The sequence below is a fragment of the Nansenia antarctica genome, assembly GCF_963989245.1.
Source record: "Nansenia antarctica genome assembly, chromosome: 1".
NCBI lineage: Eukaryota > Metazoa > Chordata > Actinopteri > Argentiniformes > Microstomatidae > Nansenia > Nansenia antarctica.
The window spans coordinates 65,694,352-65,838,530 of record NC_137674.1 but is presented as its reverse complement, the minus strand read 5'-3'; the positions used below and the strand labels follow the sequence as shown (position 1 = coordinate 65,838,530).

The 144,179-nt window shown below is 45.2% G+C and overlaps 4 protein-coding genes across 4 annotated transcripts; 2 read left to right on the top strand and 2 right to left on the bottom strand.

Annotated features, from left to right (window-relative positions):
- Positions 1-51,076: 51,076 nt before the first annotated feature.
- Positions 51,077-60,682, top strand: LOC308152165 (DBH-like monooxygenase protein 2 homolog; the record flags this gene model as incomplete). The annotated part of the gene is made up of 12 exons (XM_080525085.1): positions 51,077-51,355; positions 51,792-51,938; positions 52,089-52,241; positions 52,826-52,981; positions 53,471-53,573; positions 53,755-53,927; positions 54,095-54,186; positions 54,763-54,859; positions 55,563-55,693; positions 55,850-55,955; positions 56,415-56,541; positions 60,627-60,682. The coding sequence occupies 12 exons, from the start codon at positions 51,077-51,079 to the stop codon at positions 60,680-60,682; spliced, it is 1,620 nt and encodes a 539-aa protein (XP_080381211.1).
- Positions 60,683-74,931: 14,249 nt separating this feature from the next.
- On the bottom strand, positions 74,932-87,138 carry LOC308152155 (DBH-like monooxygenase protein 2 homolog; the record flags this gene model as incomplete). Its single annotated transcript, XM_080525073.1, has 13 exons — positions 74,932-74,973; positions 75,090-75,245; positions 78,989-79,051; positions 79,574-79,633; positions 80,272-80,368; positions 80,592-80,683; positions 81,428-81,600; positions 82,058-82,160; positions 82,497-82,652; positions 82,836-82,919; positions 83,827-83,976; positions 85,220-85,366; positions 86,851-87,138. 13 exons carry the CDS (start codon positions 87,136-87,138, stop codon positions 74,932-74,934), a joined length of 1,611 nt encoding a protein of 536 aa, XP_080381199.1.
- Positions 87,139-93,266: 6,128 nt separating this feature from the next.
- On the top strand, positions 93,267-118,791 carry snx9b (sorting nexin 9b). The gene is made up of 18 exons (XM_080534851.1): positions 93,267-93,366; positions 96,470-96,556; positions 97,130-97,204; positions 100,435-100,593; positions 105,056-105,221; positions 107,013-107,148; positions 107,413-107,497; positions 107,760-107,885; positions 108,499-108,616; positions 108,802-108,932; positions 109,282-109,385; positions 109,535-109,638; positions 109,822-109,899; positions 110,444-110,520; positions 115,595-115,684; positions 116,030-116,144; positions 116,327-116,418; positions 117,058-118,791. Exons 1-18 carry the CDS (start codon positions 93,355-93,357, stop codon positions 117,103-117,105), a joined length of 1,803 nt encoding a protein of 600 aa, XP_080390977.1. The 5' UTR covers positions 93,267-93,354; the 3' UTR covers positions 117,106-118,791.
- Positions 118,792-121,896: 3,105 nt separating this feature from the next.
- LOC308152146 (techylectin-5B-like) lies at positions 121,897-128,235 on the bottom strand (the record flags this gene model as incomplete). Its single annotated transcript, XM_080525061.1, has 7 exons — positions 121,897-122,427; positions 122,783-122,978; positions 124,414-124,630; positions 125,187-125,324; positions 125,614-125,728; positions 126,209-126,328; positions 127,876-128,235. 7 exons carry the CDS (start codon positions 128,233-128,235, stop codon positions 122,281-122,283), a joined length of 1,293 nt encoding a protein of 430 aa, XP_080381187.1. The 3' UTR covers positions 121,897-122,280.
- Positions 128,236-144,179: the final 15,944 nt, after the last annotated feature.

Sequence of the window (144,179 nt, the reverse complement as noted above, 5' to 3'; positions counted from 1 at the left end):
CATCATGAATAAGATTACGCTCCCCCTCGCATGATCCATTCTCTTTAGAAACGAGTTATTCTTGTTTATTTCAGTGGTGTAGGACGTGACTTTCATTCATACAATTCACCCCGTCTGTGTCACCCCGTCATATTTGGATAGTTGATTTTGGCACCATTGTATAGTAGCCAATTGCAGAGAGTATACATTATTTTGTTTGTTTACTGCACATTATAAATGAAATGAAAATAGCTGTTGTGAAAAGTGAAAATATAGTGTGTTCATGTTGCAGTGAAATGTCTTTACATTGATATATCAGATGTGATATTTCTACTACAAACGAACACAGACAGAGAGACAGATAATTCAAGTAACATTTTTATTTACTTGCAATGTTCATGTCAATTCTTCCAAGTAAAAAGTAGACTTTCTGAGGCAGTGAAATAATACATTATCAATACATGATATACTGGTGGCCTTTCCTGTCTGTCTTCACTAGATCTGGGAAAAAGGTGTCAAGAGCCTGGCAGACGGCCTTGTGTGACATCGCCCTCCAGCGATCCTTGTCCGTCAGTACACTCTTCTCCATGTTAAAATCTGCTGGTGCTGTTTCACACCTGATTGCGGTGGAATGAATGGCGATCCCATGGCTGTTCTAGTGTTAATTCCCAGTATAGTGAAAATACCACCGCTCATCCGTGATCAGATTTAGCTGGGGTGCTGCAGCTGAAGAGTATCAAATAGAGTGCAAGAAAGCAGCATCTGCACACTCAAATCAGTGCAAAAAAACTATGTTTATTGCAAGCTTTCGGTTCCCAGGCTATAGGATCATGTAAACAAAAGCTGTATGACAAGTTTGTATGACGCAGTTTGACAAGGCTGAAAGCGCACAGGGTTGCCAGATGGGATTGACAATTTACAGCCTAAACTTTCTATAACCTCAAAATCAAGTAGCCCATTCTGCGGTAACCCGCCCCATCTGGCAACCCTGGACGCAACCCTTCAACCCTGGACGCGAAATGCATTTTGGGAAATAGGACCCGAGCTGAGAAGGGTCCAGCTGCAGGCATCAAATCCATCACCCGGAAATGTGATGTACCATACGTCATCATACCGCGCCTGCATATTTGCATAGACTACGTCATCGCCTTACTACGGTGGAAACTACGAGTAGGGTCCATCTGCGCGCATCAAATCCATCACCCGGAAATGTGTTATGCAAATATGCAGGCGCGGTATGATGACGTATGGTACATCACATTTCCGGGTGATGGATTTGATGCGCGCAGAAGGATACACTAGGAGTAAACCATGAATCGCCTTACTACGGCCTTACTACGGTGAAAACTACGGAAAAAACTAATATGTAGAGTACAGTCCTATCAATTGTTCGAAAAGGAGTAGGAAGAAGCCTGTCCTACCCCTGTTTATACTTAACAATTATGCTTACATTATATAATCCAATTAATTAATACATATATTTCAGTATCATCCGTTCTAATACTTTTTCATTAAAAATAATTTAAACCTTTTTTTAAATAGAGCAATAGAGCAATATTTCTGCTTTCCTTCATATTTTCTTCATATTTTTGACATTAGGAACAAGTTATTAGTGTGATCACGATATCCGACCTCATGTACAATCCTCATAGCTTTTTTCTGTAGTGTAATCAATGGGTTTAAAGTGCTTTTATATTCATTTCCCCATATCTCCACACAGTAACTCAAATAGGGTAAGACAAGACAACAATAGAGTCCTCTGTTCCAGAATATGTTTTGCCCTGCACAATACTGCAATACTCCTTGATACTTTGGATCTAAGTATCTTATATGAGATTTCCAACAGAATTTACTGGGCTTAAAGTGCAGACTCTCAGCTTTAGGTTAAGGGTATTCACATCCAAATTGAAGGAAGGGTTTATGAATTATAGCTCTTATATATAATAACCAAAAGTAATTAGACAATTGACTCAAAAGCTGTTTCATGGGCCAGTGTGGGCTATTTATTCCTTCATTATTTCTTTATCAATTAAGCAGGTAAAAGGTCTGAGTTGATTCCAAGTGTGGCATTTGCATTTGGAGGCTGTTGCTGTATACGCACAACATGCAGTCAACAGAGCTCTCAATGCAACTGAAACAGGCCATCATCCTTAGGCTGTAAAAACAAAACAAAAATCCATCAGAGAGATAGTGGGAACATTAATACTGGCCAAATTAACTGTTTGGTACATTCTGAGAAAAAAAGAATGCACTGGTGAGTGTGATGACATGGACATGCATGGCTTCCAATGGCACTGGGTCACTAGTGTTTATTGATGATGTGAAGACAGAAGCAGACAGATGAATTCTGAAGTGTTTAGGGATATTCTGTCTGCTCAGATTCAGACAAATTCAGCAAAGTTGATTGGATGGTGCTTCACAATACAGATGGACAATGACCCAAAATATAGTGTGTAAGCAACCCAGGACTTTTTTAAGGCAAAAAAGTGGAATATTCTGCAATGGCCAGAGTCAATCACCTGATCTCAACCCAATCAAGCATGCATTTCACTTGCTGAAGACAAAACTAAAGGCAGAAAGACCCATGAACAAACAACAACTGAAGACTGCTGCAGTAAAGGCCTGACAAAGCATCACAAAGGAGGACCAGCATTTGGTGATGTCCATGTGTTCCAGACTTCAGGCAGTCATTGCCTGCAAAGGATTCTCGACTAAGTATTAAAAATGAACATTTTACTTACTGTATGATTGTTAATTTGTCCAATTACTTTTGAGCTCCTGAAAATAGGAGACTGTGTATAAAAATGGTTGCAATTCCTAAATGTTTCATACAATATTTTTGTTCAACCCCTTGAATTAAAGCTGAAAGTATGCACTTCAATTACATCTTGATTGTTTCATTTCAAATCCTTTGTGGTGGCATACAGAGAAAAAATTATGGAAATTGTGTCACTGTCCAAATACTTCCAGACCTAACTGTATATAAATAAAAGAATGTCAATGACCCCAGGTGTGGGACTTTATTAGGTCAAACAGGTTTGAGGGGTCAGGCAAAGGACTTGGTGGAGTCAGCCAAGGGTCAGGCGATCATCGTTGTAATCCATGGAGCAGGGCAGGAACCGTGGTGCAAGGTGCTGGGCTGGAGGTGTCCATGGTGCTGAGTGCACACTGATGAGCTAAATAAAACATTCTATTTCTGATGAGTCAACAGCACTAGGGCTCCTTCACAAAACCCTTACTGGAATCTTCATACACTCTGTGAATTAGTCTTTACTTTCTGATGAGTCAACAGCAATAACCCCATCCAGTGCGACATGTAGATAGCATATATTTAGAATATGTAAAATGCAAACACCAGAAATGCAAGAAAGTTTGAGGTATACCAAATGGAATTAATAACAAGTGTTACGACCCTTCTGTCTAGAGTAAAATAAGGGCCTAGGGTAGAGTGCACAATGTACAGGTGTGTTGCAACACAAATGCCCAAAAAAGTGTACAAGGGATCAAATCAATTCAAGTTTTATTTGTATAGCGCATTTCTTACAAGATGCGACTCAATGTGCTTCACGTAATGACAGATGTTCAGTGTCCAGTGTAGTGTAGTGTTCAGTGTTGTGTCCAGTGTAGTGTAGTGTTCAGTGTTGTGTCCAGTGTAGTGTAGTGTTCAGTGTTGTGTCCAGTGTCCAGTGTAGTATAGTGTTCAGTGTTGTGTCCAGTGTCCAGTGTAGTGTTCAGTGTTGTGTCCAGTAGTGTTCAGTGTTGTGTCCAGTGTAGTGTAGTGTTCAGTGTTGTGTCCAGTGTAGTGTAGTGTTCAGTGTTGTGTCCAGTGTCCAGTGTAGTGTTCAGTGTTGTGTCCAGTGTAGTGTAGTGTTCAGTACTGTGTCCAGTGTCCAGTGTAGTGTTCAGTGTTGTGTCCAGTGTCCAGTGTAGTGTTCAGTGTTGTGTCCAGTGTCCAGTGTAGTGTAGTGTTCAGTGTTGTGTCCAGTGTAGTGTAGTGTTCAGTGTTGTGTCCAGTGTAGTGTTGTGTTGTGTCCAGTGTAGTGTAGTGTTGAGTGTTGTGTCCAGTGTCCAGTGTAGTGTAGTGTTCAGTGTTGTGTCCAGTGTCCAGTGTAGTGTTCAGTGTTGTGTCCAGTGTCCAGTGTAGTGTAGTGTTCAGTGTTGTGTCCAACCCCCAGTGGTCAGACACGGACAGCTCCGTTGGTGGCCAGTCATCCCTCTGCTCGGGACCACAGCTCGGCGCCTGCAAAAAGTCAGCTCTCAAAAACAAGAAAACAAGCAATAAAAATAGGGGGATAAGTAATCGGTAGACATCTGAGAATGTATCTATTGTGAACTTTTAAATTACATTAAGTGGTTGAAGACAACGCGGCGTTTTTTAGCCCTGCCAGCTGTACATCATTATCTTTGTTTTGTCACTATTTGCACTTCTGGTTATATGCATAACTGCATTTTGTTGTTGGTACTTGTACTCAGCAATGACAATAAAGTTGAATCTAATCTAATATCTCTCTAATATCTCTGATAACGCTAAACCACATAGGATTACCCAATTAGCCAAGCCAGGTGAACAAAACTACGTGCGAAACAGCCGCGTAACACATGCAACAACCTAAATAATAAATACACATCTGAAAACTATAACATGTTCATTAATAATATTTCGAAATTCTCACCTGAGCTGCATTTGCCATTGTATTTGTAATTCTTCTTCTTCTTCTTCTTCTCAATTGCGTGTTCAAATTATTGTTCGTTAAATGTCCTATAAAATGTCAAGTATATCCAGCTGCAGACATCAAATCCATCACCCGGAAACGTGATGGACCATACGTCATCATACCGCGGTTACTTACCGACGCGCTTACGATGACGCGCTCCAACAATAGTACATCACATTTCCGGGTGATGGATTTCATGCCTGCAGCTGGATATACTTGCCCGAGCTAGTGTCCATCGTAACTGACTTCAATTTTCCCGGAAGTAATTGCTCACATACTAAATTTCTCGCATACTCAAATCTCGCATACTGTACAGTGTGAACGTACTACATACTCAAAACTACGTCATATCTAGTATGAGTAGTATGCTAGTACGCTATTCCGAACACAGCCCCAGACAGCAACTTCATAGACTACACTGTTCACTATGCACCGCCCACACGCAGGTGTAGGAAATAGTAATTACCACTACACGCAGGTGTAGGAAATAGTAATTACCACTACACCTGCATATAAAACGCTGTCGTCGTGTGATGTTGCGTTGAATTTGGGATTGGGACTCTCGTTCTCTCGCTGCATCTCCGTGACAACACATGATGTGTCCGAATATATCTCAGGGTGACAGCATGCGCTTTGTCCTCCTCCGCGTCCTCCTCTCTCTACTCCTGGCCTGGTCTCCTTGTACGGGGGCAGATGAAGATTACGTCCTGCCCTTCACGGAGCACCTGGACCGGGATGGGGACGTCACCCTGAGGTGGGGGTTCAGTGAGGTCCAGGCTACCATCACGTTTGAGCTGACCGTCAGGACTACAGCCTGGGTGGGCTTCGGGTTCAGTCCAAACGGGGGCATGCCGGGATCCGATATCGTCATCGGAGGAGTCGGACCCGACGGCTCCTACTTCACGGTAAAAGTCAACATTTTAAGTCATTTTGTTTGGGGGAATTTTCATTGAGTATTTATATTATGGAGGAGTTGTATGTTATTACTACATGTCTACTGTTACCACTTGACACAACAGATTATGGTAGTGTATTGTAGTTTTAGTTATGGTATTAGAAGCACTAACACTTGTGGAAATGTTGTAGCATAAGCGGATGATGATTGATTGCTAATAGTAGTAGAAGTATTAATTTTCAAAATTCCAAATCTGAATTTTGTGTTTTGGTCTTCGAAGTCAGACGTGAATACATGTCTTAAGATCTTTACCCCTAGCGAAGTTATTAATTGGTTAAGTTAATATTCGAAACTTTCGCTTTGTTGATGCGAAGAACGATGTAATTAAAGTGTTTCATTGTAATGGCAGCTATTAGGCCACATCATTATTTATGTCTGCCCTGTAGGATCGCCATGCCACAGCATTCAGCCTTCCCTTGGTAGACCTTAAACAGAGCTACACTCTCCTGTCCTTGACTGAGGTCGACGGTCACACCACCATGACCTTCAAGAGGTCCATCCAAACATGTGACACAGACGACTTCCACATCGCTGTAAGCCAACACTTCACCAGACCTGGGTTAAATACATATCACTAGGATCCTTGGTGTTATTGCCCATGGTTGTAAGGTTCTGTTGTCTGCCGTACAAGTTAAAGGTTCATTGTTGCCAATCAAGTCTGCTCTCCCTTCCCTCGTCTTTAGGATGGTCCCATCAAGCTGATCTACGCCTATGGAATGACTGATAACATCGAGTACCACCAGGACCGCAGAGGAATCAAGGAGGTGAACCTGCTCAAGTACATGCCCAGAGCCATCCTCCCAGACAGCAACTTCATAGACTTCACTTTTCATGATGTAAGTTTGACTTGATGCACTAGGAATGAGATCTGAGGAATTCTGGAATGTTTTTGTCTTGTGGATCCCCACACCAAGAGGTCAACATGGTACCTCTCAAACCATGTGTTGATGTGTAATGTTGCAGGATCATAATACTTTAACCACAATGCCACCTTGAGGATAAGCTTTGAATTACCTCTTGATGTGATCGGTCAGTTGGTCAAACATTTCTGTTCCCTAGTTACAGTATGATACTGTAATGTAATGCTACAAGTAGTATATTAAACCTACATGTCATTGTGGAATGGAATGCTACTGCATGATTGTGGTAACCCACTTGGCTAATCTCTTTCCTTGCAGTTTATTATCCCTACCAATCGCACACACTACGAATGCAAGATCATTGCAGTACCGAAGCTGAATGGGAAACATCACTATTATCGGGTACATTTATCTAATTTAATGGTTTTCTGCCACTTTATGAAGGCTGGTAATTACACTTTTCACTCCCTGAACAAGGGTGTTTTGTTTAACATGGGTTACAATGATATGTCCTTATTCACACTCTCCTCTCTACCTCCCACTTTACTTGTTGAGTTTAGTTTGAGCCAGTCCTTGACAATGTTGACCTGATCCACCACATGGTGCTCTATGCCTGCCCATCATCTGTGACCAAGACTGACGAGTGGACGTGCTATGAGACTGAAAGAATCGAGGAGTGTTGGACAAGGAAATCAGGCTGGGCAGTAGGAGCAGGGGTGAGAGACTGCCCCCTTCTGGGGATGCTGTGTACAAATGCATGTAGAATTGGATGAGTCCCGCGGTGGCGCAGCGGTCTAAGCATTAGCCTCTAGTGCAAGCTGCCCACCGGGGACTGGGATCGAGTCCCGGTCTCGCCAGACCCGGATATGGCCGGGGCTCACAGGGAGCGGCATATTGAGCGGCCGCTCCCAAGGGGGGTATAGGACTATTTCCGGACAAGTATCCGTCGCGCAACACCGCCCCCGTCTGGTGCTGGAGTAACGGTGTCGGGCTCCAGGAGCCAGACAGCTAGTCTGCCTGGCGATCTCCTCTGGGGCTGCCGGCCACGGGGTCGTGCGGCGGATCCTACGCAATAGGCAGGGGATAATTGGATACCAAATTGGGTGAAAAAGGGATAAAATCAGAAAAACTAATTTAAAAAAAAGAAGAATTGGATGAGTAATGTTTTTGGCCAGGGAAAAGTGATAAATGAGTATCTGCATCTTCTCCGTCCCTAGGCGTTTGAGCTTCCGGAAAATACCGGTGGTTCCGTCGGAGGAGAGTATGATGCCACCTTCTACAGGCTGGAAATACACTACAACAATGTCAAACACGAAGCGGGTAACATTTCAGTCAAATTATGATGTATGAACAGATCAGCTACTTTGCAGACCAAGAAGTTGCTGATGCTTCAAGGAAGTTCTGGTTAAAGCTTGGGCCTCTGTGGCAGTTAGAAGTAAAAATTGCATGCAGTGTTTAGCTCTGGCTGTGTCCATCACCCTGGCTACTGTCACCCCTACAGGCCGGAGGGACAACTCAGGGATGAGGATGTACTACTCTGCCCAGCTCAGGCAGCATGACGCGGCTGCCATACATTTAGGCATTGGGGTGCTTCCCACATGGGGCTACGCCATCCCACCCCAAGCCTCAGCCTTCCACAGCTATGCCATGTGTAACACCTCACGCTTTTCAGAGGTACGCATAGATGCCATGAAAAGAGGTGAGACTATTGGCTACAAAAGTCATTGGAGAAACAGAGGTGGGATCCAGCATGGTGTCTTAACAGAAAGGGAAGTTTGACATGGATCCTGTTGAAGATCTGCCCTTATTCCTCTTCCTGTCCTGACTCTCCTCCCTCCCCGTTCCCAGTTCCTGGCTGACCCTATGCCTGACCTCCAGGTGTTTGCTGTGGCCCCACACACTCACTTGGCCGGGAGGAAGTTGCGAGTCGGCCACTTCAGGTGAGGGGGAAGGCTCCTATTGAAGGGCTGCTCCCAGAATTAGTCATGACTAACCTCGTCTCCTGGCTAATGGCAAATGGACTGCACTTGTATGCCTTATTCCAAAGCGCTTTACAATGGCCTCATTCACCCACCCATTCAAACACACATTCACACACCAATAGCGGCAAGGTGCCGGCCTGCTAATTGGGAGCAATTTGGGGTTCAGTGTCTTGCCCAACGATACCTCGACATGAGGGGATCGAACCGCTGACCTTGCGATCATTAGATGCCGACTCTACCTCCTGAGCCGCTCCATTATTGCACATTTGCCAGGAATAAGGACTGGCTTTACTAGGAGTGAAGTCTTTTTGTCATATTCAGATGTCTGCGAATTGCACGACTGCCATGCGTAGCTCTGAATTAGAAACGTGTGCTGCGTAAACGTGAGGTAAAGCCAATGGCTATGTGACCGGCAGTTTCTCCCGGTTGTTCTAAGTGTTGAGCACCATCAAGTGGTTAGAAGTTATACTGTGTTAACTGGAGTAGCTGTGTCTTTATAACGCTTTGAGCTCTTGGTGGTTTTACCATGAACAGGGGCGGAGAGGAACTTGACATACTGGGCTTTGATGACGACTACGACTTTGAGTATCAGCAGATTAACCACCTTGGGAACATTAAGACAATTAAACCAGTAAGTATTCATGTAAATATTGTTGTAATCCACATTACAACAATTGTCATTGTTATTACTTGCATGTACTCTATATGAAGGCCAACTACAGGCAATGAGCTTCAAGTCTAACCCGTAAATCTTTGTGTCTGAATGGCCTCTGATGGTGCATGTTGTACCTATGGACCTGATGAGGGGGACATTCCAATGTGTAGTGTTTGTGGTCTGTTGATGTCAATTCTTGGTTTTGGAGTTACTTCTAAAGCGAAAATAATTCTCTCCCACTGCAGGGTGATGTGCTTATGGTGGAGTGCACCTATAATACTGTTGATCGCACAGGACCAACAAAGGTGAGTGTACTGTATACACTGTTAGTGGGGAAAAAGGGTTACAAAATGGTTCTTGGACTGTCCCTGTGGAAGAACCCTTTCAGCTTCTAGGTAGAACCTTTTTACTTACAAACCTGTTACACTCCTGTGCTGGTATTATGTCGCTGCTCCATAACTTCTCATGTCTCAGTTAAAAAAATATTTTAATTGATTGAATAATGAAAGACATTTCCACCCACAGTAGATTAGATTCAACTTTATTGTCTTTGCAGAGCTCAAGTACCAGACAACGAAATGGAGCTTAGCATCTAACCAGAAGTGCAAATAGTGATAAAACATTTTTTATTAACAAATTAATTCATTGTCAACATCTGTGTAATGTTTTCCTCTGACAGATGGCATTCGCGACCACAGACGAGATGTGCCAGGTCGATATCTTGTACTACCCAGCAATTGCCATCAACGAGTGCTTTAGCCACCCAAACATACCCTACCTGGCAGCATTTTTGGGGAAAGAGGAAAAACAGTAAGAGGAAGTTCACAGTTTCAAAAACACAGGGCAGATTTCCACTGTTCGACTGAAACTACATATACACACACTAAATGGCATATGTACTGTAAATCGGTTGTTTCCACCATGACTGTTGAATCCTGTTATGTACTGTGTCTTTGAACCCTGCAGATTGATCCAGGAGATTATGACCCAATCTTGGGACGAGGAGGCCATTTTACGTCATGAGGCCACAATGAAGGATATCCCTCAAATCGAATTCATCCGAGACATACATGTAAGCATCTCTGAAACATCTCAGGCCATCTCCCTATACTCTTCTCTTCCAAGGCTGTTCTTCATCATGTCTATTTAATGTGATGACAATGTTAGTATAATGAAAACTGATTTATCTGCTAGTGTGTTCCACATGAACTACGAAGGCCCCAGAGGATCAATAGTAACATATCCTTACACTATGCTTTCAGAAGGAAGGACACACGTCAGTCATCTCACCCTTCTCCCACATGCTTTCTAAAGCTTTGCCAGTTCTGGCTACCAGTGTCTTTTAAATCTATTTCTTCTACTTTGCTCCTTCTATACAGAGTAACTTATCACTGCATTTTGAGGGAATGATCCAGAACATGAAAGTGTTCCCATCAGAGCCTTGCAGGAGTGATCTGGTTACATCATCGCCCACAGTAGCCTCCAAAATGACAGCGCCCTCAAAAGGAGCTCCTGGCTTGTGGCCCTCAAAAGGAGCTCCTGGCTTGTGGCCCTCAAGAAAAGGAGCTCCTGGCTTGTGGCCCTCAAAAGGAGCTCCTGGCTTGTGGCCCTCAAAAGGAGCTCCTGGCTTGTGGCCCTCAAAAGGAGCCCCTGGCTTGTGGCCCTCAAGAAAAGGAGTTCCTGGCTTGTGATCTCATCTGGAAATGCACTGCTGCTGGTCTTGAAGGCTGTTCTTCAGTGAATGTTGGCTTGAAAGACATTTTTGGGCAAATTACTATTATATATATAACAAGTAATTATTTTTGTTTGGGGGGAAAAAAAGTGAGATTTTTTTTACATCTGATTTTGATTAAAATCCCTTCAACTTTACTGATGTGTGCTTTCGTCTTTTTCCATTTCAATATATTATTTGTCTTATTTATCTGGTCAGTACCTGCAGGTCATCTCATGCAGCTTTTTACAACAAACGAGCTAGGAAGTTGGGGATTTCCCATGTAGCAAAATTCTGCAACGAAGCCAATGCAGGTTGACTGTGGAAATGCAGCTGGATATACTTGCAAATATATGAAAAAGCGGCAATCCAACATACCTGTCAACGCCATCTTTGTATAGATGCGGGTGTACTGAATAAAAAATGTGTTACTATCTCACATGCATACACAGATCAGAGTGGTACATAATAATTGGGGTCCATCCATGCTGCTCCGCTGTGGGCGGCCTCGGCGGCGGGTCACCTCCCTGTGGTCCGGACACTCCTCAGACAAGGCGCCTCAGTCAACAACACCTCCCTGACCAACTCCACCCCCCTGCGAGCCGCCTGCTTCGACGGCCACCTGGAGATCGTCTGCTACCTGGTGGAGCACATGTCTCTTTACCTTTGACGTGATTCTGTTGTGTTTGATATGTCATATGTCCAGTGTACTAATGCAACCCATGTATGCTAACCATTGTTTTTGTTTTGTAACTTGACAATACCTGTGCTGTCTGATTGTTCTGTTGTGCAAATTTAATAAAATATTATTTATTTATTTTTTGCGGTTAAGCCATTAAAGCCGAGCGGCGATGTTTTATATAGCAGGTGATCAAATACCAAGATATCCTGAGCAGTGGCGGCTGGTGCTAAACATTTTGGGTGGGGCACAGGTTATGGGGGCATGCTCCACGGGGAAGAATATCAACTTTAAAATCTGGATTTACAGTCGATTTTAGCATGAGAATAACAGTGTTTCCCCTAGGTTTGCTGCCTTGGGGGGGTGGCATGGACCGTGGCATGGACCCCCCCCCCCCCCAGGGGGTAAGACCCTGCGACATACCAGCGTCATGTCCAGGGGGTGTACTAACTTGTACATTAAGCCGCCTCACGCTACGGAAACAGGAGATAGGCTCCTTCCCTATGAGCCATTAGGCTCGAGAACCATCAGTTCTCAAGGCTACTTATGTGGTCTTGACTACCTGTCCACTTTCTCACCTGGTTCTTGCTCTCTCTCCTTCTCTCCCTCTCTATCCTCCTCTCTCCCTTTTGCTGTCAACCAAAAGGCAAACATAACAACCTGAGTATTTATAATCTAATAAGAGGTATAAATCGATCCATATCAATTTATAACATAATTATAATTGAATTTTGGATTGCTGTGGGCAATGCAGTCAGATAATGTCATTTTGACTTTACTCTCTCACCTGGAAAAAAAAACATGTCCAACTATACTATACAAAACAGACATTTCAAATGTTTCAATCCACTGTCCATGTACTGTAAATATGCCATTATGGTATTACCAATGAAGCCCAATTCTAGCAGAATAAGAAAGATTGTATATCTAATTTAACTTAAGTAAAATAATAAAGTGCATCCAGTTAGCTCTTTAGCTGGCATGTGTGCAGCAGACTAGCTCATCTCATCACCTCTGAGCTAGCTAGCTAGCTTGATAGTTCTTTGACACTATTTACAATGGAATTATAGTCATTGTCAAGTGTCAGTCAGACACTTTCTAGTCACAATAATAACGACCAATTTTAACCAACTTTCTCTGTCAGAACACTCAGCAATTATATTTGCTAACGTTTAAACTTGCTTACTTTCTATCTGAAGACATCTCACCCGGCAAAAACTCTCTCGCGTCGCGCGCACAATGTTGTATTTCTGGTTTGGAGCCGGAAATTGCAAAACGTCACGTTTGACGTCAGACTTAACAACCGGATATTCAGGGATATTCAGGGCATTTTTTTTTTTTACTACCCCTAGTGGTAGTGGCCCTAGGCTGCAGCCTAGGTAAGTCTATAATCTGTGCATGCGGCCGAGAAATAGGAGACAGCCAACTGGAGCGCTGCTACAGCTCACGTGTAAGCCAAAAGTATTTGGCCTGCCATAGACTTGCATTCGGCCGGCGCCCCGACTCCTCCCCCTATGTATTTTAACAGTGAATTTTACACACACACAGATAAAATGTTGATTGTATTGGAGGATTTTTAATGAATGCTGATAGGCGCCGACAGAATATCAGCCGCATTTTGTGAATAAACAATGTTTTTTGTTTTTTTTTACTTTTACAAATCGCAACTAGGAAGTGAAGGTGGGGGTGGCGCCCCAGCGCCCTCTATCAGCCAGCCGCCACTGCATGGGACGCATGCACACACACACACACACACACACACACACACACACACACACACATGGGTGCTTTTACATGTGAGTGTGTGTGTACTGTGCCCCTATTCTTGCCCAACCAGAGGGGAAGGATTTAAACACACACACACACACTCATGGGTCCTTTTACATGTGTGTGTGTGTGTGTGTGTGTGTACCGTGCTCCTATTCTTGCCCAACCAGGGGGAGGATGCAAACACACACGCACGCACGCACACACACACACACACACACACACACACACACACACACACACACTATTAGGAATAGCTAGGCTCGATGGGTACAGAAGGCCGTTAGACAGTACTTCAACAGTAGGTAGTGGTGGTCTAGTAGTGGATAGTGAGTTGGACTTGTGATCGGAAGGTTGTGAGTTCAAATCCCGCCTGAAACCACACCAACTACTGTCCCTGTAATTCATAATTGTAAGTCGCTTTGGATAAAAGCATCTACTAAATGGCTAAATTAAATGAAATAGTGGAACTTTGTCCGACTCCAAACCAACATCCATTCACTTCTCAGTTTGTTGACGGTAGATTTGCGCTCTCTGCTGGAAACAATATGTACTGTTTCTAAATAAAGATTATTACCTCTTTATTCCAGAGAGAGGCGATCACGGGTTGTCGGAAAAACGGCTGTTATCGCTAGTAGCCTGAGTTACAGAGAAGTTACGGTTTGGCAAGATATGTGCAGACTAGAAAGCAATGGTCGAAAACAATATCGCTGATGGAGTACAACATTGAAATGCTATTTGGTGGAGAAAAAAAAGATGAAAAGATTAGGTCCCGCTATATTGCTCAGGCTGCACTACAGCGTCTATTCACAGGCGCGATCCCACTACTGAGCGGCACGGGGGCTTTGGCCTGCTCCGTTTCCGGCCTGGGCCGGTGCACCCCTCCTTAGACGACCTGGTGGTCCCGGGCTCCCCCAGGAGCACCATATCGATACCGAACTTAGTGCGGACACCCGATCGGCATAGTGCACTGCAGCTCAGAACTCCTGAGCTCAAACGATCCGCCAACCTCAGCCTCCCAGCAGCTTGGATTACAGGCGCACGCCACTGCACCCGGCGAGAGAAGGAGAGACTTTCAGGGCTTTTGAGTTACAAAATCGTGACGTCACCACGTGCATTCCCAGTGGCCTGTGTCCTCCTGTGGACACAGGCGGAATTGCAATTGTTACATTGCTGGTTGTGCCAGTTTAAGGTGTGTCAGTCAACAACAGACTCTAAATAAAAGAAAATAGAACTCGCCACTGCCTGCGACCCAACCATTCAGCGCAAGTCTTGTGCTATAAATAGCCTACACTTGATAAACCAGTGCTGTGATATTATTTATCGTCTTAAAAACATCTTAGCAAGAGGCACTTCAACAATTATCATAACGTTTATTATGCATCATCTCTTTTTATACAACCTAAATGTACATTGATCAGGAGTTGACAATACTACCGAATGAATGAAAATTAATGAATTTCTATTATTTTACGGTACTCAATTATATTTGAACCATTTTCTGGGTCTACCAGTGTATATGTTACGGTACATGTGGGAAAACTAAGGTTAGGGTTAGGTGCTACGGTGCTACGGTTAGGGTTAGACATGCCAGCATGTACCAAGTCGACGTAGCACCTACAGTATATCTCAAAAGTGAGTACACCCTTTAGATTTTTGCAAATATTCTGTCATATCCTTTCAGGGGATAACACTATCTTAATGAAACGTTGATATAACTTAAAGTAGTCAGTGTGCTGCTTGAATAACAGTATAGATTTATTGTCCATTGAAAATTACTCAATACACAGCTGTTAATGTCTAAACAGCTGGCAACAAAAGTGAGTACACCCCATAGTGAACATGTCTAAATTGTGCCCAAAGTGTCAATATTTTCTACCCAGACCTCCTCTACCCAGACCTCAGGTCGCAATCCTGTTTTCAATGTCACCTGGGGCCTCATTCATAAAGAAGTACTTGAACGTCATCTTTGACTTTCACGTAAGCACAGTTTTCTAAACGGACGTAAGCATTATTTATAAAACAGGCTGAGATGGTTTAAAGTTGCGTACGTCCTTCCTATAAATACCAACGCAGGTAAAAATGAACGCAGGTGAATGAGGTTTGTATTAACACCCTGTGATAGAGGCTGAATTATAGCGGCTGAATTAAGACAAGTGCTATAATATAGGGTAGGCGTTCGTCTGGAAGTGGGAGAGGGCAGAGAAGGGTGGCTTCTCTGTAAGTTGCATTTGTAACGTTTGATCATGACAACTAACCAGGCACACAGGCACATGATTATACTCTACTCAAGTTGTAAAAGAAAATCAGGCGAGGTGGTGGATTTGATAAGAGGACAATTTTAGCATCCCCTCGCCAGTGACTTCAGTGTCAGTAACTGTCATTGCATGTGCGTGCCCCCTCGCACCTTGAAATAGCAGTAATACCACGTTCATTGATAAAATGACATTAAGTATGGAAAGAGGGGGGTGATTTTGACTGTTTTTATTTCAGGGGGGATACCATCCCCCCTCAACTCGAGTGCTGCTTATACTGTAATAATATAATGGTCTTATTCTTATCAGGTGGTCTTGTTCTTATATGGCTGCTCACTCCCTGACACGGAGAAAATCCAGTATAATTTAGAGCTTGGCCGGGCAAGGTCCGTTGTGGAACGCACTAGGCATGTTGAAGGGGAGATAGACAGCTCCGGAGGGATATAAAGGAAGACTGAAATACAATCAGAAACATCAGTTCCTTTTAAATCTTGAATTAAACTCATTTTCTCGGCTGATAACAACATCGTTAATTTTATTACGAGCCACTTGCATGAATTACACTAGGCAGTGCGGCTCACATGCCTGTAATAACTCCGCATAACCAGTAGGTAATGTGCGTAAGCAAGTTGAATACTCGACGTCGAGCTACGATCGTTTCCACGATCAAATTGACTCACGTTGAAATTGTATAAATCACTACGTTGACGTGGTTTTCTACGTACGACACGGGTAAGATCAACATTTGATCTAAGCACCCGTTATGAATGAGGCCCCAGGTGTGGGACTTTATTAGGTCAAACAGGTTTGAGGGGTCAGGCAAAGGACTTGGTGGAGTCAGGCAAGGGTCAGGCGATCATCGTTGTAATCCATGGAGTAGGGCAGTGATGTTAATTATTGTTGGTTATGAATCAAAGAACAGTTATTGAGTTTAAGACGATTTAATCAAAGTTCAAAACAGACATACATACATACGTCTGCTCTTCTCTCGCTGGGCTGGTAAAGAGACCGCCCCTTGGGTCTCACCCTGGTACATCACAATATGCAAATACAGTCACAGGCCATAGCCTATCACCTTACCTAGAAAGAGGGCCGTCCCCTGTGATGTCACTATGGCCTTAAGTCAGGGGGCTATTTGCACAACATTGCACAACACTCCCCTAAGCATATATACAGGCCCCTATCATACTATCTATGCATGTCAGTGGCGTAGCGGACGGGCCCGCAAGCGACGCACCGCGGGGGGGCCCCAGCCACTAGGGGGCCCCCTAACATTGGATCCACATTTTTTTTTTTTTTTTTATAATTTAAAAATATATAAAACAAAGAAAATAAGTGGCCCTTCATTGTGTCAACCTTAATTTTAATATATAGGCCTATATTTAAAAATATATACATGGTTAGCCGTATCCAATAGCAACATGACTTTGACGTCACACGTAGGCAGCGAGACACAAGGAAAATGAGCAAGCGAAAATACAATACAAAGTACAATAAGCATTCTTTAGGTGGTGATAGATTCTCTATTCGGACATTATAGCCGCTATATGTGGGACTGTCGGTCCGATATTGTAAAAAAATCCAATAAAAAATGTATGTTTACGGAAGTACATGTCTCAAGTATTATCTCGGCGGTTAGTCGAGTGAAAGAAAAACAACATACAGATGATAATTCACACAATATAATACCACGAAAGCGTACAGCACTAAACAATAACATTTATTTGGGCAGCATCATACTCAAACTCAGGCAGAAAGGCAGGGTCCGGCCAGGTTCACAGTCACAGGCTGTCAGTGCATCATACAGGTACATAATTCAGCATGGTTAGGCTATATATAGCTGTTTCTTTTTCTATTCTACTATTCTATTCTACTTCTGCTGTCTGCGTCTCCCTGGGTATTCCTAGACCAGATGGCAAACAGTAAAGAAATGCCACAATATACCAGGACTTAAGAAACGAGATGTCCAACAAAGGATTTGACTAACCCTGGCCAATTTTACGCAACAAGTAGACTCTGATGCAGCGGAGACAGGGTTGCCAGATTGGCTGGTTTTTGGTGGATTTAGAAGTTTTTAGATTGATTAGGTTGGAAATTCTCAATCCCATCTGGCAACCCTTAGCGGAGAGTCTACAGATATGTTTACAGATATCACACTGCTGTGCACACCACACTTTGTTAAAATAAATAAAGCTTGTACTATTCTACTTATAATACATTCTACTGATGTAGTGTAGTCTACCATTTGGTTTTAGTTATAGGCTATTGCTCTCACTTGTTTGTACCTTTTGCTAAGTCAAGCATTTAGAATGTAGAGTGCATATTGCGAAATTTCGCAACGTCAATAACGCATCGGCCTTTTTTTTTTTTTACTCCGTTGCGAAAGGGCCCCCGCCGCCACCTTGCGGGGGGGCCCCGGGATTTTGCGCTACGCCACTGATGCATGTGTGTGTGTTTAAGTAGAAATACACGACATATTCCCCCCTCGGACCACCCAGAGGGTGTTCCGAAACTAAACGACCACAAAACAAAAACAAAAACACAAAACCCCACAAACTGCAACCAAGACACCAAAGAAAAAAATAAAGAAAAAAATAAAATAAACAACAAGACAGAAAAACTACACCAACACACAACACAAGAAACATAATAACACAGACTAACCCAGCACCAGGACCAGCAACCAAAAATATCATATAAACCAAAAACAAAACAATCAAAAAGAATCCTAAAAATAACAATACAAATTAATCTAAACACAGTACATCATACATATTTCAACACAAAAACTTCCAACGACCAACGTCTTCTTGTTACTCGCATCTTCAGAACAACCGTTACCGCTGTCTTAGATTGATAACCTTTCCTAGTCAGGAGCTTATTCTTCGTTGCGCTAGGAACAGAACTTCTTTCCTATCTTTGTATAACCACCACATCACTTCTCAACTGACCTCAATCACATACGATATAGAAACAAACAAACAATACACAAATAATGACATTCAGTTATCATAACACATAATTCCCCAACAGTAAGCATAGGACAAAGGGAATGCATTAATGCATAGATCTTCACCTCAGGTGAGGACTAGTCTTCTGAAAAGTTCATCAACGTGGACTGAGTGACTGATTTTCCAAAAACAGTCAATGAGGCCCTGTCTCCTAAGAAAGTCAAAAATCATGTCTGCTATAATAGGTGCTCCTATCTTAGCAAAATAAGTTTCCCATGCCCCTAAGACCGTTTCCAGCCATGCTATCATCTGCTGTCCATTCCCGTCGTTCCCTTTGATCTGCTGCTTCACTACCCTATTCATAGTCTTTAATCTTTTCCTAACTGGTCGTCGTCCGTCAGTGTCATTGAGGTTCAGGCAGCCGTCTGGTCCCCTCCCACGCTGATCAAGGTCTGGGGAGTCGCCCTCAGCATCATCTGAAGCATGATGCAGGCACTCGCCAGCATCCCCAGTAGCACAGGTGTCCAGGCTTTGGACACTCCCAGGCTGGACCTCCAGACTGTCAACACTCTCTGCTTCGTTGGTTTCTGGTTCATTGGCATCTGGACAGCTTTCCACTGTCCCCTCGGTTTCAGGCATTGCCGGTAATAACACTGGCATTACCACTGGCTCTGGCAACACCACAGCATCTCGTCGTAGCTCCTCCTTCTCAGGTTCTCTGGGGACCTCGGCACCTGTTGGCACAACATCCTGCCTACTCTGTACATCCACCCCCCTGTCCACCACCCGTGGCCCTATTGGGGTAGGGATATGCCCAGACACCACTGGTGTACCCACTCTGATGTTGTTTCTCCAACAGAACCCACATTGACCTAAAGCATGGTCAATCTATTCCATCAAATATGGACTCCAAAACCCATATTCCTTGTTGATCTTGCGTCTTACCTCCCCCCTTGCCACATGTGCTAATCCATGAGCTTCTCGTATTAACATGCCTAATAAATCTGAGGGTGCTACAACCAACCCCTCATGATTCCTCCATAGACCTGTGTCATCCTGACTTGCCCCCCTTGCTAGCCAAACGTTCTTGTCTAACGTAGTTACTCTACTCTGTAACATCAATAAATCCTCAAGTGTGACCATGCCCTGTAATTGCTTTTCATGTGCGTCCAGAAGACCTTTACCTGCCTTGTCTGCTCCTGTAATGGCTTTGGCTGCATCTTCTGCAGCCCTGTTACCTTGTGTGACATGTGATGAGTCAGACCTGTGTGTGGCACACTTCACTATGGCTAATTCCTTTGGCTTCATCATGGCTTGTAACAGCTTCATGATCTGTGCGTGATGCTGTATAGGCGTACCATCAGTTCTCTTAAAACCCCGCCCCCTCCATACAGCTCCATTAAAATGACAAACATTATGTGCATAAGCAGAGTCGGTGTACACTGTCACTCTCCGTCCGGTTCCCAAGTTGCATGCTTCTGTGAGGGCAATCAACTCAGCCAACTGAGCTGAGCAAGGCTGAGGAACTGCCTCAGCCTGTTCTACAATAAACTTTGAATTCTGTGCTTTAACTAAGGAATACCCAGCGCACAAAGTTTCTCCTACCCGGTAACAAGACCCATCAACCCAATATTCTATATCAGCTCCCTTTAAAGGCAACGCTTGTAGGTCTGTTCTATGCTTAATCACTCTGGCTGTCGATGGAATCTGAGCACCGGATGGCATCGTCACCTGACAGCCGTCAGGTGTGCATTTTACTGTACAGTTCAATTGGCATAGAGCATCTCTCCCTAGCAGCCCTGTTGGCGTGTGTTCTGACACAAGTGTTGGCAGAGTTGCTCTCTGTCCCTTGTACTCTAAGTCTACAAGCTCAGTTGTAGGAATCAGCTATTTAATTCCCTCAAATCCGATTGTCTTCACATATTCTCCAGACATAGGAAGGTGCGTGGCGTCTTCAGGCTTCTTTGTCACCACCAGCTGGCACCTCCCACTCGGATCTTCCGGGCACCCCTATAGGCCAGCTGCTGGGCCTCCGTAAGGGTTCATCACTCCTGGAGCAGGTGTAGCAGGAGGCCAATATCCTCCTCCTTGGCTCCCCCCTGCGCCCCCCTGGGGCCTGTTGTAGCAGGTACAGGCTAGATGTCCATTCTGGTCGCATTGGTAACATGGTTCTAGCATCTTCTTCCCTGCTGCTGTCCATCCCCCTGGTGGTGGTCCTTGGCCAGGCTGTGTGTATGGCTGGTATGGAACCGCTTGCACCCCTGGTGGCCCTTGTGGGTATGGATACCCCCCTTGTGGCCCCTGTGGGTAGGACTGGTAAGTAGCAGGATACCCCCCTTGTGGCCCCTGTGAGTAGGACTGGTAAGTAGCAGTCTGCACTCCAGGTGGCTGTTGCTGTGGGGCTAAATCCTGCACTCCCTCTATGTTCCTCTCGCTTTCAGTCAATTGCACATGAGTCAATATTCTGAGTGACTCTTCGTCTTGTGTCTTCTGTATCTGAATATTCTTTCGATATAACTCAACTTGATGAGCTACGTGGTCTATATAAACAGCTTTGTTCATGTGTCGTAGCCCTACCACTTCTGCTAGCTTATCCTTAACTGGGGTAGGAAGCCCTTCTTGTATTTTTTCCCTGATTATGGATTTTTCTAAGGGGTTATCTTCAGCGTCCTTCCCTGTCACACTTCTCCATTGAGAGTGCACACGGGCAACAAAACCCCTGGGATTCTCATCTCCCCCCAGAGGCTTCACAATGATATTGTCTGGGTGAATGTGAGTAGGGTAAGTCTCTCTGATTGCCTTCCACAGCCTGCCTCTGTTTGCTGCGAAGAGCTCTGGATCATAAACTGATGTATTGATGCATCTATGAAGTCCTGCCTTCATCAATATTTCCTGCATTGTATCCAATCCTGCAATAAAAGCTAAGAGTCTTTTCAGGTCTCCCATCGCGGCCTGCGTTCCTGTCAGTCTCACGTCCACCTCAGTAGTCCATGCGTGTCCACCATCTTGGATAACGGGGAGTTTCTCTATCACTTCAGACAGATCTGTATGATTCCACGGATGATATTCCATCTTGTTACCCCGAATCAGCACTGGACAGTTCTTTAATGTATTTGATGTCATTCGATGACAATCTTCCTCTTTCTCCCTTTCTCGTTGCTCCTTCAGCCATCTGTGGTGTCTTTCTTCCTCTCTTTCCGCTTTCTCCCGGCGTCTTCTCCCACCTTTCCTTTCGGCTGTGGCTATCATCTTCCTGACCTGAGCGTTGTAGCCTCCATCTGCACTGTCGTCATCTCTTGAGTCTTCACTGCCATCTTTGCTGTCATCTTCCTCGTCACTCCTGTCGTCCCCTTTTCCCCTTGGCTCCTTCTTCTTCTTCTTCTTCTGGGAATGGTCCTCCAGCGCCTTAGCATATGGAGGGGGACTGGAGACAGGACACATGTTTGTGGATGGAATGTTCAATTTCTGTTCCAGTGTTCTGGCCAATTCATTTTTCTTTTCCGGTTCCATCTGAGCTAATTTCTCATCCCAAGCTAATGCTATTTTCTGTCCCTCTACCTTAAATAGATCTAAAATAGCTAACTCTAACTTGCGTTTCTCTGATCTAATCTTTCCTCTTTGATGTGCTTTGTGCACATTGATAAGTATTCCCAATGTTGCAATTATTTGTAAATTAAGGCTGCCCTCTTTCGGCCACGGCTGTTCAATGTATGCCCAACGGCTATTCCATTTCGTAGACATTTTGCTAATTTCCCTAACAAGAGGATTCATTTTTTCCACTACAGCCATAGGGGATAAAGTAGCCAATATTCCACTATGTTCACTAATATCTTTTAACACCTTTGTTGAATTTGACCCCATTCTACCGCTCAATATGCTGACAATATTCTATATTAGATAAGGTGTACTCTTCTTACAACCCACCTTCCTATTGCCTTGTTTGCTAAACAAATGCTAGTCCAATTTAACTGTATTAACCGTCCCCACAGAACCCTACAACTCAGAATAACAGATTTGCCTCTTGTGTATGTCAGTGCAGTATTAACTTAAATCTAATATCTGTGTAAGTACTTTATACTTAAATGTGTTTCCTAATTGTTTATGAATATGTGTCACTTAATTACTCATTCAATACTAATTACAGTTCTGGTCAACACAATTATTAAATCACAAAGGCTGGTCAACACCTAAGTATTCACTGATTTTCAAAAACCCTTTTACTGCTTAATTATCAATACAAACTATTCTGCTATTCCTAATCAAAAGCTGTGGACATGACCTAACTAAAATAAAAGATGTAAATTACAAATATTAATTATAACCTGTAAAGAAATCGACTTGTTATTGGGAAGGAATGAATGATTAATTATTAATTACAATCTGAGTAATTAATTAAATTAATTAAAGTAATGTAATATATAACAATCATTTACAACCATCCATCAATGAACCATTCATCAACTTACAGAGCCAATGTTTTAAAAATGTCTTGTCGTGTTTCGGCCAGCAGATGGGGCCAAGCAACCGACTCGCGTATCGATTGCTTAAGAACGCCCTTTCTGATCTAAAGTCACAATCTATTATTTTTCTCCTAACAAACACAATGCTTCGACTTCCGTGATCTCAATATGCTGAAAGAAATGAATGATTAGTTAGAATTATTCATTATATAATCATATACATTGATTTAAAACCTGTGGAATCAATCAATTGTTTTGTGAAAACGGACAATGAATGATCTGAATAATTAATTCGACTAATTAGTATTTAAACAAGTAATGTAATATTCAACAGTCATTTACAAACATCAGTCACGAACGATCTCTATAGATCCCTCTCATTTTATGCAAGCAGGCAGACAGAGAGTCACAGAGCCGTTTTATTGAGGGTCTGCTGTGCTGGAGGCACTGCTGTGACTTTGCTTAGGGAGACAGTCAACAGATATTTCACAGAACGACTGGCCTCTTTTCCTTTGAATCTATCAAAAGCCCACAATCTATCTTTACTTCTAACAAACAATGACAAATATCTTTAAACTACTTTAAATACCCCGATGATCAATTCACTATCTTTCTATCTTTAAATTACTACAATCTATGTAATGCAACAATCACACGCAGCCCCCCTACGTGTCCGTATGTTTGAATCAATGTGTGTACAAGCCCTGACGCTCGTGCATGTGTGAGCCCGGACCAACAGGAGAGGGGGAGGGGCAAGTCTTGTCCTTTCCTCTGGGGGGAAAACCTGTGGGCATATATTTTGCTTTCCACAATAACTTAACACAACTTTGTTTTCACAAACAAATTACATTCTCCACGACACAACAATTTCAAGATTATCTTTCAATGCAAGTTAACTATTAGTTACCAAACTAATATCTCATTCAACTATGTATATGCTTTTCACTGTTCCAATAGAAGGTCTCTGTGTGTGTCCTGCGTGTCTGCGCGCGTGCCCGAGCGTGCTTGTTTTTGCTCCACTGACACAAAGGACAATGGCGTCAGACACACTTCTTTGCCACAGTTCTGAAGATTTGATTTCTTAATCTTTTACTCTTACAAAACAGACTTATTACACTTTATCAAAACACAATTTTACACACACACTCACGATATTCCGTAATACCATCCAAACAATAACTATTAGTTACCAAACTAATATCTTAACACAATTTTACACAAAAAGCGAATTACCAAATTCGGCCCTATCACCAACCCAGGCTTATTAAAGATTATGAAAGGTTTGTTTCTATTCCAACAAGATTAACGTTACACAAGATTCTTTTGACTATAACTTATCTGAGATTCAGTCAACTTTGCACACACCAATCGACTAGGGAGGGGTCTCTGCAGAAAACCTACCTTCCTTTGTTGGATTGAAGAGTTTGCAAAAGACTGTAAATCAAGCTATATTTATCTCTTGGGCTAGTCTCGCCACTTATGATGTTAATTATTGTTGGTTATGAATCAAAGAACAGTTATTGAGTTTAAGACGATTTAATCAAAGTTCAAAACAGACATACATACATATGTCTGCTCTTCTCTCGCTGGGCTGGTAAAGAGACCGCCCCTTGGGTCTCACCCTGGTACATCACAATATGCAAATACAGTCACAGGCCATAGCCTATCACCTTACCTAGAAAGAGGGCCGTCCCCTGTGATGTCACTATGGCCTTAAGTCAGGGGGCTATTTGCACAACATTGCACAACACTCCCCTAAGCATATATACAGGCCCCTATCATACTATCTATGCATGTGTGTGTGTTTAAGTAGAAATACACGACAGCATGAACCGTGGTGCAAGGTGCTGGGCTGGAGGTGTCCATGGTGCTGAGTGCCCACTGATGAGCTAAATAAAACATTCTATTTCTGATGAGTCAACAGCACTAGGGCTCCTTCACAAAACCCTTACTGGAATCTTCATACACTCTGTGAATTAGTCTTTACTTTCTGATGAGTCAACAGCACTAACCCCATCCAGTGTGACATGTAGATAGCATATATTTAGAATATGTAAAATGCAAACACCAGAAATGCAAGAAAGTTTGAGGTATACCAAATGGAATTAATAACAAGTGTTACGACCCTTCTGTCTAGAGTAAAATAAGGGCCTAGGGTAGAGTGCACAATGTACAGGTGTGTTGCAACACAAATGCCCAAAAAAGTGTACAAGGGATCAAATCAATTCAAGTTTTATTTGTATAGCGCATTTCTTACAAGATGCGACTCAATGTGCTTCACGTAATGACAGATGTTCAGTGTCCAGTGTAGTGTAGTGTTCAGTGTTGTGTCCAGTGTAGTGTAGTGTTCAGTGTTGTGTCCAGTGTAGTGTAGTGTTCAGTGTTGTGTCCAGTGTCCAGTGTAGTGTAGTGTTCAGTGTTGTGTCCAGTGTCCAGTGTAGTGTTCAGTGTTGTGTCCAGTGTCCAGTAGTGTTCAGTGTTGTGTCCAGTGTAGTGTAGTGTTCAGTGTTGTGTCCAGTGTCCAGTGTAGTGTTCAGTGTTGTGTCCAGTGTAGTGTAGTGTTCAGTGCTGTGTCCAGTGTCCAGTGTAGTGTTCAGTGTTGTGTCCAGTGTCCAGTTTAGTGTTCAGTGTTGTGTCCAGTGTCCAGTGTAGTGTAGTGTTCAGTGTTGTGTCCAGTGTAGTGTAGTGTTCAGTGTTGTGTCCAGTGTAGTGTAGTGTTGAGTGTTGTGTCCAGTGTAGTGTAGTGTTGAGTGTTGTGTCCAGTGTCCAGTGTAGTGTAGTGTTCAGTGTTGTGTCCAGTGTCCAGTGTAGTGTTCAGTGTTGTGTCCAGTGTCCAGTGTAGTGTAGTGTTCAGTGTTGTGTCCAACCCCCAGTGGTCAGACACGGACAGCTCCGTTGGTGGCCAGTCATCCCTCTGCTCGGGACCACAGCTCGGCGCCTGCAAAAAGTCAGCTCTCAAAAACAAGAAAACAAGCAATAAAAATAGGGGGATAAGTAATCGGTAGACATCTGAGAATGTATCTATTGTGAACTTTTAAATTACATTAAGTGGTTGAAGACAACGCGGCGTTTTTTAGCCCTGCCAGCTGTACATCATTATCTTTGTTTTGTCACTATTTGCACTTCTGGTTATATGCATAACTGCATTTTGTTGTTGGTACTTGTACTCAGCAATGACAATAAAGTTGAATCTAATCTAATATCTCTCTAATATCTCTGATAACGCTAAACCACATAGGATTACCCAATTAGCCAAGCCAGATGAACAAAACTACGTGCGAAACAGCCGCGTAACACATGCAACAACCTAAATAATAAATACACATCTGAAAACTATAACATGTTCATTAATAATATTTCGAAATTCTCACCTGAGCTGCATTTGCCATTGTATTTGTAATTCTTCTTCTTCTTCTTCTCAATTGCGTGTTCAAATTATTGTTCGTTAAATGTCCTATAAAATGTCAAGTATATCCAGCTGCAGACATCAAATCCATCACCCGGAAACGTGATGGACCATACGTCATCATACCGCGGTTACTTACCGACGCGCTTACGATGACGCGCTCCAACCAAATGGTACATCACATTTCCGGGTGATGGATTTGATGCCTGCAGCTGGATATACTTGCCCGAGCTAGTGTCCATCGTAACTGACTTCAATTTTCCCGGAAGTAATTGCTCACATACTACATTTCTCGCATACTGTACAGTGTGAACGTACTACATACTCAAAATCTACGTCATATCTAGTATGAGTAGTATGCTAGTACGCTATTCCGAACACAGCCCCAGACAGCAACTTCATAGACTACACTGTTCACTATGCACCGCCCACACGCAGGTGTAGGAAATAGTAATTACCACTACACCTGCATATAAAACGCTGTCGTCGTGTGATGTTGCGTTGAATTTGGGATTGGGACTCTCGTTCTCTCGCTGCATCTCCGTGACAACACATGATGTGTCCGAATATATCTCAGGGTGACAGCATGCGCTTTGTCCTCCTCCGCGTCCTCCTCTCTCTACTCCTGGCCTGGTCTCTTTGTACGGGGGCAGATGAAGATTACGTCCTGCCCTTCACGGAGCACCTGGACCGGGATGGGGACGTCACCCTGAGGTGGGGGTTCAGTGAGGTCCAGGGTACCATCACGTTTGAGCTGACCGTCAGGACTACAGCCTGGGTGGGCTTCGGGTTCAGTCCAAACGGGGGCATGCCGGGATCCGATATCGTCATCGGAGGAGTCGGACCCGACGGCTCCTACTTCACGGTAAAAGTCAACATTTTAAGTCATTTTGTTTGGGGGAATTTTCATTGAGTATTTATATTATGGAGGAGTTGTATGTTATTACTACATGTCTACTGTTACCACTTGACACAACAGATTATGGTAGTGTATTGTAGTTTTAGTTATGGTATTAGAAGCACTTACACTTGTGGAAATGTTGTAGCATAAGCGGATGATGATTGATTGCTAATAGTAGTAGAAGTATTCATTTTCAAAATTCCAAATCTGAATTTTGTGTTTTGGTCTTCGAAGTCAGACGTGAATATATGTCTTAAGATCTTTACCCCTAGCGAAGTTATTAATTGGTTAAGTTAATATTCAAAACTTTCGCTTTGTTGATGTGAAGAACGATGTAATTAAAGTGTTGCATTGTTATGGCAGCTATTAGGCCACATCATTATTTATGTCTGCCCTGTAGGATCGCCATGCCACAGCATTCAGCCTTCCCTTGGTAGACCTTAAACAGAGCTACACTCTCCTGTCCTTGACTGAGGTCGACGGTCACACCACCATGACCTTCAAGAGGTCCATCCAAACATGTGACACAGACGACTTCCACATCGCTGTAAGCCAACACTTCACCAGACCTGGGTTAAATACATATCACTAGGATCCTTGGTGTTATTGCCCATGGTTGTAAGGTTCTGTTGGCTGCCGTACAAGTTAAAGGTTCATTGTTGCCCATCAAGTCTGCTCTCCCTTCCATCGTCTTTAGGATGGTCCCATCAAGCTGATCTACGCCTATGGAATGACTGATAACATCGAGTACCACCAGGACCGCAGAGGAATCAAGGAGGTGAACCTGCTCAAGTACATGCCCAGAGCCATCCTCCCAGACAGCAACTTCATAGACTTCACTTTTCATGATGTAAGTTTGACTTGATGCACTAGGAATGAGATCTGAGGAATTCTGGAATGTTTTTGTCTTGTGGATCCCCACACCAAGAGGTCAACATGGTACCTCTCAAACCATGTGTTGATGTGTAATGTTGCAGGATCATAATACTTTAACCACAATGCCACCTTGAGGATGAGCTTTGAATTACCTCTTGATGTGATCGGTCAGTTGGTCAAACATTTCTGTTCCCTAGTTACAGTATGATACTGTAATGTAATGCTACAAGTAGTATATTAAACCTACATGTCATTGTGGAATGGAATGCTACTGCATGATTGTGGTAACCCACTTGGCTAATCTCTTTCCTTGCAGTTTATTATCCCTACCAATCGCACACACTACCAATGCAAGATCATTGCAGTACCGAAGCTGAATGGGAAACATCACTATTATCGGGTACATTTATCTAATTTAATGGTTTTCTGCCACTTTATGAAGGCTGGTAATTACACTTTTCACTCCCTGAACAAGGGTGTTTTGTTTAACATGGGTTACAATGATATGTCCTTATTCACACTCTCCTCTCTACCTCCCACTTTACTTGTTGAGTTTAGTTTGAGCCAGTCCTTGACAATGTTGACCTGATCCACCACATGGTGCTCTATGGCTGCCCATCATCTGTGACCAAGACTGACGAGTGGACGTGCTATGAGACTGAAAGAATCGAGGACTGTTGGACAAGGAAATCAGGCTGGGCAGTAGGAGCAGGGGTGAGAGACTGCCCCCTTCTGGGGATGCTGTGTACAAATGCATGTAGAATTGGATGAGTCCCGCGGTGGCGCAGCGGTCTAAGCATTAGCCTCTAGTGCAAGCTGCCCACCGGGGACTGGGATCGAGTCCCGGTCTCGCCAGACCCGGATATGGCCGGGGCTCACAGGGAGCGGCATATTGAGCGGCCGCTCCCAAGGGGGGTATAGGACTATTTCCGGACAAGTATCCGTCGCGCAACACCGCCCCCGTCTGGTGCTGGAGTAACGGTGTCGGGCTCGAGGAGCCAGACAGCTAGTCTGCCTGGCGATCTCCTCTGGGGCTGCCGGCCACGGGGTCGTGCGGCGGATCCTACGCAATAGGCAGGGGGTAATTGGGTGAAAAAGGGATAAAATCAGAAAAACTAATTTAAAAAAAAGAAGAATTGGATGAGTAATGTTTTTGGCCAGGGAAAAGTGATAAATGAGTATCTGCATCTTCTCCGTCCCTAGGCGTTTGAGCTTCCGGAAAATACCGGTGGTTCCGTCGGAGGAGAGTATGATGCCACCTTCTACAGGCTGGAAATACACTACAACAATGTCAAACACGAAGCGGGTAACATTTCAGTCAAATTATGATGTATGAACAGATCAGCTACTTTGCAGACCAAGAAGTTGCTGATGCTTCAAGGAAGTTCTGGTTAAAGCTTGGGCCTCTGTGGCAGTTAGAAGTAAAAATTGCATGCAGTGTTTAGCTCTGGCTGTGTCCATCACCCTGGCTACTGTCACCCCTACAGGCCGGAGGGACAACTCAGGGATGAGGATGTACTACTCTGCCCAGCTCAGGCAGCATGACGCGGCTGCCATACATTTAGGCATTGGGGTGCTTCCCACATGGGGCTACGCCATCCCACCCCAAGCCTCAGCCTTCCACAGCTATGCCATGTGTAACACCTCACGCTTTTCAGAGGTACGCATAGATGCCATGAAAAGAGGTGAGACTATTGGCTACAAAAGTCATTGGAGAAACAGAGGTGGGATCCAGCATGGTGTCTTAACAGAAAGGGAAGTTTGACATGGATCCTGTTGAAGATCTGCCCTTATTCCTCTTCCTGTCCTGACTCTCCTCCCTCCCCGTTCCCAGTTCCTGGCTGACCCTATGCCTGACCTCCAGGTGTTTGCTGTGGCCCCACACACTCACTTGGCCGGGAGGAAGTTGCGAGTCGGCCACTTCAGGTGAGGGGGAAGGCTCCTATTGAAGGGCTGCTCCCAGAATTAGTCATGACTAACCTCGTCTCCTGGCTAATGGCAAATGGACTGCACTTGTATGCCTTATTCCAAAGCGCTTTACAATGGCCTCATTCACCCACCCATTCAAACACACATTCACACACCAATAGCGGCAAGGTGCCGGCCTGCTAATTGGGAGCAATTTGGGGTTCAGTGTCTTGCCCAACGATACCTCGACATGAGGGGATCGAACCGCTGACCTTGCGATCATTAGATGCCGACTCTACCTCCTGAGCCGCTCCATTATTGCACATTTGCCAGGAATAAGGACTGGCTTTACTAGGAGTGAAGTCTTTTTGTCATATTCAGATGTCTGCGAATTGCACGACTGCCATGCGTAGCTCTGAATTAGAAACGTGTGCTGCGTAAACGTGAGGTAAAGCCAATGGCTATGTGACCGGCAGTTTCTCCCGGTTGTTCTAAGTGTTGAGCACCATCAAGTGGTTAGAAGTTATACTGTGTTAACTGGAGTAGCTGTGTCTTTCTAACGCTTTGAGCTCTTGGTGGTTTTACCATGAACAGGGGCGGAGAGGAACTTGACATACTGGGCTTTGATGACGACTACGACTTTGAGTATCAGCAGATTAACCACCTTGGGAACATTAAGACAATTAAACCAGTAAGTATTCATGTAAATATTGTTGTAATCCACATTATGGTGCATGTTGTACCTATGGACCTGATGAGGGGGACATTCCAATGTGTAGTGTTTGTGGTCTGTTGATGTCAATTCTTGGTTTTGGAGTTACTTCTAAAGCGAAAATAATTCTCTCCCACTGCAGGGTGATGTGCTTATGGTGGAGTGCACCTATAATACTGTTGATCGCACAGGACCAACAAAGGTGAGTGTACTGTATACACTGTTAGTGGGGAAAAAGGGTTACAAAATGGTTCTTGGACTGTCCCTGTGGAAGAACCCTTTCAGCTTCTAGGTAGAACCTTTTTACTTACAAACCTGTTACACTCCTGTGCTGGTATTATGTCGCTGCTCCATAACTTCTCATGTCTCAGTTAAAAAAATATTTTAATTGATTGAATAATGAAAGACATTTCCACCCACAGTAGATTAGATTCAACTTTATTGTCTTTGCAGAGCTCAAGTACCAGACAACGAAATGGAGCTTAGCATCTAACCAGAAGTGCAAATAGTGATAAAACATTTTTTATTAACAAATTAATTCATTGTCAACATCTGTGTAATGTTTTCCTCTGACAGATGGCATTCGCGACCACAGACGAGATGTGCCAGGTCGATATCTTGTACTACCCAGCAATTGCCATCAACGAGTGCTTTAGCCACCCAAACATACCCTACCTGGCAGCATTTTTGGGGAAAGAGGAAAAACAGTAAGAGGAAGTTCACAGTTTCAAAAACACAGGGCAGATTTCCACTGTTCGACTGAAACTACATATACACACACTAAATGGCATATGTACTGTAAATCGGTTGTTTCCACCATGACTGTTGAATCCTGTTATGTACTGTGTCTTTGAACCCTGCAGATTGATCCAGGAGATTATGACCCAATCTTGGGACGAGGAGGCCATTTTACGTCATGAGGCCACAATGAAGGATATCCCTCAAATCGAATTCATCCGAGACATACATGTAAGCATCTCTGAAACATCTCAGGCCATCTCCCTATACTCTTCTCTTCCAAGGCTGTTCTTCATCATGTCTATTTAATGTGATGACAATGTTAGTATAATGAAAACTGATTTATCTGCTAGTGTGTTCCACATGAACTACGAAGGCCCCAGAGGATCAATAGTAACATATCCTTACACTATGCTTTCAGAAGGAAGGACACACGTCAGTCATCTCACCCTTCTCCCACATGCTTTCTAAAGCTTTGCCAGTTCTGGCTACCAGTGTCTTTTAAATCTATTTCTTCTACTTTGCTCCTTCTATACAGAGTAACTTATCACTGCATTTTGAGGGAATGATCCAGAACATGAAAGTGTTCCCATCAGAGCCTTGCAGGAGTGATCTGGTTACATCATCGCCCACAGTAGCCTCCAAAATGACAGCGCCCTCAAAAGGAGCTCCTGGCTTGTGGCCCTCAAAAGGAGCTCCTGGCTTGTGGCCCTCAAGAAAAGGAGCTCCTGGCTTGTGGCCCTCAAAAGGAGCTCCTGGCTTGTGGCCCTCAAAAGGAGCCCCTGGCTTGTGGCCCTCAAGAAAAGGAGTTCCTGGCTTGTGATCTCATCTGGAAATGCACTGCTGCTGGTCTTGAAGGCTGTTCTTCAGTGAATGTTGGCTTGAAAGACATTTTTGGGCAAATTACTATTATATATATAACAAGTAATTATTTTTGTTTGGGGGGAAAAAAAGTGAGATTTTTTTTACATCTGATTTTGATTAAAATCCCTTCAACTTTACTGATGTGTGCTTTCGTCTTTTTCCATTTCAATATATTATTTGTCTTATTTATCTGGTCAGTACCTGCAGGTCATCTCATGCAGCTTTTTACAACAAACGAGCTAGGAAGTTGGGGATTTCCCATGTAGCAAAATTCTGCAACGAAGCCAATGCAGGTTGACTGGAAATGCAGCTGGATATACTTGCAAATATATGAAAAAGCGGCAATCCAACATACCTGTCAACGCCATCTTTGTATAGATGCGGGTGTACTGAATAAAAAATGTGTTACTATCTCACATGCATACACAGATCAGAGTGGTACATAATAATTGGGGTCCATCCATGCTGCTCCGCTGTGGGCGGCCTCGGCGGCGGGTCACCTCCCCGTGGTCCGGACCCTCCTCAGACAAGGCGCCTCAGTCAACAACACCTCCCTGACCAACTCCACCCCCCTGCGAGCCGCCTGCTTCGACGGCCACCTGGAGATCGTCTGCTACCTGGTGGAGCACATGTCTCTTTACCTTTGACGTGATTCTGTTGTGTTTGATATGTCATATGTCCAGTGTACTAATGCAACCCATGTATGCTAACCATTGTTTTTGTTTTGTAACTTGACAATACCTGTGCTGTCTGATTGTTCTGTTGTGCAAATTTAATAAAATATTATTTATTTATTTTTTGCGGTTAAGCCATTAAAGCCGAGCGGCGATGTTTTATATAGCAGGTGATCAAATACCAAGATATCCTGAGCAGTGGCGGCTGGTGCTAAACATTTTGGGTGGGGCACAGGTTATGGGGGCATGCTCCACGGGGAAGAATATCAACTTTAAAATCTGGATTTACAGTCGATTTTAGCATGAGAATAACAGTGTTTCCCCTAGGTTTGCTGCCTTGGGGGGGTGGCATGGACCCCCCCCCCCCCCACCAGGGGGTAAGACCCTGCGACATACCAGCGTCATGTCCAGGGGGTGTACTAACTTGTACATTAAGCCGCCTCACGCTACGGAAACAGGAGATAGGCTCCTTCCCTATGAGCCATTAGGCTCGAGAACCATCAGTTCTCAAGGCTACTTACTTATGTGGTCTTGACTACCTGTCCACTTTCTCACCTGGTTCTTGCTCTCTCTCTCTCCTTCTCTCCCTCTCTATCCTCCTCTCTCCCTTTTGCTGTCAACCAAAAGGCAAACATAACAACCTGAGTATTTATAATCTAATAAGAGGTATAAATCGATCCATATCAATTTATAACATAATTATAATTGAATTTTGGATTGCTGTGGGCAATGCAGTCAGATAATGTCATTTTGACTTTACTCTCTCACCTGGAAAAAAAAACATGTCCAACTATACTATACAAAACAGACATTTCAAATGTTTCAATCCACTGTCCATGTACTGTAAATATGCCATTATGGTATTACCAATGAAGCCCAATTCTAGCAGAATAAGAAAGATTGTATATCTAATTTAACTTAAGTAAAATAATAAAGTGCATCCAGTTAGCTCTTTAGCTGGCATGTGTGCAGCAGACTAGCTCATCTCATCACCTCTGAGCTAGCTAGCTAGCTTGATAGTTCTTTGACACTATTTACAATGGAATTATAGTCATTGTCAAGTGTCAGTCAGACACTTTCTAGTCACAATAATAACGACCAATTTTAACCAACTTTCTCTGTCAGAACACTCAGCAATTATATTTGCTAACGTTTAAACTTGCTTACTTTCTATCTGAAGACATCTCACCCGGCAAAAACTCTCTCGCGTCGCGCGCACAATGTTGTATTTCTGGTTTGGAGCCGGAAATTGCAAAACGTCACGTTTGACGTCAGACTTAACAACCGGATATTCAGGGCATTTTTTTTTTTTTACTACCCCTAGTGGTAGTGGCCCTAGGCTGCAGCCTAGGTAAGTCTATAATCTGCGCATGCGGCCGAGAAATAGGAGACAGCCAATTGGAGCGCTGCTACAGCTCACGTGTAAGCCAAAAGTATTTGGCCTGCCATAGACTTGCATTCGGCCGGCGCCCCGACTCCTCCCCCTATGTATTTTAACAGTGAATTTTACACACACACAGATAAAATGTTGATTGTATTGGAGGATTTTTAATGAATGCTGATAGGCGCCGACAGAATATCAGCCGCATTTTGTGAATAAACAATGTTTATTTTTTTTTTAAACTTTTAGTTTTACTTTTTAGTTAGAAGTAAAAATTGCATGCAGTGTTTAGCTCTGGCTGTGTCCATCACCCTGGCTACTGTCACCCCTACAGGCCGGAGGGACAACTCAGGGATGAGGATGTACTACTCTGCCCAGCTCAGGCAGCATGACGCGGCTGCCATACATTTAGGCATTGGGGTGCTTCCCACATGGGGCTACGCCATCCCACCCCAAGCCTCAGCCTTCCACAGCTATGCCATGTGTAACACCTCACGCTTTTCAGAGGTACGCATAGATGCCATGAAAAGAGGTGAGACTATTGGCTACAAAAGTCATTGGAGAAACAGAGGTGGGATCCAGCATGGTGTCTTAACAGAAAGGGAAGTTTGACATGGATCCTGTTGAAGATCTGCCCTTATTCCTCTTCCTGTCCTGACTCTCCTCCCTCCCCGTTCCCAGTTCCTGGCTGACCCTATGCCTGACCTCCAGGTGTTTGCTGTGGCCCCACACACTCACTTGGCCGGGAGGAAGTTGCGAGTCGGCCACTTCAGGTGAGGGGGAAGGCTCCTATTGAAGGGCTGCTCCCAGAATTAGTCATGACTAACCTCGTCTCCTGGCTAATGGCAAATGGACTGCACTTGTATGCCTTATTCCAAAGCGCTTTACAATGGCCTCATTCACCCACCCATTCAAACACACATTCACACACCAATAGCGGCAAGGTGCCGGCCTGCTAATTGGGAGCAATTTGGGGTTCAGTGTCTTGCCCAACGATACCTCGACATGAGGGGATCGAACCGCTGACCTTGCGATCATTAGATGCCGACTCTACCTCCTGAGCCGCTCCATTATTGCACATTTGCCAGGAATAAGGACTGGCTTTACTAGGAGTGAAGTCTTTTTGTCATATTCAGATGTCTGCGAATTGCACGACTGCCATGCGTAGCTCTGAATTAGAAACGTGTGCTGCGTAAACGTGAGGTAAAGCCAATGGCTATGTGACCGGCAGTTTCTCCCGGTTGTTCTAAGTGTTGAGCACCATCAAGTGGTTAGAAGTTATACTGTGTTAACTGGAGTAGCTGTGTCTTTCTAACGCTTTGAGCTCTTGGTGGTTTTACCATGAACAGGGGCGGAGAGGAACTTGACATACTGGGCTTTGATGACGACTACGACTTTGAGTATCAGCAGATTAACCACCTTGGGAACATTAAGACAATTAAACCAGTAAGTATTCATGTAAATATTGTTGTAATCCACATTATGGTGCATGTTGTACCTATGGACCTGATGAGGGGGACATTCCAATGTGTAGTGTTTGTGGTCTGTTGATGTCAATTCTTGGTTTTGGAGTTACTTCTAAAGCGAAAATAATTCTCTCCCACTGCAGGGTGATGTGCTTATGGTGGAGTGCACCTATAATACTGTTGATCGCACAGGACCAACAAAGGTGAGTGTACTGTATACACTGTTAGTGGGGAAAAAGGGTTACAAAATGGTTCTTGGACTGTCCCTGTGGAAGAACCCTTTCAGCTTCTAGGTAGAACCTTTTTACTTACAAACCTGTTACACTCCTGTGCTGGTATTATGTCGCTGCTCCATAACTTCTCATGTCTCAGTTAAAAAAATATTTTAATTGATTGAATAATGAAAGACATTTCCACCCACAGTAGATTAGATTCAACTTTATTGTCTTTGCAGAGCTCAAGTACCAGACAACGAAATGGAGCTTAGCATCTAACCAGAAGTGCAAATAGTGATAAAACATTTTTTATTAACAAATTAATTCATTGTCAACATCTGTGTAATGTTTTCCTCTGACAGATGGCATTCGCGACCACAGACGAGATGTGCCAGGTCGATATCTTGTACTACCCAGCAATTGCCATCAACGAGTGCTTTAGCCACCCAAACATACCCTACCTGGCAGCATTTTTGGGGAAAGAGGAAAAACAGTAAGAGGAAGTTCACAGTTTCAAAAACACAGGGCAGATTTCCACTGTTCGACTGAAACTACATATACACACACTAAATGGCATATGTACTGTAAATCGGTTGTTTCCACCATGACTGTTGAATCCTGTTATGTACTGTGTCTTTGAACCCTGCAGATTGATCCAGGAGATTATGACCCAATCTTGGGACGAGGAGGCCATTTTACGTCATGAGGCCACAATGAAGGATATCCCTCAAATCGAATTCATCCGAGACATACATGTAAGCATCTCTGAAACATCTCAGGCCATCTCCCTATACTCTTCTCTTCCAAGGCTGTTCTTCATCATGTCTATTTAATGTGATGACAATGTTAGTATAATGAAAACTGATTTATCTGCTAGTGTGTTCCACATGAACTACGAAGGCCCCAGAGGATCAATAGTAACATATCCTTACACTATGCTTTCAGAAGGAAGGACACACGTCAGTCATCTCACCCTTCTCCCACATGCTTTCTAAAGCTTTGCCAGTTCTGGCTACCAGTGTCTTTTAAATCTATTTCTTCTACTTTGCTCCTTCTATACAGAGTAACTTATCACTGCATTTTGAGGGAATGATCCAGAACATGAAAGTGTTCCCATCAGAGCCTTGCAGGAGTGATCTGGTTACATCATCGCCCACAGTAGCCTCCAAAATGACAGCGCCCTCAAAAGGAGCTCCTGGCTTGTGGCCCTCAAAAGGAGCTCCTGGCTTGTGGCCCTCAAGAAAAGGAGCTCCTGGCTTGTGGCCCTCAAAAGGAGCTCCTGGCTTGTGGCCCTCAAAAGGAGCCCCTGGCTTGTGGCCCTCAAGAAAAGGAGTTCCTGGCTTGTGATCTCATCTGGAAATGCACTGCTGCTGGTCTTGAAGGCTGTTCTTCAGTGAATGTTGGCTTGAAAGACATTTTTGGGCAAATTACTATTATATATATAACAAGTAATTATTTTTGTTTGGGGGGAAAAAAAGTGAGATTTTTTTTACATCTGATTTTGATTAAAATCCCTTCAACTTTACTGATGTGTGCTTTCGTCTTTTTCCATTTCAATATATTATTTGTCTTATTTATCTGGTCAGTACCTGCAGGTCATCTCATGCAGCTTTTTACAACAAACGAGCTAGGAAGTTGGGGATTTCCCATGTAGCAAAATTCTGCAACGAAGCCAATGCAGGTTGACTGGAAATGCAGCTGGATATACTTGCAAATATATGAAAAAGCGGCAATCCAACATACCTGTCAACGCCATCTTTGTATAGATGCGGGTGTACTGAATAAAAAATGTGTTACTATCTCACATGCATACACAGATCAGAGTGGTACATAATAATTGGGGTCCATCCATGCTGCTCCGCTGTGGGCGGCCTCGGCGGCGGGTCACCTCCCCGTGGTCCGGACCCTCCTCAGACAAGGCGCCTCAGTCAACAACACCTCCCTGACCAACTCCACCCCCCTGCGAGCCGCCTGCTTCGACGGCCACCTGGAGATCGTCTGCTACCTGGTGGAGCACATGTCTCTTTACCTTTGACGTGATTCTGTTGTGTTTGATATGTCATATGTCCAGTGTACTAATGCAACCCATGTATGCTAACCATTGTTTTTGTTTTGTAACTTGACAATACCTGTGCTGTCTGATTGTTCTGTTGTGCAAATTTAATAAAATATTATTTATTTATTTTTTGCGGTTAAGCCATTAAAGCCGAGCGGCGATGTTTTATATAGCAGGTGATCAAATACCAAGATATCCTGAGCAGTGGCGGCTGGTGCTAAACATTTTGGGTGGGGCACAGGTTATGGGGGCATGCTCCACGGGGAAGAATATCAACTTTAAAATCTGGATTTACAGTCGATTTTAGCATGAGAATAACAGTGTTTCCCCTAGGTTTGCTGCCTTGGGGGGGTGGCATGGACCCCCCCCCCCCCCACCAGGGGGTAAGACCCTGCGACATACCAGCGTCATGTCCAGGGGGTGTACTAACTTGTACATTAAGCCGCCTCACGCTACGGAAACAGGAGATAGGCTCCTTCCCTATGAGCCATTAGGCTCGAGAACCATCAGTTCTCAAGGCTACTTACTTATGTGGTCTTGACTACCTGTCCACTTTCTCACCTGGTTCTTGCTCTCTCTCTCTCCTTCTCTCCCTCTCTATCCTCCTCTCTCCCTTTTGCTGTCAACCAAAAGGCAAACATAACAACCTGAGTATTTATAATCTAATAAGAGGTATAAATCGATCCATATCAATTTATAACATAATTATAATTGAATTTTGGATTGCTGTGGGCAATGCAGTCAGATAATGTCATTTTGACTTTACTCTCTCACCTGGAAAAAAAAACATGTCCAACTATACTATACAAAACAGACATTTCAAATGTTTCAATCCACTGTCCATGTACTGTAAATATGCCATTATGGTATTACCAATGAAGCCCAATTCTAGCAGAATAAGAAAGATTGTATATCTAATTTAACTTAAGTAAAATAATAAAGTGCATCCAGTTAGCTCTTTAGCTGGCATGTGTGCAGCAGACTAGCTCATCTCATCACCTCTGAGCTAGCTAGCTAGCTTGATAGTTCTTTGACACTATTTACAATGGAATTATAGTCATTGTCAAGTGTCAGTCAGACACTTTCTAGTCACAATAATAACGACCAATTTTAACCAACTTTCTCTGTCAGAACACTCAGCAATTATATTTGCTAACGTTTAAACTTGCTTACTTTCTATCTGAAGACATCTCACCCGGCAAAAACTCTCTCGCGTCGCGCGCACAATGTTGTATTTCTGGTTTGGAGCCGGAAATTGCAAAACGTCACGTTTGACGTCAGACTTAACAACCGGATATTCAGGGCATTTTTTTTTTTTTACTACCCCTAGTGGTAGTGGCCCTAGGCTGCAGCCTAGGTAAGTCTATAATCTGCGCATGCGGCCGAGAAATAGGAGACAGCCAATTGGAGCGCTGCTACAGCTCACGTGTAAGCCAAAAGTATTTGGCCTGCCATAGACTTGCATTCGGCCGGCGCCCCGACTCCTCCCCCTATGTATTTTAACAGTGAATTTTACACACACACAGATAAAATGTTGATTGTATTGGAGGATTTTTAATGAATGCTGATAGGCGCCGACAGAATATCAGCCGCATTTTGTGAATAAACAATGTTTATTTTTTTTTTAAACTTTTACAAATCGCAACTAGGAAGTGAAGGTGGGGGTGGCGCCCCAGCGCCCTCTATCAGCCAGCCGCCACTGCATGGGACGCATGCACACACACACACACACACACACACACACATGGGTGCTTTTACATGTGAGTGTGTGTGTACTGTGCCCCTATTCTTGCCCAACCAGAGGGGAAGGATTTAAACACACACACACACACACACTCATGGGTCCTTTTACATGTGTGTGTGTGTGTGTACCGTGCTCCTATTCTTGCCCAACCAGGGGGAGGATGCAAACACACACGCACGCACACACACACACACACACACACACACACACACACACACACACACACACACTATTAGGAATAGCTAGGCTCGATGGGTACAGAAGGCCGTTAGACAGTACTTCAACAGTAGGTAGTGGTGGTCTAGTAGTGGATAGTGTTCTGTCTACTGACGCCGACAGAAAGGCTGGACTGAGGGACACGGATACCATTCAACTCGTTTTTCTTATTCTTTATGAAAATTGAATAGATTGTAAAACCTGCGAATGCAGACAACAAAACATACATGAATACACAGCTCTGACACATTCAAAGACTAAAACAAAGCATATAAATGTTACACAAAGCACGCATCAAACACACTAACCGTGGCATCCCTCGCGTCCTGGCATCACACAATGAATCCCTACGCACGGTCTCCCACTATTTAAGCACCTAATCACAGCCCCCAATATCCCTACGCATAACGGATCTATATAATCAAACAATTCCCACGCAGTTATGAGGCATAACTCAAAATAATGTTACGAGTATCTAATAATTTGAATAATTAATAATAACTAATAATTATTCAAATAACATTTAAAATAACATTTCACATTTGTCCCATTTTATAGGCTAAAACATGCACAATGAACACACCCCATCCTAACTGGACAGTACACCTCCCACCTAGCCGATCTAGCTACTAGTCTAGGGAGGCTACCAATGTCCCTTGTTCCTCAATGGGGAGGAGAACAACCATCCTCCTGACATCCCGGTGGAGGACGACCCCGGGCAGCTTGCCAGAGCCTTTCTTTTCTCTTTTTCGGTCCTCACGTTAGCTTGGGCCCTGGTGAGCGCTCCTGAGAAGGCCTTCCGTTTGAGCTTGTTCACACTTTCTCGAGCATCAGCTGCCACTTCTGCCGCTGATTTCACGGGCCACTCCTCAAAAGGCTTCTCCAGGAATCCAGGTCCATTCTGCCACAGAGAATTTTCGCTCAGTTCTTCAGGAACTGCTCCTCTTGTGATGATGTCGGCCACATTGCACTCACCGGGGATCCACGACCACTCGGTTGGAGACCCTGTCTTCCCAGGGTCCCACGTTTCCTTGGCTGAGTTCCCGCCTCCTGCCTCTTGGAAGGCTCTTCTTACAAGGATGTTTCCTTTTTGTTTGGCCGGGGACACCAGGCCAACTGGATTGTATAGGCCAGCCACTTGGCTCAGCAGCTCTCTCCTTGACAAGCCGTTGGGTGTACTCTCCCGGACTTCTTCTACCTTGAGGTTGAGGCCTGTCCTCATCTTTCCTTTTCTCTTGGAGAAGTATACTGATGTCATCACGTAGAGCTGGTCGGAATCCACGAGATACCCAATGCCAAGGGCCTTATTATCCTCGTCTTTCAGCTGATTCGGTAGCATCAGGGTTTTGGATGTCGCTCCAGGCCTCTCCCCTCCACAGGTTCTGGCACCGTCCTTTCTCCTCCCACCTTGGCCAGACCGGACCCACGGCTTTAGAAAGAATCCTCCAGCGCTCAAGATCTCCTCCACTCCACTCGTGATGGTGTCGAGCATCTTCAGATCATCATGGGAAGTCAAGATGTCGTCGACGTAGCTGTCTTTCTCCAAGACACGATGCTCTTCCTCCCTTTCAATGAACTGAGGTAGCCCTGCTGTCTCCCTCATTGCCAGTTGAGCAATGCAACCAGCAGGACGGTCTCCAATGTTCACCCTCGTGATGGCGTACTCCCCGATGTCCTCTTCAGGATCGTCTTCCAACACTTCTTTGTTGGTTGCCATTGAGCTCTGGACTCTGGAGTTGCTTTCCTGCCTCAGTCCACTCTCCCTGGTCTCTTCGCAGCACCCGATACACTTGACGATTTCCTCATACTTGGCCGCTGCTGTTCTCATTGATCGGGCGAAGTGTGTCTTGGACTCGTAGGTCACCGTCTCCACATCTTCAAACAGATTGGGATGCGTCCCACTCACAATCTTTCCAAGTGGGCCTTCCCACAGGACCAGGTCTCCTACTACCTTCACGGGACAGGGAACCAGCCGCCCCTCTCTTTGGCTGATGAGGAGCTCAATACTCCTTGGCCGGACCAACTCCTGGGTCTTGACCTCGGGGAAGAACCTTTTCAGTTGCTGTGGCTCGATGGCATGGTGCACCTTGGCTATTTCATCTAAGCCGTAGCAGACCAACTGGTGGGCTCTTTCACCTTCCGGGGTCCTGAACCTCACCTTCAGGAGGTACCTTCTGGTGTTGGCTGTCACAGTCATCCCTCCGACGCCCTGCACCACTAGCGTGATTTTCTCGCTCTTCAGGCCAAGCCTACTTGCAGCCGCGTGGGTAATGTAATTTGTATCTGATGCTAGGTCTATCAGAGCACCAATTTGTTGCCCGTCGTTAGCAGTGACCTCCAGGAGCATCATTATTACCGGACACTCCTTTATTCCATTTTCTTCCAGGAGCTTCCCGGCTTTTGCTTTAGTGCAGCTCGTAACTGCTGTCTTATTTGTGAAGGCTTTCCTGACTTTTTGCGCAATCTCTGGAGCGAGTTGGGACAAGACCTCTTCCTGTTCAACGGTTAACCTCCTTGCACGTTCAACGCCGCTACTTGGAGTTTCTCTCTTTTCCCCACCATCCCTCTTACTGTCTCTACTGGGGCAGAGAAGGTAATGGTGGTCTGACGACTCTCCTTCTTTGCAGCCTCTCTTGGTGCAGAGGAATTTAAGGTTACACTCTCCGTCAGCGCCATGTGATGAAAGGCACAGCCGGCAGGCTCTAGACTTCTTCACCGCGGCCTTTCTTGCTGCCAAGTCGAGGCCTCTGAACTTCTTACAGGTGAACAGCCTACTTCTGTGTTTATCTTCGCACAGAACACAATTGTCATCAGCGCTGCCTCTCTCAGTGGCTCTAGTGAAAGCAAACTTCTTCCCAGTATTCTTCTCTGGGATCTCCGTGATCTCCATCTGCTCCAACTGTTCGAGGATGCTTTCCTGCTTTTGTAGGAAGTCCAGGAAGGTGTCAAAGTATCTCTCCGGCTGGAAACCATTTCGGGGGTCTATTTTGAAAGTAAGCCACTCCTTTTTCAAAGTGAGTGGCAGTTTGTTCTCAATGGCTCCAGTCACCAGAGGGTTTTTGATGGCTACTTCATTGTCAAGATCTTTAAGGTCTGCTAGAGCTTTCTCTGTGATTCGGATCAGATCAATCACCTTCCTGAATTGGTGCTCTTTGACTGGAGAAATCTTCTGCAGCTCTGCTACGATCAGGTTGGTGATTGCATTCTTGTTTCCGAAACGACTCTCTAGCACCCTGAAGACATCTTCGGCAGTATTGTGGCTCGCGAGCCTGAGATCCTTCACTATGGTCTCCTCTATACTTTCCAGAAGTTGAAACTTCTTAACTTCCGGAGACCCGGAGGGATCGCCTTGTTCCTGTAGGCTTTCCCAATCCTTCCTCCAGCGGTAGTATTCCCGAATGCTACCTCTAAACGTCGGGAGACTTGTAGGCTTCAGCCTCACTTTTGGAATGCCTCTCGTAGCTGCATTTCCACCCCGTGCGCCTGCTTGAGTCTCCTCCAACGCTTTTTGCTGGGCTTTAACAAGCTCTGCCCGTGCTTCAGTCTCCGCCTGTTGAGCCAGGATAAGCTGGGCGCGTCTGGCGCGTTCTTCCTCTTCAGCCCTCTGGCGGTCTCCTTCAGCTGTTGTGCGGCGGGCGCGGTCTTCTTCCTCAGTTGCCTTTCGAGCTTTTCCTATCTCGGCGTCTCTATCTCGCCTGAGCTTGTTCTTTGAGGACATTAAATGATGCAGCCGTCTCTCCACGTCTTCTATAGCAGCGACAGGGGCCCAGTCTCTCCAGACAGAGAGCTCTTTCTCTGCTCCTGTAGTAAGCTCCTCTAAATGGTGCACTTGTCTCTCATGGCAGTCATGGTCTAGCTGGCCCAATGGGACCTCTTCTGTCTCTTCTTTAGCTCGTTCAGCCTCCCTGATCGCGAACAACACTCTTCTTTCACCGTATCTTGACCACAGATGGAGTTTTACGAGATCGCCAACCTTCGACAATTTAGTCATGCAGTCTTTGCTCACCTTCTCGATGTCTCTCGTCTGTTGTTCCGATAGTTTGGTGGGGTCCTCTTCCGCTTCTGCAAGCAGACCCTCTTCATAGCTACTATTGGCTTCCAGGAGCTTCTCAGCTTCATTAGAGAAAGCCTGCCACTGGACCTTTAATTCGCTCTCGACCATGGAGGGTGTAACGCGGAGCATGAAGGCAGATTTTTGGTTAAAGTTGGATTTAGCTGAATTTCTCTCATTTTTCAGTTGAGCTACAGACTGGTCCTCTTCAGCCATTTTCCTATTTCTTTTCACAGGCTATCAATGTTTAATGTTTAATGTTAAAGTCCCTTCAAACTGCTCACTTAGTATTTTTTACTTTCGTTTTATTCAACTGTGACGTTTTACAGTCAAAACTGACATTTATTTACTGCCAGAATAAATGGGACTCTTATTTTGAAACTCCGGATCTTCTGTGTATATTTACTTCCTTTATTTACTGACAGAATAAATGGGACTCTTATTTTGAAACTCCGGATCCTCTGTGTATATTTACTTCCTGGTTACTGCAAGAATAAATGGGACTCTTATTTTGAAACTCCGGATCTTCTCCCGTGAGCCTCTCGTGCTCGTCAGTGACGCACTAGTCTCCTCCTCCTCTCACAGTTAGAATATCACTCCGCGAGTTCGCTTAGCCACTTTAGCCGACACGGTCAGTCCCACGTTAATCACTCTGGCTAGCAAGGCAAGTCTCTATACACATCCAGCAAGGCAAGTCTCTAAACATCCAGCTTGAATTAGTTCGCTGGTCAGTGCTGTTGCTTACCCGACCGCTTTCCTGGTCTTGCTGTCCTCTCGCGCTGTCTCGCGCTGCCGACACTGTCACATGTCCAGTAGGCTCTGCACAGACACGCTTCACAGACAGCACACCTGGCTAGCTAGCTCCGGTTAATTGCAGTCACTTTTCCGAGTTCCCTCGACGCTTGTATTCGTCCCGCGGAGAACTCCTCTCTGAATGTGGCTGTCAATTTACTTCTCCACCACCTCGGGAATCTTTTCAAAGATATTTCTTTGATGCCAGGGCCGTAGGTTTTACAATTGTTCTGTCTACTAACACCGACAGAAAGGCTGGACTGAGGGACACGGATACCATTCAACTCGTTTTTCTTATTCTTTATGAAAATTGAATAGATTGTAAAACCTGCGAATGCAGACAACAAAACATACATGAATACACAGCTCTGACACATTCAAAGACTAAAACAAAGCATATAAATGTTACACAAAGCACGCAGCAAACACACTAACCGTGGCATCCCTCGCGTCCTGGCATCACACAATGAATCCCTACGCACGGTCTCCCACTATTTAAGCACCTAACCTAATCACAGCCCCCAATATCCCTACGCATACCTGATCTATATAATCAAACAATTCCCATGCAGTTATGAGGCATAACTCAAAATAATGTTACAAGTATCTAATAATTAATAATTAATAATAACTAATAATTATTCAAATAACATTTAAAATAACATTTCACATTTGTCCCATTTTATAGGCTAAAACATGCACAATGAACACACCCCATCCTAACTGGACAGTACAGATAGTGAGTTGGACTTGTGATCGGAAGGTTGTGAGTTCAAATCCCGCCTGAAGCCACACCAACTACTGTCCCTGTAATTCATAATTGTAAGTCGCTTTGGATAAAAGCGTCTACTAAATGGCTAAATTAAATGAAATAGTGGAACTTTGTCCGACTCCAAACCAACATCCATTCACTTCTCAGTTTGTTGACGGTAGATTTGCGCTCTCTGCTGGAAACAATATGTACTGTTTCTAAATAAAGATTATTACCTCTTTATTCCAGAGAGAGGCGATCACGGGTTGTCGGAAAAACGGCTGTTATCGCTAGTAGCCTGAGTTACAGAGAAGTTACGGTTTGGCAAGATATGTGCAGACTAGAAAGCAATGGTCGAAAACAATATCGCTGATGGAGTACAACATTGAAATGCTATTTGGTGGAGAAAAAAAAGATGATCCCGCTATATTGCTCAGGCTGCACTACAGCGTCTATTCACAGGCGCGATCCCACTACTGAGCGGCACGGGGGCTTTGGCCTGCTCCGTTTCCGGCCTGGGCCGGTGCACCCCTCCTTAGACGACCTGGTGGTCCCGGGCGCACCCCTCCTTAGACGACCTGGTGGTCCCGGGCTCCCCCAGGAGCACCATATCGATACCGAACTTAGTGCGGACACCCGATCGGCATAGTGCACTGCAGCTCAGAACTCCTGAGCTCAAACGATCCGCCAACCTCAGCCTCCCAGCAGCTTGGATTACAGGCGCACGCCACTGCACCCGGCGAGAGAAGGAGAGACTTTCAGGGCTTTTGAGTTACAAAATCGTGACGTCACCACGTGCATTCCCAGTGGCCTGTGTCCTCCAGTGGACACAGGCGGAATTGCAATTGTTACATTGCTGGTTGTGCCAGTTTAAGCTGTGTCAGTCAACAACAGACTCTAAATAAAAGAAAATAGAACTCGCCACTGCCTGCGACCCAACCATTCAGCGCAAGTCTTGTGCTATAAATAGCCTACACTTGATAAACCAGTGCTGTGATATTATTTATCGTCTTAAAAACATCTTAGCAAGAGGCACTTCAACAATTATCATAACGTTTATTATGCATCATCTCTTTTTATACAACCTAAATGTACATTGATCAGGAGTTGACAATACTACCGAATGAATGAAAATTAATGGATTTCTATTATTTTACGGTACTCAATTATATTTGAACCATTTTCTGGGTCTACCAGTGTATATGTTACGGTACATGTGGGAAAACTAAGGTTAGGGTTAGGTGCTACGGTGCTACGGTTAGGGTTAGACATGCCAGCATGTACCAAGTCGACGTAGCACCTACAGTATATCTCAAAAGTGAGTACACCCTTTAGATTTTTGCAAATATTCTGTCATATCCTTTCAGGGGATAACACTATCTTAATGAAACGTTGATATAACTTAAAGTAGTCAGTGTGCTGCTTGAATAACAGTATAGATTTATTGTCCATTGAAAATTACTCAATACACAGCTGTTAATGTCTAAACAGCTGGCAACAAAAGTGAGTACACCCCATAGTGAACATGTCTAAATTGTGCCCAAAGTGTCAATATATTCTACCCAGACCTCCTCTACCCAGACCTCAGGTCGCAATCCTGTTTTCAATGTCACCTGGGGCCTCATTCATAAAGAAGTACTTGAACGTCATCTTTGACTTTCACGTAAGCACAGTTTTCTAAACGGACGTAAGCATTATTTATAAAACAGGCTGAGATGGTTTAAAGTTGCGTACGTCCTTCCTATAAATACCAACGCAGGTAAAAATGAACGCAGGTGAATGAGGTTTGTATTAACACCCTGTGATAGAGGCTGAATTATAGCGGCTGAATTAAGACAAGTGCTATAATATAGGGTAGGCGTTCGTCTGGAAGTGGGAGAGGGCAGAGAAGGGTGGCTTCTCTGTAAGTTGCATTTGTAACGTTTGATCATGACAACTAACCAGGCACACAGGCACATGATTATACTCTACTCAAGTTGTAAAAGAAAATCAGGCGAGGTGGTGGATTTGATAAGAGGACAATTTTAGCATCCCCTCGCCAGTGACTTCAGTGTCAGTAACTGTCATTGCATGTGCGTGCCCCCTCGCACCTTGAAATAGCAGTAATACCACGTTCATTGATAAAATGACATTAAGTATGGAAAGAGGGGGGTGATTTTGACTGTCAACTCGAGTGCTGCTTATACTGTAATAATATAATGGTCTTATTCTTATCAGGTGGTCTTATTCTTATATGGCTGCTCACTCCCTGACACGGAGAAAATCCAGTATAATTTAGAGCTTGGCCGGGCAAGGTCCGTTGTGGAACGCACTATGTTGAAGGGGAGATAGACAGCTCCGGAGGGATATAAAGGAAGACTGAAATACAATCAGAAACATCAGTTCCTTTTAAATCTTGAATTAAACTCATTTTCTCGGCTGATAACAACATCGTTAATTTTATTACGAGCCACTTGCATGAATTACACTAGGCAGTGCGGCTCACATGCCTGTAATAACTCCGCATAACCAGTAGGTAATGTGCGTAAGCAAGTTGAATACTCGACGTCGAGCTACGATCGTTTCCACGATCAAATTGACTCACGTTGAAATTGTATAAATCACTACGTTGACGTGGTTTTCTACGTACGACACGGGTAAGATCAACATTTGATCTAAGCACCCGTTATGAATGAGGCCCCAGGTGTGGGACTTTATTAGGTCAAACAGGTTTGAGGGGTCAGGCAAAGGACTTGGTGGAGTCAGGCAAGGGTCAGGCGATCATCGTTGTAATCCATGGAGTAGGGCAGTGATGTTAATTATTGTTGGTTATGAATCAAAGAACAGTTATTGAGTTTAAGACGATTTAATCAAAGTTCAAAACAGACATACATACATACATACGTCTGCTCTTCTCTCGCTGGGCTGGTAAAGAGACCGCCCCTTGGGTCTCACCCTGGTACATCACAATATGCAAATACAGTCACAGGCCATAGCCTATCACCTTACCTAGAAAGAGGGCCGTCCCCTGTGATGTCACTATGGCCTTAAGTCAGGGGGCTATTTGCACAACATTGCACAACACTCCCCTAAGCATATATACAGGCCCCTATCATACTATCTATGCATGTGTGTGTGTTTAAGTAGAAATACACGACAGCAGGAACCGTGGTGCAAGGTGCTGGGCTGGAGGTGTCCATGGTGCTGAGTGCCCACTGATGAGCTAAATAAAACATTCAATTTCTGATGAGTCAACAGCACTAGGGCTCCTTCACAAAACCCTTACTGGAATCTTCATACACTCTGTGAATTAGTCTTTACTTTCTGATGAGTCAACAGCACTAACGCCATCCAGTGCGACATGTAGATAGCATATATTTAGAATATGTAAAATGCAAACACCAGAAATGCAAGAAAGTTTGAGGTATACCAAATGGAATTAATAACAAGTGTTACGACCCTTCTGTCTAGAGTAAAATAAGGGCCTAGGGTAGAGTGCACAATGTACAGGTGTGTTGCAACACAAATGCCCAAAAAAGTGTACAAGGGATCAAATCAATTCAAGTTTTATTTGTATAGCGCATTTCTTACAAGATGCGACTCAATGTGCTTCACGTAATGACAGATGTTCAGTGTCCAGTGTAGTGTTGTGTTCAGTGTTGTGTCCAGTGTAGTGTAGTGTTCAGTGTTGTGTCCAGTGTAGTGTAGTGTTCAGTGTTGTGTCCAGTGTCCAGTGTAGTGTAGTGTTCAGTGTTGTGTCCAGTGTCCAGTGTAGTGTTCAGTGTTGTGTCCAGTGTCCAGTAGTGTTCAGTGTTGTGTCCAGTGTAGTGTAGTGTTCAGTGTTGTGTCCAGTGTCCAGTGTAGTGTAGTGTTCAGTGTTGTGTCCAGTGTCCAGTGTAGTGTTCAGTGTTGTGTCCAGTGTAGTGTAGTGTTCAGTGCTGTGTCCAGTGTCCAGTGTAGTGTTCAGTGTTGTGTCCAGTGTCCAGTTTAGTGTTCAGTGTTGTGTCCAGTGTCCAGTGTAGTGTAGTGTTCAGTGTTGTGTCCAGTGTAGTGTAGTGTTCAGTGTTGTGTCCAGTGTAGTGTAGTGTTGAGTGTTGTGTCCAGTGTAGTGTAGTGTTGAGTGTTGTGTCCAGTGTCCAGTGTAGTGTAGTGTTCAGTGTTGTGTCCAGTGTCCAGTGTAGTGTTCAGTGTTGTGTCCAGTGTCCAGTGTAGTGTAGTGTTCAGTGTTGTGTCCAACCCCCAGTGGTCAGACACGGACAGCTCCGTTGGTGGCCAGTCATCCCTCTGCTCGGGACCACAGCTCGGCGCCTGCAAAAAGTCAGCTCTCAAAAACAAGAAAACAAGCAATAAAAATAGGGGGATAAGTAATCGGTAGACATCTGAGAATGTATCTATTGTGAACTTTTAAATTACATTAAGTGGTTGAAGACAACGCGGCGTTTTTTAGCCCTGCCAGCTGTACATCATTATCTTTGTTTTGTCACTATTTGCACTTCTGGTTATATGCATAACTGCATTTTGTTGTTGGTACTTGCACTCAGCAATGACAATAAAGTTGAATCTAATCTAATATCTGTCTAATATCTCTGATAACGCTAAACCACATAGGATTACCCAATTAGCCAAGCCAGATGAACAAAACTACGTGCGAAACAGCCGCGTAACACATGCAACAACCTAAATAATAAATACACATCTGAAAACTATAACATGTTCATTAATAATATTTCGAAATTCTCACCTGAGCTGCATTTGCCATTGTATTTGTAATTCTTCTTCTTCTTCTTCTCAATTGCGTGTTCAAATTATTGTTCGTTAAATGTCCTATAAAATGTCAAGTATATCCAGCTGCAGACATCAAATCCATCACCCGGAAACGTGATGGACCATACGTCATCATACCGCGGTTACTTACCGACGCGCTTACGATGACGCGCTCCAACCAAATGGTACATCACATTTCCGGGTGATGGATTTGATGCCTGCAGCTGGATATACTTGCCCGAGCTAGTGTCCATCGTAACTGACTTCAATTTTCCCGGAAGTAATTGCTCACATACTACATTTCTCGCATACTCAAATCTCGCATACTGTACAGTGTGAACGTACTACATACTCAAAATCTACGTCATATCTAGTATGAGTAGTATGCTAGTACGCTATTCCGAACACAGCCCCAGACAGCAACTTCATAGACTACACTGTTCACTATGCACCGCCCACACGCAGGTGTAGGAAATAGTAATTACCACTACACCTGCATATAAAACGCTGTCGTCGTGTGATGTTGCGTTGAATTTGGGATTGGGACTCTCGTTCTCTCGCTGCATCTCCGTGACAACACATGATGTGTCCGAATATATCTCAGGGTGACAGCATGCGCTTTGTCCTCCTCCGCGTCCTCCTCTCTCTACTCCTGGCCTGGTCTCCTTGTACGGGGGCAGATGAAGATTACGTCCTGCCCTTCACGGAGCACCTGGACCGGGATGGGGACGTCACCCTGAGGTGGGGGTTCAGTGAGGTCCAGGGTACCATCACGTTTAAGCTGACCGTCAGGACTACAGCCTGGGTGGGCTTCGGGTTCAGTCCAAACGGGGGCATGCCGGGATCCGATATCGTCATCGGAGGAGTCGGACCCGACGGCTCCTACTTCACGGTAAAAGTCAACATTTTAAGTCATTTTGTTTGGGGGAATTTTCATTGAGTATTTATATTATGGAGGAGTTGTATGTTATTACTACATGTCTACTGTTACCACTTGACACAACAGATTATGGTAGTGTATTGTAGTTTTAGTTATGGTATTAGAAGCACTTACACTTGTGGAAATGTTGTAGCATAAGCGGATGATGATTGATTGCTAATAGTAGTAGAAGTATTCATTTTCAAAATTCCAAATCTGAATTTTGTGTTTTGGTCTTCGAAGTCAGACGTGAATATATGTCTTAAGATCTTTACCCCTAGCGAAGTTATTAATTGGTTAAGTTAATATTCGAAACTTTCGCTTTGTTGATGCGAAGAACGATGTAATTAAAGTGTTGCATTGTAATGGCAGCTATTAGGCCACATCATTATTTATGTCTGCCCTGTAGGATCGCCATGCCACAGCATTCAGCCTTCCCTTGGTAGACCTTAAACAGAGCTACACTCTCCTGTCCTTGACTGAGGTCGACGGTCACACCACCATGACCTTCAAGAGGTCCATCCAAACATGTGACACAGACGACTTCCACATCGCTGTAAGCCAACACTTCACCAGACCTGGGTTAAATACATATCACTAGGATCCTTGGTGTTATTGCCCATGGTTGTAAGGTTCTGTTGTCTGCCGTACAAGTTAAAGGTTCATTGTTGCCCATCAAGTCTGCTCTCCCTTCCATCGTCTTTAGGATGGTCCCATCAAGCTGATCTACGCCTATGGAATGACTGATAACATCGAGTACCACCAGGACCGCAGAGGAATCAAGGAGGTGAACCTGCTCAAGTACATGCCCAGAGCCATCCTCCCAGACAGCAACTTCATAGACTTCACTTTTCATGATGTAAGTTTGACTTGATGCACTAGGAATGAGATCTGAGGAATTCTGGAATGTTTTTGTCTTGTGGATCCCCACACCAAGAGGTCAACATGGTACCTCTCAAACCATGTGTTGATGTGTAATGTTGCAGGATCATAATACTTTAACCACAATGCCACCTTGAGGATAAGCTTTGAATTACCTCTTGATGTGATCGGTCAGTTGGTCAAACATTTCTGTTCCCTAGTTACAGTATGATACTGTAATGTAATGCTACAAGTAGTATATTAAACCTACATGTCATTGTGGAATGGAATGCTACTGCATGATTGTGGTAACCCACTTGGCTAATCTCTTTCCTTGCAGTTTATTATCCCTACCAATCGCACACACTACCAATGCAAGATCATTGCAGTACCGAAGCTGAATGGGAAACATCACTATTATCGGGTACATTTATCTAATTTAATGGTTTTCTGCCACTTTATGAAGGCTGGTAATTACACTTTTCACTCCCTGAACAGGGGTGTTTTGTTTAACATGGGTTACAATGATATGTCCTTATTCACACTCTCCTCTCTACCTCCCACTTTACTTGTTGAGTTTAGTTTGAGCCAGTCCTTGACAATGTTGACCTGATCCACCACATGGTGCTCTATGGCTGCCCATCATCTGTGACCAAGACTGACGAGTGGACGTGCTATGAGACTGAAAGAATCGAGGACTGTTGGACAAGGAAATCAGGCTGGGCAGTAGGAGCAGGGGTGAGAGACTGCCCCCTTCTGGGGATGCTGTGTACAAATGCATGTAGAATTGGATGAGTCCCGCGGTGGCGCAGCGGTCTAAGCATTAGCCTCTAGTGCAAGCTGCCCACCGGGGACTGGGATCGAGTCCCGGTCTCGCCAGACCCGGATATGGCCGGGGCTCACAGGGAGCGGCATATTGAGCGGCCGCTCCCAAGGGGGGTATAGGACTATTTCCGGACAAGTATCCGTCGCGCAACACCGCCCCCGTCTGGTGCTGGAGTAACGGTGTCGGGCTCGAGGAGCCAGACAGCTAGTCTGCCTGGCGATCTCCTCTGGGGCTGCCGGCCACGGGGTCGTGCGGCGGATCCTACGCAATAGGCAGGGGGTAATTGGGTGAAAAAGGGATAAAATCAGAAAAACTAATTTAAAAAAAAGAAGAATTGGATGAGTAATGTTTTTGGCCAGGGAAAAGTGATAAATGAGTATCTGCATCTTCTCCGTCCCTAGGCGTTTGAGCTTCCGGAAAATACCGGTGGTTCCGTCGGAGGAGAGTATGATGCCACCTTCTACAGGCTGGAAATACACTACAACAATGTCAAACACGAAGCGGGTAACATTTCAGTCAAATTATGATGTATGAACAGATCAGCTACTTTGCAGACCAAGAAGTTGCTGATGCTTCAAGGAAGTTCTGGTTAAAGCTTGGGCCTCTGTGGCAGTTAGAAGTAAAAATTGCATGCAGTGTTTAGCTCTGGCTGTGTCCATCACCCTGGCTACTGTCACCCCTACAGGCCGGAGGGACAACTCAGGGATGAGGATGTACTACTCTGCCCAGCTCAGGCAGCATGACGCGGCTGCCATACATTTAGGCATTGGGGTGCTTCCCACATGGGGCTACGCCATCCCACCCCAAGCCTCAGCCTTCCACAGCTATGCCATGTGTAACACCTCACGCTTTTCAGAGGTACGCATAGATGCCATGAAAAGAGGTGAGACTATTGGCTACAAAAGTCATTGGAGAAACAGAGGTGGGATCCAGCATGGTGTCTTAACAGAAAGGGAAGTTTGACATGGATCCTGTTGAAGATCTGCCCTTATTCCTCTTCCTGTCCTGACTCTCCTCCTTCCCAGTTCCTGGCTGACCCTATGCCTGACCTCCAGGTGTTTGCTGTGGCCCCACACACTCACTTGGCCGGGAGGAAGTTGCGAGTCGGCCACTTCAGGTGAGGGGGAAGGCTCCTATTGAAGGGCTGCTCCCAGAATTAGTCATGACTAACCTCATCTCCTGGCTAATGGCAAATGGACTGCACTTGTATGCCTTATTCCAAAGCGCTTTACAATGGCCTCATTCACCCACCCATTCAAACACACATTCACACACCAATAGCGGCAAGGTGCCGGCCTGCTAATTGGGAGCAATTTGGGGTTCAGTGTCTTGCCCAACGATACCTCGACATGAGGGGATCGAACCGCTGACCTTGCGATCATTAGATGCCGACTCTACCTCCTGAGCCGCTCCATTATTGCACATTTGCCAGGAATAAGGACTGGCTTTACTAGGAGTGAAGTCTTTTTGTCATATTCAGATGTCTGCGAATTGCACGACTGCCATGCGTAGCTCTGAATTAGAAACGTGTGCTGCGTAAACGTGAGGTAAAGCCAATGGCTATGTGACCGGCAGTTTCTCCTGGTTGTTCTAAGTGTTGAGCACCATCAAGTGGTTAGAAGTTATACTGTGTTAACTGGAGTAGCTGTGTCTTTCTAACGCTTTGAGCTCTTGGTGGTTTTACCATGAACAGGGGCGGAGAGGAACTTGACATACTGGGCTTTGATGACGACTACGACTTTGAGTATCAGCAGATTAACCACCTTGGGAACATTAAGACAATTAAACCAGTAAGTATTCATGTAAATATTGTTGTAATCCACATTACAACAATTGTCATTGTTATTACTTGCATGTACTCTATATGAAGGCCAACTACAGGCAATGAGCTTAAAGTCTAACCCGTAAATCTTTGTGTCTGAATGGCCTCTGATGGTGCATGTTGTACCTATGGACCTGATGAGGGGGACATTCCAATGTGTAGTGTTTGTGGTCTGTTGATGTCAATTCTTGGTTTTGGAGTTACTTCTAAAGCGAAAATAATTCTCTCCCACTGCAGGGTGATGTGCTTATGGTGGAGTGCACCTATAATACTGTTGATCGCACAGGACCAACAAAGGTGAGTGTACTGTATACACTGTTAGTGGGGAAAAAGGGTTACAAAATGGTTCTTGGACTGTCCCTGTGGAAGAACCCTTTCAGCTTCTAGGTAGAACCTTTTTACTTACAAACCTGTTACACTCCTGTGCTGGTATTATGTCGCTGTTCCATAACTTCTCATGTCTCAGTTAAAAAAATATTTTAATTGATTGAATAATGAAAGACATTTCCACCCACAGTAGATTAGATTCAACTTTATTGTCTTTGCAGAGCTCAAGTACCAGACAACGAAATGGAGCTTAGCATCTAACCAGAAGTGCAAATAGTGATAAAACATTTTTTATTAACAAATTAATTCATTGTCAACATCTGTGTAATGTTTTCCTCTGACAGATGGCATTCGCGACCACGGACGAGATGTGCCAGGTCGATATCTTGTACTACCCAGCAATTGCCATCAACGAGTGCTTTAGCCACCCAAACATACCCTACCTGGCAGCATTTTTGGGGAAAGAGGAAAAACAGTAAGAGGAAGTTCACAGTTTCAAAAACACAGGGCAGATTTCCACTGTTCGACTGAAACTACATATACACACACTAAATGGCATATGTACTGTAAATCGGTTGTTTCCACCATGACTGTTGAATCCTGTTATGTACTGTGTCTTTGAACCCTGCAGATTGATCCAGGAGATTATGACCCAATCTTGGGACGAGGAGGCCATTTTACGTCATGAGGCCACAATGAAGGATATCCCTCAAATCGAATTCATCCGAGACATACATGTAAGCATCTCTGAAACATCTCAGGCCATCTCCCTATACTCTTCTCTTCCAAGGCTGTTCTTCATCATGTCTATTTAATGTGATGACAATGTTAGTATAATGAAAACTGATTTATCTGCTAGTGTGTTCCACATGAACTACGAAGGCCCCAGAGGATCAATAGTAACATATCCTTACACTATGCTTTCAGAAGGAAGGACACGTCAGTCATCTCACCCTTCTCCCACATGCTTTCTAAAGCTTTGCCAGTTCTGGCTACCAGTGTCTTTTAAATCTATTTCTTCTACTTTGCTCCTTCTATACAGAGTAACTTATCACTGCATTTTGAGGGAATGATCCAGAACATGAAAGTGTTCCCATCAGAGCCTTGCAGGAGTGATCTGGTTACATCATCGCCCACAGTAGCCTCCAAAATGACAGCGCCCTCAAAAGGAGCTCCTGGCTTGTGGCCCTCAAAAGGAGCTCCTGGCTTGTGGCCCTCAAGAAAAGGAGCTCCTGGCTTGTGGCCCTCAAAAGGAGCTCCTGGCTTGTGGCCCTCAAAAGGAGCCCCTGGCTTGTGGCCCTCAAGAAAAGGAGTTCCTGGCTTGTGATCTCATCTGGAAATGCACTGCTGCTGGTCTTGAAGGCTGTTCTTCAGTGAATGTTGGCTTGAAAGACATTTTTGGGCAAATTACTATTATATATATAACAAGTAATTATTTTTGTTTGGGGGGAAAAAATGTGAGATTTTTTTTACATCTGATTTTGATTAAAATCCCTTCAACTTTACTGATGTGTGCTTTCGTCTTTTTCCATTTCAATATATTATTTGTCTGGTCAGTACCTGCAGGTCATCTCATGCAGCTTTTTACAACAAACGAGCTAGGAAGTTGGGGATTTCCCATGTAGCAAAATTCTGCAACGAAGCCAATGCAGGTTGACTGTGGAAATGCAGCTGGATATACTTGCAAATATATGAAAAAGCGGCAATCCAACATACCTGTCAACGCCATCTTTGTATAGATGCGGGTGTACTGAATAAAAAATGTGTTACTATCTCACATGCATACACAGATCAGAGTGGTACATAATAATTGGGGTCCATCCATGCTGCTCCGCTGTGGGCGGCCTCGGCGGCGGGTCACCTCCCCGTGGTCCGGACCCTCCTCAGACAAGGCGCCTCAGTCAACAACACCTCTACGACCAACTCCACCCCCCTGCGAGCCGCCTGCTTCGACGGCCACCTGAAGATCGTCTGCTACCTGGTGGAGCACATGTCTCTTTACCTTTGACGTGATTCTGTTGTGTTTGATATGTCATATGTCCAGTGTACTAATGCAACCCATGTATGCTAACCATTGTTTTTGTTTTGTAACTTGACAATACCTGTGCTGTCTGATTGTTCTGTTGTGCAAATTTAATAAAATATTATTTATTTTTTGCGGTTAAGCCATTAAAGCCGAGCGGCGATGTTTTATATAGCAGGTGATCAAATACCAAGATATCCTGAGCAGTGGCGGCTGGTGCTAAACATTTTGGGTGGGGCACAGGTTATGGGGGCATGCTCCACGGGGAAGAATATCAACTTTAAAATCTGGATTTACAGTCGATTTTAGCATGAGAATAACAGTGTTTCCCCTAGGTTTGCTGCCTTGGGGGGGTGGCATGGACCGTGGCATGGACCCCCCCCCCCCCCACCAGGGGGTAAGACCCTGCGACATACCAGCGTCATGTCCAGGGGGTGTACTAACTTGTACATTAAGCCGCCTCACGCTACGGAAACAGGAGATAGGCTCCTTCCCTATGAGCCATTAGGCTCGAGAACCATCAGTTCTCAAGGCTACTTACTTATGTGGTCTTGACTACCTGTCCACTTTCTCACCTGGTTCTTGCTCTCTCTCTCCTTCTCTCCCTCTCTATCCTCCTCTCTCCCTTTTGCTGTCAACCAAAAGGCAAACATAACAACCTGAGTATTTATAATCTAATAAGAGGTATAAATTGATCCATATCAATTTATAACATAATTATAATTGAATTTTGGATTGCTGTGGGCAATGCAGTCAGATAATGTCATTTTGACTTTACTCTCTCACCTGGAAAAAAAAACATGTCCAACTATACTATACAAAACAGACATTTCAAATGCTTCAATCCACTGTCCATGTACTGTAAATATGCCATTATGGTATTACCAATGAAGCCCAATTCTAGCAGAATAAGAAAGATTGTATATCTAATTTAACTTAAGTAAAATAATAAAGTGCATCCAGTTAGCTCTTTAGCTGGCATGTGTGCAGCAGACTAGCTCATCTCATCACCTCTGAGCTAGCTAGCTAGCTTGATAGTTCTTTGACACTATTTACAATGGAATTATAGTCATTGTCAAGTGTCAGTCAGACACTTTCTAGTCACAATAATAACGACCAATTTTAACCAACTTTCTCTGTCAGAACACTCAGCAATTATATTAGCTAACGTTTCAACTTGCTTACTTTCTATCTGAAGACATCTCACCCGGCAAAAACTCTCTCGCGTCGCGCGCACAATGTTGTATTTCTGGTTTGGAGCCGGAAATTGCAAAACGTCACGTTTGACGTCAGACTTAACAACCGGATATTCAGGGATATTCAGGGCATTTTTTTTTTTTACTACCCCTAGTGGTAGTGGCCCTAGGCTGCAGCCTAGGTAAGTCTATAATCTGCGCATGCGGCCGAGAAATAGGAGACAGACAATTGGAGCGCTGCTACAGCTCACGTGTAAGCCAAAAGTATTTGGCCTGCCATAGACTTGCATTCGGCCGGCGCCCCGACTCCTCCCCCTATGTATTTTAACAGTGAATTTTACACACACACAGATAAAATGTTGATTGTATTGGAGGATTTTTAATGAATGCTGATAGGCGCCGACAGAATATCAGCCGCATTTTGTGAATAAACAATGTTTATTTTTTTTAAAAACTTTTACAAATCGCAACTAGGAAGTGAAGGTGGGGGTGGCGCCCCAGCGCCCTCTATCAGCCAGCCGCCACTGCATGGGACGCATGCACACACACACACACACACACACACTTTGCTCCTCATGGGTGCTTTTACATGTGAGTGTGTGTGTACTGTGCCCCTATTCTTGCCCAACCAGAGGGGAAGGATTTAAACACACACACACTCATGGGTCCTTTTACATGTGTGTGTGTGTGTACCGTGCTCCTATTCTTGCCCAACCAGGGGGAGGATGCAAACACACACGCACGCACGCACGCACGCACACACACACACACACACACACACACACACACACACACACACACACTATTAGGAATAGCTAGGCTAGATGGGTACAGAAGGCCGTTAGACAGTACTTCATCAGTAGGTAGTGGTGGTCTAGTAGTGGATAGTGAGTTGGACTTGTGATCGGGAGGTTGTGAGTTCAAATCCCGCCTGAAACCACACCAACTACTGTCCCTGTAATTCATAATTGTAAGTCGCTTTGGATAAAAGCGTCTGCTAAATGGCTAAATTAAATGAAATAGTGGAACTTTGTCCGACTCCAAACCAACATCCATCCACCTCTCAGTTTGTTGACGGTAGATTTGCTCTCTCTGCTGGAAACAATATGTACTGTTTCTAAATAAAGATTATTACCTCTTTATTCCAGAGAGTACACTCTGGTTTCTCTTCAGATCACAGTGATTGCTTCTCGGCCTTTTGGCTAAGAGCAAACTCTGGTTTCTCTTCAAGAAACGCACAGGCCTTTCGCCCTTACTAGAGACTTCTATTAAAGCTAGTCTTCGGTGGGGTGTGGGTTTTTGTGTTTTTTTTGAGAAATCTAGGGTTTTTCCTTTTTCCTCACTAGGCTCTATGCCCCTCCTTTTTTTCTATTCTTGGTCGGGGAGCACGTCTTCTCAGTAGGTGGCTTGACCGCTGCTGGGAGGTGGCTCCCCCGACCCACCCCCCCCTCTTTGAGCGGAACAGGCCGGGATCCGAGAGGAGCTGCCGGAGACCCGCGACTCTTCCAGTAGGTGGCCTTTTCACCACTGGGGCAGTTCGGCCGCTGGGCAGCCCCCCTCCAAAGAGCGGAAAGGCCGGACCCCGAGAGGAGCTTCCAAAGACCGCGACTCTTCCAGTAGGTGACCAGTAGGTGGCCTGCCCGCCACTGGAGCCACTGGAGCACGAGTTCGGCCCCTGGGCAGCCCCCCTCCAAAGAGCGGAAAGGCCGGACCCCGAGAGGAGCTTCCAAAGACCGCGACTCTTCCAGTAGGTGACCAGTAGGTGGCCTGCCCGCCACTGGAGCCACTGGAGCACGAGTTCGGCCCCTGGGCAGCCCCCCTCCAAAGAGCGGACAGGCCGGACCCCGAGAGGAGCTTCCAAAGACCGCGACTCTTTCAGTAGGTGGCCTGCCCGCCACTGGAGCACGAGTTCGGCCCCTGGGCAGCCCCCCTCAAAAGAGCGGAAAGGCCGGACCCCGAGAGGAGCTTCCGAAGACCTCGACTCTCCCAAGCACGCCAGAGGTGAGAGAGGGCCCAACACCCACCAGCCGACCCAGCTGAGCCAGTGGACCCCAACCAGACCAGGAGGGAGGACAACTATAACATCTAAGCTAGGAGCGAGAGGGACACAGGGGAGTGCTTTCAAGACCGTAGGTCTTTGGCCACCTGGTGTCCCCACTCGCTCTCAGGTGTCCCTCTTTTGTCCCCAGACGGGAACCCAGTTCCAGACCCAAGCCAGAGTCCAAAATCTGCCGTGAGGACCTGAGAGGAACAACACCCCTAACCTAACGGCAAGTACCCTATTCCCCCCCCCAAAAAATTATCTACAACCTCCCCCTAACCCTATTCCTCTCCCTCCTTCCTCCCTGATCCCCCACCCCCCCCACCCCACTCCAACGATGAACCCCGGAGCGATGCGGCGCTACAACGCCGTCAGGTTGACGCTCAACCCAACTGAGGAGGCTGCCATGGATGGAGCCCCCCAACAGAAGACTGCCAGACCAGTAACAACGATGACCCGCCTGGAATTCAGCAGGGCGGTTCTACAGAGAGGTATGGGCTTTGTGCCGTCTGATCTAAACTGCCTGGTGAAGCCCCCTGGGCCGAATGAATGTTTTGAAGTGAGCTTTAAAACCCCCCAACTGTTAGAGGAATTCTGGACCTTTCATAGGATTAATGAACACAAACCCCCACTTAACCGTTTTACAGCCCACCCACTAACGGATTTAGAATCAAAAGTGGTCACAATTCAATTCCACAATGAGGTGATTCAGGAATATGATATTGAGGTGTGGCTACACCGTCATGCCACCCTTAAATCGGGGGCCCGGATGGTCCTGGATGAAGACGGAGTGTGGACGGGGGCCAAGAAATGGCTGGTGCAACTCCGTCCGGACCCGGAGGGGATAGGCGGAGTCCAACATATCCCCAGCACCATCAACCTGGGGAACAACAGGGGCTCCGTCTACTACTACGGTATGCCGAAGCTCTGCAGGAACTGCGGCCAATTGGGCCATCTGGCAGCGGCCTGCAAGGCCGTGGTATGTAAAATCTGCCGCCAAGACCACCCGACGTCGGAGTGCACCACGACCAGACCTTGCAACCTGTGCGGGGGACAGGGGCATCTTTACCGTGACTGCCCAAGTTCCTATGCAAGTAGAGCCCGGGGCTATAAATCCAACCAACCACCACCCCAACCCCCACCCCCACCCCAACCCACACCCCAACCCCCACCCCAACCCCCACCCCAACCCACACCCCAACCCACACCCAACATGGAGGAAGAGAAGGGAGAGACGGAGGAGGACCGGCGCCCGAGCGATGGAGGGGACGATCAGAGCTCGAGCGACGGAGAAGGAGAAGGAGAGGAACCAACCGTCCCAGCACCCCCTACAGACAACCTCAACACCCACCCCCTCCTAAACCCCATTGCCACCTCCACCCCCTGCAAAAACACCATGAAGGGGGAGCCGGCCTCTATTGAGATAGCCACCAGCAGCACACCGCAGATCCACCTCCCCTCCCAATCAGACAGTGAAAATGACTGGAGCTTGGCTCAACCAAAACGCAAAAGACCACAAAAAAAGGCAATCCGGAAAAAACCAGACAAAAAGACTACTCCAGAACCCAAACCCCAACGCCATACAGGTAAGCCGGCTCCCCCCCCCCCAAACCCTCCTCCCCACCCTCTTCCTCTCTCCAGTCATCACATGCTCCTCACCCTGCACAGCCCACCAGCCACCCCCAGTCCATGCTCACCGGACCGTACGGGCCACCGAAAATCACCTCATCAACAACACAGATGAGGGGGCCACCAGGCAGTCAGAGGGGAGACAACCCCCACACCATGAGCAGCCAAGGGGAGGTACCACACTATCTGGCCCCCAACGACCCATTGGAGGGCCTCAACCTCATGTGCAATAACTTAGCAAAAATTGGAACAAACCAAATCCAAGAACCATGAGGATAACAATCTCATCTCTCAACACCAGAAGCCTCCGGCAACCAGACAAACGGGAGGTCGTCTACCAGTACATCACCCAACATCAGTCAGACATGTATATCCTCCAGGAGTGCGCCATCCCATTCAAGGAGATGGACGCCACCCTGGAGGAGGAATGGACACGGGGGGACTCTCTCTGGTCAGGCTCAAACATTGATAGAGCTGATGGGGTCGGCATTTTGGTGGCCAACCCTTTTCTGCAGACCAAAAAGGGGGAGGTTGTAGAGAGCGGGCGAATCCTGGTTCTGGACCTAGAGATCCAGGGTTCGCCGCTGAGGGTCATCAATGTGTACGGCCCAACCAACGTGGCCAAGAGAGTCTCCCTTTTCAAGAAACTTCGGTCTCTCCTCCTCATCCCCACACCAGTCCTAGTGGGGGGAGATTTCAACTGTGCCCTCCGGGATGAGGACCGCAGCAGGCCCAGGAGAGACCGATCCACTACAGAACTTCAGTCCATCATAGACGACTTCCAACTGGTAGACGCCGGTGGCACCTCCCCGCCGACACACACAAGGGTGAGTTCCTCCGGGAATTCTTCCTCCAGGATAGACATGTTCTTGCTCTCGCCAGGTCTGAGGATGGGAACCCTGACCAGCCAGGCGGCCCACTTCTCGGACCACAGGATGTTGACAGTGTCCCTGGAATGGGATGGCCAAACAAGAGCGGGTAGGGGTACCTGGAGGATGAATACATCGATCCTTCAGGACCCAACAGTGGTGCATTCCTTCTCCAGGCGCTACCTGGAGTGGAGGACCCTAAAAGAACTGTTCGACTCCCCGATAGAGTGGTGGGAGATGGTTAAGGCCAGGACAAAGGGCTACTTCGGGTCAGTCGGAAGGAGGAAAGCGGCAGAACAGAGGGCCAGGTTTCAACACCACAACGCGGCCCTCCAACGCCTAAGTCTCCTACAACTGGGTGGTCTGGATGTGGCCCGAGAACTGGCTGAGACCAAACAACACCTTGCCACCCTCTACCGGGAGCAACAACAAAAGAAACAGTTCAGGGAAAAACTCCAGGGCCTGGAGGAGGAGGAGAAATGCACACGCCACTTCTTCCGCAAGGCACGGTCAAAACACAAGCCTATCCTGTCCCTATACGACACCAATGGGGACACCGTGTCAGACAGAGGCAACATCCCGGGGGTGGCAAGAGAGTTCTACGAGAGTCTCTACAACATCAAGACAACCGACGAGACTCTCATGGCCACCTTCCTGGATGGTCTGGACCGGGTCCCCGAGGGTGGTGAGAGTGAGAACCCAGAGCTGACCACGGAGGAGCTCACCCGGGCCGTGCACTCCTTGAATACACACAAGGCCCCTGGACCGGATGGGATCCCAGCAGAGTTCTACAAGACTCTCTGGGATCTCCTCAAGGAGGACTTGGCGGAGGTCTTCAAAGCCGTCTACAGGGAAGGGAGGCTTGGAGAGTCAATGAGACAGAGTACGGTCACACTGATCCCCAAGAAAGGGGACCTCAAGGACCTCCGGAACTGGCGCCCCATCAATCTCCTCCCAGTGGACTATAAAATCATGACAAAAGCCCTCACCCAACGGTTTCAAACCCTCCTCCCCTCAGTTATAGCCCCTGACCAGACCTGTAGCGTCCCCGGTAGGTCCATCAACGACAACCTGCTCCTGGTGAGAGACCTCATCCTGCACTCCCAGGAGCGGAGGTCCCCTTTAGGCCTTCTCAGCCTGGATCAGGAGAAGGCCTTTGACAGGGTTAACCATGGTTTCCTGCAGAGGGTGCTGAGAGGCATGAACTTCCCCCAGCACCTGCTCAACTGGACCGAACTCTGCTACAACAACATCACGAGCAGAGTTCGGATCAACAACCAGTTGACAGACCCCTTCCCCATCAAAGCTGGAGTACGGCAGGGATGCCCCTTGGCCCCTCTACTGTACGTCATCTACCTGGAGCCGTTCCTACGGAAGATCAGGAGCTCCCCCAACATCATGGGCTACCCTCTACCAGGGGCCCGGGGGGAGAGGCTCAAGGTGGTGGCGTACATGGACGACATTACCATCGTCGGCACGGATAGTCGCTCCATTTCCACAGCAACGAAAGTGGTGGAGGACTACTGTGCAGCCACGGGCGCCCTGATCAATAGGGGTAAGTGTGAGCTGTTTCTGTCGCAGCACTGGCAGGAGAACCTGGCAACCTCCTTCCCTGTAAAGACGGAAAACATTAAGCTGCTGGGGATCACCTACCAGAAAGATGGAGGAGCCTCCGGCAGCTGGAAGGAGACCATCCGCCAGGTCCAAAAGAAGATCTGTGAGTGGAGTGCACGGCCTCTCACAATGACAGGCAAGATCCTGGTCCTGAAGGCTATTGTTCTTCCCATTCTCCTTTACCTGGGCAGGGTGTTTCCCCCAGACAGAGCAGTATCCAAAACCATCGAAAGGATCATGTTTACCTTTGTCTGGGGGAGCCAGATGGAAAAACTAAAACGCACCACCCTGTACAAAACAGTGGAGAATGGGGGGAAAGGGGTCCCAGACATCCTAAACATCATTAGGGCACAGGGACTCTCCAACCTCATCAACAACATCAACAACAAAGATAGGAAAGCCAGGTTCTTTGAAATATACTATGCCACACCCATCCTCCGGACACTCAGGGTGACCGCATCAATAAATCACACTGTGCCCTACAGCTGGGACCCCCCTCCTGTCTACAAGATATGGAGGGACTTTGCCTTCAAGACAGGATTGTCCACGGCTGGGCTGGCCTCATGGAAATACAAAGACATTATGACCTTCATAAGGTCGAAGGAAACCATTACTCACCCCAAGGCCAGCACAGCCGTGGACTCCAAACAGGTATGGAAAAACATTAATCATAAATGTACTAACAATAAACAAAAAGACATTGCCTGGATGGCTGCTCATGGTTGTCTCCCCACTAGGGAATTCTTGCATAGGCGGCACATCGCAACGACTGAGAAATGCCCCCACGGATGCACGGACACAGAACACATTAACCACCTGTTCTGTGAGTGCCCCGTGGCCAGGCGGGTCTGGGCCCTGTTTGTTCCCTCTGTCTCCCTAAACAGCCTGCTGACCCTGCCCCGCTTGACGGGCGAGAACATCCTGTATGGTCCTCCCGGGGGGTGCACAACCCCCCAACTACAACAAGAGTGGAGGATCATCAGCGCCGTCAAGCAGGTACTCTGGGAGACGAGGAACATCAGGGTCTATCAGAAACAGAGCGTCCACCTGACAACCCTGAGGAGGAGAATCACCCTCTGCCTCAGGGACCATGCTATTGTTGACTTTAAAAATAACCCGGATCAAGCAAGAGCGGTGTGGGGGGTGGAGAGATGGAAGGACGTCATCCTCTAAACCCCCCCCCATGCCGCGCCGCATCGACCAACCCCCCCCCACCCCGGGCCTACCTCACTACACCACCAGTTCCTGCACTATCACCTTCACCACCGTTCCAGCACAAGCCCTGGTCAGCAGTATCACCATCACAAGGACCAGGAGAGGAGCAGCGCACAACACCAACAGGGAAGTTTACTGCACCTTCCACCACCTACACATGTACACAGCACTGACCCACTTCCTACCCTCACCAGAATATCACCACACACAACCCACAGCCGAACCAGCCGTCTCTGCCAGCACCACCAGCACCAGGATGACCAACACCACTGGGTCACAGGGAAGTACTGATCACCCGCCTGACACCAAAATGCACACTACACAAACCATGCACACCTCCCTTCTCTCACTCCTGTATCTTTTCAGGCACATGTCATATCCAGCTCTGACACCTACCCAGGCTTCCAGACCCAGGAGCAGAGACCGGCGGGAACCACCACGTCACCCCAGCACCAACCCCAGGTTCCAACTCAGCGACCCCAAACCCCCTGTTCCGGGCCCCCCCCCCCCCAGCTACAGGCCCAGTCCCCTACCCGCCAACCCCCAACCCCCAGCCCGGAACAAGCTGAGAAGAGCCAGGGAGCTTTTTCCCTGGATAAGCTGTGTACAGGTTTTTCGCCTCTGCTTGCCTGCCATGCGCCGAGCTCTCTGGGCCTCTCCTCGGGGGCTTCCGGTCGGCCTGCGTGCTCGATCTGCTCCGCCGCTGGGGCGCCTGGTCCGGCTAGCCTCGTGAAGGGCTACAGGAGTCTGAGCCTGGTGGGCTGGGCCGGATGCGCCGGTGGTGGGGCGGGTCGGGTGAGTCGGGTGTGTGGGGTCCCTCGGGGGAGGGAGGTGGGGGAGCCACGGCTTTGCACTGGTGGGCAAACTGGATAGTAGTCGCTCTACAACTAGAGGGCTGCAGGGGAATTTTTTTCCCGGATGCACAGCGAACAGGTTTTTTACCCCTGCCTCCTACCGACACTGGAACCTGGACACTGAACACTGAACATTACACTACACTGGACAATACACTGAACACTGAGCACTTTAGTTAGTTTAATGTTGGTTGTTGTTGAATGTAATGTCTTAAATGTCTGATTGTTTGATTAATTGATTGTATACACGGTGTTGCGTTTTTATAAAAACCAATAAAAAACACCTTTATTCCAGAGAGAGGCGATCACGGGTTGTCGGAAAAACGGCTGTTATCGCTAGTAGCCTGAGTTACAGAGAAGTTACGGTTTGGCAAGATATGTGCAGACTAGAAAGCAATGGTCGAAAACAATATCGCTGATGGAGTACAACATTGAAATGCTATTTGGTGGAGAAAAAAAAGATGAAAAGATTAGGTCCCGCTATATTGCTCAGGCTGCACTACAGCGTCTATTCACAGGCGCGATCCCACTACTGAGCGGCACGGGGGCTTTGGCCTGCTCCGTTTCCGGCCTGGGCCGGTGCACCCCTCCTTAGACGACCTGGTGGTCCCGGGCTCCCCCAGGAGCACCATATCGATACCGAACTTAGTGCGGACACCCGATCGGCATAGTGCACTGCAGCTCAGAACTCCTGAGCTCAAACGATCCGCCAACCTCAGCCTCCCAGCAGCTTGGATTACAGGCGCACGCCACTGCACCCGGCGAGAGAAGGAGAGACTTTCAGGGCTTTTGAGTTACAAAATCGTGACGTCACCACGTGCATTCCCAGTGGCCTGTGTCCTCCAGTGGACACAGGCGGAATTGCAATTGTTACATTGCTGGTTGTGCCAGTTTAAGCTGTGTCAGTCAACAACAGACTCTAAATAAAAGAAAATAGAACTCGCCACTGCCTGCGACCCAACCATTCAGCGCAAGTCTTGTGCTATAAATAGCCTACACTTGATAAACCAAGCTGTGATATTATTTATCGTCTTAAAAACATCTTAGCAAGAGGCACTTCAACAATTATCATAACGTTTATTATGCATCATCTCTTTTTATACAACCTAAATGTACATTGATCAGGAGTTGACAATACTACCGAATGAATGAAAATTAATGAATTTCTATTATTTTACGGTACTCAATTATATTTGAACCATTTTCTGGGTCTACCAGTGTATATGTTACGGTACATGTGGGGAAACTAAGGTTAGGGTTAGGTGCTAGGGTGCTACGGTTAGGGTTAGGATTAGGGTTAGGGTTAGACATGCCAGCATGTACCAAGTCGACGTAGCACCTACAGTATATCTCAAAAGTGAGTACACCCTTTAGATTTTTGCAAATATTCTGTCATATCCTTTCAGGGGATAACACTATCTTAATGAAACGTTGATATAACTTAAAGTAGTCAGTGTGCTGCTTGAATAACAGTATAGATTTATTGTCCATTGAAAATTACTCAATACACAGCTGTTAATGTCTAAACAGCTGGCAACAAAAGTGAGTACACCCCATAGTGAACATGTCTAAATTGTGCCCAAAGTGTCAATATTTTCTACCCAGACCTCCTCTACCCAGACCTCAGGTCGCAATCCTGTTTTCAATGTCACCTGGGGCCTCATTCATAAAGAAGTACTTGAACGTCATCTTTGACTTTCACGTAAGCACAGTTTTCTAAACGGACGTAAGCATTATTTATAAAACAGGCTGAGATGGTTTAAAGTTGCGTACGTCCTTCCTATAAATACCAACGCAGGTAAAAATGAACGCAGGTGAATGAGGTTTGTATTAACACCCTGTGATAGAGGCTGAATTATAGCGGCTGAATTAAGACAAGTGCTATAATATAGGGTAGGCGTTCGTCTGGAAGTGGGAGAGGGCAGAGAAGGGTGGCTTCTCTGTAAGTTGCATTTGTAACGTTTGATCATGACAACTAACCAGGCACACAGGCACATGATTATACTTTACTCAAGTTGTAAAAGAAAATCAGGCGAGGTGGTGGATTTGATAAGAGGACAATTTTAGCATCCCCTCGCCAGTGACTTCAGTGTCAGTAACTGTCATTGCATGTGCGTGCCCCCTCGCACCTTGAAATAGCAGTAATACCACGTTCATTGATAAAATGACATTAAGTATGGAAAGAGGGGGGTGATTTTGACTGTTTTTATTTCAGGGGGGATGCCATCCCCCCTCAACTCGAGTGCTGCTTATACTGTAATAATATAATGGTCCTATTCTTATCAGGTGGTCTTATATATGCCTATATATATATGGCTGCTCACTCCCTGACACGGAGAAAATCCAGTATAATTTAGAGCTTGGCCGGGCAAGGTCCGTTGTGGAACGCACTAGGCATGTTGAAGGGGAGATAGACAGCTCCGGAGGGATATAAAGGAAGACTGAAATACAATCAGAAACATCAGTTCCTTTTAAATCTTGAATTAAACTCATTTTCTCGGCTGATAACAACATCGTTAATTTTATTACGAGCCACTTGCATGAATTACACTAGGCAGTGCGGCTCACATGCCTGTAATAACTCCGCATAACCAGTAGGTAATGTGCGTAAGCAAGTTGAATACTCGACGTCGAGCTACGATCGTTTCCACGATCAAATTGACTCACGTTGAAATTGTATAAATCACTACGTTGACGTGGTTTTCTACGTACGACACGGGTAAGATCAACATTTGATCTAAGCACCCGTTATGAATGAGGCCCCTGATAAGAATAAGACCATTATATTATTACAATAAGCAGCACTCGAGTTGAAAACAGTCAAAATCGTCCCCCTTCTAAAACTGCCCTCCCCTCTTTCCATACGTTATGTCATTTATCAATTTGATTGATTGATTGAAAACTTTATTAGAAGGTTTGCAGAAGTAGGTACATGAAAGTACATATTACATACAAGGTCAACTAAAAGGATAAAAACCCAAGAAAGCCACTGGCTTATTTCAATTGGGGTCCTTGATTTTCAATTCATCGTTACATGTAAGACAGACATAAGAAAAGAACTAGTACTATCTACAAGATAATACAGACAAATAACTATTACTATCTACAAGATAAACGTACATCCATCATGGGAAGAACAATACAACAAAACATAAGGTATGTACAGCGATGTACATACCTTAAGAATGAATGTGGTATTACTGCTATTTCAAGGTGCGAGGGGGCACGCACACATGCAATGACATTTTTACTGACACGGAAGTCACTGACGCTGAGGGGATGCTAAAATTGTCCTCATATGATAAAATCCACCACCTCCCCTGATTTTCTTTTACAACTTGAGTAGCCTACTGAGTATAAGCATGTGCCTGGTTAGTTGTCATGATCAAACGTTACAAATGCAACTTACCGAGAAGCCACCCTTCTCTGCCCTCTCCCGCTTCCAGACGAACGCCTACCCTATATTATGGCACTTGTCTTAATTCAGCCGCTATAATTGAGCCGCTATCACAGGCGTTAATACAAACCTCATTCACCTGCGTTCAATTCCAAGTATATTTGGTATTTATAGAAGGAAGCACGTACGCAACTTTAAACCATCTCAGCCCGTTTTATAAATAATGCTTACGTCCGTTTAGAAAAATGTGCTTACGTGAAAGTCAAAGATGACGTTCAAGTACTTTTTTATCCGGTATTCGAGCTGAACACCATCTCCTCCAAGTTTCGGGTTGAAAGCCATCACAGAACGAGAGCATCAGTTCATCAGGGAGTACTGTAGTGTAATGAAGCCACTAACAGTGGCCTTAGACATTCTTCAGGGAGAAGACCACTGTTTCCATGGCACACTCCTACCCACGCTCGAGACACTGATGTTCAAGATCCTGGAACTGAAGAGTGGCCTGCAAATCCTTGTTGACCTCCCAGAGGCAGTTGTCAAGGTAAGAACTAGTATTTATCTTTAAATACATTAAATGCATCCATACATTATGAAAAGTTTTTAAATATGGTTAATGTGTAATGCTATTAGTGTGTGTGTGTGTGTGTGTGTGTGTGTGTGTGTGTGTGTGTGTGTGTGCGTGTGTGCGTGTGTGTGTGTTTGTTTGTGTGTGTGTGTGTGTGTGTGTGTAAGACAGTCAGTATAATATGCTCTTTGCATTATGTATCATTTCAGGCAATCAAAACAAGATTTGCAGAGGTGCTGGAAAGCGACAATGCTGTCTTGGCTGCTGTGACTCTGCCCAGGTTTAAACTACGTTGGCTGCGGACACAGGACAGGAAGGATAAGGCCAAGGCAAGTCTGCTGGCAGAGTGCCGGAAAAGTGTCCAAGACGAAGACCAGCAAACAGGTACTACCAGCACACCAACACTCACTGACTCAGCCATAGAGGAGTTCTTTTCCTTTGAGGATGAGGATGACCCCTCTGCTACTGCTGAAAGTGAAGTTGTGGATTATCTCAAATCAGGAGGACAAGGGATGGACACTCTTAATGGATTTCCACGGATAAAGAACATTTCACTCAAATACAATGCAGCCACTCCATCCAGCGCCCCCGTAGAGAGACTGTTTAGCCTGGGGAAGCTCGTCTTCACTCCAAAAAGAAACCAAAAGAAGATCTGTGAGTGGAGTGCACGGCCCCTCACAATGACAGGCAAGATCCTGGTCCTGAAGGCTATTGTTCTTCCCATTCTCCTTTACCTGGGCAGGGTGTTTCCCCCAGACAGAGCAGTATCCAAAACCATCGAAAGGATCATGTTTACCTTTGTCTGGGGGAGCCAGATGGAAAAACTAAAACGCACCACCCTGTACAAAACAGTGGAGAATGGGGAGAAAGGGGTCCCAGACATCCTAAACATCATTAGGGCACAGGGACTCTCCAACCTCATCAACAACCTCAACAACAAAGATAGGAAAGCCAGGTTCCTTGAAATATTCTATGCCACACCCATCCTCCGGACACTCAGGGTGACCGCATTAATAAATCACACTGTGCCCTACAGCTGGGACCCCCCTCCAGTCTACAAGATATGGAGGGACTTTGCCTTCAGGACAGGATTGTCCGCGGCTGGGCTGGCCTCATGGAAATACAAAGACATTATGACCTTCATAAGGTCGAAGGAAACCATTACTCACCCCAAGGCCAGCACAGCCGTGGACTCCAAACAGGTATGGAAAAACATTCATCATAAATGTACTAACAATAAACAAAAAGACATTGCCTGGATGGCTGCTCATGGTTGTCTCCCCACTAGGGAATTCTTGCATAGGCGGCACATCGCAAAGACTGAGAAATGCCCCCACGGATGCACGGACACAGAACACATTAACCACCTGTTCTGTGAGTGCTCCATGGCCAGGCGGGTCTGGGCCCTGTTTGTTCCCTCTGTCTCCCTAAACAGCCTGCAGACCCTGCCCCGCTTGACGGCCGAGAACATCCTGTATGGTCCTCCCGGGGGGTGCACAACCCCCCAACTACAACAACAGTGGAGGATCATCAGCGCCGTCAAGCAGGTACTCTGGGAGACGAGGAACATCAGGGTCTATCAGAAACAGAGCGTCGACCTGACAACCCTGAGGAGGAGAATCACCCTCTTCCTCAGGGACCATGCTATTGTTGACTTTAAAAATAACCCGGATCAAGCAAGAGCGGTGTGGGGGGTGGAGAGATGGAAGGACGTCATCCTCTAAACCGCCCCCCATGCCGCGCCGCATCGCCCAACCCCCCCCCACCCCGGGCCTACCTCACTACACCACCAGTTCCTGCACTATCACCTTCACCACCGTTCCAGCACAAGCCCTGGTCAGCAGTATCACCATCACAAGGACCAGGAGAGGAGCAGCGCACAACACCAACAGGGAAGTTTACTGCACCTTCCACCACCTACACATGTACACAGCACTGACCCACTTCCTACCCTAACCAGAATATCACCACACACAACCCACAGCCGAACCAGCCGTCTCTGCCAGCACCACCAGCACCAGGATGACCAACACCACTGGGTCACAGGGAAGTACTGATCACCCGCCTGACACCAAAATGCACACTACACAAACCATGCACACCTCCCTTCTCTCACTCGCCTATCTTTTCAGGTCATATCCAGCTCTGACACCTACCCAGGCTTCCAGACCCAGGAGCAGAGACCGGCTGGAACCACCACGTCACCCCAGCACCAACCCCAGGTTCCAACTCAGCGACCCCAAACCCCCTGTTCCGGGCCCCCCCCCCCAACTCCAGGCCCCCAGCTACAGGCCCAGTCCCCTACCCGCCAACCCCCAACCCCCAGCCCGGAACAAGCTGAGAAGAGCCAGGGAGCTTTTTTCCTGGATAAGCTGTGTACAGGTTTTTCGCCTCTGCTTGCCTGCCATGCGCCGAGCTCTCTGGGCCTCTCCTCGGGGGCCTCCGGTCGGCCTGCGTGCTCGATCTGCTCCACCGCTGGGGCGCCTGGTCCGGCTAGCCTCGTGAAGGGCTACAGGAGCCTGAGCCTGGTGGGCTGGGCCGGATGCGCCGGTGGTGGGGGTCGGGTGAGTCGGGTGTGTGGGGTCCCTCGCGGGAGGGAGGTGGGGGAGCCACGGCTTTGCACTGGTGGGCAAACTGGATAGTAGTCGCTCTACAACTAGAGGGCTGCAGGGGAATTTTTTCCCGGATGCACAGCGAACAGGTTTTTTACCCCTGCCTCCTACCGACACTGGAACCTGGACAATGAACACTGAACACTGAACATTACACTACACTGGACAATACACTGAACACTGAGCACTTTAGTTAGTTTAATGTTGGTTGTTGTTGAATGAAATGTCTTAAATGTCTGATTGTTTTATGATTGAGTAATTGATTGTATACATGGTGTTGCGTTTTTATAAAAACCAATAAAAAACACCAAAGAGGAACAGGCTCTCTGACCAGAAGTTTGAAAAGCTTCTGCTTTTAAGATACAATCACTGGTTTAATGGCTAGGATGGTTAGATGACTGGGTTGGCTGGATGAATGAATGCATGCATGGATGGATTTCAGTACTACTTTAAAAGCACTTCATATTGTTTAACTATTTACTTTTGTTGTGTTGAAAATACTTGAAGTTACAGTATGTCTACCAGTTATCTGAAGTTGTGTGACAGTTTGATTTATTTAATTTACACTACAAAGATTTAAAAGCACTTCATATTGGCTAGGATGTTAGATGACTGGGTTGGCTGGATGAATGAATGCATGCATGGATGGATGAGTGTTAGGAAGGAGTGTACGGATGGATAGATGAATGAATGAATGTTTAGGAGCTAAAGTTGGATTTGTCCAAGAAATTCATGTCTTACTTTTTCAGTAGTACTTTAAAAGCACTTCATATTGTTTAACTGTTTACTTTTGTTGTGTTGAAAATACTTGAAGTTACAGTATATCTACCAGTTGTCTGAAGTTGTGTGACAGCTTGATTTATTTAATTTACACTACAAAGATTTAAAAGCACTTCATATTGTTAAATGTTTACTTTTGTAATGAAGAAAATACTTGAAGTACAGTATGTCTACCAGTTGTGGTCTGTTGAAGTGCAATAAATATGAAAAGTTCTCTGCTGAAACCTGCTCAGAAAAAGAAAAAAAAATCCAAATTATTTTCTTCCTGATAGGGACCCGCTAGCCCGCTGCACCGTGGTCAAAAGTAACGCAATAGTTACTTTCCCTAGTAACTAGTTACTTTTATAATGAAGTAATTCAGTTACTAACTCAGTTACTTTTGGGGATAAGTAACTAGTAACTATAACGAATTACTTTTTAAAAGTAACGCGCCCAACACTGGCTATTCCGAACACAGCCACTGTGTGAGAACGGGGCTATAGACACCCGTCTGTGGTAATAACTGCGTCGATGCTTTATACGTCACGCGCGGTATCAACCAATGAAAATGCGTAGGGGAGTGGACAACATGCAAGATACGCCCCCAGATATTTGCATACAGATCTGATGAAGTGGAAAAGAAAGAATAAATGTGGAAAAGAAAGAATGAAAGAATGAATGTGGAAAACAAAGAATGAATGTGGAAAACAAAGAATGAACGTGGAAAACAATGTGGAAAACAATGAATGAATGCATAAAAGAATAAATAAATATAGAAATGTATTTCATTATTACTGTGTGTATTCATTCATTTATTTGTTCATACATTCATTCATTTATGTATCTATATATTTATTGTTAATGTTGACAGACTTGGTCCTCCATACTGCTTCCTGTTTGACATTGTTGTAGTGTATTTCCAGACTGTAGAAGGTGGGATCATACTCTCCACCGATGGAAATTTTCCGGAAGCTCAAACGCCTAGGGATGGAGAAGATGGAGATACTCATTTATCACTTTTCCCTGGCCAAAAACATTACTCATCCAATTCTATATGCATTTGTACACAGCATCCCCAGAAGGGGGCAGTCTCTCACCCCTGCTCCTACTGCCCACACTGTCACCACTGTCCAACACTCCTCGTTTCTTTCGGTCTCATAGCACGTCCACTCGTCAGTCTTGGTCACAGATGATGGGCAGGTATAGAGCAGCATGTGGTGGATCAGGTCAACGTTCTCAATGATTGGCTCATACTGAACAACAAGTAAAGTGGGAGGTAGAGAGGAATGTGAATAAGGACATAACATTGTAACCAATGTTAAACAAAACAGGGAATGAAAAATGTGTAATTACCAGCCTTCATAAATTGGCACAAAACCATTAAATTAGATATATTTACCCGATAACAGTGACGTCTCCCATTCAGCTTCGGTACTGCAATGATCTTGCATTGGTAGTGTGTGCGATTGGCAGGGACAATAAACTGCAAGGAAAGAGGGCCTACATATAGCCTAATAAATAAATATATTAAAATATATTATTTTATTATTTTTTTTAATACAAAAACAAATCGTCTATAGTAACACATGTTTTATTCAGTACACCAGTGGCGGCTGGCCAATAGAGGGCGCTAGGGCGCCGCCCCCACCTTCCAACGCGCCCCCACTTCCTAGTTGCTACTTGTAAAAGATTTGTAAAAATAAACATTGTTTATTCATAAAATGCGGCTGATATTCTGTCGGCGCCTATCAGCATTCATTAAAAATCCTCCAATACAATAAACATTTTATCTGTGTGTGTGTAAAATTCACTGTGAAAATACATAGGGTAGAGTGTCGGGACGCCGGCCGAATGGGACCCTATGGCAGTGCAAATACTTTTGGCTTACACGTGAGCTGTAGCAGCGCTCCAATTGGCTGTCTCCTATTTCCCGGTCGGGGCGCACAAATATGCGCCCTGAGCATGCTCGGATTATAGGCTTACCTAGGCTGCAGCCTAGGGCCACTACCACTAGGGGGCCACGACGGCCACCTAACATTGGATACAAAAAAAAAAAATGCGTGAGACTTGAGAGCCCTGAATATCCGGTTGTTAAGTCTGACGTCAAACGTGACGTTTTGCAATTTCCGGGTCCAAACCAGAAATTCTCCGCACCAGAATACCAGTGTACTACAGCGGTAGAATGACAGTTTAATCGTTTTTTAGACTCGGATCTATTCATACAACAAGGGACACAGCACTTTCCCGTTTTCCCCATATTGTCAGGGTATTTGAGCCTCGGAAAAAAGCTATATAAATATAATTTATTATTATTATTATTGCGGCATTTCGAAGACAGCGCCTCAGCCAACTTTGGACCCGGAAACACGTCGCGACTTAACAACCGAATAGCTAAGTAAAAAAATAATTTTAAAAAATGCAGCTGCGACGACCAATGTTGTTGAGAGTGAGAGCCACGAAGCAGTTAGCACTGGGTCGGGTGTCGCTAGCAGCACTGAGGCGAACATGGGGGACAGCAACAGAGAGACAGACAACAGGAGAGGAGAGCAACAGAGAGACAGACAACAGGAGAGGACAGCAACAGAGAGACAGACAACAGGAGAGGACAGCAACAGAGAGACAGACAACAGGACAGCAACAGAGAGACAGACAACAGGACAGCAACAGAGAGACAGACAACAGGACAGCAACAGAGAGACAGACAACAGGAGAGGAGAGCAATAGAGACAGAACTGAGGTGAGGTGAGCAACAGAGATAGTTCAGGATGATAACAAACAGTTCAGTATGACAGAGACAACTAATAGAAAGACAACTGTATGATTATAGAGTTTACATGTTCAAGGAAATATTGTATGATAATAGAAAGGTACACTTTAATTTAATTAAAGAAGTAACAAAGAACACATTTATTATCACAATTGCATTGTGTTCCATGTCTTTCTCCATTGAATAAATAATGCCTAGTTGAATGGCTAAACAAGACAACTGTCTGGACAGTACTGCTAGAATTATTCACCTTACCGCTGCACAGATAGACAAAGGGTATAAGTCCATTCTGTTAACATTAGGTCTACTCTGCTAACAAAGACTATTCCAGTTGATTTGTCAGTTGTTGTGCATTATATTTTTGTTGTGTTTGCAGTTTGCCCTTTAATAAGTTATATATAAAAATAATTAAGTTATATATATATTCTCATGCTAAAATCGACTGTAAATCCAGATTTTAAAGTTGATATTCTTCCCCGTGGAGCATGCCCCCATAACCTGTGCCCCACCCAACATTTTTATCACCAGCCGCCACTGCAGTACACCCGCAGATAAATAAAGATAAGATGGCCTTGGCCGATATGTTGGATTGCCGCCTTTTCACGTTTTTCCATACAATTGGGATTTTCGGCTTTCATTTGTGGTTCCCTATTCATATGACATAATGGCTTCGAAAAGTATTCATACCCCTTCACTCTTTCAACGTTGTGTTTTAATATAGCCTAGATGTATTCTGAAATTCTGAATAGGTATTTATTTTGACACTGACAAGTCAAGGCAAGGCAAGTTTATTTCTATAGTACATTTCATACAACAGGGGCAATAGTAGTGCAAAAGAACAATCAATCTTAAGGGCAAAGGGAGCCTACTTGACCTACTTGAGCCTACTTGACTTGATTCATTCATATAAAGAATTGGAAGAATTTGAAACCGACAAATACATTCATACCCATATTTGAACCCCACACAATGTAGATGTTGTTGCTTTCACTATTTCTCGTAATGACAAAAATAATTTCATGATATGATAGTAAAATGCCCTACAATGGCTTTCAAGCCAGCATTCACTGAAGTACTTCTTTCGATAGGCTACTATCTAAAGCCCCTTTCTATCACAGCAGAGCCTGCAAAGAGCAGCAGCAGTACACTTCCTGCTGAGGTCACAACCCTGGAACTGCTTCCAATGGGGGTCATGGGATTTGGGACCTGAGAAGTGTTGGGCGATGATGTGACTAGATTACTCTTGCAAGCTACTGAGGGAGTCACCTTCATGTCCCGGACCATTTCCTCAGCATGCAGTGAGTGGTTACCCTGTAAAGAAGGAGCAAGGAGCAAAGTAATGGAGCGGTTAGAATATGGCAGCCAGAACATGAATATTTTCAGAAAGGGGGAGGTAGGATGAGATGTCTCAGTGACATAGGAATATTTTCTGGCGAGAAGAGTGTATGGCTTGATGTGTCTGTTTTAATTAATGTCCCTGTCTCCTTATCTCATTTTCTCTGAATAAGAAGAAGAAGGACAAGAAGAAAAAGAAGAAGAAGAAGAGATTTAATTTAAAACCACCTTTCAAGGACACTGTACAAAAGACAGAACAAACAACAAAAAGATAAATTCATAGTCAAGATTTTTTTAATGATAATAAAAAAAAACATTATGTTTTTGCTTAGCCAGGCCTGTCACATTAATGGTCATGAAAGGAAGATAAAGTATGAAAGAGTACTGGGACTTGGCCTGTGGTGTTTCAGAGATAGTTACAGTTCATGTGAGGTGGAAAATACACTAGCAGATAAATCAGTTTTGATTACACTAACATTGTCATCACATTAAATGGACATGATGGAGAACAGTCTTGGAAGAGAAGAGTATAGGGACATGGCGCTGTTTCAGAGACGCTTACATGTTTGTCTGTGATGATTTCGATTTGAGGGATATCCTTCATTGTGGCCTGATGTAGAACAATGGCCTCCTCGTCCCAAGATTGGATCATAATCTCCTGGACCAATCTATGGATTTCAAAGACATTATTGATAGTATAATAGAGTGCATAACATGAGGATTCAACGGTCATGCTAGAAACAAACTCTACATAGACACAGTGTCAATCTAACAGTGGAAATATGCCCTGAGTGTGTGAAACTGTGACCATGTGACTCCCTCTTACTGTTTTTTCTCTTTCCCCAAAATGGCTGCCAAGTAGTGCATGTCTGGGTGGCTAAGGCAGAGACTGACATTGATTGCTGGGTAGTAGAAGATGAAGGCAAGGCACATCTCATCAGTAGTCGCAAATCCAAACTGTGAGAGAAGAAAACGTTGTTAAAGAGACGTTACAATACATGTAATGTGGGTGTAATGTCTTTCATTATTCAAATGTGAATAATAACCCGTTACAATCATCATACAATCAATCTCTTTTCAACTGAGACATCAAGTTATGGAACAGCCACATAATACCAGTACAGTAGGTAGAAATGATAGTAAACAGTTAGCTATGTTTATATAATATGTTTGTTATGTATGTATGTATAATATTTGGCTGCTAATATATTGTCTTCTCATTCTTAAAAAAAAAAAATCTACCTAGAACTCAAAAGGGGTCTTTGTCTGTTCCCGCAGGAGAACCCATGTAGAATCCTTTTTGGTTCCATACCCATTACAGAACCTTTTTGGTTCCATACCCATTACAGAACCTTTTGGTTCCATACCCATTACACATATTGTTCTACATGGAACCCAAAAGGGTTCCTCAGAGTTCTTCCACAGGGACAGCCCAAGAACCATTTTGGATCCCTTTTCTTTCCAAGAGTGTACACCAACCTTTGTTGATTCTGTGCGGTTAGTGGTGTTATAGGTGCACTCCACCATAAGCTCATCACCCTGCAGTGGGAGAGAAGTGTTTTTCCTTTAGAGATAACTCCACAACCAAGAATGGACGTCAGGTATAACAGACCAGAAACCTTCACCAATTTGTGACAGCAGCTGGTGAAACAGGTCGGCAACCAATCAAAATGTTCAGACTTTTATTCTGAACATTTTAAATACATTTCAACGTTGTTTAAAATCAATGCACACACACACTCCAAGCCAAAACATTGCAATGCAATGGATTCTGTGAGTAATCCCCACTACTACCTAGTAAACTATAACACTACTTTACATTGTTAGCAGGCTCACAAAACAAGCTGTGTTAGTTGACAAGCTGTGTTAGTTGAGTGTGTCATTGATTTTCAACAACGTTGAAATTTATTTAAAGTTTTCCTGAAAAAAGGCTGAACATTTGCTTGGCTGCTGACTTGTTCCCGGTTTCACCAGCTGCTGTCACATATAACTCATTGGATAATCACTTTCCCTCACCAAGTCGACAATCATAGGCCATTCTGTCACAAAAATGTACTGGATAGAGATGAATGGTAAATTGCTCATTGTCTGTAGAGTTGGCTGGCATCTCATATACTGTAAGTTATAACATGGAAATATATGGGCAGTAGATACACACATTTTGGGAGGACACATACCAGTTTAACTGTCTTGATGTTTCCAAGGTTGTTAAACTGCTGGAACTCAAAGTTGTAGTCGTTATCCAAGCCCAGCATGTCAATCTCCTCTCCACCCCTGTTCATGGTAAAACAACGAAGAGCTTAAAGCTTTAGAAAGAAGCAGCTACTTTAATTAACTAACCTAGTATAACTTCTACCCACTTTAGGGAGGGAGGTCAAAATAGAGTCCCATCATGGTCATAAGGAATGACAGTGTCACCTGCCATAACCAGTCACAATGACTAATTCTGAACACCAACCATGCCCTTCAATGGGAGCCTTCTCTCTTTCTCTCTTACCTGAAGAGGCCGACTCGTATCTTCCTCCCTACCAGATGAGTGTGTAGCCCCACAGCAAATACCTGGAGGTCAGGAATTGGGTCAACCAGGAGCTGGGAGGCGGGGAATGGGGGTGGGGGAGGAGCGTGAGTGACAGGAAGGAGAATACCGGACATCTTAAACAGGATCAATGTCAAACCTCCCTTACGCTTGGTTCACACCGGAAATCAGTACCTCAGCAGTGCGTGTGCGTGGCGGAACTGCTACGTCTCTCACTCTTGTGGCTCCCATACTGCCAGCCCTGTCTTTGTACATTGAGTTTTGCCTTCGCACGTGCGGCACGTGGAAACGTGGGCGCCAAAATGAAATGCACACACGCTACTGAGCTTGACGTCCGCGGTGTGAACCGGCCCCTTAGTGTTACGACACCATGCTGGATCCCACCTCTGTTTCTCCAATGAATTTGTTAGCCAATGATCTCACTTCTTTTCATGGCATCTATTCATCTATCCTTCTCAAAAAGCATCGGAGGGGAATAACAAAGTGGAAGGAAACGTAGATATTCTCCTCCGTACATAGCGACGCACCCGCTCCATACCCATTACAGAACCTCTTTGGTTCCATACCCATTACACAGATTATTCTACGTGGAACCTAAAAGGGTTCCTCAGAGTTCTTCCCCAGAGACAGCCCAAGAACCATTTTAGAACCCTTTTCTATCTAAGAGTGTACACCAACCTTTGTTGGTCCTGTGTGGTCAGCTATGTTATAGGTGCCCTCCACCATAAGCTCATCACCCTGCAGTTGGAGAGACCAAATCTCTCTCTTTACCAGATGTTTTTGTTCGCGCCGTGTACCTCTGGGAAGTGTGAGGTGTTGCACACGCCGTAGCTACGGAAGGCTGAGGCGTTGGGTGGGATGGCGTACCCCCACGTGGGAGCCACCAGCATGCCTGTCGACATGATGCCCACGTTGTGCTGCCTGAGCTGGGCTGTGTAGTGCAGCCTCAACCCTGAGTTGTCCCTCCGACCTGTAAGGGGCGACATAATAATAATAATAATAATAATAATAATAATAATAAGATCTGCCATTTAGCTAACGTTTTTATCCGAAGCGACTTACACTGCAATGAGTGCATACATTTACTTATATATGGTCCTGGCAGGAATCGAACCTACAACCTAAGCTTTGTGAGCCACAGAGGACCAATAGCTGGGGTGATGGACCTGGACCTAAGCTTAGTGTAAGTGGTGTGAACCCGAGTGGTATATTAGATGTATATATAATATACCACTCTGGTGTGAACTAGATAGAGGTGCAATATTACAGGGCACAGCCAGAGCCATAGAGAGCAGTTTTAACTTCTAAGTCACCCCGAGGATCAAGCTTCAATCGTCACTTTTCCTTGAAGCTTCAGCAACTTCTTGGTCAGCGAAAGATAACAGCAAAATTAGTTCATACTGCATGATTTGGCTGTGGGATGTTACCTGCTTCCTGTTTGACATTGTTGTAATGAATTTCCAGCTTGTAGAAGGTGGCGTCGTCCTCTCCTCCAATGGGAATGCCGGCATTTTCCGGAAGCTCAAACGCCTTGGGATGGAGAAGATGCAGAAACAAAGACTCAGATTTCCCACAAACAAAACCATACTCATCCAATTATATTACCATAAATATGAATGTAGTGTGCGTACATGCATGTGTGCCTACCTACCTACCTACCTACATACTTGTCTGCCTGTCAGTCTCTCTCTGTCTGTCTGCCTGTCTGGCTGTCTGTCTGTCTCTCTGTCTGCCTGCCTGCCTGCCTGCCTGCCTGTCTTTCTGCCTGTTTTCCGGCTTGTCTGTGTGTGTGTGTGTGTGTGTGTGTGTGTGTGTGTGTGTTGTGTGGGTGAGTGTGTGTTTGTACAGCGGGGGGCATTGTCTCACCCCTCCTCCCACTCCCCAGGCTGACACCAATGACAAACAGTCGTTGCCTGTAGTTAACCCAAAGCACGCCCCTTCATCAGGCTGGGTCACAGATGATGAGCAGCTATAGAGCAGCATGTGGTGGGCCAGGTCAAACTGCTCAATGACTGGCTCAATCTGAACTCAACATGGAGAGGGGGAGGTGGAGCGGGAGGAGGAGGAGGAGAATAGTAAATAAGAACATCTGATGGTTACAATGCTATTACTATGTTATACACAAAATACATTTGTTCAGGGAGTGAAAATAGGGGGAATGACAACCCTTTATACACTGTAGCATAATGTGAGATATATATTTACCCGATAGATGTGATGTGTCCCATTCAGCTTCGGTACCGCAATGATATTGCATTGATAGTGTGTGTGTTTGGCAGGCACAGTAAACTGCAAGGGAACAGATGACCTAACTGGGTTAACGCCATCATGCAGTGGTGAAGTATTACTAGTAGTACTACTGTAGTATTTTAAATGATAGTGGCCGAGTGGATAGTGAGTAGGACTGGTGATCAGAAGGTCATGAGTTCAAAGCTCACCTGGGAACACCACCACTAGTGTGCCCTTGAGTAACGCACTTAGCCCTAAGCCATATTCTCTAATTGTAAGTCGCTTTGGATAAAAGCATCTGCTAAATGGTCAAATTAATTAAATTATTAAAAAGAATGTGCTTGACCAGCTGACCTGTCACATTACAACATGTAATACAAAGTATATCCTCAAGGTAGCACTGCATGAGCCTCCATACTCCCCACAGTTACCACCAGATGTTCACACTTTTTACTTAAAATTGGATTTCTCCTATGAACATCGTAAAAAAGAGACATTTATAATATGCATTCTGGGTTAAACTATTGTGAGTGTTGGGTCTGTAATTTAAATATCGACACATGGTTTGAGAGGGCGCTATGTTGAGGGATGGAACTACTAATACTGCTACATTCAGGGTAAAGGTACAGCATGAAGGTATAGAAGGTACAGCATGAAGGTATAGAAGGTACAGAATGAAGGTATAGAAGATAGCATGCCCAGGATGTGGACAAAAAGAGGCATCACATCCTTTGTCCCATGCAGCATACAGCTTATCAACAAGCTTTGATTACATGATTTCACAAATGATGCTCTTTTTATGATTATTTATGATATTTATGATGTTCTATGATGCTTTATGATGTTTTGTGATGTTTCTATGATGACTTCATGGTGTTTTATAATGTGTATGTTTAATGTTATGTTTGATGATGTCTCTGATGTTTTACGCTCCTTGTGCAAATAATGCATGCTTGGTCACTCTTACATTCTGCACTGTGAAGTCCATGTAGGTGCTGTTTGGGAGGATGGCTCTGGGCATGTACTTGAGCAGGTTCACCTCCTTGGTTCCTCTGCGGACATGGTACTTGATTTCATCAGTCATGCCATAGGCATAGATCAGCTTGATGGGACCGTCCTTCAAGACGAGTGACGCAACGGGGGGAAATAATAAGGAAAAGTTCCATTTCTGTTTTTACCCACATGGCCATTAACCTTACCTGAAAAACATCATACAGGTGATCCTAGTTATGTTAAAAACACAATAACATTTGAATAAACACAAGAGCAAAGAATAACCAACACATTTTGAGGAGTATGAGAGAAGTCTACATTAGTGGTCTGTTGGATTTATGGAATTCTTGTAAAACTGGATTTGTGAATACGACACGAAACCCTATAGTGTCACAAAATCCCAGTTGTAAAAACATTAAATGTACATAGACAATTGTTCCACTCCCCTGATTACTTAATAGCCTAGTTGTGAATTCATTTACTGTAATGATAATATATTATTTGAATGGTCTCCACAGGTGCACACACAGGTAAACACAACACAGTGAACCGAGGGGAAAATAATCAGGGGGTGGGAGGATCAGGAGGAAACTGGAGCTTGCTTGGAGACCTGCCATCACACAAGGAGAGAATATAGCATTACAAACAATAGACCACAACAATGAAAATCAGAGCGTGAACATCAAAACCTTTCAAAGAATGCATGCGGCAACAATGGAACTTGGCACATTTTACACTGCATTGAATCTCGGAACGGCCATGAGGGTAAATTACATTTCTCAGGGTATAGACCTTTTTGTCCTAAAAGTCATGCCATTGTTAAACAGGCAGCCTCTTGGGAGAGGACAAACAGGCCCATCCTCACCTTTGAACGTCACTTATTATTCTATGTAAGTTCACTTGGCTGGGAGCCAGGAGAATGTATAGTACTGAATAGTTGAAAGGAGGAAGCTGGTGTTTCTTGTTGTTTAATAAATCAGTAAACCGCAATGTTGTAAAACATTGATGTGGGAGCAAAATGTTGGTTTAGTGTTCAATTAAGAAAATTAGTTTTCTGACTGGAAATAGACCATTACAACATGACAACGTGACTTCTGACAACATTAATCTAACAAAAGAACAATATCCTATTTAGTCATTTTATGTTTGGTCCCAGTCCTTTCCTGTCTGTCATACAGTAAATGGATCAAATTCCACTAAGCGTTGTCAGATACTTCAAATAGTTGCACTTGATTTAATTGCCAGGTACAATAGAACCAATGGAATAGCAAAAAGTGCAAGCTCTAAACAAAATCAAGCACAATTTAAATAATGTAAACTTTTTGACATAATCTATTTGACTCAGGTCTGGTTAAGCATTGGCTCACAGTGATGTGGAAGTCGTCCTTGTCACACGTTTGGATCAACCTCTTGAATGTCATGTTGGTGTGACCTTCGACCTCGGTCAGGGACAGGAGAGTGTAGCTCTGCTCGTCATCCACCAAGGGGAGTGTCTCCCCTGTGGCATGCCGATCCTACCAGAGAGAAAACAAGGAAATACTGATGTAATAACAGGGGTGGCTGTGGGTAGATGAGATTAGATTAGATAAGATTCAACTTTATTGTCATTGCAGAGTACAAGTACTATACAACGAAATGCAGTTTAGCATCCAACCAAAACTGCAAATAGTGATATAAGGGCATGATATAAATCGAACAAGAATGGTAGTGATAGGTAACTATGTAATATACAGTATTTGCAGAGGTAGTATTGTAAACATCAGCATAGTTTAGAGGTATATACAGTTATGGGCTATGTACAGTGAGGTAGTTTATGTACAGTATCTAATGTGCAGAAGTATAAAAGAAGCTATATCAGGAGTGTGCAATGTGCAAATACAGTAACTTAAAAGGTAGTAATGTAAACATCAGTAGTGCAAATGTTATAGAGTGATCACATTAACCAGAGATGAGCAGCCATCAAAGTATTGTCATTGTCATCATATTATTGGCCTTTTTCATTGTTATAGCCCTAGTATCCCAAGATGGGGGGGTACTGAGAGTCATAGTCAAGTGTGTGTGTGTGTGGGGGGGGGGGGGGGGGGCAATAGTTCAGCGGGGTGTGTGGAGGGCGGGATTGTTTATCAGAGTGTCAAACAGTCCGTGGTTGGGGTGGGATGATGTTTGCCGCCCTCTGTTGATACCGGGACACATCTGTCGACACCGGGTTGCCTGGAGGGACTCGATGGAAGGGAATTTGGTGCCAACGATGCACTGCAGGGTTTTCACCACCCGTTGCAGGGCCTTCCGGTCGGACACAGTGCAGTTGCTATACCACACTGTGATGCAGTTGGTGAGGATGCTCTCAATGGTGCAGCGGTAGAAGTTGGTCAGGATTCGGCGAAGTTGGCCAAGAGCCGGCGTCTAATGATCGTTGATGATCGAAGGTCTGCGGTTCGATCCCGGCTGTCGAGGTGTCACTGAAGAACCCCAAAATGCTCCCAATGAGCGGGCCTGTGCCTTGCATGGTAGCTTGCCACCATTGGTGTGTGAATGTGTGTGTTAATGGTTGAATGAGAGGCAATTGTAAAGCACTATATAAGTGCAATCCAGTCCATTTTGTTATTACGATAATACAACAGAATTGTAATAACGTTGTGCTTTTCATTTACAATTTTTCCTTACAAGCATTCACACCTGTTACCAGACAGGTACCACAGTCATTACGACAGACAGAAATACATACATACACCAAGGGAGCGCCAAAGGGTCGCTCAACCAATACCGTTCACAATTGAAAGACTTAAAAAGTCTGATATTTTTTGGCAGTTTTGGAAATGTATATACTTCTTCTATTGTTACGAGTCGATTACCACGTCCACTATTGCTACAACATTTACACTAGTGTAACAGTATTTCTACTACCACACCAAACTACCACTACTCAAACAAGTAGAACAAAAACAACTACTGCTACAGTAAAAAACACAAATATATAAAATGTTCAGACTTCAGTTACCGTGAAATAGGAGGTGCCGTCGGGTCTGACTCCTCCGATGACGATATCCGCTCCCTGCATGCCCCCTTTTGGACTGAACCCGAAGCCCACCCAGGCTGTAGTCCTGACGGCCATCTCAAACGTGATGGTACCCTGGACCTCACTGAACCCCCACCTCAGGGTGACGTCCCCATCCCGGTCCAGGTGCTCCATGAAGGGCAGGACGTAATCCTCATCTGCCCCCGTACACGGAGACCAAACCAGGAGCAGGGAGAGGAGGACAGGTAGTAGGAGGTGGAGAGAGGTCATGCTGTCACCCCCGACGGTTCCTGTGGCAGTGAGTGTTCACCAATCAATCACTAATATCCTTCTGTAGAGCTCTGCAAAGACCTTGTCTCTCTCTCTCTCTCTCTCACACACACACACACACACACACACACACACACACACACACACACACACAAACACACACACTCTCTATCGCTTTCACTGACAATTAGGGGACCACAGACTGTGGTTACACACTCACACGCACACTTGTTCTTAACCACACACTAACTCAGGACCACTGTCAACAGCCTATCACACACACATACACACACGTACACACACTCAAACGTAATCCACCTCATCTCTTATATGTTTCTCAAACTGAGAAGTTTTCTTGCTCAAGGTGCTCTCTTTCTCACTGTTACTGATATGATACCTTCCCTATTCTCTCTCTCTCTCACGCTCGCACTCTCGCTCTGTATATGTACAATAGCTGAGAACAGGTGAGCTGAAGAAGAACTGACTGCCCCCACCTCTCCACTCCTCTCCTCCTTCCTCCAGTGATGGTCCAATGAGAAACTGTTGGTCAGGACTCTGTGATTCAGTACTTGATATGTGATGAGGGGGGGAGGGGTGTAGACTGGAGGTAGGGCAACAGAAGGAGACTTCATCAATGCCCAAAAATGTAGGGAATGTACAAGGAGCATGGCGCGTTCTGGCCTGCAGAGGGAGCCAGACTGTCGTTGGGGGGGGGGGGGGGATAATGAGCTGACAGATGTCAGTGATCAGACTCGTTATCCCACTGGTCTATTTAACCTGTGTGTGTTTGTTCCCTCGGGAGAGCAAAGGAGGCGGTGAAAACCGGTCGAGAGAGCGAGAGAGAAAGAGAGAGAGAGGCTGTGCAGCACCCGCAAGCCGATCCCAGCAGGAGGAGTGGAGCGGGCAGAACCCGAAAGGGGGGGGCTCACAGCCGGGCGTGACGGGCGAAACCAGCCGTGCGCTGCCGGGACGCGAATTTGCGAAACCTAGGATGGTATGGGGAAGGCAGGGCAATACCGCTACCTGATTGGTTGGCAATCAGGTAGCGGTATTGCCCTGCCTTCCCCATACCATCCTAGGTTTCGCAAATTCGCTGCCGGCACGTATCAACGTCAGTAGTAGTCGGGAGAAAAGACTCTGAACTTGGTGCACAAAATAAAACGCCTTTATTGAACCGTTTCTCTGTGTCGACCTCCCTCTGTGCCTAGAGACTCTTACAATGTGATAACACACACACACACACACACACACACACACACACACACACAGCAGCAACCGAGGATTGAGCCACAGAATAATATTTTAGCTTTTCAAAAAGAAACTTTTTTTTCACAAGATTGTGGTTTTGTTGTCCTTACGAAGATCAGGCACACCAAGTATAGACATGGGTTAATACCTGTTACTGTATGCCAGGTCAGTGTTTTTCATAGGGTTTACCCACCTATTTTACTATTCCGTCAGGTACAGTACTGCCAAGAACCGTAAAAAAAAAAAACTCACCTACTTTTTGAAAATCGTACACAGAGGAAGATTTACCAACTTCAATCGATCAATCAGTTTTATTTGTATAGCGTTTGTTTTTGTTTTGTAACTTCAGAGATGGATGTTCCTGCTGCTTCTGAACATTCATCCAAGACCAAAGGAAGACAACTGCAACACCACTGATATTTTCAGTGCATGATGTAACATTGGAGACAATAGTCATGGGTATATAATAGTCATGGGTATAATAGTCATCATGGATATAATAGTCATGGAGACAATAGTCTTCTTCCTGTAACCTGAGTTCAGGTCATTCATATATATAAACTATAATGACACATCAGTTATGATATTCAGCAGTATCAGTCTTCTCACAATAGCATAAAAAAACATTATTCTCCAACCAAAGCTAGAGAAGGGAAAATCCTACAAAAGCACACACACACACACGCACACACACACACACACACACACACACACACACATCTGTCACACACACACACACACGCACACGCACACTCACACACTCACACTCACACTCACACTCACACTCACACTCACACACACACACACACACACACACACACACACATCTGTCACACACACACACACGCACACGCACACTCACACACTCACACTCACACTCACACACACACACACACACACACACACACACACACACACACACACCCCAAATGTGATCAGACAGAGAGTCACTCACAAAAGCACCAGTCAGTCCTACTGTTTCGAGGCTAAGGATGAATAGAGTCCCCCCCCTTCAATTCTAGACCAATTCAGTTAGGCAACCGTTGTGGAATAACAGAAAACCTCATAACAGTCCCTTTCTTTTCAAGCTGGTATGTCTCCAGTGTGTAGAGCCTGATAACAATTGTATGTTATGTCAACAAAACTTGGTGCACAGACACTGCCATCCTTGAGAGTCATTGCTCTACCAATCTGGAATATATGATGATCAAGTGTAGACCGTTTTATGCCGAGAGGGTTCTCTGCTGTTATTATTAGCGCAGCCTACATAGCCCCAGATGCTAATGCTAAGCTATCTATGAAAGAACTGCATGTTGCCATTAGCAACCAACAAACTGCACACCCAGAGGGTGCTTTCATTACTGCAGGGGATTTCAACCACTCCAATCTGAGGACTGCACAACCAAAATCCCACCAGCATGTCTCCTACCCTACCAGAGGTGACAAAACTCTTGAACATGTCTATATACAAACATAGCTGATGGCTACAGAGCCATTCCCCTCCCCCACCTAGGGCAATCAGACCACATCTCTTTTGGCACTTCTCCATTGACCAGGACAACAAAGAAACAGCCACGAAAACCGAGCCCCCCCAAGATCACCAGCCACTCACTCTCTCCAAGGAGGAGGTCTTTCACCAACTAAGCAACGTGAATGTACGGAAAGCTGCGGGCCCTGACAGCATTCCTGGCTGGGTGCTCAGGACAGGAGCTAGACCACTGACCCCGGTCTACACTGACATCTACAATCTGTCACTGGCTCTGCCAAAGAACCCTGCTGCAGATCCACACACACAGTGGATGATGAGCACTGCCCAGAGTGGATCCAGAATGGGTAACACACCATGGTCCATGTAAAAACCCAGCTTTCCCCCGGACTAGACCCCCAGCCTACCACAAGAAAAGAACAGGTCTATGGAGGACGCCATCTCCACGGCGCTTCTCTCCACCCTGACGCACCTCGACACAACACCTACGCCAGGATGCTGTTCATTGACTTCAGCTCAGCATTCAACACCATCATCCCCTCCAAGCTGGTCACCAAACTCAGAGACCTTGGTTTCAGCACCTCCCTCGGCAACTGGACCCTAGACTTCCTCACCAACAGACCCCAGCTTGTCAAGTTGGACAACCGCTCCTCCTTCACCCTGACCCTGAACACCAGTGTGCCTCAAGGCTGCGTGCTGAGCTCCCTCCCTCCACTCCCTCTTCACCCACGACTGCGTACCGATGCACAGATCGAACTCCATCATCAAGTTCGCAGACGACACCACGGTGATAGGCCTGATAAGCAACAATGAGGAGTCGGCCTATAGGGAGGAGGTTCAACACCTAGAGGAGTGGTGCGCTGACAACAACCTGGCCCTCAACACCAGCAAAACCAAAGAGATCATTGTGGACTTCAGAAAAACTGGATGCTGTGAAATCTCCCCCATCTACATCAACGGGATGGAGGTGGAGCATGTTCCCAGCTTTAAGTTTCTGGGGGTCTACATCTCCAAGGACCTCTCTTGGACCCTTAACACCGCTTCCTTGGTCAAAAAGGCGCAACAGTGCCTATACTTCCTAAGGAGACTGAATAAAGCCCAGCTGTCTACCAGGATCCTGACCAACTTCTACCGCTGCACTATTGAAAGCATCCTCACCATCACAGTGTGGTACGGCAACTGCACTGTGTGTGACCGGAAGGCCCTGCAACAGGTGGTGAAAAGCGCCCAGCGCATCGTTCACAGTGTTCACTGGCAGGTTGATGGTGGTCACTGGCAGGTCAATAGTATTCACTGGCAGGTCAATAGTGTTCACTGGCAGGTCGATAGTGTTCATTGCCAGGTCGATGGTGTTCCTTGGCAGGTCAATAGTGTTCACTGGCAGGTCGATGGTGGTTAGTGCCAGGTCAAAGGTGAGCAAAGGCACATTGATGGCGGGCACCAGCCAGTCGATGGTGGGCAAAGGCACATTGATAGCGGGCACCAGGCAGTCGATGGTTGGAACAAGCTGGTCAATAGTTGTTTCCTGTTTTTACTCCTCCCCCTCCTGTAGCTGTAAACAGACAGAACAGATTCAGTGATATGATACTGTAATAAAAACAACAACACTTGCTTAAAGGCAAACTACTAAGAAATTCATGATGTAATTAAAATAACTATCTTAGGGGATCTAAGTTGTTTGTAGAATAGTTAATAGTTCTTCTTACCTTGTAGGAAGTTGATGGCACCTTGATGAAGGAGTCGACTGCGTCCTGCAGCTCCTCTTTGATGGTGATGTCCTCCTTTTCAACAGAAGATAGCTTCTCTTTGATAGTGTCAAGGGAGGTGTCCTCCTAGAAATTGTTTTTCTTTCTTTACCTCTTTATGAAAATCAGATCCCACCATGGTAGAGGTTTCTCTTCCGTGTTATCTTCCATTTTCAAGATTTATACAGTGTATAAAACCAGCACTATGATCACACTAAGGTAATCAAATGTTGAATGTACGCAAAACAAACATGTGGACATATATATGAAACTATACCATTGTGACATAGTTTTTCCACACTCATCGTCATCAATAGACCTGTGCAATGATGTCACGAAGTGATACAGCGAGATATTATAATGCACCATTATTTTTCACAGCTAGTTCGATCCAATGTTCATCCCTGGGCCTACACTATAAAAACTCCCAGGACAACAACAAAATCAGATTTTTGGCTAGGCAGATTTGTCAATAACTTATGTCTTTATAACTGACTTCATGAATGTCCAGTACTTTCAGATTGTTGAAGTTATGGGATATGGAACATGCAAGCTTATACCACTTGAAAGGTGCAAGCATAAAACCAAACTTTTTATTAAATGTTCTTCTCACTCCTGTACACAAACAGAGAAGATGTACAGACATTATCTCTGCTCGACACTGTAGGGCGCCATCGTCACAATCAGGTCCAGTCCACTGGTTGCACGAGTTGCTGGTGTAGCCTACTGTTTAACCACTTCTGTCCAGTAGAGGGAGACTTCAACATTGGATATGATAAGATCCCTCTAGGCCTACCCCGCCCACCTGTACTCGCAGCTGTCAAGCTGTCAAAAGTTTTGCAGGGGTGCAGTTGGTGTGTTGACAATTAAATCATACATTGGAAAAACATCAAGTTTGTACACATTTGTAGCCAGTGTTTAGTGCAAATAGCAGACAAAGTATTGACCTGATTTTAGGTCATATTTATTTTTGTTGCTTTCACAGTAAATGTGTTGTAAAACATGTAGCCTAATAAAAAATTAAATGCAATCCTAGATTTTACAAATGCATGTTCTGAATAAAAATAATAAAATGTTGTCACATTATGTTAAGCAACATGAAGCATATAGTGAACATGTTGTTACTAACATCACTAGGTTATTATTATAATGATATATTATTATAATCACCACATTATAATAGTATATTCATACCACATATAGAAGTATATGTCTTATGATTATTGTTATGACTATTGTTATGACTATTGTTTTGTTGTTGTTATTATTTGTTTACTGTGATTATCATAACAATCCTAATAATCATAATATTATCATAAATATCATAATATTGAATACAGTAGTAGGCGAACTAACGGCCATGTATGTCTATGGGCCGTACTTGTCTTGGAGAGAGCCATTGGACAGTTTTCCGGTTTCGTTCCCTCGTACGGGGCTCCGTGAAGTGATCGCAGCTAAACTACCCGGTAGAAAAACGTCCAATTGGTTTTTGTTGACTGGAGTTGGCTGTCGCGGAATTTCTCGCCCCGAACTATTCCATCTGTCTGTCCCAGGTCTGAGGTTAAAGGGCAGCAGTTTGTATTTAGTGATGTATTAAAATGAGCGCAGCGACGGCGTCTCTACCCGAGAAGAATCGCCTTGTTTTCGCCCAGTTGAGCGGCGAGGAAATGTCTGGCTGAGGATCTGTAACCCCCTGAACACCCTGGCCCTCTGTAATGACTGATTAGCCCACCGACAATGGCACACAAGGTAGGATGACATCTTTACAGGGATGTTTTTTTCTGAAACTTTATGACTTTCTATCGATTTGTAGACATTTGTATCCATTTGCGAGATGGCAGAAAGAACAGGGCTAGTACAGAGCTGTAGTTTCAGACTGGCGCTCAACCTCGAGATTTGTGAACTCTTTCTTCGCAATTATGGCAGCAGATAATACATTTATGTTTGGTCGTAGTCATATGTAAGAGTCGTTTTCACCAGGTACTTTAAAATAGCGAAGAAGCGCTTTTCTATAAACATGGAAAATATGTCTCATAAAAAAAAAGTGTCTTGTGACATTTTAGTACCCTTACAGTGCGGGTCATTTCTTCACTCGTGGAACTCTGGGAAATGTAGTCCTTGAATGTAGACCTGCGGGGGTAACACTGTTTCTACTGGAGAGAGTAGAAGTGAGTAAGAGATACTCACTTCTATCACTACATTCTACTAACCAAGTTCAATTAATGGATCTGTTTTCATTTGCTGTAGTTTTTCACTTAGAGAGGGAGGGAGAGATTGCCTCGAGGGGAAAACTAAATGAATGAATGAATGAATGAATGAATGAATGAATGAATGAATGGTCTTTATTGTCATTGCTATAGTACAGGTACCAAACAACGAAATTTGGGAGGGGGGGCTCCCCTGGTGCTAGGAAAGAAAGAAAACAAACTAAAAAAAACAAGAAGGGAAAGGAGCTGGTTTACATAAATAAAGGCTATGTACACTATCCACTATACTATACTGTACAGATAAAACGACTAGTGTTGTCATATTGCACATAGTGTTATTGCACATTCATTTAAAGTGTCGCAGTTTGCAGGCTTGAAATGTACACAAATTGAGAAGAGGCAGTGATTCTATGGAGCATTCTATCATTAAATGGGAGATCATCCGATTCCTAACTTTAGTGTGTGACACAGATTCTACTTTCTCAGAGACACTGTGTGTCTCATTCCAGAGAACAGCATTTTGAGGAAGTAGGTGAAATTCATTCACGATCTCTCACACTCTTAATTTACAATAACCTACTCCCGTCCTCTTTTTTTCATTGGAACTCATTCAATGAAATCGTAACATCATAGGGAATATTGTGTCATCCAAACTTCCGTAACTTCCTCATCAGCTTGGGGTTGTAGGTTCAGACCAGTGATCCTGTTGCATAGCTTCGTTCCCTGCGTTCATTTCTATGGTCCTGAAACTGAGCTAAAACCCAAGCAGACCCACGTACACTGGCATTAACCTCACATTTACATGTTTACATTTAGCAGACACTTTTATCCAAAGTACATTTGTCTAAAGTAAGTGAATCATCAAGAAAAATTTAATCTATGCTAGGACCAGGTGCCATTGGCAGTCACAATGCTAGACGAAGGAAGGATTATTATTATTTGTCTTATTTTCATTTTTTCATTTTTATTATTATTATTAGCAGTGGAGGAACTGTACAGAGAGGTAGTGGGGGGTGAAGAGGTCTTTAGGAGGAACAGTCAAGATGTAGCCTGTAGAGATGGGTCTTCAGTCTACAGTGATAGATAGGTAGTGACTCTTCAGTCCTGACTCTGCCGCTAACTCTCAGTGACTCTCTCTCTCTCTCTCTCTCTCTCTCTCTCTCTCTCTCTCTCTCTCTCTCTCTCTCTCTCTCTCTCTCTCTCTCTCTCCCTTCGTTCGTGTTTGAAAGCCTCCCACTGACTCGTGGGAGCTGGAAGGCTAATGCTTAAATAGACCTCTATTCAGAGGGCCAGCTAAACAGACAGACATTCCTTCACACAGTCTGAATCGATAGAGCTAACTACCTCGTCTAGCGCTGACGTAGCGCTGTGGATTCTGCATCATTCCGACAATGGCATTCCTTCCACCCACCTCCATTCATTTCATCTGTCATCTATACAGTGACCAACCTCCTCAGAGGCCTTTTATAACGAAATAGATGGTACTGGTTGTATTGGACCTTGGTGTTCTCAAGTCTTATACATTTTTCCATTTTAGACATTTAGCAGGTGCCTTTTCATCCAAAGCGACTTACAACAAGTACATTTGTCTAAGCGAGTGAATCATCTATACATCAGTCATCATAAGACAAAACAAATCTATGCTAGGACCAGGGGCCATTGGCAGTCACAAATGCTAGAAGATGGGAGGTAGTTAGGACACTTCACACACCGTCGCTGGATGACTGGAAAGAAAACCAAAAGTAACTCCTACAAGTTCAGTCATTCGAAATTGCCAATAAACCACCCCTCGGATTACACCCACAGGGGGGCGGTATCACAGATCCAGATTAAGACTACTCCTGAGGCTAAAAAAGCATCTTAAATGGAGATTCTTCATTGGACGTGTGATTCAGCTTAATCTGTGTCGGGGACATCTGTGGGTAGAACACAATGGCTTCCTTAATGTCAACTCACATGCTCACACACTGCACACTGCTGTCTCTCACTCTGTTATCTTTCAGTTCAATGGCCGGGGTGGGGCGTGGGGGTGGGGGGCGGTGGGGGTATTTCTAGAAGGAGCCCTCATGGTGTATGCTGCTGACACTGTTCCATCTCATAGATCCCCCCCCCCCCCCTAACACACATACAGCCACAGGCACACGCACACACACGGGCGACTGGGCAAGCACGAGTCTTGGTTTGACCGAAGAGCTGAAGCGTAATCTTAGTGGTGTGTATTCAGTGTGCAGGTGTGGCCTGGTGGTTGATGATGCAGCTCTTTGGTTGGTTGGTTTAGTCTTGGGTTAAGTCTCTAGGAGTGTTGAGGCCTTAGTCATGGAACCAGGAACCAGATGCAGGCCTCTTGTTTTGTATGTATATAGTGGTGCTGCTGGATCTGAGTCAGCAGGCCCAGGAGAACTAGTTTAGCCTGTTTCAGATTGCCTCACACACTACTCCACAGTAGATAAACAAATATGCTGTCATACGTGTGTGTGTGTGTGTGTGTGTGTGTATTTACTGTGAGTGTTTAGTGTGTGTGTGTGTGTGTGTGTGTGTGTGTGTGCGTGTGTGTGTGTGTGTGTGTGTGTGTGTGTGTGTGTGTGTGTGTGTGTGTCTGAGTGCCCTGGCCGTGATTGTGTTGACCCTTGTTGTGTGTCCCACAGGCGCAGGTTTTGTATGACTTCACTGCTGAGCCTGGAAACAACGAGTTGACCGTGAGAGAGGGAGAGACAATCACTCTCACCAATCAGGTGAGCACATGACTGCCCCCTCTCTACACCACTATGCATCTACCTCTCTCTCTCTCTCTCTCTCTCTCTCTCTAGTCCCTCTCCCTCCCCCTCTCTCTCCCCTCCCCCTCCCTTTTATTCGCTCTGTATCTTATCTATCTTTCTCCCTTTCCCCATGCTTCTATCTTCTCTCCCCCATTTCTCTCCCTCCCTCTATTTTCCCCTCTGTCCCCCTTCCCCCCCATCCAACACCCCACCCGCCCCTATACCCACATCTGTGCTAATTCATGTGAACACTCTAGTATACTCCAGTATAAAAGTGCTGTTTGTGGCTCACCTATGCTCCTGTCCCCTTTTGAAAGACATCAGTCCTATAAAGGCAAACTCACATGATGCCAGACAATAAAGGCAGTGTGCTTCACAGGGCTAGCTAACGTGATGCCATGGTTATCATCCGTTGATGGCGGTGCAAAGTTCACTCTCTCTCTGTGGTGGTGGTGACTCAAAACATGATACCATGAAACCCAATATCTCCCCACTGATCCAATCACAGTCGGTCTTATTAGAATGTTGCTTTTTGTTTGTTTGTTTCAGAGCATTGGAGGAGGCTGGATAGAAGCACAGAATTCCAAGGGAGAGGTTGGACTGGTGCCAGAGGACTATATCGAGGTTAGGAAGGGTCTTGAAATGTGGTCTTAATGCGCATACACAACCATATTATTAAAAATGTTTTAACCTTTATTTAACCAGGCAAACATGTAAGAACAAATTCTTATTTACAAATGCAGCCTGACCAAAAAGCAATGGCTCTTTGGGGGGGGGGGGGGGGGGAAGCTAGAAATAAAACAAGGTTAAATAATTTACAACAATAAAACACTGGCAAATACAGATGCATTAAAATACTAACAGTCAGAGAGAGGGGAGAGAGAAGGAGGAGGTAGGGGTGAGGAAGAGCGGAGGTGAGGGATAGCGGGGGGAGTGGAGCAGGGATACTTAAAATGAGGCAGTGATGGGTTATGGGATGGGTGAGAGACGGTGATCAGCAGGTGCATTGATCGACTATGGTTCGATGCAGGATTTGTTTGAAAGCAGTGAGTGAGGTGAGGGCGGTGAGTTTGAGGGTGTTCTGTAAGGTGTTCCAGTCGTGTGCTGCAGCGAACCGGAAAGCATATACAACTAACACAAGATTATCAACTCTTATACTTGAGAACGTGGAGATGAATACAGTAGATACTGCAGGGCTCGACATTAAGGCTTGTCCGCTTGTCCGGGACAAGTATATTTTATGTTCGGACAAGTGGACTTCCTCCTGCAGTTGTCTAATATGTATTATTATCTGCAAAAAATGAATTCCTCCTTCCAATCGGAATAGTAATGTTTGGGGGTACTTACCCAAAGCATTTTTGGTAAATATTCATAAATATTCACACCTATTGTGACCAATCCTAATCTAAAAGAAATCACTGATTACCCCTTCATAATAATTTAATAAACATTGTTTAATGAATACTTTTTTAAATAAAGGATACAACATTATCAAATCAATAGTAGACAAATGTGTTCTTTGCACTAACATATATTGCTTTTTCAAAATCGTTGTATTTGGACAAGTAACTTGAGCTCTCGTACAAGTAAAACACAAGTTCAATTGACAAGTACATGAAAAATCTTAATGTTAAGCCCTGTACTCTATACATCTCTATGTTGGAGAGTGAGACTGTCAAGTAAACAGGCAAAACATGTGCAAGGTTATTTGCACAAAAGGTGTGTAACATTATATAGCCAATTAGCCATCTCTCTCCTTCATATTTAACTTAAAAAGCCAACGATTGGAAAGCACAACCAGCCTCAGCTAACACCTTCACTAAAGCTACCTTTTCCCAACCTTGCTATCTGTATTAGCTATCAGGCTAAGACCTGTAGAGCCTTCAGTGGCTGCCTACCACATCCCAAGGCTACTGTCAATACTATAAAAGTGGTTGGTTGCCTTTAAATTAGGGGTCACAGACTCCCCCCTGTTGTCCCTAGTAAGTGTTTCCTTCCAAGTTGCACAGGGATGCCTAGGCAGGAAGCTAGATGTAGTATGTGCAGTATCGACAGATACAGAGGAAGAGAGGGAGAGTAGAGTGACACCCCCACCCCGAACCCCATCCTGACTCGCCTACTTTGTGCCCCCTCAAATAAATTGGGTGCATGACACCCCTGGTCACACCCCTGGTCGCATACGCACAGCTTTCCGATTATGGAGGGAAAACACAACAGGATGTGTGTCCTTCAGCACTGTGACCCTGCTGAACAATGTTTATGAATACAGTGTTAGGGGTGTGTGTGTGTGTGTGTGTGTGTGTGTGTGTGTCACTGATTCAGTAATGGCTTCAATATGGGTATGATTCATTCTGTGGACATCTCACAGCCAAGGGAGAGCTCAGTCAATGGCAGGACGAGGTGCCTGCTAAACAGTTGAGTCTTCCTCTAAATATTACTGAGCCATAACAGCTCACTCTAAATACAGAGAGAGAGACAGAGAGTGTGTGTGAGTGTGTGTGTGTGTGTGTGTGTGTGTGTGTGTGTGTGTGTGTGTGTGTGTGTGTGTGTGTGTGAGAGAGAGAGAGAGAGAGACAGAGTGTGTGTGTGTGTGTGTGTGTGTGTGTGTGTGTGTGTGTGTGTGTGTGTGTGTGTGTGCGCGTGTGTGTGAGAGAGAGAGAGAGAGAGTGTGTTCACAGGCTCATACCAACTACGTTGACTCTTAGTTACCTCGCCAGCTGCCCCCAGACTGTTTTGGTCCGTGCTCGGGATCACAATATTCCCATCGGGAACCGATAACCACATGATATTGATGTACTGTACTCTGTACTCTCTCTGTTGAAAACAGCAGGACTTGTGTTGTGTACCACAACTTTCTTCTTCGTCTTTTAAAGCAAGAGATCTCTATCTCACCGGCCAACCGTGTTCGGAGTGGAAGGAGGGCGTTTTTAGCATAGGAATATGTGCATTTTTACAAGTAATGTTGGCATTTTTATTTTCTTGTGTAACATGAAGCCATGCTATGGACCGTTTCTTCCTCAGCCATGACTCCTTGGCATCTTGGTTTCAGAGTTTCAATTCAATTCAGGTTGCGGAGCCAGACTAATGTACAAGCGGCGCCATCCAGCGATCATTATGCATCAGTACACAGCTTCTCACTGTAAAGAGTGGGGGGGGTCATTTGACATCGAGGGCGTGCTAAAAGTAGGCGAAACAGGGTCGGCGCTCCTAGTGTTAAAAGTACTTCTTCTGAAGTATTTTTGGGATGTAAAGAGAGAGGTCATATACGTACAGTGCCCTCAGGTATGCAATACCAAGTGAGTGAGGAAGCATTTTGTCCTATTTTAGCTCTCTTTATACTCCCAACAGGGTGGATTTGCAATCAAACAGTTACGATGGGGGTCAAAGTAGAGATTCTCAGCTCTAATTGGGTCTAAATGCTCCCTCTTTCCAATACTTATGGAGGGCACTGACTGTATATGTCTGTTTCTATGCCTGTTTATCACTGTATATGTCTGTTTCTATGCCTGTTTATCACTGTATATGTCTGTTTCTATGCCTGTTTATCACTGTATATGTCTGTTTCTATGCCTGCCACTGTATATGTCTGTTTCTATGCCTGCCACTGTATATGTCTGTTTCTATGCCTGCATTCGTCAATTCGCCGGAGCGCACACTGGGTTCAACGTCATAAAGGGACCAAGTAAGTTGATTGGACAAGAGGCAGTCACGTGGACGCTCCAGCGCTCTCAGAGCTAATTTACGAACGCAGCCTATGTCTGTTACTTGAGCCCAGAATGTCAAGGTTGTACAGTAATGTTTGTTGGTGTGTTTGTGTCTATATGATTTATATTTCTGTCTCTCTCTTTCTGCAGCTCAGTAAGTCGTCTTCAGGAGGGGGACACGTAGCGAGCGTAGGGAGTGTAGCACACGCCCCTGCCCCTGCCCCTGCCCCCGCTCACGCCCCAGCTCCTGACCTGTCCTTCTTTGACACCTTCGCCCCTGCAGCAGCCCACCCCACCCCACCGAACCAGGTAAAAAACCACACACACACACACACTCTAACACTCATGACCGAGTAATTCCACACACAAACTAGGTCATAAACACACATATCTTCCAGCGCCACTTAGAGCCAGGCACTTAATACTGCATGTCTTACACACACACACACACACACACACACACACACACACACACACACACACACACACAAACACACACACACACACACACACACACACACACACACACACACATTCAAGACAGGGTAATAGCACACACAAACTAGGTCATAAACATACATATTTTCCAGCACCACTCAGACCCAGGTACGTACTGTGTTTATCCACACACTAAGAGAAGATTAAATAGAAACTAAAACTGTGAGGATTGTTCTGTGCCACAGACCTTAACATGGAGTTGAGACCAGGCCTTGACTCTAAATGACATTATCCAATAAAAGTCAGAAGTATGTCGTGGTGTGAACAATAACAGTACGTTCTAAGATGCCTCTCATCTTCAACTACCACTATCCTATCTAATACAACACCCACTAGAACTGGGCAAAATATATATACTGTATATATATATACACAGTATATGCCATTTAGCTGACGCCTTTATCCAAAACGACTTACATAGTAGGAGATGTTCAGTATATATGGTACCAGTGGGAATCGACCCCTAACCTAAGCGTTGTTAGCACCCTGCTCTACCCACTGAGCCACAGAGGAGCAGGAGATATGCAGCGTTTGCACTTCCCATCGCTTCCGTGGACGCCTGACAAGGAAATGTTTTTTTTTTCAAACATGCGTTTTGCCTGTGTCTGGTTAACGACTGTGTAGGGAAGGTTGGCCCACTTCAAAATATCGGGACGTTCTGTAACTGCTGTCTTGGTGTTCCTGGCAACCACCACCACACCTACTTTGATGTGCCAGATGTGTTTTCCAGCACTTCCACTGAATTCTCTCAGCAATGCTGATTCCCCTTAACCAACTGTGATGTCAGCTGTTCTGTTCTACCTTCTTTTGAGGCGGCGTGTAATAACCGCGTTGTGTCACTGTGGTGTCCCCACGGCTGGGATCCAATACTTCTCCATAGCTTCTTTAGAGTAGCGTAGAGTAGAAGGATTGACATTAATAGAGGAGTGGAGGATGCACTGTGTGTGTGTGTGTGTGTGTGTGTGTGTGTGTGTGTGTGTGTGTGTGTGTGTGTGTGTGTGTGTGTGTGTGTGTGTGTGTGTGTGTGTGCGTGTGTGTGTGTGTGTGTGTGTTAATAATAAAATAGGAGGAGGATATGAAAACAACTAAATCAACAATAGCAGCTATAGCAGCAGAATGCAAATCAACAATAACAGAATAATGAGTAGGGTGATAATAGAAACAAGTAGGATGAGGTAATAAGGTAATAGTAGTAATACCAGTCATGCTGCTGTAGAACAGAAGTGCAAAAAGCTGTGCTGGTTACAATGCCATGAGATATATCATGTCAGTATGCAAGAGAGCAGTATCATACAGTATGCAATAATATAGTTCAGGTATGAGCAGTACAGAGTTCAAGTAGAAGTAGTGTTCAAGTAATCAGGCAGTGTGCAGGTAGTCATAATATATATTATTAATGCAGTGGGGATGGTTTGGGGGAGACGGTCTTTTGTGTGCGTGCGCGCGCGTGTGTGTGTGCGCACTATACATGCATGCGTGCGTGCATGCGCTATGTGACCCCTACCTCCAGCGTGTCACAGAAAGCAGAAGTGAGGGGTGACCTCGGACGTTTATTTGCATTGTCCGAAACCCTCCAAACCCCTCTAATGCAGAAGTGAAAGACAGCTGCAGGGGTATGTATATGATTCACACAGTTACAGATGTTAGTTTTAGTAAGTGGTCAGAGGTGAGGACTTGTAGTACTGTATGAGAAGTAGAATGAGTAGAAATGACATTTCGAAGGATTTGTCAGTAGATGGATGGAGCCATTGAAGCTTTATATCACTAGGTGAGGGAATCGAAACCAGAAACCACCCACCCACCCTCTCTCACACACACACACACACACACACACACACATACACACACACACACACACACACACTCTCTCTCTCTTCACTGTGTCCCCCACTGGGGTCTGCGTTGCTCCGGTAACCCCACTTTCACTTGCAGGCGCTTTGTGATGATGTCACCCTGGATGCTGGGGGCTTGAGCCCTCAGCCGGACACCCCCGACACCCCGGCCCCCCCTCTCTCCTCATCCCCCGACGAGGTAACCAGCATGGGGGTACAGTGGGGCTCCAGCATGGGTCTCCGGACCCCCCCCCCCCCCCCCGAAATCCCCCCAATCTGCCCCTTGCAAGTCTCCCACCCCCCGCTCCCAACCCAGCCTGCAGAGACAGCATGATCTTACCACCCCTCCCTTCTCCTCCTCCAGCCACTCTCAAGGATCCAGTTACTCTCTCCTCCCATTACAACTGATTTAAGATCAGTTGTCCATAGCAAAAGTCCCAGTCTTGCCTATTGTGAGCAGATACAAGCCAAACTGAACTGGGTCCAGTTGTTAAGGGCAGAGAGTAACTGGCTTCGATCAGAGGCCAATCAGGCCCACAGCACCGTCTCTCAGACCTAAACACACAGGAATCGGATCCCATTGAATCGTTTCTGTCACAGATCAATCAAAGCGATCAGCACCCTTCAGCACAATGCTGCTGATCATTACGATCACCACTCTGCACCAAATCAAAAATCTTCAAAATCGTAGATATCGATCATCACATCAGCGATGAAATTCTCCCTCCCAGGCAAAAGGGTTATTACAATCCCATGTCACAATTAAATGATTCATACACTCATGTCGCACTGAATAGTTTGTTGAACATGTTTGTTTTAAACAACGCATTAAGATGACTCAGTGAGACGCTGCTGTCTTTACAGTGTTAGTCGCTCTCTCCTGTAAGTCTGTCAAGGCGGTTGATAGATTGGGTAATCGTGTGGGCTGTGGTAACATGCTGCACTGCCCTCTGTTCTACTATGCCTTTGTTTGTCTTTGGGCCTGGGAGGAATAAGACAGGATACCAGGTCAAGCCTTTGGTCAGAGGAAAATACACACAGATGCACATACACACACACACACACACACACACACACACACATACACACACACGGATGCACGCATGCACAAGCAAGCACAGACACACACACATACGCACAAACAAGCAAGCACAAGCACAGATACATAATAATAAACACACACACACACACACACACACACACACACATACATACGCACAAGCACAGACACACAATAACAAGCACACACACACATGCACATGCACACGCATACATACACACAAACAAACAAGTACAGACACACAAAAACTAGCACAAACACACATACAAACAAGCAAGCACAGACACAGGAAAACAAACACACACACTATCAGCATGGTCAGTGTCTGCTCCGTTCGCATGGCATGCAGTGGGCGTGATGTGGGTCTTGTTGGCCTGGAGAAGCCCTCCCATGGTGTCCCTTTCTGAAGAGACGGCTGCTTACAGCATGCACTGTGTCTGCTCCTGTATGGCCCAGGACAACGTTCGGAACGCCAGTCATGGAATCACCTCTCAGAAGTGCTTTCTGAGACTTCTGCATCCGACAGTCGCATATGATCCTTTCAGAATGGCTCCAGTACGTCAGAATGCACAACAACTTGGAAATAAATAAATATTTCATAAATAATGTCCTGAGAAATGGTTGAGGAAGCGTTGCTCTGGCGCAAGTATCAGAAGGTCATTAAGTATTTTGTGTGAGGAAATGCAAAGGAATTCAATTAGATGGTGGCCTGGCGTGGTCTAGTGGTCTAGCACCGCGGTCTACAGTGCACTGCACACATATGCCCATGTCGGCATGGGTTCGAATCTGGCCCATGCCCTGCTCACCTGCCCTCTTCTCCTTACTTTCCTGTCTATCTTTTCCACTATCTCTATCCAATAAAATGAAAAATATGAGTAGGAAGGCCCCCACTCAGAAAAGAGTGTCTCATCACATAATGTGTGTGTTTGTGTACTGTATACTGTGTGGGGTGTGTGTGCTTAGAGTCTTCTATTTATATTAGGGTCTTTGTTACAGGTAAGGAGCATTTTGGCGGTCTGTGTTCTTGGAAGTGAGCAGCAGCATGATAAACTGTACGCTGCTTGATCATTACATTGTATCCTCTGATAATAAGCGCTGCTGTTTTTTGAAAGGCAGTTAATGACCCATGTTGTTGATCTTTAAAGAGGCTATCCACCACACCTTCCCTTTCTCTCACACACGCACACAAGAGTTTGCGTTCTTTCTCTCTCCCCCCCACCCTCTCTCTTTCTCTCTCCCCCTTCCCCCTCTCTCTTTCTCTCTCTCCCCCTTCCCTCTCTCTCAAGTTTGAGCTATCTATCTATCACTCCCTCTCCCTTTTCTCTCTCGGACCCCCCGTCTCTCTCTCCCCCTCTCATTCTCTTGTCTCTCCCTCTGCCAGGCGAGTAATGGTAATGACCCCTGGTCGGTGTGGAACTCTGATGCCACGGGGGGGTCGTCCAACAACTGGGCGGCCAAGCCGGAGGGCACAGAGACGGGCAAGAGCGTTGCCCCCGACCCCTGGGCCTCCCAGGCCCCCAGCCACCCGCAGGCCTACCAGGGCCCAGGTAAGAGAGCTGCGTTTCAAACTGCCATCCTTCCGTACTATATAGTAGACGAGTGCAGGATGGCGAGTATGGGTGGTCGACTAGTATGGTTAAAAACAACCAGGATGTCGTAAAGCCTGACGTTTTAATTGTGAAGCACATACTCGTGACGTAAAAGTCTTTGGTGTGTAGTACCTGGTTCAGACCAGGGGGGTATTCCATCAACGTTGCTAAAGGACTCTCTTGCGAGAGTTATCAAAAATAAGCCTGGATTTTCCTTTAGCAATGTTGATGGAATACCTCCCTGAACCACTTTCCCTGGTTCCTTGGGTCACCAAAGTGTCCATTAGGGATTAGACCTGTTGGTCTCAAAACTCAAGGAATGTGCCGTTGTAGACACATGCCGTACTGAAAATATACTTTACTTTTGTCTATTTTTTTATGGGTTTTATGTTGTCTTCAATAGCTGCCGACGAGAATGCAATTTAGAATGTTGTGATCATAATGTCTAATGACCACAATGTTGTGGTCAATAGAAACCTATTAGCAGGAATTCTTCTAACAGACCAAACAGGAGCCTGGTCATGATCAGTGTTTCCCATTACGGTAATTACCTAGACTGTCTAATTTGTCCCGCCATAGTCTAATTTGTCCCGTCATAGTGTCATAAGGAACCGAACATATTTTTACATGTGAGCAATGCCATTTTTACGTGTGCCTACATGTGATCTTTGGGATTCGCATTGCATCTACTGTTGGTCCATACGATTTAGCACCCCCCCCTCACATTGACAAGACTTAAGAGGTCCACCCACCACACTCTTACAAAATCTCACAGGAAACACTGTCATTTCCTTAGAACTCATTGGACTTTGGTTTAATGTAGAGAACAGGACGCATGAATCACACAATGAAACACAGTAGTCTTCTCTGATTTACACTGAATTTCTCACTTCCTCATCAAAGCAAGATGTTTTTATCACAAGTGAAATCATAAATGGCTGAACGAACGAACGAACGAACGAACACAAGAGAACTAACCTATTGTACCGTCTGTTCTTCTCTTTTCAAAGACATATACCCCTACCCGTACCTTATTGATACAGGTATCCCACGCATTGCCTGCTGGGATGGTTGTTCCCTGTTTGTACTGCAGTGATTAATTGACATTCTGTGCTTTTAAGGACTGATGACTTTTGGCATGAGTGTTATCAATACCATTATACAGTATCTTCTACTCTTACAGGCATGTGTGTGTGTGCAGCATGTGTATTTCTGCTCGGAGAAAAAATTATAGTAATTATTATTAGAAATTAGAAAATGTTTGATGATAGAAATACAGTAATTGCATTGTTTAATAGAAATTAAAATGAATGTGTTGTTTAGTAACAAATGATTGTCCTAGTGGATTGACCAAAGGGGGTTGCTCTTGTCTTGATTGGTCAAAGGTTAGGTAGCTGCGTCTGACAGCACCGATGCCATATTGTGGTCTCGTAGAATGGCGTGGTAGTGTGTGGTAGTGTGGTAGAGTGTGGTAGAGTGGATGTGTGTTTATAGAGTGAGGTGGTAGTCCATCTTCTCTGGTGTGTATGTATGTACCGTAGCCCGTGATCCATTTATTTCCCAATGATGTTGATCTGTAATCACTGTGTGTGTGTGTGTGTGTGTGTGTCTGTGTGTCTGTGTCTGTGTCTGTGTCTGTGTGTCTGTGTGTCTGTGTGTCTGTGTCTGGGCGGGCGGGCCTGTGTGTGAGTTTGTTTTTGTGCGTGTGTGTGTGTGTGTGTGTGTGTGTGTGTGTGTGTGTGTGGGTAGGTGCTGAAGACGATGAGTGGGATGACGAGTGGGACGATGTGAAGTCGTCAGGATACGCTGAGTCAGAGGCTGGAGAGGGAGGTGCCATCCAGAGGGGCGGAGCTACCGGATCCTCCATGAAAATCTCCCTCAACAAGTGAGACAGACCTTCACTCTGGGATCCCCATCCCTGCCCTCCAATGGGCATAACACTTCTTATAAGCATGCGTGACTGCATTATAATGTCTTATAATCATCTCATAATAATTCTGAGCTATTATCAGAGACATTTTCAGTCAGTTGAAAAAAATGACTTCTAGACAGGCATGACATGATATATTACGAAGGCATTGTAAGGTGTTATAAGACATTATACTCCTAACACCCTAACCCTTAAACCACCCTGTTCCTCTCCGAGCAGGTTCCCGGGTTTCTCCAAGTCTGGGCCAGAACTGTACCTCCTCAGCAAGCAGCCAGTCAAGGGAAAGGAGAAGTTAACCATCTACGTGAGTTGGATCGCGGATGGAAGAATTATCTTTTTGAGTGAATGGTTTGGTTGAGGATTGCTGTACAGTTAAGTTAATATTTCTTTTCTAGTATGTTCTGTGTGTTCTGTGCTGCCTCTCTCGTCTCTCGGGGGAGTTTGTAATACTCTGTGGTGTTCGATAGTGTTCATAGTCATGTGTGTCCCCTCAGATGTGGGGGAGGTTAGTACTGTAGTATTTGTGTGGTGTTTGGTAGTGTTCTCAGTCCTTCGTCCTCTGTCAGATGGGGGAGGTGGGTCCGGTGTGGGCCTACCCGGATGCCCAGCTGGACTGCGTCGTGGCCGACCCCAAGAAGGGCACCAAAATGTACGGCCTGAAGAGCTACATCGAGTACCAGGTCATACCCAACGTGAGTGTCCATGGATCTGTTCTATATGTATATCATACCTTGAATGACGAATGGCGTTTTTTCCCTTCATTTCCCTATTCAAGATGGCACCTGTCAGGACCGGGGACCATACATGTCATGGATCTGTAGGGACAGACACTCATTGTAGTCGTTGTCCAAATGCCCGATATTACAGCAGGGTTACCAACTCTCACGCTTGTCCTTCAGTCTCACACTCCTCACACTGGCCAAACAATTCTCACGCCAAAACCACTATTCTATTATGAACTACATTTTCTATCGGTCAATCAATTGTTGGTGATGTTGAATATACAGTGTAGATATTCGGGGGGCGTGTTTCAATGTTTAATCTCCTATTTGTATTTACTGTAGGTCCATATAATATGTCGACATAGCCTTGCTACCGATAGCACTCCCCATGCTCCCCCCCATCTGTCTTGCTACCGATAAGACCTAGAATACAAGTATGAGTGATTAAGCCCATGGCATCAAAATCTCACTCCAGCCAGGTATCCTATGGAAACCGTGAATTACAGTACAAGCTGTCTTGATGATAGAAATAGTTAGTAAGCAAGAGACCATTGCTAACTCCATTGCTAACTTTGGTTCACAGACCACAAACAGACCTGTCAATCACAGATACAAGCACTTTGATTGGCTTTACGAGAGGCTCCTGGACAAGTTTGGTTCGGCCATCCCCATCCCCTCGCTACCGGACAAGCAGGTCACAGGTGAGCCACTGACCTCATGACCTCTTCTCTCCTCCAATGAGGAGCGGCCTTATTTATCCATTAGGAGAGGAGAGATGTGGAAATGGATTAGATTGCTCTTTTCAATGGATATATAATGCTGTATAATAATCTCTCTCTCACTCTCTCTCTCTCTCTCTCTCCCCCCCCCCCAACCCCCCCCCCAGGGCGTTTTGAGGAGGAGTTCATTAAGATGAGGATGGAGAGGTTGCAGGGCTGGATGACCAGGATGTGTCGGCACCCCGTGGTGGCCAACAGCGATGTCTTCCAGCTCTTCCTCACCTACAAGGACGAGAAGGTGAGAAGTCTTCCTCATCCTGAGGGGAAGACTGGAGATTGACTCCCCCCTCTCAACCAATCACCACATGGTGACAGTCCACTGTGGTGTACCTTCAGATGGAGATATAGGACTATAGCAGGGGGAGGCTGGTGGAGGTAAAAATCAGAGGACGGGGCTCATTGTAATGGATGGCATGGAACGAGGAATGGCACAGAACAGAACGTGTTTTATTCCATTCCATGCGTTACAATGTGCCCTGTCCTCCGATTTATACCTCCACCAGCCTCCCATGGACTATTAGGTATTAGCGACCTGCCAGTATGTCATATGGAGCAACGGGAAAGCTCTGCGTTTGTTGTTGTTGCAGGACTGGAAAATGGGGAAGAGAAAAGCAGAGAAGGACGAGGCGGTGGGAGTGATGATCTTCTCCTCTGTAGAGCCTGAAGCTGTTGACATGGAACCCATCGAAGTGTGAGTCCCCATCGCACCCCGGTCTAGACTGTGTTAGCCTGTCAGAAGCTTTTATGAACAAGTGACTTAAGCAGCTGTGTGTGTGCGTGTGCGTGTGCATGCGCGTGCGTGTGTGTGCGCGTGTGTGTGTGTGTGTTTATCCACCTTAGTGAGCAGAAGTGTGAGCAGTTCAGTCGGTTCACTAAAGCGATGGACGACGGGGTGAAGGACCTCCTCACAGTGGGCCAGGAGCATTGGAAGAGATGCACAGGACGTACGTACTATGTACACACTACAGTGCACTGTCATAGATGCTACACAGACTCTACACAGGGCAGAAGGAACAAATATGTACTGCTTACTGGAATACAGAGTTTGCATTCTTAACATTTACAGGCAGTTCTGTTTGGAGTTTGAATAGAAAAGAGGCAACTTATTTCTGTGTTTTCCTCCTTAGCTTTGCCCAAAGAGTACCAGAGGATCGGCAAAGCCTTCCAGAACCTCTCCTCTGTCTTCACCAGTAGTGGATACCAAGGTACTGAAGACCTGTGTATTAATGAATGAATTAATTAATGAATGAATGAATGAAAGAATGAATGAATAGACCTTCCCAATTCCAGCCAATTCCAGGGGGACAGGAGAGAGGGTGGAAACACCAATAGGTGTAACGTCGGAGGAAGTGAGGCCCACCCTCTCCCAGAAATCCATCGGTCCTGATGGAATAGATGGGAATACGCTGCAGAAATGTTGTGGGCAGTTGAGCCCACAACACTTGGACATGGCTAACCAAGGCTCAGCTAATACAATACAGTATGATATGAGTATTGTTGAATTTATTTCCATGTCTGATAGGGCGTAGTGGTGGCCTAGTGGATAGTGAGTTGCACTGGTGATCAGGTCATGGTCATGAGTTCAAATCCCAACTGGGATCACCACCACTAGTGTGCCCTTGAGTAAGGCACTTAGACCTAAATTACACCAGGGAGACTGTCCCTGTAATCTCTAATTGTAAGTCGCTTTGGATAAAAGTGTCTGCTAAAGAGTTAAAATTATAACTCTTTTCACTGTGGTGTCTTTAGGAGAAGCTACGCTGACGGACGCCATGACTGCAGCCGGGAAGACCTACGAGGAGATCGCCCAGATGGTGGCTGAGCAGGTACGCTGACAGGCATCTCTCTCCTTCATGTAAAGCCTAGTACACATATAAGGATTTTCTAAATCTTAACAGATTTTTTATCTGAGAGAGACCCCACACATGAAGATAAAAAATCATGGATTGAACAGTTTTGATCGTATTGTGTGTGGTGTGCGCCGATATTCCCAATACAGCACACCACATGCATAAAGATCTGTTGTTACGACAGTCTAGAGTCTCGTTCCCCAAGCCAGAAATCTTGCCTCATCAAACGTGATCTAACGTAGTACCCTGACTGACCTGTACGAGGCAGCCATGTGTGACAGGGCAAATAAAGTGCAGAAGAACGAAACGAAGAAGTCAGCTCGCTTCTTGATTGGCTACATTCCATCCACGGCACAATCGAACTCGGGAACAGGGTTGCCAGATGGGATTGACACTTTCCAGCCTAACCACAGTCTAAAACTGCTAATTCCACCAAAAAACCCGAGCCTATCTGGCAACCCTGCTCGGGAGTTGTCGGGAGTCGGGCCCCGACCATTTTCCAAGCAGATTGTCGGGAGAAATGGACTCTTAACACACCTCACACCACAGGATAATCTTGTAGGATAATCTTTAGAGCCATCCGATAATCGGGCGTTTGCTGTCCTTGGTCGGAAGGGGGAAAATCGGGCCAAAATCGGCCAGATTATCTTTATGTGTGTACCGGACTTTAGTCTCTCTCAGCTCAATTAAAAATGGCCGCCTACACCCCCTAGTGTCATGTAAGCAAAAGTAACTCTAGGGGCTAGGGGCAGGTTTGGTATTCAGAAATAACCAGTAGTCTCATTGTCTCTCTGGCACAAAGTAGCTAACTGTTCAAAGAAGCAATGTTAGAATTGGCTTTGAACTTGCTTTTTCATTTTTAGGTTGGTATGAGTTGAAACCCTGAAGGCTCGAGGCAATGGGGGGTTGTTTATTTTCAGTATTAAAAAAAAACATTACTGCTATTGTTGGCTGGCTTCTTCTTATCTTTCTTGTCCCAGTTGTTGTTGAGGCCTTGGAGTCCAAAATAACAGTTTAAAAGAACCTGGAATAGAGTGTTGTGCTTTCAAGTAACAGCGTTCTTTAGGGGAGGGAGGGCAACTTCCTACCCAACTGCATGCACTTCCTGTTGCCCCAGAGGTCTTGTGTGGCTCTATTTCAGTCCCCTTCACTCTCTTTATACATTTGTGCTCTGCTCTGTTGTCTCTTCCTGGTTATCAGAGTGCGTTTCCTGGACTCTTTCCCCTGTGGTTTAACATTGTATACATCCTAGTTTTTACCTCATATTGACCCTCTGACTTTGGGATCCTGTTTGGGGATCATGTGTTGTCATGAACGGGAGTGGTCACAGAATATGAGTGTGTCTTCAGTGGTGGCTACCCAGCCCCAATGTGTTCCACATTTACCATCTGATGCTTCAATTGAACGTATGTTTTATCAGTTCTACTATATCTGAGTTTGATATATGTGAGACGTTCTAATGCTTTGGGCCTCATATCGGGATCCAATGTAATGATCAGACTTTTCTTTCGAAAAATGTGAATACATTTCCGCGTTGTTGAAAATCAACGACACGTCGTTAGTCAACTAACACAGCTTGTTTTGTGAGCCTGTTAACAATGTGAAGTAGTGTTATCATTAACTAGGTAGCAGTGGGGGGATTACTCAATCCATCGCGTTACAGTATTTTGGCTCGACTAGTGAGTTTGTGTTGTGAATTTTCAACAACGTTGAAACGTAGTTCCGTGTTTCAAAAGAAAAGTCAGAAAATAACATTTTGATGCCGATATGACGACCAAAGCATTAGAAGATGTCACATATGATCTGATCTCTGAATACGAGTCTGTCTTCAGCAGTGATGTGAATAACGGCGTTAAAATAAACGGTGTTTCTAACGGCGTTACTTTTTTCAGTAACGGGTAATCTAATTAATTACTATTTCCATCGTTACCGTTACCGGTAATTCAATGCGGCGCGTTACTACTGAAGCTTCTCATTGTCATCCGACCTCAGTCACAGCTGCAAAGGTGTTTTTTGTTTGTTTGTTGGGGAGGGGAGGGGCGAGACAACCGCTTAAGTCAGGGGTCGGCAATTAGGTTTGGCCTCCGGCCAAAAAAATTTTTAGCCACTAGATGGCGGGCCCGAACATAATCAAAGGCTAATTTAAGTAATTGATTGTTTAAAAATGTGACACGTTCTAATGCTTTGACTTTTCTTTCGACTGTACACATCGCTAGTCAACTAACACAGCTTGTTTTGTGAACCTGCTAACAATGTAAAGTAGTGTTCTAGTTAACTAGGTAGCTGTCCAATCCATTATGTTGCAGTATGTTGGCTTGACTAGCGAGTTTGTGTTGTGATTCTCAACAACGTTGAAACGTAGTTTCACACTTTTCCATATTTTTGAATAATAAATGTGTGGACTGACGATGTAGCGTAGCCTAACTTATTCTAATAATTATGTAACATAGTTTCATTCTGATAATTATTCCCCCCTCCTCCCAGACACGGTCACATTATTATTATTGGATTGGTTGTTTGCGTGCCGGGTGAAGTTAGCCAAACATTTAACCTGCTAGCAAGAGAAACATAATGTCACTCTCCAAAGGTCTAAAGAGGAAAGTTGACGGTGGAAACAGGGCATTTAAAGAGGAATGGACAGCGAACTACGTTCATCCTACCTGGTTTCATCAATGCAAAGCCGTTGTGAGAGACATTTTCCGTGCTCACAATGTTCCCTTTCTATACATGCGAGTCGTCCTTTTCGTCAATGAATGCGATAAAGACGCACGAGAGGAATCGATGGATGCATAAAAACCTTGAGAACTGCCTGTGGATTAAAGTGACGTCAATATCACCAGATATCAAGCAAATACTGACCGATGGGAGATGCTTTTTGTTTGCGCCGATTTTGTTTTCAATGTTTTTCAGAAAATTAAACAGAATTTGCGTTGTTACTGTTCATATGTGTGTTGCAGTCACATATACGTAAACATTACGTTTGAATGGCTTACTGAGCTCGTGTTATTTTGTTCAAACCACACACGGTATGTCGGCTATTTCAGCACCGTGACGCGTTGTCCACCTGCTTATGATTCACTCTGAGGGGTTCAGCGTCAGTGCGCTTCGGTGCACCTTGCTGCCTGATTGTCCTGTGTCATTCACTCTCAACATGGATAAAAGTACAATAAGCATTATTCAGGTGGAGTTCGATTCTCTATTCGGACATTATAGGCGCTATATGTGGGACTGTCGGTCCGATATTATTATTAAAAAAAATATATATATATATATAGTGGATTCTCAAAATAATCTGCTGGGCCAAATATTATTGGTGACGGGCCAGCAATGGCCCACGGGCCGCCTATTGCCGACCCCTGGCTTAAGTGATCATGATTGGCTATGGTAGAGAACATTTCATGGTAAGCCAACCATAAGCCAACCATAGTTCAGTGTCAACACTTCATATTGGCTAGGATGGTTAGATGACTGGGTTGGCTGGATGAATGAATGCATGCATGCATGGATGGATGAGTGTTAGGAAGGAGTGTACGGATGGATAGATGAATGAATGAATTAATGTTTAGGAGCTAAAGTTGGATTTGTCCAAGAAATTCATGTCTTATTTTTTCAGTACTACTTTAAAAGCACTTCATATTGTTTAACTGTTTACTTTTGTTGTGTTGAAAATACTTGAAGTTACAGTCTGTCTACCAGTTGTCTGAAGTTGTGTGACAGTTTGATTTATTTAATTTACACTACAAAGATTTAAAAGCACTTCATATTGTTAAATGTTTACTTTAAAAAGTAACGCAATAGTTACTTTCCCTAGTAACTAGTTACTTTTATAATGAAGTAATTCAGTTACTAACTCAGTTACTTTTTGGGATAAGTAACTAGTAACTATAACTAATTACTTTTTTGAAGTAACGTGCCCAACACTGGTCTTCAGTGGTGACTACCCAGCCCAGAATATGTTCCGCATTCACCTCTGATGCTTCAATTGAACGTAACGTTTTTTAATATCAGTTCTATTATATCTGAGTTTGATATATGATCTGATCTCTGTGGTATATAAATGTATGGAAATCAAAACCAGGCCCTCTCTTTAATGTCTAAGCAGCGTCCAGGTGGAGGCCTCGTCTGGTAAGCATGTGTGGCTCTAGAGTCTTTGTTCTCGCACCGGACTCCATTTTTAGTTCCTTTTTACCTTTGACCTCCACCAGTCAGGTAGACCCAGCTAATCTTAGCTGACCGTTACGCTGATAGCCATTAGCGTTAGCTATGATCCAGTCCTGTGGTATGTACATAGATTACAAATATTAACCACAGTGCTGTCTGTACATGGATTCACTCAAAACATAAGAGTTCAAATGCACTTTATGTGTACCTTTAACACTGTTGTTTCGTACATTTTTGTGTGATTGTACTAGTTACAGAAGTATGTTCAAAAGCTCACTCACTATAAAATGGACTTTTATGAAATAACCTATAAAATCTTAGGTTAGGTTCAAGAGATTGAGAAAGACGGAAGATGTATAAAGCAAGTAGGTGCATTCGATTTAGCTTCCCTGGCGCAACAGGTGGGCTGGATTTGCACCTTTTTAACCATTATTGGCACTAAAGGCCAACCAGGTGACCTAAATGAAATGCACTGTATCAGCAACATAATTATATATCATACTATATCTACGTATACTGCACGTGTTGCATGTTTGACTGAATCCATGGGCTAGTCATCATGACATCCTCAGTTTCCCATGTTCTAGTAAACCTTTTTAGTTTTTCATCTTGGTGTCCCCTATATCAGCAAGGGATTCTGGTGAGATTTTGAGTGTATGTGTTATGGGTCACATGACCAAACACATCTCTGTGGTTGTTCTTTTTTTTACCCATGGTTCTCCGCTCTCCATCCTTTTTTTGTCACTTTTAGATCCTTCATTGTGGCTCACTGATTTCGGCCATTTTAAACATTGATTATTTTCTTTCTGACAGATGGTGTTATTGTGCTTGTATTTCTTCTGGTTATAATGGATGTTATTTTGTGTGTGTATGTGTGCTCCCCTTCCAGCCCAGGAAAGACCTGCACTTCCTAATGGAGACCAATAATGAGTATAAGGGCCTTCTTGGATGCTTCCCTGACACCATTGGAGTACACAAGGTACAGTACTGGGCCCAATGTGCACAACGTTGCTGAATAACAACCTCAAAGCATAGGCCTACAACATCAAGTCAATGTCAGAACATTGTTACGCAGTCAAACCATTATGGTAAAGGGTATGTTTTATGTGCTTTGCTTACCCAGTTTATTTCTGTCAGGATCCCTCTTTGTGGTACTGTTTTGGATTTATTTATAAGTAATGGGTGGGTATGATCTGGCATTGGTACAGTATCTTTGCCATGAATGGATCTCTGCATCAATGATGGTTATTTTAACAGTGAAGCTGACACCTATCCATCTTGGATACAGTTCAAAGCTAAAGAGAGTGTTTTTTTTCTCTGGTAGGCAGCCATAGAGAAGGTGAAGGAGGGTGACCGATTAGTGGCTGCAAGCAAGATCACCCCTCAGGACAAAGTTGGCATGGCTAAACGCATTAGTGTCATGTCATACTCACTACAAGGTAAGGCTATAGGGTTCAGGCTAAATGCATTAGCCATGTTATGCTATTTGTGCTGTGGGGTAATTCTACCAGGTACTAGCCATAGGCCAATAGTAAATCAAGATACCACAACATGATATGCACAGACTAGTAGAACATCCTGTAACAAAATGTGCTTCCTGTTTCATCCCTGCCCTCCACAGCTGAGATGAACCACTTCCATAGCAACCGTATCTATGACTACAACAGGGTCATGCAGCTGTACCTGGAGGAGCAAGTGAAGTTCTATGAGACGGTAAGGACAGTTGCCCTGACAACTCACTCCCTGAGCTGACTGGGTTCAATGTTGGTTGTCTTGTGTAGCCATATCTCTGAACCACGTTGTTCTCATGCCTTCTTTGGAGGTCAGGGGAATTTTAGATGAACAGATCTGGCTTGGATTCCACTGGATGGAGCGATGGGAGAATGCGCTCACAATTTCATAGAATGACTTGTTGTTGTGTGTGTCGTCTTTTCCGACCGGGTAGGACTATTTTTCAGAGAGTAGACAACAACATCAACATCAACATGCTATGCTAGCTTGCAACATTGAAGAAAATTGAATATATTTTATATCTATTTTTATTTTATTTTTTTAGCTCCAAGCAAGGTTTTTGGTTGGTTTAACATGTTGAGAGGTGTCAGTCATTTCAAGCGGGTTTCCACCCCTTTGTAGCTACTTTCTGTAAAGGGTGTCCCAAGGTTAGGTTCATTGGAATGATCACTCTAACCCTGGTCTCAAGGTATTTTACAGCGAATGGTCCAGTAATGCGTGAATAGATTCTTGATAATAGTCCATAGAGACTCAAGAATGCTTTGATGTATGTGTCTGTATGGGCATTGTCAAGCTCTTGGCTCTCATTGGCATTTTTCTCTTTTGTGCTCATTCCTACAGATTGCTGAGAAGCTGAGACAAGCACACAGTCAGTTCACCACCATGTAAAACCACCAGCCAAGACACAAAGCTGCAAACCGAATCCAGCTTGACGCCCAAAATCTCTCTCTCTCTCTCTCTCTCTCTCTCTCTCTCTCTCTCTCTCTCTCTCTCTCTCTCTCTCTCTCTCTCTCTCTCTCTCTCTCTCTCTCTCTCTCTCTCTCTCTCTCTCTCTCTCTCTCTCTCTCTCTCTCTCTCTCTCTTCAATGTTGGCCTTCTCTTGCTCTAATTCTCTCCCTTTGAGTTCAGTGCCATATAATCCTTCTCATTTGTTAGCCAATGTTGCTAATGTAAACTGTTCCAAACTATTTGTGAATGTTTATGAATAGTTATAAACAGTGAGAACCAGTTGGGTGTCTGTCGGTAGTGCCTGATACTCAGGGGAGACCTTCGACAGCACGTTACACCACAGTTCCACAGTAAACAGTGACAAACTACTTCCTGAGGTCAGGGAGGGTGACAGGAAGCTAACATTTGGGCCATCTCTGAACATAATGCACAATTATGTCTCAGTGTCTGAGCGTTGTCTCAGTGCATGAACCTGGACTAAGCATGATGTTTTATATTTCCACAGAAAGAATGGTTGTGATTATTGTTTTAAAATAATTAAAACACAAGACACATAACACACAGAGTAGCAAACTAGGGCTGATGCATGTCATGTCAGTTGGGCTATGAGAGAGAAAGAGAGAATGTATCTTATCCACACCCCTTGCCTGTGAGTGTGTGTGTAAACACTGCTGGCAGTGCCCCGCCCTCTCTCCTCTGTCACTTCCTTAATCGCTAACAGGAAGCACCACCCACCTCCTGTCACTGTGCCTTGTCTACATTCTCGAGAAAATAGAAACTGCACGGTTTGCTCATTTCCCCCTGACTGTGCAACACGACTGCATTTTTACCGTTCAGGTTTACAGACGGATATATCCCAAAAGACGGAATTAAAACATTGAATCCTGCTCTTTCCCGCTTTAAAAGTTGATTTTAAGACACCACCGGTCTAGGATCCACTTATCCTCCCCCAGTCCTACCTTTAACCAGTGTGGGGAGAATGCAGACCTAAGATAAGTGTCTTATCCTACTTACTTACTCTGCCACCCTGAAGTAGCAGATGACGGCAAGGTATTTTGAGGGTTTATGTTTAGGGATATCACTTGTTTGCCTTGTAAATGGAAGCCAAACGTCAGCTAGCCAACGCTTCCCCCTAAGCCAGTGCCAAACATTGTGGCTCTGTCCCAATACTCATAAAATAGTTCCCTTCTACCTCCTCATCTTCCTTTTCCTTGAAGACCACTCACAGTGGATAGGATCCTGAAAGGGTTCTCAGTAGTGCTTTCACCTATCCAATCTTTACATAGCAGTGGTTGTCAGGAGAAGGAGGTGAGGAAACGAGGGTAGACGATTGGGATGGAACCATACCTTCAGCCAGGTTTCTCTATGACAGCTTTGTTTTTGCTAATGCTTCATTCTTTATTACTTATTATCACGGTGCAATCTTCAATCATTCTTTAATCTCACTCTTTCATTTTCTCATCACATGATGAATAAATAAAACAAATAAATAAATATATATTCTATCGGATGCATGCATGTGCTTTTTGGTTGTTGATATACTATTTTATGTATAGAAATATTTTGTCACTCAGAAAGAGGGAAAAAATTCTGTTTGATTTAATAAACTGATTTGTACTCTGCCTACATGTTTGCTTTTCTGGGACAGAGGGAGTGGGTGTGTGTCTTTTCTTCGAGAGAGAGTGTGTTTGTGTGAGTATGAATGTGAGTTTGCAATGAATAATGTCTTGCTCTGTCTGACTGTGTATTTGGTCACACACACACACACACACAGCAGAGCCCTTATTCCCCCATCTGAACCTTCTGTGGAAATGGAATGAGAATGAGTTGGGATCTGTGCGGAGCGTCAAAGAGCGTGTTTGTGCTCGGTATGAGGGGAGGGAATGAAAAGCCTCATTCACGTTGGCCTGAACCCAGCTCTGACATCAGGTGCAGCTGGTGTTCTACACACACACAGTCTAGGGGTGGGCATCGACGATCGATAATTGATCGATAAGGATCTTGGATAAAAAAGGATAAAAATCTTTTTTTTTGTGATCGACCAAATGTTTTATTTTGTGATCGACCAAGATCCTTATCGATCAATTATCGATCGTCGATGCCCACCCCAAACACACTCACCTCATACATAAGCAACATAATAATGCATGGGTTGTGCTGTGTATATTGTGTTTCTTGCTGTGTGTGTGTGTGTGTGTGTATTACAGTGGAGGTAGGAATCGGATGCATTACATTGTTCCGTGCATTTCAATGAGCCCGTCCTGCGATTTCTACCTCCACCAGCCTCCACTGGTTTATTATGATTCCTGTTTGCTACCACCTGACCCACAGGCTCCTGTAAGGCACAGCATATTCTCTAACCTGTCTGTAAACCTATAGGACTCCAGCACTAAGCTGCTACTTTGGCACAGTCATGTGATTATGGTATGGGACTGAGGAATCTGCAGTATATAACCCAAGCTGTCTGAGGTTGGGTCAGTTGCACACATGTAGGCCAACTCATGAACCATACAGTACACCATAGTTCTTTGCAACTGGAAGTGTGCCACCACCCCATACCTACATTTATCTTTGTGTGCTTTGTTTTTGAAAGCACTTCAGAAAAGTCTGAATGCATCCACATCCACAGCAACGTATTTTATTGTGTAGGGGAAAAAAGATATGTTAATATGTTATCCCCTATAGGGTGTAGGGAAAAAAGATCATGTTATCCCTCACAGCATAACCTTTGAATAATAAATCAGATTTCTTTGGAAGAGCTAAACGATTCCTCCGACAAAATGATTGAATGGTTGATGAACATCTTCCCCAGGGACATTCTCCCGGCTCAGGCTGCTTTATAAGCCTTCTCTCCAGTGCTGCGTCCTCCTCGAAGACCGAGGTGGATGGAGAGACCACAAAAACCTTGCTGCGGTCAGATGACCGGCAGGCTGCAGTGAATCTGGAAAATGAACTGACAGTTGTGACCCCTGCATCTTTCTAAGGGGTCAAAGCCAGCACTGGCGTCTGAGCCACTAATGGTGTCAGAGCCGCTAATGGGATCAGAGACCTCACTGGCGTCAGCACCATCAGAGGCTGTTACCTTAAACTCCTCTCCACCTGCCCACCTGACAGCCAGCACACAGGCCTCAGACGTCATCAGCCAAGACACCCTTGAAGGAAGATTGTCAAAAAGGTGCTAGTGCAATTTATGGCACAAAGTTCCCTGCTGTTATTGGTATCCATCTTTGACCAGACACTAAGAAGGGAACTGGGGAGGTATTCACAATGACTGTGAGTCACTTTATAACAGAGAACAAGGTGTTCAGCAAAGAGGGTGCCCTGGACAACATCGCGTTGAACATCCACATAAACATATGGGCTGTGTTAGTTGCTAGAACTTCGTGCTGTGTTGGATGACACCGAGTGATCCCCTGATGATCTCAGGGCTTTGGTGGGGTCCCTGATGAAGGTCCTCTTTGGTGGGGTCCCTAACAAAGGTCCTCTTGGCTCTTGGCGAATCTGCTGTAGAAGAGGACGAGGGTGACACGTTTATGGACGCCATTGATGACGGATTGTCATCACCATCACTGCTATCACCACCATCACTGCTATCACCACCATCACCACCACCACCACCACCAGTGCCATCACCTCCATCACCCCCCCAGAGCCATTAGAGCCTTCACTGGGATCAGCAGTTGTCATCAATCAGGACATACTGCTGGAGATCATCAGCAAGCTGCTGCTGCTGAACATCTACGGCCCCAGGTTCCCGTGCAACTTGGATGTGTCGGTCTTTGACCACATTCTGAGGGAACTTGGGAAATACCCTGACGTCACTGTCAGTTGTTTCATGTGCTCCATGTGAAAGGCGCTCTGGACAGTTTAGTGTTGGCTGTCCACACGGACCTGTCAGCCCAGCTAGGTGCGGAACTGCAAGAAGTGCAGGCAGTTTTGGCTGAACACGAGCGGGCTTCCATCACATTGAGTTTGTCTCTGACTAAGGGCATCTCTGCCCTGGCTACTGGATCAAAGCAGACCCAAAACTAAGTCACTCTGGCTCAGAGTGAAAATGGCATTGTTCACTCTGTCATCGGTGACGGTCTCTATGACTTCCAAGGCACACTTCCCAACAATGAGCAGGCCACCAGCCATATCAATGCAGCAACGACATCAGCTGCAGGAGAGGTAGTGCCATAATAGAAACATCAGAAATTATATCAGCTTTTTTGGGGGGGGAATTCAAACATTTCTTTGTTGAGTACAGGAATATGATGGCTCAGAAAGTAAGTTTTGTCGATAATTGATACCATTCTTTTATTTGCTTCCTTTGCAGAATACATTGATACCTGCAAATGGTAAGCTACTCCTTTGTTTTTTCATACTCAGAGAAACATGTGGTAATACTTCCTCAGATCTCCTCAACACAAGTGTGCCTCGTTACCACAAATCAGTTAAATGTTACCACAAATCAGACTTTCAGGCTAATAGCACAAACAGTCTGGGCAACCAGGAAGTACTACCCTCAATAGTAGAGCTGTTGCCATCTGTTGTGAGACAGTGCTCTTAGAGTTCACTGTATCAGCAGCATCCATTGTGGTGTCCAGGAAGTCCTCTTCACTCAATTTCCTGTTTTTCTTCAACCCTAATGGAGATATGACCACACACACACACACACACACACACACACACACACACTCAAAAATATATCCACACATATATAAAATAAAAAATAAAAACATTTATACATGATCATAAATAAATCCACATAATCAAAATATATATCCACATGGAAAAATCCACATATTCCATGGTAGTCACAGTTTTACGGAGATCCAGTAGTGTGAGAGACAAGTGTATAGCACCACACTTGGAGACACACAGTCACGCAACTGGCTGCTGAGTTAGCTTCTCTTGTCCGACCTAGACCGTTCCTATCCTTACCAGGGGTGACTAATAGTCAATCTCTCTCCTCTTATCCCCGACCAGGAAGTAGGTTTCAAATGATGGAAGATCACAGCCCGTTCTAATCACTGACACCACGTATTTCCACAATGATGTCATCACATTCGCAGAGACGTCGGCGGTGATTGTTGAGGGTGGATCGTCATCGTGACGAGGTTGTGACGTTGCTCAGGGCGACATGCGAGGTCGGAAGGCGTGTGGCCGGATCATCATGCTGGCTTTCCTGAGGGAGTAGTAGTCGGAGTCTTTCCAGGAGTACCACACCATCCCGTCTGGACCCAGGGGGTTCTTGCCTTTCGGGGAATACCGCCCCCCCTTGGAAGATCAGAATCACACATCAGTTGTGGTACAAGCCATTGTAGACATCTTTGAGATTATATTATCATAATTATTATTATTATGATGATGATGATGATTATTATTATATTATTAGCTTATACAACTTTATTGTCCATCCAGGACAACCCTCTGCATCGCTGGTGTGTGTGTGTGTGTGTGTGTGTGTGTGTGTGTGTGTGTGTGTGTGTGTGTGTGTGTGTGTGTGTGCGTGTGTGTGTACAGTCTGCGTGTGTGTGTGCAGTCCATTTGGAATCAGTCTGCTTGCATGTGTGTGTGTGTGTGTGTGTGTGTGCGTGCGCGTGCGCGCGTGCGTGTGTGTTGATGCACCTACCCTGTAGTAGACTCCATTGAGGTTGGCATAAAAACACTGGTTGTACCACCAGCCTCCGTGGGAGATCTCAGCACAGATGTTGCCCGTGTCTGGGGTGCTGAAGCCCTGCTTGTCATGGTACCAGCTGAAGGAGTCCTCAACCGTACCACTGAACCCAGACACGTGGAGACGATACTGACTGTCCTCCCCGTCCACACTGCACATACACAAACACACACAGGAGTAGCACACACACACGGACACACACACACACAGCGACAGCGTGCATCAAAGGAGAAGACTAGCAAATAGTAAACAACGCAACGCCTGCAGCTAATGCTAGAATATACTGGAGTCTAGCCGCGCTAGATTATCAAAATGAAACAGAGCTCACTGTTTAACTTCTTCACAAAAAACCTTGCATTGATGACGACCAGCCTGACACAAGGCCTAAAACAGCTGAGGAGGATGTTTCTCCATATCTCCCTCCCCCTCAACAAGTGGCACCGGCGCCTTCAGAGACAGATTGGCTAGAGTATAGCACTAAACTGGATGATGTATTTTGAACATTGCCACTTTAACATTGATGTCAAGGAGGACAGATTTAATTTTTACCATGTTGTGTATACCCACTAAGCTAATAAAGCCCATGTTGTGTATAAAACACTAAGCTAATAAAGCCCATGTTGCGGCTGTGGCCAGACACAAAGGGCAGGAAAAGGTGACAATCGGGAGCGACTGTGACTCAGGAGGTAGAGCTGGCGTTTAATGATCCCAAGTCCGGCGGTTCGATCCCTGGCTGGCCACGTGTCGAGGTGTCCTTGGGCAAGACACTGAACCCCAAATTGCTCCCAATGAGCGGGCAAGCGCCTAGCATGGTAGCTTGCCGCCATTAGTGTGTGAATGTGTGTGTGAATGAGGGGCCATTACAATTAGGCACACACATCTAGGTCACACAAGACAAACAGGAGCAATTCGCTTCGACTTTATAACAAAACAAAAAAACGGACACATGAAAGTTGTCATTGACATTTAGCTTTTCTGTGTGAAACAAGGCATTGCTCTAGTCTACAGGGTCACAAGGAATACACAAAAAGCATGAACAGAGGAACTTTCTTGAATTGTTTGAACTGATTTGTGCATAATATGATCCTGAGATAAAAAAGCGCCTTGATGAGCTTCCAAGTAATGCAAAAATGATGGGCCCTGACATTCAGAATGACCTCCTTGAGTCCTTTTCTCTGTATTACGACTATGCAAATTTTTTAAATAATTTCTTCTGAGTGAGGCAGTCCCACTAATATTTATGGATAGTTACAATGAAGATTTAGACATGAAGGATGGGTGAGAGAGAGAGGAGGGATGACTGCGGTTACATGGTCAGTGCTTAACCCGCTACGCCACCTAAGCGCCCCGACTACTATGCATTTTTAGCTGACGAATACAAAGACCTCTCGAAGAAGGAACTAGTTTCTGTCTGTGTGAGGTACATGCATAATGGCAATCTGAGAGAGAGGACTGTTAAATTTACCCACATTTGGCGACTGTTAATTTTGGACACACACACACACACACCAGTATCAGGGCTTCAGATATAGATCATGCTATACTGTATACAGTATATACTGTATATCATAGCATCCCATACTCACCTAAAGCTCTCGTATAGAGCGTGTTTGTGTTTGTTAGTCCAGTCCTCCAGATCTATCCTGAGACTGTAGTCTCCCTGGCTGGTGAGGTCGTGTATGTGGTCGTTTCCCAGCCAGAACTCTGAGTGCAGGTCTCCAAAGCCCTCCTTATATTCCCTCCAAGTGCGGTCAAAGTTCACTGAGCCATCCACGCGCCGCTGAATCATCGTCCAACCACCACCTGTAGAAGGAGAGGGGGTTCGGGGATAAATTATGTGTATTAGGTGTCAGCAGCCATTTCCTGTTGAGTAGCCATGACTGAACAGTGTGTGATATTTGTTAGAAAGAGAGAGCTCAAAAAGAAGCAAGTGGTATTACGACTCGCAAAGCATAGTCTCATAACAGTAACTAAATCAATGTTGTATAGACAAATTATAGCCTATAGGGGTGACAAGTTCTATTTTTAACAATGCAATGTGTGATGCTTCTTATAAAGCTATCATATTATGCTATCCAACAATTTAGTTTGTCAGGCTGTGGTGATCAGGATGTAAAGTTTTAATGAGTGTTGTTAAATGTCATACGGTATAGCTAAGCTGTCACCACATCAGTAACACAACGATTTTTGTTTCTTTTCCCGGCAACACGGCAAATTATCCCGCCCAACCCCACCCTACAATGTGATATTTAATCCCGTGGTAATACCGTATACCGTGGGAACATTTGCGAAGGATGCTGCTCAACCCAAGTGTGTATGTGTGTGTGTGTGTGCCTGTGTGGGGGGGGGGGTATCTCACCCTCTGTGTCCATGTCACAGAACACCTCCACGGGCATGGCCCCCAGCGAAGGCACCACAGTGTAGAGGCCAGATCGCCTCACACCGTTGTAGTAGATCGAAGCACAGTCTATGGGACAGTTCCTCACATGCTGGACTTCTGGAGAATGAAGAGAGACAGACAGTTTAGTTTACATAGAAACGGCACTGTCTCCCTCTGCTGGTGAATTGTGAACATAAGAGATATGTGCGTGCGTGCGTGCGTGCGTGCGTGCGTGCGTGCGTGCGTGCATGGTTGTGTGCACATTTCCATGTATGCGTGTGTGTGTGTGTGTGCACATGTATGTGTGTGCGCGTGTGTGTGTGTGTGTGCGTGTGTGTGTGTGTGTGTGTGTGTGTGTGTGGGTGTGGGTGTGGGTGTGGGTGTGGGTGTGGGTGTGTGTGTATACCTGGGTGCAGGGCCTCCTGTGCGCTCATCAGAGGGGTGGTTCGGACAATGTTGATCTTGCACCCTGGGTTCCTACGCACTCTCTCCACCAGCATACTCAGGTTATGGATCTGGCTCTAGAGTGAGACCCAACAAACGATTTCCCAAGCAGTCTTTAAGAAATGTATGCAAATTATTGAAAGCAAATAATAATCTACATTCTTCTTTCAAAAACAATGTGACATCTCTGAACATTATTTCGACCTCAACATCTTTAAAAAACCAAAAGCAACGACGCCTCTTACGTTGTTTATGACGTAGCAGGCCTGGAGCAAATACTGTACGTGTCAAATACTTCCCAAAACGAGCTGCACTTGTTTAGTTTAGTTTGCCTGGTGGTATATTCCCAAAGGAAATGAACCAATATTCCCCAAATCCTTAAAGTGCAAACTTCTAGCTAAATCTCAAAACACCTCAAATAATTCCAGTGTCAAATAATATTTGACCCAGGTCTGATAAGTAAATATAGCGCATTGTCATGCTTTATTATGAATTTATTATGAATTATGAATTATTTCCCACTCAGACCAGTTGGGGTGCTGGGTAATGTAGGCTACCTGCAGGTCGAAGATGAGAGTGCCTTGCAGGTGCACTAGTGTGGTGGCCTCTGCGTAGTGCACCTCCAACTCATGGAAACGCTGTTCCAAGGAAGAGTTGATACGATCCTTTTCTTCACTCTGACACACACACACACACACACACGCAAATACACAAAATAGCACAACGGTAAGTAAAATATTTGGTGATTTAATTTTGTGTTGTGATACGGGAGACAGAGACAAATATAGAGAGACAGAGATGGACACAAGACAGACAAACAGACAGACAGATAAACAGAGAGACAGACAGACAGGATCTCACCACCCACAAAGTGGGGCAAAGCTAAAAGTTAACCAAGGCGGTGGCTCATTGCCTAACTCCAGCCTCAGCCATACTATCTACAATCACTCTATTCACAGCCAAAAACCCTAACCCTCTCCAACCCACACCACCCAGCTCTATCCCTGGCCCACATACACTAGGCCCTCAGGGTTGCCAGATGGGACAGGTTACCACTGAATGGGCTACTTTTGATGACACTGAGCCAGGAAAAAAATAGTTTTTAGACTGTGGTTAGGCTGGAAATTGTCAATCCCATCTGGCAACCCTGTAGGCCCTATCCCTGGCCCACACATCGCAAACCCCAGCCACAAGCCTCTATTTCCCGGGCCCTGGCGAGCGCCACGCTGAGTGAGGGCTTACTGCCGCAGACACATGGAGCGGAAGGCTAATCCTGTTAGCGCTTCAGGGTCAAGGACGGGTTGGTGGGGGAAACATGCAGAGTTACTGTACTGTGGCACAGGACTGGACAGGTGCCTGCAACACAGGTGGGGAGAGGCGTCATCTCCCCAAAACAGATGGACCTGAAACTCTGACGTCCCCGTTCCCCCTTACCTTCACAGATTTGCTGTCTTCTCAGGGAATTGGCAGCTTTCGTTCGTCATTTAGTGAGAGTCCTCTAGAACCCACTTTACTGTATATAGCTCAAAAGGCTTGACACAGTGCAGATGGTTGCTGTGCCAACTCTTGAATGGTTGCTCACCTGTTCCTCTACACCACACTGACAGTTCTAGAACCTGAACACAGTGCAAGGCTGCAGGCGGTGGCGTAACTAGACTCAAGATGGCGCCGTGCGTGGCTACTGTGCTTCGTGCTCCTGACCAACGCTTTATTGTCTGCAAATTGTCTGGATACTGCTAATTGTATCCTGTCTTATTTGTCACTCATGTTATTATTATTATTAATAATAAGAATAATAATAATCATAATATAATATATAATAATATGTTCTATACAATTTTGTTTTTGTTGTTTTTTGAATTATGCCTATTGCCTTATTGTCTTGTGCTGCAATGTCAGGAACTGAAGCCGAATTTTACTCTCTTAAGGCCAATGCACACGGCGTGCGATTTTGTCGCACCACTGAATTCTAAACCATTGTTTTGAATGAGACAATGCACACGGCGTGCGATGCGATATTGTCGCACAACAACATTCGATTCTCCATTCACACCAATTGAAATAATTCAAAGAATTGAGAATCGAATGTTGTCGTGCGACAAAATCGCACGCCGTGTGCATTGGCCTTTACACTTGTTTACACTTGACGTAACAATAAGCTTGAAACTTGAAACTAAACTCAAGGCTTGTACAATACTGATATTCTAGAAGTTCTAGAACCCACCTGCAGTTCCAGAACCTTGATGCGGTGCCTGTGGTTCCTCAGCTCCTCCTGCAGTTCTGAGATGGTCTCCCTCAGCGTCAGGATCTGCTGCTTCCGCTCTTCGTTCTCGTGGAGCCAATAGGAGACCTCGTCCGTGCAGCGGAACATGTCCGGACAGCGCTGGTCCTCCAGCTGAGGCAGGGTGGCCACCAGCCGACACATCCCATTGTCTAACACCTGGTTACTGTACTCGCCACACTGTGAACCCCCGCCGATACGCTGAGTGGTAGAGTCCAGGTCTTCTCCAGCAGCCTCCAGGATCAGGACCAGAAGGACACACAGAGCAAACCATGGGACCTGGAGGGGGTAAATGAAAGCCATGGTCCTCCTCTGGTTAGACCGTTGTAACTTATTCAGTCGGAGCAGTCTGACCGCTTCGGGAGGCTCTGTGCTTCACCATTTAGGCGATCAGGTTTCTCTCTCTGCTGGAAACAATGTAAATCCCATGAAAACTAATAGAAAAAGATCACAAGTTGCAACAGATTTCTTATAGAGGTTTGGCTATGTGCAATTAAATAACAGTGACTCCATAAACAGCCTCTTACTCGTTCACGCATGTGTGACACATGTGTCTCTTTGCCCTGCTCCAATAGTAAAAGATGTAAAAGATAACTAGGGTCGTGACCTCAGAGAAATGTTTGTGTGTGTTTGTGTGTTATCTGAAGACAGACTATTATGCCATCTCCCCTCTTTTCTTAAGCCCACTTCTCTGAGGTCACGACCCTAGTTATCTTTTACATCTTTTACTATTGGAGCAGGGCAAAGAGACACATGTGTCATACGTGACATACACACACATGCGTGAACGATGGCTTAAGAAAAGAGGGGAGGTGGCATAATAGTCTGTCTTCAGATAACACACAAACACACACAAACATTCAACAACACATCACTTTCCAGTCTCTGTTATCACTGTGCTCCCTCCTCTTTAATCACTAACATTTTTAAAAATACAGTATATATGTTCTTTTTGTTATTTGTATACATACATAATGGTGTGTATTTTGTAACAATGTGAATATATTTGCCCTACCCTGACAAGTTCAGAAAACTATTTTTAAAAGAAAGAAAATACAGTATATACAACCCCTGTGTGTACTACATGTCTAACAAACCTACATAAGCACAGTATTAGCTGCATGCAGGCACTCATTGTAAATCAAGAAATACCTCTTATCTTGGCCAGTCTCTCACCCCACTCCTTGCACAGTCCAGGTCGTCCGACCCTCCCCATTCTCCTTCTCTCCCCTCTTTCTCACTCTCTCCTTCCCTCTTTCTCACCCTCTCCTTCCCTCTTCAAGTCTCAATCTCTCACTGTGGCGTGTCAAGGGAGATGTAGAGCGGTGTGAATGTGGCACAGCGGAAATCTTATCCTCATAATCCAACTAAAGAGGATTCACCTTAGGGAAAGTGTTGAAGAAAGAGAGGGGAGGAAGAGAGAGAGAGAGAGCGAGAGAGAGAGAGAGAGAAAAACTCAATGTTTAAATAAGAAACCATGAATATATATTATTGACACACACACACACACACATATACTGTATACAGTACACGTATACTGGAAAATGTATGCACTCACAGCAATGTAAGTCACTTTGGATAAAAACGTCAGATCAATGGCATATATTATTATTATATTACATTACAGTTATAGTTTTGGATTCTATAATCAAAGAAAGGTAGAGACGACACACAAACACCTGTGAGTTGTATAGTATAACCACACAGTTATCTTGATCAAAGAGAGAATACTGTATAAAGAGTGGATGGGTGGGGAAATGCCCCTCATACAGTACAGTTACTGTGCTGAGCCCGGCACAATGCCCTCTGCCACACTAATCAAACCAGATTTATAGGCCCAACATGTCTTTCCCAGGAAATCTTATGCCAGTTACAATCATATTTACCATCATTCATATATCCACTATATCATCCAACAACCCCTATAGCCTAATGTGGAAATCAGATGAATGGCCTACGGGTATTTTTGTATAGATTTTGCATGGATTGTTAAAAGAAATATCTTCCTTTCCGTTTCTATAGCACTGTGACTGCTTATCTTACCGAGGGTTTTACTTAGGATGACGGAGAGTGTGGTTGATTCACTCAATTAGACAAATGTACTTATTGTAAGTCTAAGCTTTAGATAAAAGCGTCTGCTAAATGACTTAAATTCTAGACATAAACGTGATGATCCATTGGGGCTGATCTACTTGATTGAGTCATTGACATATATTGTTAATTTGACGACAATGTTTTAGTGTTATCTTCAAAGTTTGGAAGGCAGCCCATGTGTTCCTTCCCCGTAACAGTGGTGAGCCATCTGACCTAGATAACTATGGTCCAGTATCCAAGCTATCTTGCCTCTCCATTATCGTGTATTATTTTTTATTATGGTATTATTTTACCAATCTGACTTTAGACCTGGACATAGTACAATCTCACTACACTTGCTACACTTGTCAAAGATGACATGTTAAATGTCCTAAATCGAAAACAACATTGTGTTGCCATATTTATAGACCTCTCCAAGGCATTCGATACGGTACTCGGAATGCGTAGGAATGATGTCACCTATCATAAGAATGAATCAAACATGTATCGTAGTAATCAACACAAATAAAAACAGCTGTGTTTTTAGTTGATTCATTGAGTTAATAATAATAATAATAATAATAATAACTTGAACTTATATAGCGCCTTTCAGGGTACCCAAGGTCGCTTTACAGAGATACAGGAAAGAAAACAAAAACAGTCAGACAAACAAAAACAACAACAGAACTAGAGGCCGAAGGCCTTGGTAAACAGGTGGGATTTGAGGGCTGTTTTAAAGGCGTCCAGGGTGGGGATGTTGCAGATCACCGCAGGGAGAGAGTTCCAGAGGGTGGGGGCTGCAACACTTAAAGCTCTATCACCGAAAGTTCGCAGGTTGGTGCGGGGGGTGGCAAGAAGGCCTGAATCTGACGGGGTGATGTGCTGCCACGGCTTTGTGTGCATGAGAACCATGGCAGCAGAGTTTTGGACATACTGGAGCCTGTCCAGGGTTTTGTTGGGTACCTCGAACAAAACACCATTGCAATAGTCCAGACGGGAGGTGACAATGGGGCTTTTCCACTAGAGGGCTGACCCGACCCGAGCCGGGCTGGCCTGCTTCTTTGGCGCTTTTCCATTTGTCGGCCTGGGTCGGGTCAGGTCGGGTCGGGTCGCTTCTTTAGCTACCCTTCGAGGGCAGGAACCTTTTTGAGACCCGGAACCTTTTTGCCAGGCTGCGTGTGACATGTGACGCTGCACACCGTTGATTGGTCAATGGAAATCGTCATCCCATGTTCATAGATTTCTTCGCTAACCGCCATCTTTAAATACCACATTCGCTCTTGGAAAATGTCACTACAGTTTCTGTAATAGCTTATTAATAAAGATTCGAAAAATCATGCTGACCATCGTATTATCTTAGGTTAATGTCATTTCAATGCATCATAGAACTTTTATTTACAACAAGCATAAGACAAAAATCGCTATTATGCACCGTCTTTGCCCGTGAATAACACCGGCTATGGAGGTGGTACAAACACAATACTCCTTTGCTAACTTCACCATCGGTATACGGTCATTTTGAGCCCTTAACCACCGCGCTGACACCCCGAGAAGATATGCTTTTAACCGTAAACTCAATGAACCGGGAGTTCACCCGCTGCTCCTAAGCAGCACCGCTTGCTGCTGGTTGAAACTCCCGTTGACAGCGGGGGGAGAGAAAAGTTTTACCAGGGAATTCGCTCCGCGCTGTGTCGACCGTGATAGGAGTGTAGGATCGACACCATTCAAATGGTTTTGGATTCCCTGTCCTCTCCCCTATCCGGACACGTTTGAATTGTTATCCTAACCCACGGTAAATCACAGTATTAACCCGCAAAGGGTGCCTCCGGGCACCGTGTTTGCCCGTGAATAACACCGGCTATGGAGGTGGTACAAACACAATACTACTTTGCTAACTTCACCATCGGTATACGGTCATTTTGAGCCCTTAACCACCGCGCTGACACCCCGAGAAGATATGCTTTTAACCAGTGGTGTAGTCTAGTTTTTTCTAGTGGGTATACTGTGATTTTTCCCTCCCAGCCTCATATTGTTCATTTCGGAACGCCATAAAAATGCGCTCCCTGTCTAACGTTATATACAGTATATATATAAATGACATGTTATAAGGCTGATCTGTGCATGATAGTGCTACATCTTGGCATATTTCATGTCGCATTTCCCCCCGTTGATGGTATATGACGCTATAGTCAGTCTCAATGGTCCAAAAGTCAAGTGCTTCGTAACACAGACGGGGTGAATTTTATGAATGAAAGTGAAAGTTCTGTCACAAAACGCTGTTACGTATCCTCACACATTTTTATGTGGGTATATGGAAATCCTTGGCTTTCCTAGTGGGTATACGGCGTAGTCCTGCGTATCACCTCACTGCTTTTAACCGTAAACTCAATGAACCTGTGCCTGCAGCACCGCGCCAGCTGGTTGAAACTACCGTTGACAGCGGGGCGAGAGAAAAGTTTTAACAGGGAATTCGCTCCGCGCTGTGTCGACCGTGATAGCAGTGTCGTATCGACACCATTCAAATGGTTCTGGATTCCCTGTCCTCTCCCCTATCCGGACACGTTTGAATTGTTATCCTAACCCACGGTAAATCACAGTTATTAACCCGCAAAGGGTGCCTCCGGGCACCGTGTTTGTCCGTGAATAACACGGCACACAATGATACTACAGTTCATAAAGCAGACAAGTGAAGGCAGTGGTTTTAAGGGTTCAAAAAACATGACATTATTATGTGTACATAGCTTCCTCTCTCTCTTTCTCTTTCTCTCCAAAAAACCACGGTTAATAATATACCACATGCCGAGGAAAAAGTATACGATAGCTTCAAGTTCCTCCATGTCGCTATTGTTGTGGCTGTGTTGTGTCTCGTGAAAATATACGTCACCACCATGGCGCTTTTATGACGCGTAACTCCGCCTACTATCTCCTACTCCTCCTACTAGTTCGCGAGCCGACCCGAGCCGAGCCGGGCCGATAGTGGAAAAGCGGCATTAGTTGTGCACACACACACACACACACACGCACACACACACACACACACTAATAATTTCAAGACCACGGTCAAGTCTCCAAGCTAAAGCTAAAAAACACATATCATACGTTTTTTTTCTAACATCCACACAGTGAGTGAAAAACGCTTTTTATTTTGAGTCTTTGTTTGGGGACATACTTTCTCAATGTCCAAATCATTCTACATTGACTGGAAAATGGAAGACCTCCAGTATGTAAATAGCTGATAATCGAAACTGTATTGTTTCCACTAGTTTTCACAGTTATTTTCTTTCAATGAAATCTATGGGTACATTAGGTATTCAGGCCATCCTCCTTCAGAAAGCATTGTTTTTTTCATTGGGTGCGTAAATGGAATGCACTTACTGCGCCTTATCCAAAGCGCTTTACAATGGCCTCTCATTCACCCATTCACACACCAATGGTGGCAAGCTATCATGCAAGGTGCCGGCCCGCTCATTAGGAGCAATTTGGGGTTCATTCAGTGTCTTGCCCAAGGACACCTTGACACGAGCCAGGGATCGAACCGCCAACCTTGCTATTAGACATTAGACACCTCACAATGTCCTCACAATGTTCTGTCAAACTCCACTGGATGCCAGTGTTTTTTATTGTTGATTGTTTGGTTCATGATCCAGTCGATGCATAGGAGGAAGAGGAAAGGAGAGAGCAAGCAGCCCTGTCTCACTGCGGTGAACACTTCAAACTTTTCTTGTGCGCATCCCTGGTGGAGCACTTGGCACTGCATGCCCTGATATGTGTTCTTAATGATGTTGATGTATTTTTGGGGGGGGGATTCCATAGGGTGCCATGAGTTTCCATAGCAGTTCACGGTCTACACTGTCAAATGCCTTCTCAAAGTCAATGAAGTTGACATAGGTGTGTGCCATTCTATAGATTGCTCGATGATGGTCCTGAGGGTGGCAATTTCGTCGCTGCACGATCTTCCATGCATTAAAACTAGCCTGGTTTTTTTCCCTCAGTTTTTCATCCACCCCCTTCCTCAGTCTCTCCAGGATAATGCGGTTAAACACTTTGCTTAGTGTTGATAGCAGCATGATCCCTCTGTAGTTATTGCAATCCCTGAGGTCAATAGTAATGACCCCATCTCTCCAGTCTGTTGGTATGTTTCCTTCCTCCCATATATTTTGGATCAGCTAGTATATAAATGGTAAATGGACTGACTTATATTGCGCCTTATTCCAAAGCACTTTAAAATGGCCTCTCATTCACCCATTCACACACACATTCATAGACCAATGGCAGCAAGCTACCATGCAAGGCGTTGGCCCGCTCACTGGGAGCAATTTGGGGTTCAGTGTCTTGCCCAAGGACACCTCGACATGTGGCCAGCCGGGGATCGAACCGCCGATCTGCTGACCTTGTGATCATTAGATGCCGGCTCTACCTCATAGCATGGTGGTTGTGGTTTCAACATCGGCCTGTAACGCCTCTGCAGGGTTCTCTCCCGGCCCTTCTGCCTTGCCATGTCGCAAGGCCTTAATGGCCTTCTTGACATCAAATCTGGTTGGGGGGGGTCACAGTTGATCTCAAGCATGTGTGAGGCTGGTGGGATCTCTACTGTCTAGACAGGGGGCTGTCTGTTGAGCAGCTCCCTAAAGTGCCCTAAACCCCATCCACCTTTGTTGTTGTTCTTCCTTGGTAGTAAGGAGTCGTCCCTGTTTGTCACCGATCTGTGTGTTTGTCTGCTTAAATAAATTTGCCGGCTAGTTTCTTTTGGTAGTTAGGTAGAGTTCCTTCAGGATGTTTTTTCTCAGCTGCTTCCTCCGCTTCCTGTGCCAAGTCCTCAAGGTATTTCCTTTTGTCACGTTTGGCACTTTTCTTCACCTCCTTGTTTGCTGCTTCATAATCTCTATGGGCTGCTGCCTTTTTTGCTTGTGTTTTGCATTTGTTTAGTGTGTCCTTTTTGGCCCTCCTTTCTTCTATTCTTTTCAGTGTTTCTGTGGACAACCCTTGTTATTGCGCGGTGGAAGGTTACGGAATACAGTTTACCCACAATTCCACTTTTTGTGGAGAAAAAATCCCATAGAAAATGAATGGTGGAATGTTCAAAACCCCACAGCTCAGCCTAGAGTGAGTTGCTATGGCAACCCAACTGCCAGTGTCAAAAGGTGTGTTGGTAGGACTAAGAACACGTGCGGTCTTCGCCGGGTGGTGCAGGGGGAGGACCCCCCCACACACACACACACACACACTCTCACACCCACACACACACACACACACACACACACACACACACACGAAAACGACAACTCGCTCCTTGGGGGACGTAGAGACGCATGGTCTTCGCCGGAGGGTGCACACACACCCGAACCCCACAACTCGGCCTCTGGGTGAGCTAGAGAAACGCGGTCTTCAACGGGGGGTGCACACACACCCGAACCCCACAACTCGGCCTCTGGGTGAGCTAGAGAAACACGGTCTTCAACGGGGGGTGCACACACACCCGAACCCCACAACTCGGCCTCTGGGTGAGCTAGAGAAACGCGGTCTTCACCGGGGGGTGCAGGGGAGTCAGCTAGTCAGCTAGTGCTAGTTACACACACACCCGAAACCCCCAACACACACACACACACACGCTGTGAGGGGCAAGCCCACTTCACAATTTCCACAGGAATTGTCCCTGTCTAGTTGTAAATAGTAATCCACAATCACAACAGAATCCTATTTAATCCAATCAGGTTTTATATTTTATTATGACATCCTGTCTTTCATCATTGCCGCTACTTTTCATTAGACATTTACCTTTTCCTGCCGGTCAAACCGTAACTTTATTGTACATGTTGGAGTATGGGGTAGTTCGGGTTCAAAGGGATAAGCAAGCTATAACCGTGCCTTGAATGTGCGACTGTGTCGATGTTCTACGGTATATGACGGTCAAATAAAGCTCACGTGATTATACTTCCTGTGCGGAGTCCATAATTACATCCACATTACACTGGTGTCAGCAGTGGGATGGTCTTTGCAGCACAGTTGGCGAAAATCGCTACTCTCAAGGAGGAGATCAGAGTGCTGCTCTCACTCACGGATGGGAGTAGCGTGGCACGGCCTCAGGTAGCGGGAGATCTGTGCCCAGCCCCGAGTGCGGTAGACATGCTCGGTATTGTCCGAGGGGCGGTGCCCCGAGGGAAAGGAAAAGTTATTACATTTCAGGGCCAAGAAGAACTCGACCCAGGGGCATGGAGACGTCGTTGAATGCTTCCAGACCTCCAAGAACTACCAGATCTCCAAGTACTCCCCAGACCTTCCAGACCCCCAACTCCCCCAGAACATCCAGACCTCCCAGTATCTTCCAGACCCCCAGATCTCCCAGAACGTCCAGACCTCCCAGTATCCCCCAGACCTCCAGGCACCTCCCAGACCTCCCAGGCCTGCTCTCTCCTTGGGTGCTAGCACAGACATCCAGACCCCCAGACCTCACAGAACACCTGGGGCCTCATTTATAGAAAGTACTTTGGATCAAATTTGGTCTTATCCGTGTTGTACGTAGAAAACCACGTCAACCTAGTGATTTATACAATTTCAACGTGAGTCGATTTGACGGCTCTAATCGGGTATTGACCTTGAGTATGAGTTATTACCGGCATGTGAGCCGCACTGCCTATACTGTAATTCATGCGAAGTGAATGTGGCTCGTAATAAAATTAATTATGTTGTTATCAGCCGAGAAAATGAGTTTAATTCAAGATTTAAAGGGAACTGATGTTTATGATTGTATTTCAGTCTTTCTTTATATCCCTCCGGAGCTGTCAAATGTCTAGTGCGCTCCACAACGGACCTTGCCCGGCCACGCGCTAAATTATACTGGATTATTCTTTTCACCTGATAAGAATAAGACCATTATATTATTACAGTATAAGCAGCACTCAAGTTGAGGGGGGATGAGGGGGGATGGCATCCCCCCTGAAATAAAAACGGTCAAAATCATCCCCCTTCTAACACTGCCATCCCCCCTTTCCATAACTTATGTAATTTTAGCAATGAACGTGGTATTACTGCTATTTCAACATTTAGTTTAGCATATATTGAGTAAAATACTGTGGGCGAGGGGCCACGCACACATGCAATGACATTTTTACCAAGTTACGAAGTCACTGACGCTGAAAGGATGCAAAAACTGTCCTCATGATAAAATCCACCACCTCCCCTGTTTTTCTTTTACAACTTGAGTATAAGCATTTGCCTGGTTAGTTGTCATGATCAAACATTAAATCACCCTTCTCTGCCCTCTCCCGCTTCCAGACGAACGCCTACCCTATAGCACTTGGGTTAATTCAGCCGCTATAATTGAGCCGCTATTCACCTGCGTTCAATTTAAAGTATATTTGGTATTTATAGAAGGAAGCTCATTTTATAAATAATGCTTACGTCCGTTTAGAAAAATGTGCTTACGTGAAAGTCAAAGATGACGTTCAAGTACTTTTTTATAAATGAGGCCCCTGGACCTTCAAATACCTCCCAGACCTCCAGACCTCCCAAACCTCCCAGGCCTGCTCACTCCTGGGGTGCTAGCACAGACAACCACTGCCCCCACCACAGTGACAGTAACATTGACAGTGACAATGGCAATGACATTGCTGACCATAGGCACCAGCTACAGGAGCAGGCAGACACCCTGCCCCAGTTGTTTCCACCCCAGCCAAGTCATGAGCCCAGGCAGAACATGAACGCTCCCCCAGTGAAGCTGGGACGGTATGACGGGACCTCCAACTGGGAGGGGTTCCTTGCACAGTTTAATTTAATTACAGGGGTGCTAGGATGGACTGAGAACCAGAGAATTGCCAACATAGTGGCGGCCCTAGAGGGGGAGGCGAGACAGGCTCTTTTGGACCTAGCGGTGGGTGAAATGATGTCGTTGGGGGCACTCACTGTTGCCCTAGACCAACGGTTCGGCGACCACCAATCGCTGATCAGCCTCCGGGACCAGCTCCAATCTAGGACCAGTCAAGGCCAGGAAAAACTGGGGATCCTGGCAGCAGACATTCGGCACCTCGTGAGCCAGGCATATGCAGAGCTTCCTCCCTCGGCCATCCAATGCCTCACTAGGACTATTTCCTGCTCAGTTTACAGCCTCCACGCCTCCGGCAACATGTGCAGCTTGCAAAGCCACTCACCCTGGAGGAGGCTATGCAGGCAGCAGAGGAGGTGGAGGCTATTGTAGCGGAGGGAGGAGTAGCCCCACCACTACGCCATCAGGTGAGGGCCCTACAGGAGGTTGAGGATGTAGCCCAGTCCTGGCAGCCTGAGGTGAAGAACCATTTGTGTGCTGGGGCTGTGGGTAACCAGGACACATCAGAAGAAGATGCCCAAGGGGCCGGGCCCACCAACGAAGGCAGGGGCCTTTCCTTTGACCTTCAGCCACCATCTCTCTGGAATCGGGAAATGCCCAGGGGTCAGCCTAGATGGGGACTGGCCGACCCATAGAGTCCCCCCCTCGACTAATAGTCCCAGAGTCGTGGGATGGGTGGGCCCCAACCTCAGCCTCCATGTTCCCTGCCACCTCAATGACAATGACTATGTGTGCACAGCCGTGGTAGATACGGGGTCAACCATCAGCTTGGTGAGGCCAGGGGTCCTGGGGGAGGAGGTCCAGCGAGTGCCCACAGAGGTGAGGATGGAGACAGTCACAGGCCAGTGTGCCAACATGAGAGGGAAGAGCACATTGACACTGAGGATGGGGGAAACGGTGGTCAAACATGAGGTTTGGCTAGCAGACATCCAGGAGGACTGTATCCTGGGACTGGATGCTCTGAGAGCTGTGGGCACCGCTGGACTGGCCATACAATCTTTCTGCCCGCTGGCAGATGGGCCGCGCTAGTTTTGGGCCGGTCGGGCCGCCTGACCCCCCCTCCAAAAAAATAATAAAATAAAAAATAAATAAATAGCCCGGCCCAAAATAGCGCGGCATCAACTAGCGCTGAATCAAGCGGCGGCCCCCGTTTATACTAACACATGGGCTGGCCCAATCACACAACTGCTGTCCATCGGCCCCCTCCCCCACTCTGATCCCTCGGCCGACAACCCAAGTACAGTGTCATGTCCGTAGATAAGATAGTGAAAGGGGTGCCCAGAAAATTAGGGAGAAAAAAAGTAAGAAGCTAGCAGAGGATGCCTCAAAATGTCAGAAACTGACAGATATGTTCTCTGCATCGACTGTGGGGGCTAGGCCTACTACAGCTGCGGCTGCCACAGCAAAATCTTTACCGCTAACTAACGTTAGCACTGATGCGCCGTTAGCAATTGAGGAGGAGACAGAGGACACAGCTAGAGAGGTAAGCAATGTTGTTACTTGGTTTTACAAAAGCAAAGTTATGTTAGTCGCTTGCATTGGCCAGATTAAGGGAGCAGCAGCAGAGAATGTCTTATGACTTATGCTAACCCGTACAGGCAGCATGATTGCATTGCGCTTCACCAGGACTTGGCTGGAATTCATGCACACACAGTGATCTCTCTCGTGGTGTAACGTTAGTGCTGCTTGGCTGTGGACTCTATAGCTAACGTTAGATGGGGGTGTTCTGCATTTTGTGACTTTCTATTTTGTTGCTAGCTAGCAAGTTGAGGTATCACTGTCACTGACATAAATGCAATACCAACAATGGGTGTTAATAATACTTTTTATTTGAAAATAAAAATATTTTAAAAAAAAATCTACACTAGCCTAGTTCAGAACTAATTAATGATTTTTATTGCATGGAGAAATAAAACTCATGCAGTCTGCAACCCAATAATGTTGTCTTGCAACCTTCCATTTGAAATGACTGGGCTTCTGATGTAACATAATGCAATCATGCAGCCTGTGTGTACATGTAAATGAGAACTTTGCTGATTTTGACAACCAGTTAGTTTACTTCTCTGTCCATGTCTTGTTGAACCAAGTTGAGCTGCTGCTGCCCTCCCCAGAAAAGCAGAGTGTCAGGGAAAGAGAGGAAAAGGAGAGAGAAAAAGATGAAACAGAGGAAACAGAGTGCCACGTTCAGGTCTTCAATTACTTTGCCTGTCCTGAGCCTTCCATGCTAGATCACTTTTTAGATTACCACCCTCAGCAGAGAACCAAAAATACAGCGGCACAAAAGTATTTCACATGTGCAGATGGCACCAGTAGGAAGTGGCTCACATATTGCGAAGAACAGCATACATTGTTTTGTTTTGTCTGTATGGCATTTGGCAATAGCACTGACCCCAGAAAATGTATTACTGGAATGACAGGATGGAGACGTGCGCAACAGAATGTGGAGGAGCATGAAAAGAGTGCTACACACCGAAAGTGTGCTGAAGCCTATTTTCTAAGAAGTAGAAAAGGAGATATCCAGAGCAAGTTTGCTGGCAGTCAGATGTCTGCTCATAGGCAGCAAGTAAGAAAGAAACGCCAGGTTTTGGAGTGTGTTGTGGATGTGGTGAAGGTGATAGGCAAGAGGGGCTTGAGCTACAGGCATGTGGAGAACGAGGCAGCATACAAGTGGGACGACAGTACCCTGGATCATGGCAACTTTTTGGAGCTCATCCTTATAATAGGAAAGTGCAATGTTAGCCTCAAAGAGCATCTTGAGGAGTGCATTAAAAAGAGCAAAGAATTGCATGCATCCAGTGGAACAAAAGGTAGAGGGTCCCTCGTCACCTTACTGTCCAAGACCCCTGTAAACTCAGTGATAGACAGTATTGGTCATCTCATTCAGGAGACCATCGCAAGTGACATACAAAAAGCTGGAATGTTCACTGTTCAGCTCGACACCACACAGGACATAACCAGCCAGGATCAGTGTGCCGTCGTTATTCGGTACGTGACAGAGGAAGTCCATGAGAGGCTGGTTGCTGTGGTGAAGTGCCATGCATCCACAGGGCAATACTTTGTGGAATTGCTCTCTGGGGTCCTGGATGGTCTGAAACTGGACAAGGCCATGTGCATCGGCAACTCAACAGATGGAGCTTCAAATATGCAGGGTCAGTACAGAGGCTTTTCAGCACTTATGGCATCCCAGTCTCCTACTCATGTCCATGTATGGTGCTATGCCCATGTACTGAATCTTGTCCTGGCAGACACGACTGGAAGTGTTTTGGAAAGTGGATCTCTGGTCAGTCTACTAAACGACGTGGCAGTCTTCATCAAGGACTCATATCAGAGGGTCATTCTGTGGGACAATGAAGCCCAAGACAAAAGGCACAGACGACTATCTCCAATAGGAGAAACACGGTGGTTGTCCAAGCATGAAGCAGTTGGAAAAGTGTTTGGACACTTTAATAAACCGACAAGCAGCCTCTACCTCGAAACAGTGACAGCCATAGAACAGCAGGCAAAGGAGAAGCCAACCATCCGTGCCAAAGCAAGAGGATTCAAAGAGGGCCTCCTCAAATACGAAACCGTCTTAACAGCACAGATCTTCCTCAGAATATTTGAGCTGACCACGCCACTCTCCAAGTACCTCCAGACCAGTGGGATGGAAATCCTCTCCGCCCATCGGATGGTGATAGCCACACAAGACAGCCTCAAAAACATCACACAGGATTTCACTACTGTGAAGGCGGCTGCAGACACCTTTGTAAAGTGGGCCAACGAGAACTTGGAAGAGAGAGAGGGAGGAGCAGACATCGAAGTGGAGACTTCACTCCCCAAGAAAAGAATAAGGAAGAGGAAGAACATGCCGGGAGAGAAGGCTCTAGATGAGGTACCTGACAATGCTCTCAGAGCATACGAGGTGAATGTCCACAACCTAATTCTGGACACAGCCAGCGAGGTAATCCAGAGAAGGTTTTTAACAAACGGCACTCTCATTAATGATTTGGCATGCCTGGACCCCAGGAACTTCAACAATTTCAAGATGACAGACCTTCCTCACAATGCCTTCCAGGACCTCAGCAAATGTCTAATCAGATTTGACAGCAGGGCTACAGTGGAAAACCTTCAGATGGAAATGAAGAACTTCGCTCTGCAGTGGGACAGGCTTAAGGCATCCCACATGGAGGAATACACTGCCAGAACAGTGGAAGAAGATGGGTCTGCAGGAGAGGATAAGGAGCCAGATATTGTCAGCAAAAGCTGCGCCTCCTGCAGAAACTGCCCACTCTGCTGCTTTCAGGTACTTCGACAGTTCAACATGCTCTCAGATGCCTACCATGTCCTTGGGCTTGCCTACAAGTACCTGCTGACGCTCTCCGTAACCCAGGTGGCCTGAGAGAGAACATTTTCAACACTCAAGTTCATCAAGAACAGACTGAGGAGCACCCTGTCTGCAGACAAGCTGGAGACGTTCTTGTTGATGGCGACCGAAAAAGATGTCCTCATGGGGTCTGACACCATCATTGACAGGGTAGCTGAGAAGAGTGACCTCATGAGAAAGATGCTCCTCTAGCTTAAAAAGGTGAGACATACTTAAAAATATCTAAATTCTCATCACTAGGCTAGTCCAGTCTCAGGGATGTGTGTGCCACACACCGCCACCTACTGTGCGGGAGTGTGCCACAGACTTGCCAAACAAATGCTAATCTCTCTCCTTTTCTCTCTCTCTTTGCTCTCTATGTCTCATAGGATGCCTTCCCTTGTCATGTTTTAAAGACTGCAGCCTTTCCGTTTGTGTTGGTTAATCTGGAGTTCACAGGCAGCGTTTTGACTTGGTGAGTATACACTATATAGACATGCTGCAAATCTGTTTTTTGATTCCCAGAAGATTCTGATCTGAATCTGTCATGTAATCATTCCTCTCTCCTTCTCTCTCTCTTGCTCTCTCTCTCTCTCTCTCTCTCTCTCTCTCTCTCTCTCTCTCTCTCTCTCTCTCTCTCTTTCTCTCTATGTCTCATAGGATGCCTTCCCTTGTCATGTTTTAAAGACTGCAGCCTTTCCTTTTGTGTTGGTTGATCTGGAGTTCACAGGCAGCGTTTTGACTTGGTGAGTATACACTATATAGACATGCTGCAAATCAGTGTTTTGATTCCCAGAAGATTCTGATCTGAATCAGTTATGTAATCACTTATCATGTCTTCTCACTCCTTGTCTCTTTATCTCTGCCCCTCCCTCTACTCTGTTCCTCTCACTATCTTTCGGATATGGCCATTAATTGTCCAGGTGGAGATTGAAAGGGCTGAGCCTTTCGGAACTGGGTGAGTATCCAATCTTTTCAGCTATAGCCATCTTTTACATGTGTTGCTGTACCATGTCTCACATTTCTCTTGTGTGTGTGTGTGTGTGTGTGTGTCTCTTTCTCTCTCTTCCCTATTGCATTGTCTGCAATATTTTTACAGTGGTGTTATATTGAGTGATATTTGATATTGTTTGTATTTAAAATGTTAATAAATAATTGTAATTATTCCTATGACTGCAGAGCTTTTTGTTATACAACTACTTAACAGTATTAAAATGTTAATAAATAATTGTAATTATTCCTATGACTGCCGAGCTTTTTGTTACAAGTGCTGGTCGGATTTTTTTTAAATTTAAAAGTCGATTACAACCATTTAGTTATTTCAGTGGCAAAGTATTTTTCTGTAAACAATTATTATTTTTGAAATAGGGTGATATTCTGGGCCAAATACTAACTAGTGATGTGACGTGCTCTGGCAGTTATCGGGGTGGTCCGAATTCGTCCGGGTCCGTCGGTGCTTACTGGGAAGTGTAGGCTATTTATAGCATTTTTTAAAATCAAGACTCGAATTGTAAAAAAATATATAATAATTGTAAAAAAATAAATAAATAAAGGGTTAGGGAAAAAAAGAATCCACAGTTAGGCACAGTCAGATAACTGCTATATTATATATTCTAGTATTACTATAGCAAAAGTGCACGGTCTTTTTCCTCTCTTTTTCTCTTCCCAACAAGCTGGTAAATGAAAATATTCAGCCATTCCGTATAATCACAACCCCTGTGAGGTTCACGGACAAACAAACATGACGTTTCAAACAGCACTATGAAGCTCATAATTATAATAATACAATGGGAGGAAAATTGTAGCCTTTATAGCCTGACTCCTGGCTGCCTGTCTGCCCACTCTGGCTTCGGTCGGGGATCACACACGCTCTCCACAGGCTACATTTGGTTCCCGCACGACAGTAGCACCGTTGTGGGTGCAATGTATTGTACAAGAATAACACTATTTACAGCGCTGTCAATTTTCAAATATTGCAATATTTATTAGTGTTATTTTTTTTACTTGTGAACA

Bases quoted from the DNA above. Each gene is read 5' to 3' on its own strand.
- snx9b (XM_080534851.1), top strand. The intron at 100,594-105,055 runs GTAAAAAACCAC...TCCCTCTGCCAG, and splicing joins ACCCCACCCCACCGAACCAG to GCGAGTAATGGTAATGACCC. The intron at 105,222-107,012 runs GTAAGAGAGCTG...GTGTGTGGGTAG, and splicing joins GCAGGCCTACCAGGGCCCAG to GTGCTGAAGACGATGAGTGG.